The sequence below is a fragment of the Camellia sinensis genome, chromosome 4 (assembly GCF_055761805.1).
Source record: "Camellia sinensis isolate YWXY chromosome 4, ASM5576180v1, whole genome shotgun sequence".
In the NCBI taxonomy this organism is placed as follows: domain Eukaryota; kingdom Viridiplantae; phylum Streptophyta; class Magnoliopsida; order Ericales; family Theaceae; genus Camellia; species Camellia sinensis.
Window position 1 is genome coordinate 77,281,868 of NC_138964.1, and position 144,179 is coordinate 77,426,046.

Genomic DNA, 144,179 nt, shown 5'->3' on the forward strand with positions numbered 1-144,179 from the left:
TTCAAATTGGAATTGAAATACAATGCAGTTAGTATGATGCGCCGAGCCCAGTGCATGCAAGACATATGAATGAATACAAACATGCGAGCATAAGTATGCTAATTGAAACATGTCCTAAACTAACCATCAAAGCAGGTAAGTAAAAGGGAGAAAGACGTGGGGTTGGAAGACATGCATCACACACACGCACACTTATTACAACATTGCCCTCTCTCGGAGGGTCCGAAAGAATAATACAAATTAACTAACTAACAAGCTAATTAATTATTACACAACACTTAACTAATTAAATAAATTAATTAAGCTAAGAAAGCAATAAAGAGGCCTCGGGAAGAGGGATGAATGCATGCATGTTCAGTTTCGCTCGGAAATCCATCGCCATACTCATGCTGCCTCTGTTTACACTGCTGTGCACTTCTGAAAACTGCACAAGTCTCCAGGATGTTTCTGAACCACCTTCTGAGCACTGTGGAAGGTCACCGGCCAAAAGGCAAGGCCACCACCCATGGGAAACTGGTCATCGACCATGTGTGAGGCTCTCGGCCAACAATGCATAGCAAGCCGGCACTGAAGATGGCCGACCGGCCATCTCTTTCTGCAGAATCCTATTTTGCTACAGCAGAGGACAAACAGAGCATGTCAATGCATTTTCAAAGAAATGTTTGTACAACCACCCTCCTTATCATGTTTAAGACTCAAAGGAGTATGGTTTTCGACCCTCGGACTATCAATCACGCATTTCAATGCGTGGTTGATAAAGAAGCCAAGTGTGCAACTCAATATGGAATGAAATGCACAAAACACACAAAGGTCCCCAACCTTTATCATGATTAATCAAGAGGCAAGAGATGCACACACAATGCAATGCAACCTAGGCAAGCAAGCAAGCATGCAAATAACTCCAGTGTGTAACAAATCTAATGCAACATGGGCATGTTAACATGCAATATGCAATAGGCATACAACCTAAACATGTGGACATGTATAGCATGCAACAACATGCAAAATGAAACAAGCATGCAACAACATTGTGAGATGGACTTACACTAACATGGGTAGCTCTCAAGCATGCCAAAATCAGTGGCCAAATGAGATGAGAACAAGGCCGAGATTCATGCAAACATGCACAATGCAAGGGCTCCAAGCCTAAGGAACAAAATGCAACTCTCCAAGAGCAATGAAAGGATGAAACATGGCATACAATGGCATACATTCCAGCTCTGAAATGGCATACTAAATGGCCCCAAAATGACTCTGAAGCATGCAAACACTCATGTAATGCATTGTTAAAGACTCAAACACCGAAGCTAGTGAAATGCAATACACTATAGACATGCAAAGCGATGCTCAAATGACGAAACCAACCCCAAACAGACCTGATGCAGGCCAAAATCAGTGGCAAAATGTGTTGGGATGGTGGCTCGGAATGCACAAAGATGAAGCTCATGTAATGGTCCATAAATAAGGCATACAAGCACAACTCTCAAACGCATTTAAAGAGTGATAATGCATGTGCATGACCATGAAACATGGACTGAAATTACACTACAAATGATGCCAAATCATTGAAATAGGCCAAGTAATGCATACTAAATGACTAAATACACGAAGCTTACAAGCATGATTGAACCAAAGCTATGCAAAACAAGTCATGGGTGACCAAGACAACCAAAATCAGACATCAAGCATACCAAAACATGGATAAAATCTTCTTAAAGTCAAGCCAAAAGCATGCTAAAAAGACATGTCACAACATGACGCATGTTAGGCTATTTCATGGGATTGCATGGCAAGTGTATGGAGCATGCAAGGGCTAACCAAACCAAACCTAAACAAAGGTACGACACGATAAAATAAGCCCAAGAACATGCTGAAATGGACACAACTTAGGCTAAAATGAGATGTTACTTCAAGGAGCATACAAAGCTAGTGTGTGTGATTTACACTACAAGTGTATGAGGCATGCAAGGGCCAACCAAACCAAGCAAAAACAGATCTAAGGCATGTTAAAACTACACCAAAAATCAACTGAGATGGCCCAAAAACAAGCTAGAAACACATGCTCAAACATGAGGCATACAAGACTAGTTTGCAAAATTTACACTACAAGTGTATAAACCATGCATGGAATGACCAAGATAGGCAAAAACAGTGGCATATGACAGAAAAATAACCACAAATACCAGCTAAGACATGGCCAACATGAACTTAACAAAGGGGCCCACATATGAGGCAAATATGACAAGTATTGAAGACAACAAGGAGAGGGGATGGCCCTCTCCTTCTTAGGACCTCAAAACACCAGAAGACCAATACAAGGTGGTCCCGAAGCTCACAAAAAAGGCACAAAAATGAGGCCAAACAAGGCCTAAGAGGGGGCAAACAACCCCAAACACAAAAGTGATCTTAAACAAACTTCAAAAGCATGCAAAAATAGAACTTTTATCAGTCATACACTAAGCTCAAAATAGCATGCAAGATAGGCTAAAAGCTTGTGAAAAAATGGGGAATAAAGAGGGAAAAGAGATTACCCTTGAAGCTCAACAAGACCAGCAGCTTCTTGGACCAAAAACCAGCTCTTTTAGACCTCTCAAGACCCTCCAAGAACCTTAGGTCAATGGTGGAGGTGTATGGCTATGAGGTGTGGTGCTAAAGGCCAAGAACAAACACCTTCTAAGCCTAAATTATAGAGACAAAGAGAGATATATGCTTCTTGTCTTAAACAAATTTTTGGAACCTCTCTAAAGGAGAGGGAGGCCCTCTCTTATAAAGAAACAAGAGGGTTCAAGATTCTTGGAGAAGCTAAAGAGGTTCAAGCTTCTTGGAGGAGCTAAAAAGGTTCAAACAGTTCAAGCTTCCTCAAGAAACTAAAACAAAGGTTCAAAAGGTTCAAGCTTTCTCAACAAGCTTAAAACAAGGGTTTAAAAAGTTCAAGCTTCCTCAAGAAGCTAAAACAAAGGGTGCAAATCCTCCATACACGTGTATGGAGCGCAGGTTCTGTGCCACCTGGCACTAAATATCTACATAAAGCAGATGAACAGGGTTCGGCCAGCAGAAAAGGCCGATCGACCAACACAAAGGGCCGGCCGACTAAATACATTGCCGACCGGCCATCACTTTTGGCTGGTAGCAAGAAAACAGGGCCGATGGCCTCAAGCCATGGCCGGTGAGGTGTGGGGATGGCCAACAAGCCATTCCCTGCCCTTAGAAGCAAAAATACAAGGGTTTGGTCCATGACCAAACACAAAACAGATAAGTTGAGAGATCTTGAGGCAAGTCGCGTAGCCGAGACCTCCGAGAACTCAAAACGAACACGAGCATGGATGATCATCGAGTATTCAAATGATGACGTCCAAGTCTTGAGGACGGTCAAAAATGGGGTGTCTACAGTTGCCCCCCTTTAACAGAACTCGAAAGTCATAACAATGACAGGAGTGAGTGTCAAAGCCCAGAGATGACCCATTTTTGACAAGGCCGAAAACTTAGACAAAGCATACAAGCTACAGATAAAGATATGCGCCCGAAGGCAAGGGCAAGATGCAAGACAATGCATGTGAAAACCCATCTTCTAATTATTCTTTAAAGAAAATAAATAAATTAATTAATTAATTAATTTTGTCTACAATCTATCTGAATTGTATATTAGTGTAAAAGTTAGTTTTAAATTGACTCAATTCAATCACTAACAATACATTATTAAGAATAATAATTTTGTGGGTGTTCAATAATTGTTGTTTATAAATTATTTTAATTAGGATTCAATAAAATAATTATTCTTACTAAATACCTTAGTTAAAAATCTTAGTGTGTCAATTTTCAGAAACCCACACACAAAAAAAAAAAAAAAAACAAAAAAAAGAGGGAATCAAACATTTGCAGAATTTTGGTGGAGGCTTTCCACATGTTGATTTGCATGCTTGTTTAGGGAAGAAGAGCTAATGATGCTCTTGGAATTGAGAGAAAGAAAACTTAGAATGAAGAGAAAGAGAGAGAGAGAATGAGAGGGAGAGAGAGATGTCTTCAACTAGCATTTTATATATATATATGCATGCAAGCCTTCTTTGTGCATTCAAGCATTCGGTAGAAAAAAAAAAAAAAAAAAAAAAAAGAGAGAAATCTCTTAAGCAACCAAGCTTAGTGATAGGAGAGGAAGAAGAGTAGGAGATTAAGGAAGCCAAAATTCTCAACCATTTTGTCACCCTATTACTAAGTAAGAAAACCTTCTCAATCCTCTCATTTCTTTTTATTAGTGAAATTTTCAGATTACTTCCTTGTGATTAAAATGACTACTCATAAATAGAAATTTTATATATATGTGTAGGAATTTTGTGATCAAAATAGTCTGTTTTGAATATTCTAGCATGTTGCCTGAATTTTTAGACAATTTTATACTCAGAATTTCGAGATGATTTCTTCTACAAAGTTGTTGATAATGATGTCTAGTTTATCCAGAAATTTTTGGAAACGATTTTCGAGCTTTCTACGAATTTATACGAATTTTTAACTAAATTTGAAACTGTGTTGAGAATAATCTGTCTTGAATTTGCCAGCGTGTTACCCGAATTTTTATATAATTTTATACTCAAAATTTCGAGATAATTTCTTCTAAAAAGTTGTTGATAATGATGTCTAGTTTATCCAGAAATTTTTGGAAATAATTTTCGAGCTTTCTACGAATTTATACAAATTTTTAACTAAATCTGAAACTGTGTTGAGAATAATTTGTCTTGAATCTGCCAGCATGTTACCCAAATTTTTAGACAATTTTATACTCAGAATTTCGAGATGATTTCTTCTACAAAGTTGTTGATAATAATGTCTAGTTTATCCAGAAATTTTTGGAAACAATTTTTGAGCTTTCTACGAATTTATACAAATTTCTAACTAAATCTGAAACTGTGAGACAGATTTTACCATGTATTTGAAAATTTATTTAAAATTCTATACTAAGTCAAATCTGGTAATTTCTAACTAAAAGATGAAATTTGAGAAGTCTAGTTTCATGATAAATTTTTAGATTATGGGTTTGATCTATAAATTTAAGCATGGAATTAATGTAAGGAAATGTGACAAATCTGTGTCATAAACACCCTTGGAATTTGTTTAGAATTATTTATAAGTTATGTTTGGAAAATGTTTTCTGAAAAATAACCATAACATGTTTATTGAGTATCCTGTAGATTGATATGAATTTTAGGATTGTATAAGTAATGTATTTATAATTTTATTTGCAAGATATATACTCTGAAAATTTTTCTGGACAAAATAAAATCACCACTTTAATATTATGCTAGTCTAATTTTGTAAATCAAAAATTTGTGCATGTGTGTATTTATGATTTAATTCTTGTATCTAAGTCATTATTTCATACCATGGTTTAAATAAATTGTTTACTTAAATTCTGTACTTTTATTTAGTATTGTGTGACACATGCAATATTTTATGATTGGGAATTTTAATGAGTTGGTATAACATTACTTGTGATTAAAAATTTGGAATTATTTGTGATTAATATCAAAATTAACTGAAATGATTAACGGCATATACAAAGTTAACAATTGACGGTTAATACCAGTTGTTCGGGGTGAGTCTTGGTTTAAAGACTGTACGGAATTAAGGGTTGACGGTTAACACCGGTTGTTCAGGGTGAGCCCTGGTTTTGAGAATTCCCACGTAAATTGTGTTGCGAAACTCTAAGATGGCACGGGACTTATTTGACCCCTTTTCGGTATTCGGTTTTGGAATAAGGGTGGATGTGCAGGTGGCACACAGGGAGGTTACTTACCCTTGGCAGACCGTTTCCTTGGGGCAGACCACGGATGCCACTACTTGGGTATATAACTCCGGATGTGGGCATCCCTGGTAGTTACAGTTGGTAACACTTAAATATTTGACCAATGGAGGGTTTCAAATTAACCGTTGCCATGCTTAGTGGTTGGTAAGTTAAATCTCTTTGGTGAGATTCGAGTGTCATCTAATTTATTAAAATTACTGAAATTATTCTAATGGTTGTAATTTCTGTGTATAATTATATTGTTATCTCATGTTTAGAATATTATTATTTTTCTCTTAAAAAGAATGATAGGTTGGTTACGTTTTCTTACTGTGTTGCAAAACTCATGGCATATATTTTGTTGCCCTGGCGTTTCATGCCAGATTTTGTCGAAGAAGGGACTGGGGCTGAAATTGGAGCTGCTGCCAATATCGAACCTTGGCTGACTTAGAGTCAAGATTTTATCAGAATAAAATCCTGTTATCCCTTGTATTAGGATTAAACTATGTTGTGACGTTGTGTGTGAACTTGTAGTTTTATTTTGTTGTTGGACTTTGGCTTTGTAAGAACTTAAAAGTTCCTAATTAGTAGTTAAAACTTTATCTAGCAAGTTATTGTTATTTAAATCTTATGACGTTTCAAAAAAAAAATTTGGGGCGTCACAATGCACAAAGCCGAGCATAACTTATGATCATGCAAAGAAAGCTGTAATGAAGCATAACATGCAACAGTTTTAAGCAAGCATACACAAATCTAACTACATTACATGCAGAAACGGTCTAAGAGAATTACTGCAATTCTCACTGCGAATACAGTGTGCTTGTGTGATGGATACACAAAGCGAATGTGTGATAGATACACAAAGTGAGTAAGCTCGTGTGATAGATATACAAAGGGTGAACACAAGGTGTGATAGATGCACTAAGTGAACGAGTGTGATGGATACACTAAAGGTGAACACGAAGTGTGATAGATGCACTATGTGAACAAGTGTGATGAATACACAAAAGGTGAACATGAAGTGTGATAGATGCACTTAGTGAACAAGTATGATAGATACACTAAAGGTGAACACGAAGTGTGATAGATGCACTAAGTGAACAAGTGTGATGGATACACAAAAGGTAAACACGAAGTGTGATAGATGCACTTAGTGAACAAGTATGATAGATACACTAAAGGTGAACACAAAGTGTGATAGATGCACTATGTGAACAGAGTGTGATAGATACACTAAAACTGAACACAAAGTGTGATAGATGCACTATGTGAACAGGGTATGATAGATACACTAAAGGTGAACACAAAGTGTGATAGATGCACTATGCGAACAGGGTATAATAGATACACTAAAGGTGAATACAAAGTGTGATAGATGCACTATGTGAACAAAGTATGATAGATACACTAAAAATGAACACAAAGTGTGATAGATGTACTATGTGAACAGGGTATGATAGATACACTAAAGGTGAACACAAAGTGTGATAGATGCACTATGTGAACAAAGTATGATAGATACACTAAAAATGAACACAAAGTGTGATAGATGAACTATGTGAACAGGGTATGATAGATACACTAAAGGTGAACACAAAGTGTGATAGATGCACTATGTGAACAGAGTATGGTAGATACACTAAAAATGAACACAAAGTGTGATAGATGCACTATGTGAACAGGGTATGATAAATACACTAAAAATTAACACAAAGTGTGATAGATGCACTATGTGAACAGGTGTGATGGGTACACTAAAGGTGAACACAAAGTGTGATAAATGCACTATGTGAACAGGTGTGATGGATACACAAAAGTAAATGAAGTGTGATGGATACACTAGAGGTGAACACAAAGTATGATAAATGCACTAAGTGAACAGGTGTGATGGATACACAAAAGGTGAACACAAAGTGTGATAGATGCACTAAATGAACAGGTGTGATGGATACACAAAAGATAATGAAGTGTGATGGATACACTAAAGTAAATGAAGTGAATATGTGCATGATAGATACACAAAATGAGGATGTGTGTGATAGATATAGAAAATGAGAATATGTGTAATAGGTACAGAAAATGAGAATGCATGTGATAGATACAGAAAATGAAAGAAGTGTGATTGATACACTAAGTGAAGAGAGTGTGATTGATACACTAAATAAATGAAGTGTGATTGATACACTAAGCGAATGAAGAAAGTGTGATAGATACACTAAGGGTGAATGAGGTGTGATTGATACACTAAATAAATGAAGTGTGATTGATACACTAACTGAATGAAGTGTGATTGATACACTAAATAAATTATCTCAAACGGAACTTCTTTGAATGAACCGTACATACAATATCGTGCATGAATGAGAAAGAAACTTGACAGGTATAATGCAATACAATGCATGATGTTTAAGGAACGCAATAAACAAGCGTAGCGGCGCTGTAGAAAGCAACTCATGGGGTGAGTGGTGATGAACCGCTCTACTCTGACGGCGATCTCCCTTCGTGCTCTTCGAACACTTACCTTCAACTCACAGTACAAAGGCTCTGAAATACTGACAAGGGTTCTTCACGTAAAACACTTTGGATGTTGCCTTTCTTCCTGATCATATTCACAACTTTCCCTATTCTCCAACGGGGTGACAGACTAGGTTGGTTCAGTATCCAGAATTGAGGTGCATACACGCTATCTCAACCTATGGGGCTTCCATACAGACTTCAAGCCGAGGACACGCCTCTGGGTATTTAAACCAAACTTTAGTCTCGGAAATCCCGAACCTTTGCATTCTAGGCAACAGCCATTCGAACTCTAGTTTCTACCGTCGCAGTTGGTCTCCTAGGAACTCATTGCGAACACAACCAAGATTCCTTTGGCAGGGAATGGTACTCAGGGAGAGCACTTCTGATTGCCATTCTGGCTTGAAGCAGGCTTGATCTTGAGCTTGAGGTAGAGGCACACTCATGCTTCGGAGCATTGGCAAGACCTGAAGAGGTACACACGGAATGTAATCTCAGAACTTACTGAAGTTAAAACAAACTCAGATGCTCGACATTTCCTCTTTTCTCTTGCTTTGCAGTCTGGAACCCATAAAGCTTCAGATAGGTCCTGGCTTTACTGTTCTGACATGACCTAGGTTGAACCCTGCGGTTTTATGAAAGAACGAATCCTGTTTTGCACAAATGTAGAGAATGGCACAACACTCTGAGCACAAAACAAATCATTTTGAAATTGAGAAATGAGTTCTCAACCGGGTATTGAGCCTACGACTGAACACAGTGCACCACGACTCAACAAAGGAAAACAAAGGCAAAACAACCTGAACACAAACACAGACACTAAAAAACGACTCAAGACAAGAATCGAGATAAAACAAAAAAACACAACACTCAGACGTGCACAGGGAGCCTGTTTCTCTGGGTATTGTTTCCCACCCTCTCTCATTTGTGATTCTCACATCACTCGGCCCTCAGGCTCTCTTTTTTTTTCTGAAAAAGCCCTTTTTCTCACTTTTTCTCTCAGCGCACATCTCTCTATTCTTCAATCTCTCATTTTTTATCCCTCCCCTTGGTGGTTGATGGATAAACAAGAAGTTGTGGGCTTTTGCCCCTAGCATTCTGCTAGATTCTCTTTCTTGTTCACAACAGTGAGTTTCTCCCACAGAGGGGTTGCAATGCGACCAGACGCGCAGCAAATCTACAATTGACATCGGTTGACGATGCTCCACTAGGGAGTTTGGATGTGATCAGATCTGTCCGGATGAGAGAGTGGAATACCTTGCTCCATTCCAGTTCGTGCTTCGCACTTGGCTTGATACCTTGCTGCTCGAAGGATATGAGAGCTTTCAGCCCTTTTCTGTTAGCTTCCGTTGTGCCCTTCTTGGCAAATAGGGTGCCTTTTCCAGCGAATATGGTGCCCTTTTCTGGTAAGTATGTTGACAACGGGGAAAAGACAGAACACCTGACTTAACTTTGCCCTTAGTTCATTATTTTGACTATTTTTTGTTTTTGACGTTCTGCTAAAACAATTTTGACCAACATGAGAGTTAGATTAACATGCTTGTTCGATTTTCTGATTTAAAATCATGCAAGTTAGGTTATGAGCACTGAAAATTTTCCTTTTTGGGTTGCAGAAATAGTCTAGTTTTGGAAAAGTGGAATAATTTTCGAGAGAATTAGTCAACCTTAATAAAAATTCTCAAATCTGTTTTTGCAAACGGCCACTACTCAACGAGCACGGAACCTACTCTCGAGATGCACAACCTCAGATCCGAAGGAGAATTGCCCCTTGTCTGAACGGCACTGCATGGCAACGGAAAGTTGCCCCTTGTTTGAATGGCATCCCAGCACACTGTATGGCAACGGAAAGTTGCCCCTTGTTTGAATGGCACCACAGCGTTCTGTATGGCAACGGAAAGTTGCCCCTTGTTTGAATAGCACCGCAGCACACTGTAACCAGTTTTCAAAGTGACGATCATAACCGAACTCTCGGATATAGAGAAGACAACGATGATCAGAACCATCACATGGACACAGTTGAATTTGAAGTGTTTTACGGCTAGACTTAGGAATGAAGTTGCCTACGTATCCCAAAGATGGGAATCAAGCCTTACGTAGTTCAGGGGGTTAAGGTACACTCGGGTATTAACCTCTCCTTTTGCGCTCTAACTTTTGCCAAGGCTTCCCTTCCGGGTTTTCAACCTTGCGAGCTATGTTCTTCTTTTCTTTTCAATTCTTTGCATTTCTTTTCTTTTTCATCTTTTCTTTTCATTTTCTTCATTTTTCTTTTTTTTCATTTTTTGCATTTTTTTTTTGTTCTTTTTGTTCTTTTTTTTGCTCTAACTTTTGCCTGGGTCGCCCTTCCAGGTTTTCGGCCCAAGGAGCCTTTCAAGGGTAAAAGTGTAGCTTTGTCCATGTCAAATGGTTTTGAGATCCTGAAGTCATCTGAATCCAGGCGAATGGTTACTGTTTGCTAACGACGTAGAAGTCCATCCAAGGGGGCTGAATTGCCCCTAGTGTTGTGGCTAGGAACTCAGTTGTTCTTCAGCAATACTTTCTTCTTTCTTCCCTTCTGAGATTTGGCATTCTTGCTAGTCTTCATTGCTTTGCAGAATGATTCATCTTCGGCCCTTCGAGCACATTTGACATTTTTTTGCCCCTAGTTCCAAGGGTGCTTCTGATTTAGCTTTGCAACCTTCTTTCGACGATGGCTGGCTTTCTCGACCTGACTTTATTGCCGTTAACGCATAGGCTGCTTTGAATCTAGCCACACAGGCCTCACATTGCGATTAACCGTTGAACACTTTGAATTAAGGTCCAAGGTTTGAAACCAAGGGGTCGAGTCTCGAGGCTGAGAGCGATCCTAGGTTGCACAATCTCAAGAGCGATTCCACACAAGTCTTCGCAGGACCGCGCAAAACATTTTTTTTGAAATCTTTTAAGAAAACGACTAGTCGCTCGCGCTGAAGACAGTGTAGAACCAATCTGGATCAAGCCAGGGTCCTTCTCGGTCCTCACATTAACAAACATGGTTTCATTCATTAAGGGCTTAGCATGCCTCTCTTTCTCTCAATTGATCAAATTTTTTACAAATCCCGAGGAATTCCTTCCTCTTTGTTTTCATCACAATGTTCAAAAAGTTTTGAAAAACTTGGGTCGATGTAATGACTTAAAGGCACAGAAAAGCAGGTGAAAAGCACTGTCGTTTCATTCAAGTTTGGTGGCACAATAGGCTCAAAGCAGAAACAAGCACAAAAGCATGAAAACCACAGCTGTCTCAATTAGATCTTCTGGTTTAACTGGCTCCCCGGTAGAAACAGACTCAAAAGAAAGCGAAAAGACAAACACAAAACAAAATAGTGATATCCAAGGTAACGCCCCTAGGATCACTCGACTCTAACAAAACAGGACTAACTCAATACAACAAGACAGACCCAACTGACTCAGTACAAAAGGACTGACTCAATACAAAAAGATTGACTCAATACAACACAACAAGACTGACTCAATACCCAAGTCAGAAAGTACAAAAACCAGCATTCGCAAATGCTCAAAACAGTGCGTGCCATACGTCACATCTGGAGTAAATCGAGCGCCATCCGCAGGTGGTTCATTCCCCGATCACATAGTCACATTATCCCCCGCAAGTTCACTGATCAAGTGCCCATAGACTTTGCAAGACTGGTGCGGCGATGACCCTGTTGTCAAACAGATCCTGTACATCATGGCGAAAACGAAAGCAACTGAGTTTCTGACCTGACAAAGTCTATCAACACAAGTCTAATGAACCCGGGGGATGTTGGAGCCTTCTGAAGCTATGGTTCCGAGACTACCTTGCAAAAGAAGAAAACATGCAGCATCTCAACCTGATTTCACCAAAACAGATATAAGCAGCCAAATAACTGTGCTCTCTACTGAATTCTGTCCAAGATACTGCTTGTAAACTGATACCCTCAGGTCAAACTGATTCCCCACATACTGATGCCCTCAGGCCTGATATCCAGACTTGCAAACTGATATACACAGCCCTGCAGAGACAGACTCTGACAGTACATAGCAGGCAAATGAGAGCCAAAACACCCCTATGTTGGGGTAGGGTTTCCCTGTCCTATTTTGACAGGAGCTAGGGTTTCACTACGCACGTAGCGGTTTCAAACAACCTATAATCGGGTAAGCAACCTGTCCTAGTTTGGAATGGTCACTATGGATTCCGAATATGCATTGGGTTGAATGGTCAAAAAGGGTGCCCCGGTAACAACCAGGGTTTGTGTTCCCATCGTGGCAGAGCCCGTAACCGATTAGTCTTATGGCACGCTTCTCAAAGCGAGCCTCCGGCAAACCGTTCAGGAATAGCAGATGGCAAAAACGGTGTCCTAGGCGCACCAATGCAAATGCAATACAAAGAAACACATAAGTATAATCAAAACCAGATATCATGAGTTCGAGTCAAGTTCTCTAACTCCCCAGCAGAGTCGCCAGAAACTGTAGACGCCCCCGAACGTCCCGGGAGGGAATCCCATTCTGTTCATTTGGGCTCACTACAGTTCGGACTCAATGTGTTAAAGTATATGAACACATGACTACCTCCTCCCGAGCAAGTATACATATGTAATATATCTCAACACTTCATCACATACGATGTTCAATCAACAATGGTATGATGCATACATGACAATTCAACACAACCGTGTCATCCTCCACCGATGACCAAGGACACAACCTCTAGATGCAAATATTTAGTACATCTATTAAAGACTCAATTACTATGAGACCACAAACCCAACAACAACATTATCATGGTAGTTAAAGATACAATCCCACACATGTGTGTGTTCAACACTCAAGAAACAACAATCCAATTTTCATACGTATTTCAAAAATATTTTTCCCATTTCACATAACAAGTTCCACTTCCCTTTTTTTTTCACAAAACCAACTCCGTCCCTTTTGTTGACTCAAAACCAAATCCATCCCTTTTGTTTTACAAAACCAATTCTATTGATAATAAAGCCATAACTCACATTAGTTCACTACATTCATTTCAAACCACTCCAAAGCCAAAGTTAACCCCTTAGGCATTAACACCTTCACCCAACCCACATCATCGATAGAGATTTACAAAAAAAAGGGTTCACTATCCTCCATTTTAATTTATCAATCAAAATATGATTTAGGGCTTTTTCTTCTATCAACTACAACATGCTAATTTACACTCCAATTAGCCCAAAACAACCATCAATGATAACATAACCATTTTCCAACACCCAACCCTAGGTTCCTTCTCATGATTTCAAACAAATCCAACATGGATATGATTTTCATGCAATACAAAATTACCACATGTCTATCTATAGACGAAGTATTGAAAAAGAATAAGGAAATCCCTACCTCAAATGCAGAACCCAAGGAGAAGAAGAGCTAAACTCGGAAGTGCTCCAAACACCAAATTTCTCGGATCAAAATGTAGCCCTCAATGATCAACACACTTCTTACAAAGGCTCAAGGTGAGGAAAACACTCCTACTAGATCAAACCCTAGAGAGAAGTTAGGTTTTAGAGTGAGGAGCTCTTAAAAATCGATTTTGGGAAAGTAAGAGAGAGAAAGGAAATGTAAAAAGTGATTTAAAATAGCCTAGCTGTCAAATGATATACGACTCTCCCGCTCGAGCGGAGAACACAACGCTTGAGCGTCAAGAACAAAAATCTAGATACGCTCGAGCGCAAGAAGGCCCGCTCGAGCTCCAAGACACAAGAATAAAGTACTTCCGCTCGAGCGCCAAAGTACCCGCTCGAGCGCTACCGCTCGAGCATAAAGAAATCCGCTCGAGCGTAGAAAACACATCTGCAGAAGTTTTGCAGAGGCACGAAATACTGGAAGTGTGTAAACCCCGCTCGAGCGCAAGAAGACTCGCTCGAGCGGACCGTTCAAAAACTGGGCAACAACAATGGGAGCTAAAGCTCTACCAACCTGTAACAACCAAGCCCAACACATTCTAGAACTCAAACAAAAGAGTTTAAAGGTTGACAACACGCTAGGTACAACTACCAACTTCACGGAACCGCGTCCGGAAAACAACAGAGCAGTAAAGGGATAACCGGGATCGCTATATAATGCAACTAGCTAATCATTATGTAATACACTAAGTATATAAACATGATGGAATGCGAACATGCAAGTAATGTAATAAGATGCAACATGCCAAATATGCGACTATATGCAAAGGTGGGTTTAAACCGAAATAGGAAACCTCAGCCATACCCAAAAACAGTGGCCAAAAGTGATGGATGAAGGCACCAAAATGCAAAGCAAATATGCATGCTAACTAGCCTATCACTCAAGCATGGAAAGGGGAACTTTTAAACACATTTAAAAAGAGACTAATGTAGACAAATGACATGCATGCTAAACTCTGAAAATGTGTAAAGGATGATGCCAAATCAACCAAGCCATGTCAGTAAGGCATGCAATGAAGGTCGAAACTTGAGGCTAACAAAAGGGGGTCAAGCTATGGTCATGCCAACCATGCCTCAAAGAACCAAAATGACTTAAATCAGTCCTAGGGAGACCAAAATAAGGCTAGGACATGCATGGAACATGACCAAAACATGCTAAGAAATAGGCACCAAAACAAGGGCATTCAAGACTACAAAGAGAGTATTCCACTACAACCACCTCAACCAAACATGGCATGGGTTAGGCAATGAAAAACAGAGCTATAATATGCCAAAATGAGTCCCAAAACCCACTATATGGCAGCCCAAAGACTTAAACAAAGAGGCATGCACAATGACCCCTTTTCAAAGCATAAAACAATAACTCTTCAAAATATTGAAAGGATGGTAAATGCAAGCATACAAGCATGGAACATGGACTGAAATAGCATGATAAGTGATTCCAAATCACTGAAATAGCCCAAATAAAGCATGCTCATGGCTCACACACCTAAAGCTAACAAGCTAAAATGCATGGTGGCTATACAAAGCATGGCAAGCATGACCAAATTAACAACAAATAGAGCTTAAACATGTCACAACATGGCTAAAAGCTTCATGAAATCAAGCTAAAACATGCAAGCATGATGGTCTAAATGCATGCTACATGTTATGACAATAGAAGGGATTACAAACCAAGTGCATGATGCATGCAATAGGCTATCAATCTGACCAAAAAAAGAGGTATAATATGATAAACTAACACGAAATACCCACTGAAATGAAGCCAAATAAAGCTAAGCAAACATGCTACCTTTATGAGCCCTAAATGCAAGTAAATGAGGCACAAAAGGAGAGGGGTGTCCCTCCCCTATACATGACTTCAAAACCACTTCTCCACCACTGAAAATCCTTTAGATTTCAGTGGTGAGAAGGTTGAAATAAAGGGGTTCCAAAGCCCTAAGAGAAAGGCACAAAAGGAGGCCAAACAAGGCCTAAGAGGGTGTAAACAACCCCCAACCCAAAAACAACCTTAAACAAACATCTTAAGCATGAAAATATAGAACTTTTATTAGTTATACACTAAGCTCAAAACAGCATGCAAGATAGGTTAAAAGCTTAAGGAAAAATGGGAAATAAAAGAGGTAGTTCTCACCCTTGAAGAACGCTTCAAGAACACCAATCTCAGCACTTCCTTTTGATCAAAACTAACTCAAAAACTCTGAAATCAACCCCTTAAGACCTCAGTAACCGAAGTATGGTGTAACACTAGGTGTCTTAGTGCAAAACTAACAACAAAAACCCCTATGGAACACTTTTACACACACAAATCAAGAGAGAGAGGGAGATATATAGAGAGAGAGTGATATATATCATATATATCAGAGTTCTTCAACCTCTAGAAAGGGAGGAGAGGGCCTCCTCTTATAGGAATCCAATTCCTAAGCTTCTTGGGGAAGCTAACATGAGGGAGCAAATCCCTCCATACACGTGTATGGAGGGGGTGTATTATGGATACCAGCTGTGACAGCTGGCATAAAATATCTGCCAAAAGCAGATGGAAAGGGGTCAGCTGGAAAATATGGCCGATTGACCAACAAAAATGGCTAGCCGACCAAAAACATTGCCGACCGACCAAAATATTTGGCCGGTAGCAATAAAACAGGACTGGTGGCCTCAAGCCAAGGCCGGTGAGGTGTGGGGGTGGCCAACAAGCCATTCTCTACCCTCAGAAGCAAAAACACAAGTGTTTGGTACACAACTAAGCATAAAACAAACAAGTCGAGAGGTCTTGAGGCAAGTCGCGCGACCGAAGCCTCCAAGAATTCAAGACGAACACGAACATGGATGATCATCGAGTGTTCAAACGATGACGTCCAAGTCTTGAGGACGGTCAAAAATGGGGTGTCTACACATTCGTAGTCAAAACATATATACAACTCAGATACACAAAACATTCAGGTTAGGGACCAAATCCCTACATCGTGGCTATACAGTCAAGTTTTACACAAAACAAAGAGAAAAAGGGTGGAACTGAGACACCCCAAAGTACCCATAGCTTGAACAGACTTGGAACCTCGAAATAAGGCACAATGGTTGGCTTTGACAAAACAAGAGCTAATTCGATGCTCCTAGCTCCGGTCTGGTGCCTGGACACCTATATATATATGTAAACAGTGAGCTAAAGCCTAGTGAATAACAACAGTGTAAAGAGATTAAGAATGAATGTCCTTTCAGTAGTTAAACAGTCATGTCAGTCATTTAGAAACCATAACAGTCATATGTGGTACATCCAATAGCAAAACAGTACAGTAGGTCTTAACAGACCGAACAATCAGTTGATGGCCATCATAACAGTAAACAGTAGTGATTCCAAACATGGGAACCGACAGAGATCTCTGTGACAGTAGCAGTAACAGTACAGTAACAGTAAATTGCTATGGATGCCACGAATACAGATTACAAATTGGACAACATTCATTCATTAAACAATAACGTTTCAGTAAGCGGAACAGTTGATCATACAGAAGATAATCATAATTGAACATATCTTTACAACATTGTTACTCACAGAGCACTGGGCTACAGATAGGTTAACGAGTGTCCCCGGATGCCAACCTTACACAGTTACAGAATGAACACACACTAAGTTACACACTAGGAAATCAATAACTTAGCCCCTTAACTTGACTTGGTGTGGTTCTGTATCATTATCCTCATTAAGATGCCTTAAACTTGGCCTAGGAATGCCTAAGATGGAATGGGGATGCAAAAATGCACTTTAAAACACTTTTCAAATTTTGCTAAAACAGGGGTCCACGCTCGAGTGTGGCTTTCTACGCTCGAGCGGACATGCAGACAAAGGAGCTCTGCTCGAGCGTGACTTCTCTGGCTCGAGCGGACTGTAAATTGAAGAAAAGTACTGGATGCATGCAATTTATGCTCGACGGACGCTCGACCCTCGCTCGAGCATAAGACTCAGGTCCTCGCTCGAGCGTGAAGTCCTTCGCTCGAGCGGACTGCAAAACATAAGAACTTCTGGGCATATGCATTTCACGCTCGAGCGTGACTTTCCACGCTCGAGCGGAGATGCACGACTTAGAGTGTACGCTCGAGCGTGGGTCCAAAATCTGGAATTTCCAGATTGAACCTCAAGCATGAAATTCAACTTTTAAAGCTTCAAATTCAATCCCCTTGGGCTAATTTTCTGGAAAACTCTTGGAAATTCATATTATAACATGTTTTGAAGATCAATTTGAAAAATCAAAGCCCAAAGGTAAGTCAATTAAACACAAATTTCAAATAAACTTCAAGAACAAGATGTACATTTAACATGCATGTATTCAAAAGAGTTCAAAGCATCTAACACATGATCAAAAGAGTCAATCCCTCCAAAAACATGATGAATTCATGAACTACAACTAGAAAATGAACATGCATATGGGGCTTTTTATGAAAACAACCTCAAATCCCAAGAACATGTATATGCATGCATGAATTAGCTACTCAAATCAACTCTTTAAACCAATTCTTGACTTAGATCACTGATGACTCATGAACCATGCAAGAAATAACTTGAATTCACAATTAAGGAGATGATTTTCCTACCTTAGGCCTTGTATTTCAAATGTGGAAGTCTAATTTTGCAACCTTCTCTTCAATCCTTCTAAATCTCCTAGCAACTCTCAAATGAAATCAAGTTTCGCCTATCTCCCTCTCTCATACGGTTTGGTCTCCAAATGGAAAAGATGATATGAAGAATAGCGGTGTGTCAACAAGTGTAATGTGTGAGAAGGAATGAGCCTTGAATAAATCCACTAAGTGGCAATTATGTAAAAAACACAACTAATGTAATTTAACATTATTTAATCTAATTTAATCATTCCGATTCAAATTTTAATTAAACCTACTATAAAATCACATAAATTCTAACTAGCATAAAATACCAAGATAAGGTCTTCAATTTACAGTTCGAAACTTAAAACATGAACAGATCGATCAAATGACAAATAGATAGAAATGCACGTAAAGCAATATACTCTTGCAATCAACTCAGAATTTCAGTCAAATCAGTTACTTATCATTCTCAGTTACAGTTTAGCATTAATCAGAGGTGAGGGTTGTCACAGTTTTCTTCCCAACTTCAGAAGTAATTTAATTAATACTTGACGAATACTAAAACTATAAAGATAATAAACACATTTATATGTCAAATTATTAATAAAACTCAATACAAATTAAAAATAAGAAAAAATTGTATTTATAAAAAAAAACATAACAGATCTCGTCTGTAATGAATTCATAACTGGAGTCCACTAATAATAAAGTACTTGCATTGTTACAATGAGTAGAACCATAATTCTTCCAAGCAAAAATATATATAAAAAAAAAAATGAAACTTGAAATACACGGTAATGAGTAGCCGAACAAATTAAAAAAATTCAATCTTGGGTTATCGGAAATGTATCTTCTATTCGGTAGTTAGTTACCAGACATATATTTTTGTTTGACAATGTGATGTTGGACTATTTTATTTTGTTCGATTTTGAAACACCGAACAAAAGTTGAAGAATAGTTTAGAAAAATAAAACAAAAGCCAACCAAACAAATAAAAAAATCACAACACTATTGCTTTATTCACCACATTTTCTTCATTTATTGCTTTATTCTATGATCAAAACACTATCATTCTCACTTTTTGAAAAGAGATATGTAAGAGAGAAAAAAAATTGAGAAATGAAGAAGATGAGTAGGGATTGAAGACTAAGGGGGTAATGAGATAATAAATATATTTAATTTTAGTGTTTTGTCCTTAAAGGTAATTTCACATATGAATTGAAAAGACAGAAGGGTGATTCTACTTACACCACTACTTTACCTCTTTACATCCTCATATGAGTTTCCCCCCAATTTTATCCATGTGTGAAATTACCTTTAAGGATAAAACACTAAAATTAAATATATTTTATCGTCTCCTTACACCCCTTGATCTTCAATCCCACTCCTCTTTTTCCTTTCTTAATTTTTCTTTTCTCTTACACATCTCTTTTCAAAAAGTGAGAATCATAGTATTTTGATCATTAAAGAAAGTAATGAATGAAGAAAACCATAAAACAAGTGAAATTGTGAGTTTTTTTTATTCATTTAGTAGGTTTTTGTTTCATTTTTTCTGAACTGGTGTTCGACTTTCGTTCGATAGTTTGAAATCGAACAAAATAAAATAATTCAGCATCACATTGCTGAACAAAAAATTTAAGGCTGGTAACCAACTACCGAATAAAATATACATTTCTGGTAACCCCAAACCGAATTTTTTTAATTTGTTTGGCTTCTCATTATCATATATTTTTAGTTTCATTTATATATATATATATATATATATTTTATTGTTTTGTCTGGAAGGATTATACTTATACTCATTGCAACAACACAAGTATTGCAATATTAGTAGACTCTAGTCATGAATTCATTACAGATGAGATTTGTTAAATTTTTTTATTCTTTTATGAATACAATTTTTTCTTATTTTTAATTTGTATTAAGTTTTATTAATAATACGTATAAATATATTTATTATCTTTAGATTTTTAGTAGTTGTGAAGCATTAATTAAATGGGCTTCTGACGTTGGGAAAAAGACTAAATTTGTCATTGTTATAAAGACATCAGGTGCGGGAGGCAATGACAGAAAACCAAGACTTGCACTTGCTTGCAAAAGAAGTGGTTACTATAGAGACATCATGAAGATCAGGGGGAACGATTGAGGTTGACAGGTTATAAAAAGTATGAATATCTATTTCTATTAAGGGAGTAAAATTACCTACAAATTATCAAGACAAATTGTGCTAACATGTTTAATTGATGAATGCAAACAATGACAGATTTTATGAATACTTTATGGATATTTGTACTTTTGATATTTTTATGAATACCTTTTATGTATGATTTTATGGATGCGTGTTTGATTTATGAAATTTTTTTATGAATGCTTCAAGGAAAAAGTAAAATTTTCAATGTACAGTGACCGGGGCCTAGATAGCTCTATTGTAGTTTGGTAAAATGATACTAGAGTAATCCCTTTTGTATAATAATATATCACTGAACATGCACTTTACAAGTGACCCAAATTAATTTTTTGTTATTATCTAATTGGAAAGCAAGATAATGCTGGAAAAAAAATATTGTCTAGTAACATGACACTAGAGTAATTCAAATTAATTAGCGTTATATTACCGAACAAGCCCACTACAAATTAAAAAATCATTGTTTGGAAGAAAGTGTATCTGCAAATGTATATCAACAAAATGCTAGAGGGATCTATTTTTTCCAACAGCATAACACCGGAATAATGTAAATTGTTTAGCACCGTGTTGCCCAAATTATTGGTGTAAAGAGATGAAATAGTTAATTTAAGGTTAATTTTGATAATATATTAGGAGTGTAATGGGAATTATATATTTTTTAGTAGTGTAATGAGATAGAGGATGCAAAGAGATTAAATAGAGAAAATTGTAATTCCATTTGGTGTATTTAACAGAAATGGACGATGGATTGAGATTGAAATCAATTTGAAATCTAAGTGTTTAAATTGATAAAAATAAATTCATAGGGTTTCATTTGTATTTATTTATTTATTTTCATAGGATTTGTTTATTTATTTATTTTCATAGGGTTTCATTTATTTTCATAAGGTTTCATAAGGTTTCATTTGTTTATTTTCATAGGGTTTCATTTGTAATCTTGTTTATTTATTATTATTATTATTATTATTTATTTTTTAAATTTGCCCAAATAATTAAATAACAAAACAGTGCACAAAGACCTCCCCCAATCTGCGAATCCACCAGCACCAGCACCAGCACCAGCACCAGCACCGCTACACCGACCTCCCCAGGCCCCCTCCTCGCGAAACGATCAACTTGAAAAAGAGGTATATACTGATTGAAATTAGATTACAGTGAAATTTGTAGAAAGCGAGAGAAAGAGAAAGAGAAAGAGTACAGAGTTCCTCCCCCAATCTCTGAATCCGCTACCACCCCCGATCCGGCGACCTCTCCATCCACCTCCACCTCCACCTCCGGCGACCTCCCCACCTGGATTCGCAGATCGGGAGGTGAAGGTTCTGTGCTCTGCTGTTGTTTTTCTTTTTCTTTTGGTTTTTGTTTGGTGACAAATTGCACTACAGGGGATCTCAACTCAATTGAGAACTTCAAGTATGCTGTGGGTTAGATTTTGATTTCTCACCTACCTTTCAATATACGGAGGGAATTTGATATCTCAGCAAACCTATCTATGGCGGTAATTCTTTATTGCGATCACAGATCTCCTTTTTCTTTTCTTTTTTAAACCAATTTTCCTGGAAATATTTGAAGTCCAACATTATCAATGAAGAAATGAGATTGAAAAAGAGTTTTTTTTTTCTTTGAATTGCCTTTGTGTAGGACTCTTCTGGGACGACGCTGATGGATCTGATAACTTCAGACCCCTCGTCGATGACGGCGCCTCCTCCTCCTCCACCGTCTTCGTCTTCCGTCACAATGCCGCCGTCCTCTGGTATGGGGAAACCGGCGGCACAGACCGAACGGAAGTCGAAGAGAGGGACCCTAATGCAGATCCAGAGCGATACCATTTCTGCTGCCAAAGCTGCGTTGAATCCCGTCCGAACTAACATCATGCCCCAGAAACAAAAGAAAAAGGTACTAACATCAATCTCTCTCTTTTTCGCTCTATCTAATTTCTTTATCTATGTAACTAATATGTATCTGATTTTCTCAACTCCACAACTTGTTTTGAGCTTTTATTAGTCACCTCAGTAGTCAAAAGGGTCTTAACTAGGCAACAAAAATTAAAAATAAATTGAAAATTTTCAAGGTAAGGGAAAAGGTACAACTCCATGCCTTAACATGTATTGAGGTCACCATATGGATGCCAAAGATTATGCTTGCTTAAAATATGAATTTTCTCTTCTAATCAACCAAATAGAGCATTTGGCTTTCTTGAAGAATGGCCATTGGCCACTCAAGTTCCATGATATTTTGTATTATGCTGTTACATAAGTTTTTGCTCTAAATATTTATGATTTCTGTTACAACATGATTTGGTGTTGGGTTGAAATTTTGCAGCCGGTTTCTTATGCACAACTTGCAAGGAGTATTCACGAACTAGCTGCTACATCCGATCAAGTATGCATTATTGTGCCTTTGGTTTTTATTTACCTTCTTTTCCCCTGTTTTCATTTGAAAAAGTATAATGTTTTTTTTTTTTTTTTCCCCTTCTGTGTATTCATGTGTAGAAAAGTTCCCAGAAGCAGTTAGTGCATCATGTGTTTCCCAAACTTGCTGTGTACAATTCAGTTGACCCTTCATTAGCACCTTCTCTTCTCATGGTATGAATTATTTATTGTTTATTTTCTTCTTTCTATGCCTTGTACAATTGGAACCCTTTGTTTTAATCTTCTCTTGAATTAGATTGACCTCAGCTTCCACTTGTAAGATGCCTCAATAAAATATTCTATAACACTTAATGTATGTGTATGAGATTGAATGTACATGGCTGTTCCAATGCATTCATATGTATATTTTAATCATATTTAAAAAAATAATAATTTTCCTGGAAAGAGCATATTTGTATGGTTGTCGAAAATTCTTCAAGTGTTGTATATCTGCTGTCTTTGTATTTTAGCTGTTGTGTTCACATTGGATTAAAAGAGGTACCAATGGGGTGTAACCCATATACAAGAGAACCCCTATTTTAAACTATACATCAAAATTATATACAAAATCCGAAAATTGATTCAAGAAAGTGCTTACCGCTCCCTAAAAATCTAATATACAAAAAGATAATAATCTACTCTTAATCTTTAACATAGGCTCTTTTTTTCCATTTAAAGGTTCTTCTATTCCTTTTCCCCACTCTATCCATCCGCCACAATGCCATGGGGACCAAACACCATGCTTTCCTCCTCCTCTTCCCACACGGGCAGCACTCTAAGAGTAAAGAAGATCCCCTACACTCCAAGGAAAACCCATTCTCATACAAAAGGTGGAGCAAAGCCTAAAGCTCCCAAGCTACATGATAGTGGATAAGAAGATGATCCACATGTTCTCCATCAACAACACCAATTAATGTACATTTACTTAGGAAGGATCTTTCCATGTGCCACACACCACACAAAAAAACTTATCATGGTAAGACAAAAAAACATATCTTAATGATTTATTTGTCATGACCCTATCCTGTCCCAAATAGGATAGTATGGTAACGGACCAGTAGTCTTTGACCACATAGGCCTAACTAGAAAAAACAAATAATAGACTTATGATATATTGGGGTTCATTAAGCAGAAGCTTTTCATTTTTTTATTAATTAAGCCCATTCAGAGCAGTGCATAAGTATGGATGAAATGAAACATGCAAAAATTTCATTATTTCTTGAAATTTTACGTCGTGTACATAAGTTACAAAATGGAAAGTGCAGTCATTACAAGCTAATATTTACAAAAAAAAGTCTATCTGCTACAACCCAACTAGGTGAATTTACAAGAGTACAAAAACTACACAAGACTCTTCATTAACTATTACTCGATACAAAAACTTCTTGAAATAAGCTCTCTCTTATACTTGCTGTTCCAGTTCTTCACCTACATACATATAGGGGAGAGGGGTTAGCCATAGCCCACTGAATAATATTACAGTAAAGTAGTTATGAATGAATATTGATGAGTGTACAAAGCGTAGATCAATAAATCAAATTAAGTAGATTCCAAGTCATTCCATTTCAAAGCATAGCATTTCCATACATATAGCAATATATATCCAACAAAATAGAACTTATGACGCATAGACACCTCTCTAAAGGGAGCATATGAGTGTTAGACACGTGTCAGACATGGACACGTGTCGGATATGCGGTAGACACGTGTCAAACACTCTATGGAAGGTCTCCCCCATTTTTATTTTTTATTTTTTTTTGCAGTTGGACATGTTTGGGACACGCAGGGACACATTTTGGACACTTACAGGGTACAAAATGTAATTTCAAAACTTGTAAATGGGGTAAAATGTGTAAAAATACAAAATTTTGCTTTCCTAAACTAAACCTTAACGTTGACAAAGAGAAAGAGAAAGAGAAGAGAGAGAAGAGAACATAGGGTGAAGAAAAACTTGAACCTCAAGAGGGTGGAGAACCAGTCGATCGATCTTGGGTTTCGACGTATGTCCTTTGTTCTCCTTCTTTTCTTCTTCTTTACTTCTTTTTTCTTCAATTCGATGGCCTTCAAAGGTCATCTCTCTCTCTCTCTCTCTCTCTCTCTCTCTCTCTCTCGCAGTTCGTCACTCTCTCCCTATGTTTCGCAGTTCGTCTCTCTCTCTTTGCATCGTCTCTGTGTGTTTTGCTTTCTTCTTTTTCTTTTTCTTTTTATAGTCTCTAATTAAAGATATTTTTGTATTAAAGTACCTTTTTTTTAATAACAAAAACCGTACTTTTTTTTAATTCGTACCTCATACTCTCTTTTTTCCCCTCTTTCTATTTTTTCTATTTTTTTTTTTGGGTATTCTTATTTGCTTAACTTGGACATACATAGCACTAATTATTTTTATTTGTTGGAAAAAATTAATTTGTTGTATGTTTTTATTAATTTTTAGTGTTATTTTGCATGTTTAATTATCTTCCAATGATTTTTTTTTTTCAATTTTAGACATATAATATAATAAATAAATAAAATTATATATATTGAACGTGTTCCCGGTGTGTTGTGTCCTCCGTTTTTTGAAAATTTGCGTGTCCGTGCTACATAGAATAGAACAAAAGAAAATCAGCCTGGATACCGATTAGACAAACCCACTCGCACATGGCAAAGGAGATCTCAAATGACGGTCATTGGCATGCTTGGGGTCCCCTAATGACTAGGACTAGTCTGTGGATGCCATTTACATGCATCGATACAAAGAATATAGGATATTTATTCATTTTGGGAACAAAGCTATTCAAAGTATGATACATTTTTAATTTCAAAGTAAACTTTTAAACATAACTTTGCAGTTAGAGTATTCACAATGGCTTTTGTAAAGAGCGGATACTTCGAGAAATTCTGACGTAGACAAATGCAAATGCAAGTACAAATGAAATACGATGTAAAGTGATACAATGCCATTCTGTTTGAGTTCAATTTAAATTAGTTGGCCCAAGTTAAACCCTTCTTCTTTAACTACACACTTTTAGGTCAACATATAGATGTAATTTAGGTTTATTTCAAGTTTCAATCATGCGAATGAGGCTTGGTAAGTCAAAAATATGAAAAGAGGCAAAATCAGGCAATTGTCATATGGGCCGCACGTGCAGGAAGGTGGGCCACATGTGCGGAGAGTCCTGCCCCAGGCAGTTTTGCCTTGGCTGGTTTGAATCCTAAACTTGGTTTTCAACTGTTTCCTAAACATGAAATTTTGCTGTACTAATTGCATAAAAATAATATGAAATACATGATACAAGTCTTTCTTCAATTCCAGGCTTCAAAACATGAAATTTTGCTCTACTAATTGCATAAAAGTAATATGAAATACATGATACAAGTCTTGTGCACAAAAGTTTTGGATTCAATCATTCAAAAAGTTAATTCCAATGAATTCATCTCTACCCGATCTCCTATTCAATTTCCTTTCTATTTTTTCCATCTAATCTTTCTAGAAACTTGACTTACATCATTTTCTTGTTGGTTGATATAATCATCATGTGAAAAAGGGTGAAATTTCTTACCTCTTGATGATTTTTGCTTGACTTTTGGCTAGGGATTGAAGCTCATCCTATGGCTTCTTCTTCTTCTTCTTCTTCTCATTCTTCTTCCTTTTTTATTTATTTATTTTTAGAACAACAACAAAACAGTATTATTGAAATAACTCCTGCTTCTTTCTCCTCTACTTCTTCTCCTCCTCTTCTCTTCTATCTCATCTCTCTTCTTACAAATTTTCAGAGTTTCTTATCTCTATCGCTATTCTATTTCTCTTCTATCTCATCTCTCATGTTACAAATTTTCAGAGTTTGTTATCTCTATCTCTATTCTATTTCTCTTCTATCTCATCTCTCATCTTACAAATTTTCAGAGTTTCTTATCTCTATCTTTATTCTATTTCATTTTTTTTTTTTAGAGAAGAGACACTTGTTTGGGGTAGATTGAAGCAGATGTGGTCTATAGAATTAAGAAAGGGTGACTTAAGTGGAGGAGTGCGTTTGGATATTATGCGATAAACGAGTACCCACTAGATTAAAATGTAAGTTTTATAGAACGACTATTACACTAGCGATGTTATATGGGACGAAATGTTGGGTAACTAAGAAACAACATGCAGATAAGATGAGTGTTGCTGAGATGAGGATGTGAAGGTGAATGTGTGACAAGACTAGAAAAGAAAAAGTTAGGAATGAGTATATTCGTGAATGGGTAGGAGTAGCACCGATAGAAGATAAATTGAGAGAATAGATTGAGATAGTTTGGTCATATACAACGGAGGCCAACAAAGATAGTAGTGAAGAGATACGATACAGTTATGGTAGAGGGAAGTGTTAGGGGAAGGGGTAGACTTAGATTGACATGGGCTAGTGTAGTAAATAGAGATATGAATTTTTTTATTTTGACTAACCAAATGGCCTTTGATAGAGTCGAGTGGAGAATAAGAATTCATCTTGCCAACCCCATTTGATGGGACTTAAGGCTTGTTTGGTTAGAAGAGACACTTGTCTCTCAAGGAATTGTGTTTATCATTGAGAGGTGTTTGGTTGAGCTATATGTGTACTTCACCTATGTGCTTGCTTGTCCCACCTTTTTCCTAATTTCCTTTATTAGCTTAATTAATCAAAGTTAATCTCTAATCATCATTAGTTTAATTATCTCGTTTGCTAATCTCGCTTAAATTTAGACCTTGATTATTAAGCTCCTCAACTAAGATTTTAGACATCCAGGCATTCTGAATTTTGAGTTCAAAGTCATCCCCTAACTCTCTAGTATTTGCCAAAGTCTCTGCACTTAAGTTTCTCTTCAAAGTTTACTCTAGTTTCTAAGTTCTCTTTTCTAATTCATAAACTCTGTAAGTCTTCTATCTATTGTATATACCCACTAAGTTCCTTACTAAAAAATAAATATCACAAATATTAATGCAATGCGAAACAAAGAAATCAAAGATGATTGAATGCATAAGTACTAATGTCAAGCAATGAATGTCTTGGGTGTTACTGTAATGGAGAGACTGAGGTGTCTAATCTTACAATATAGTATTCTGCGGTAATATAAAGTCATGTGAGTTTGATTATTCTCTTTACTCTGCAGCTTGGACAGCAGTGTGAGGATAGAACCGTCCTACGGTATGTCTACTATTACTTGGCCAGAATTTTATCAGATTCTGGTTCGCAAGGTTTAAGTTCTGGCGGTGGGATTCCTACGCCAAACTGGGATGCTTTAGCTGACATTGATGCTGTTGGAGGGGTGACTCGTGCAGATGTTGTACCTCGAATAGTAGATCGGCTTAGTTCAGAGGCCTCCAATGATGATGTTGAATGTAAAGTGATTTCCTATGTTCTTTGTGATTTAAATCTTATTCTCAGCTGCTTTACTATTGTTTTCTATATTTTCTTATTTTCTAACTGCTTTTCTTCTTGTTTACATACTCGGTGGAATGTTCTCTATGGAAGTAGGAATCACTGAATGCAATTTAAGACAAATACTTTTAAAAATTACACATAAGACTCTTGAGATTCTGAGAATGTGCTTTAATATATGCTATCTAATGTCAAATGACCCTTCTAAAATGTTCTTAGCACTAAACTTGTTAAAAATTATGAATTTTAATGACAGACACTGGGCTGGGGTCCAGGATTTATTATTCTGTTGGCTGTCTAAATTCAATTTGTTTTGTTCGTATTGTAATGTGTGCTTCATGGATGGATACGTGCTTCCTGTATTTTTGATTTTTATAAATTGGTGATTTATCAAATAATATCCTATATTGTCACCTTTACTTTGAGAATGTATTTCACTCAAATTCTTTTACTCAACATTTTGAAATTATAAGTAAATGTGTACTTTTTTTTGACACGGATTTCATACAATTTTTACATCATTTCTATTTATTGTGTATTTTCTAAGCATAGTCAATAATGCTGGAAATTTCCTGTTACAGTAAGCGACCTGGTTAATGAGAAAAAAAATTTAAAACCTTGTCAAAAAAGTGTGAAACTTGGTGAAGAAGGTGGTTTCTATCTGGTTCAACTATGAGGAATTTGAGGACCAAATTTCTTATGACCTGTTTCCAATAATTCTCACTTATGGCAAAGGTTAGAATTGTCATGTTCTGTACTATTGTGAAGCAAAAGTCTGAAGATCCTTTCTATCCTTGCTTAAAATGTTTGCAGCTCAAATACATTTTTTTATCAGCCTGGCCGTACAAAGTTTTGATGTTGTTAGTGTTTTAATATTGATTTTCCTTTGAACATATACTTGTGAACATGCTACTACTTGTAAAGTGATTCAACAAGCCTAACATTGATGTAATGTATAACCTAGAGTTTTGAAGACAAATGTGAAGACTTAGTGATGGTGCAACCCATAATTGGTTGGAGGCCCGTTATCTTCTTTGGAAGCCCAGGTGAAGCCTGTTGGTCCATTGCGTAGACAAATGGCTTTTGATCCAATAAATGTAATTGGTTGGTTATTATTATTAGTTTTAAAATATTTTATAGACCTAGAGATTTTGAAGATAAATGTGAAGACTTAGTGATGGCACAACCCTTAATTGGCTGGAGGCCATATTATCCTCTTTAGAAACCCACGATGAAGCCTGTGGTGGATTGAAGGCTTTTGGTCTAATAAATGTAATTGGTAGGTTATTATTAGGCCTCGTTTGGGAACATGCCTTTTTGAGTAACTTTTTGACTTTTTGGCTAAAATATGATGTAAAAAAAACTAGCATGTTTGGGATGAATTTTTGGCTTTTTACAAAAAAATGTGCAAAAAGTAGAGAGAAAAGGGAATCTTTGACTTTTTAGTATAGGTTGTTGGCTTTTTGACTTTTTTAGTAACTTTTTGACTTTTTGGCTAAAAAAGGCACTTGCCAAACGAGGCCTTATTATTATTTAGCTAGGATTTAAATAAAAGAAAATGCTATAGTCTTGAAAAAATGTGTAAAAATTGTATTGAAATGTGTGCAAGTGTTTTGGGATTTGTGAAAAGTGTATTGGGATTATAAATAATTTGGCATAAACAAGCCACTTAAATAAATACCAATCTTAAGGTTGACAAATAGTGCCTTGTGACATTCAACAATGGCAAGTTTGAAGAGATGATAATGTGTGACATTCTGCCTTTTAAGCTCTGCCATATTCTTGTAGGCCTTACATGGATTTGCTATCGTGACGACGTACACGTTGGATGTGCTAACACTTAATTCTTTTATTGACAGCTCAATGAAATGCACTCTTATTTATGCCGCCGATTCAAGGGCCATTCAATTGAAGAAAACTTCCTTGTTGATTCGACTTGTTTTTTCTTTAGATGGGATTTTTTGATGTGTTCCTCAATCTCTGGAGTCTAGTTATTTTTAGCGAAGGAGAATTGATGGCGCAACCTTTAGTTGGTTAAATACCCCCACTATTAGCTTTGGAAGCCTAGGGTGAAGGCCGTGGGCCCATTGTGTGGACCAAAGGCTTTTTGGTCCAATAAATGTAAATGGTAGATTATTATTATTATTATTATTATTATTATTATTATTATTTAGCTAGGATTTAAATAAATATTTTAAACATGTTTGACTATGTTCTCAAATAATGTTAGGTTCTAGTTTTCTAATTAATTAGGATTTAGTGCCCATAAATATTAGGCTTTACTTTGTATTATTCAGTTTTTGGTGATAATAATATTGAGAGATTTAGGTTGTGGCCAATTTTGTGTTCTTCTGTCTTTTCCGACATTGTTCTACATTAATTTGGGGGTATTTGAGATATAATTTGTTATTTGGTTGACTCCAAGGGGTTAGCTTGGTGGTAAGGCCTTGGGTCTTAGGGATGTGTTCCCTTCAAAGTTTAGATATTGAAAGCTCTTACGTGCTAACGATTCCTTGGGGCCATTGGACTAAAGGAAAAACTCTTGAATTAACCATGATATATTTGCGGGAAACTTCTCGTCGAGGGCTTGTGCATCCTTGGGGATTAGTTGGACTTCGATCCAAACACCTCAATTCCAGTCAAAAAAGGAAAAAAAGAAAAAAGAAAATTGTTATTTGGTTTCTTTTTGGCATCAATATCTCATTCTTTTAAAGGGGATTCCTTTATTTTTTATTTCTAGGGATTGGAGAGCTGTTTGTTGTTGTTTGTGTTTTCTGTAATTTCTTTTATTTTTGTTTGGCGGACTTCTTTTCCCCTTTGATTCTACATGGGTTTACTTTTGTTAATATATTTATTTTTTGCTAATTAAAAAAATAAAATAAAATCCGATATAAACGTGTAAAATTGTGCGAAAATAAGGAGCACAAACACTTTTAAGAAGGTGTGTCTGTGTTCGAGACCGACACTCATCGGGCACTTCTCGACTTGTGTTGGATGCACATCCAATTGTGTCATATTAAACTATTTTTTTTAATAGTTTTAGACCTAGACACAATTTGGATACTTGAGAGACGTACATGTCTATTGCTTGGACACACTTGAAATACGTTGTACGTTTGAACAATCCAATGATAAAAGTAAAACCATATAGATTTATATGAATCCCTCATCTTTTAAACTTTATTAAGTAGTGTTATATTGTATTTTTTTATTATATCTCACTAAAATATTCATATATATGACATAACAAATATATATTTTGTGCGTGTCTTAGATTTTTTTTTATTTTTTGTTTTGAAAATGGACATGTCAGTGTGTCTGTGTTTGTGTTGCTTGTCCGCATTGGTGCTTATTAGCTATGGAGGTTCCTAGGTTTGCTCAATCAAGTTCCACTCATGCAGGCCATCTTATTTCCCACCTGATTCCATTGCTGTCTTTTGTTGAAAGACGTTTTGGTCTTTCCTTATATCTTTCACTTCTTACTGTCAAGGTTTTCTCCGAATGGAAAAGGAATTGGCATTGACATCTATTACTTTTTTCAAGAATCGTTGTGTGTTGAATTTACATGGGGATGATGAGACTCTTAGTTGCAAAGTTGGAGTGTGTGCACCTTGATACAAATCATATTTGCTAAAGAAATTGAATGCAGAGAGACGCCTTGACTTTCCTCTGTTGGATTTTGGTCCTATAAGTGACCCTAGATATGAACTTATGATCTTACATGAAAAAGGAAAGCTGATTCAAGAACTTGGAATCCGCTTCAACATGATAAAACCATTTGTCTAACCAGCTATGTTTTCCTTATTTCTGAACAACTGGATGTTGGAACTCTGAATCCCTTGATGCAAAGGACAGTTAGGATGATTGATATTTTCTTTGAAATTGTGTTTTCAGGCATTTTTTGCACTTGCACTAGTGATTCATATCTTTAAAAAATGCATTTCTACGGCATGATGGAAACACAATCTTTAAAAAGAAATGTGGATATGTTTTTGCATACTTGCATGATGAGAATTAGTTAAAAAGGGGAGAAAAATCTAGTTTTCCGCCTTGCATTATATTTTCATTGCTACATTGACATTTCATGTTGGTCTGCAGTGTATGGTGTCTTATTAAAGCTGTTGAGTATGATGTTCACTTATCTTTGTTTTTGTTTTGAAGTCCATGCACGAAGGCTACAAGCACTGAAAGCTCTTACATATGCTCCTTCAAGCAACTCTGAAATCTTTTCCAGATTGTACGAAATTGTGTTTGGCATTCTTGAGAAGGTTTGTCTTGCACCAAATTTTGTAATTTCATTAGCAGTAACCAGTCGTGTACTTTGAGACTTATGCGAGTCCAAGCCATTTGATGAATATAATGTGACCAATTGGCCTCGTTTGGGGAGTACCTATTTAAGCCAAAAAGCCAAAAGTTATTATAAGCTGTTACATTATTACTCTCTTTACTTTTCTGCACATCTTTTTGTAAAAAGCCAAAAAGTTACTAAAATATCCTGTTCCCGAATGAGGCCTTTTGACTTGTTATGCATCAGTTTTTGAACTCTTCATTCTTTGATTGTGTATTTGGAGAAAATAGTTAAAGGTGGAGGGTTCTGTGGGGATAATCTTAGTTTAGGCCATTATTTAAGGAGTCTGATGGATGGCTAATTTGTAGTATACATTCGCTAAATTTTTGTAATATTAATTATTTGTCACAATACCTATACATTTGCTAAATTTTTGTAATATTAATTATTTGTCACAATACCTTTCTCAACGGTATATGGTTTTAGAGTGAGTGGACAAATATCTGTTTTATTAGATTAATATGATAGGAAAATACTAATGACCACTCAGTGGATGGTCATTGATGTCAATCTACATTTAAAATGTTTATAAAATTGTGTGAAAAGTATATAGAAATATTAAAATTGTTTGAGAATATGTGGAATTCCCTTGGGATTCTAACTATTTTGGCATTATCTTCATCTTAATCACATCCCATATGACTGTCCTTAGCATGGCCCATTAGTTGGTTGAAAAGCTTTCTCATTAGGGTGATATAACTGGAAGTTATACTCGGAAATTGCTTTTATGTGGTACCCAAGTATAAATTCTTTTATGTGGCTTCTACTTCAACTCATTTATTACTATAGAACAGCTAAGCTTGACCAAGAAACTGGAATCTATTAGATTCTAGTTGGACAGCAGCTGGTTCAGCAAGACTTTCGAAACGTAGAACAAGGACTGAATTGTAATTGTGGTAATTGTCATATGATGTGGTCATGGTCTGCAGTTATGTTTGGTACAAAAAGGATGATTGTTTGTGGTTGGGGAAAAATGAAGACTTCGATTTGCTTTAAGTCATCTTATTATGTTTTAGGAGTCATAGTTTCTTCTTTTAATTTTGTTTTGGTCTTTGTTTGCTTATCAAAAGGTTAGCCATGAAATAGTATTCCATAATTTTATTTGAGTCTAGAATAAGGTTGATTTTTGTTTAATTGTTTTACATTTTTTATCTCCTTTGGGCATGGGTTTAGATGAAGTTTCAAATTTTATTTCTCTTTGTAGGGCTTGTCTTTGTGCCCTCATAGCTTGTTGATTGGGCTATATTGGTGGAAATTACAGATCCCTAAACAACTAGCTTTTTGCAAGTTTTCAGCCTTTATTTGAATGGTCATTGATTCCACCTTTGGTCATAGTTCTTGGATTCTTGATTGTGCTAAATTGAGTTGTCATCAAGGAAAACTTTTTCCATTTTTTAGCACCAAATCCTTGTCTCCACATGAGGACCAATGTGATGCAGGCCATAAGAGCAAGAAAGAAGTGAATTTAAAGAAGTGGCAAAATTGGAAATTGCTCAAGTCAAGGCAGGGAGTCACTTGAAACATTGTGTCAGTTCGAATGGAAAAATGAAGGAATTTAAGGTTAGGGTTAGGGTTAGGGTTAGAGAGGAAGATATTGGGACTAAATGGTTTTGAGTTCTTAATGTACTCTACACCAGCAAATATATTTATGTAAAACCTAACATTACAATCTGACCATAGAATCCTCAACTTACCCAAATAATAACATAAGAACCTAAAACTATTATAACATTTCCCCTCAAGCTGGAGCATAGAGATCAAACATGCCCATCTTGAAAGATAAGTGGTGAAAGGTAGACCTAGCCAAAGGTTTGGTGAGAATATCACTCAATTGATCTTCAGAACGAACGTAAGGAGTCACAAGTAAGAGATCTCAAATAAAATGACAATTAACCTCGATATGTTTGCTCATGAAACACGGGATTATTGGCAATGAAGATGGCAACTTGATTATCACAATACATACTTATAGGAGTGGGAACATAAATACCAAAATCTTGTAGAAGAGAGTGAAGCCATAACATCTCAAAGGCGGTATGAGCCATGGTATGGTACTCGGCCTTGGCACTAAAACGAGCAACAATGGTCTGTTTCTTGTTACGCCAAGTAGCAAGATTACCACCAATGAAGGTACAATAGCCCGAGGTAGAATGTCGATTAGTCTTACTGCCAGCCTAATCAACATCATTGAAGCTAGTGACAGATAACAAGGAAGACGGATGATAGAGCAAATCCTGACCCAAGGCACTTTTCTAGTATTGCAAGATATGACACACAACATCGAAATGAGGTTGGCGAGGAGCATGCACAAATTGACTGACCACACCCACGACATAGGTAATATCCGGACGAGTGATATTGAGATATATTAACTTCCCAACTAACCGACAATACCGACCAATATTAGAAAACAAGTCTCCAATTTCACCATCAAGTTTATCACATAGGTCTATGGGAGTATCACTAGGGTGAGTGCCTAAGAGGCTAGTCTTAATGAGAAGATCAAGAACATACTTCCGTTGCGAGAGAAACAAGCCCCAAGATGATCGAGCAACCTCAATCCCAAAAAAATACGGAAGATGACTCAAGTCCTTGGTGTGAAATTGCTGACCTAAATACCGTTTTAAATCAACAATACCAGTAGAGTCACTGCTAGAAATGATAATGCCATCTACATAGACAGTAAGGATAATTCCAATAGATGAGTGGCGAACAAAGACAAAGTGATCAGAAGTAGAACGATGAAACCCATATGCAAGCACAACAACATTGAAGTGATCAAACCATGCACAAGAGGACTGCTTAAGACCATATAAGGCCTTCCGCAAGCGACAAACTAGATTCTCATGACTGGGAACAACATAGCCAGGGGGCTGATCCATGTAGACCTCTTCTTGGAGATTGCCATAAAGGAAGGCATTCTTAATATCAAGTTGATATAATCAAGTTGATATAAAGGCCAAGATTGACTGACGGCAATCGAGATGAGGATCTGAACAGAGTTAAGACGAGTCATAGGGGAGAAGGTCTCCAGGCAATTAACACCATAGGTTTGGGTGTAGCCTTTGGCCACCAGGCGAGCCTTAAGGCGCTCAACAGTAGGTACTTGATAGTATAAATCCAACGTCAACTAACAATAGGTTTTCCGGAAGGCTAAGCGGTAAGTTCCCAAGTTTGATTCTGATGAAGAGCACTAATTTCCTCATCCATAGCATGCTTCTAACCAGAGATAGACAAAGTTTATTGGTAAGAACAGGGAATGGAAAATACCAGACAAGCTACAAGCAAAGGAGTGAAATCTAGGAGAAAGACAATCATAAGAAACAAAATGGGCAATAGGATGTTAGGTGTAAGTACGTTTACCTTTGCGGACAGCAATAGGAAGATCAGCAGAGGCCACATCAGTAGAAGGAACAGGAGATGCAGGAGCCTCCTACAAAGTAGATGAATTGGCCGGGCCATAAGAAACAATGCGACGAGTTTGGGACCGCTGATAAACCTGCAGAGGAGACGGAGGTAACAAAACAGGATCTAAATTGGGGTTAGGGTCTATACTAGTGGGAGTTGAGATAGAGGAGAGGACACAAAGCACCAAAAGAGTAGGTGTGGAAGAGGATGGCTCCTCCTCACGACAAGATAGAAGATCAACGGACAACTGTTGCCCAAACAAAGAAAAAAATTGAGTGGATTCAAAAAAGGTGACATCAACACTGACAAAGTACCTACGAGACTAAGGGTGATAACATTGGTATCCTTTATGAGAGTAGGGAGACTGGTTTTGTAACATGACGGCGGGCATGCGGTTAATAAGAGAGCAAGCGGTAAGCACAACACTACCCTAAAACTAATTAGGAATGTCCATGTTAATCAACAATGTGCGAGCAACGTTTAACAAATGGCGGTGTTTCCGCTCAACAACACCATTTTAGGGGACTTATGAGCACAACTAGTCTGATGAATAATACCATGAGTATCAAAAAAGTATTCACAACAAATTGCACATATTCTAAGGCATTATCAGACTGAAATATCTTATTACGTTTTCCAAATTGAGTAATGATTTCATTATAAAATTTAGAAATGATTGAAAACAAATTAGACATGAAGTGGGAGAAAAGGTTATAGAACAGTAGAGAGCTTTAGTCAATTGACTAACAGAAGGCAAATTAAATGAAAAATTAGGAACATAGAGACCAGAAGGTAAGAAGAGAGATGGAGTGAGGTGAAGAGGACCTTAACCACTGACAGGTCGAGAAGACCTATCAACGAGTATAATACTATGGGTAACAGGCCTAAGAGTATCAAAAAGAGAGGAATTACTAGAGATGTGGGAATTGGCACCAGAGTATATGAGCCAAGGTTGGGTGGACTTAGCTACACATGCAATGTTAAAGTAGCCGTAGTAGCTGTAGAGGATGCATTTATACTAGGCCGGGGAGAATGGACTAGGGCTGTAAGCTCACTAACCTGAGTAGTGAGTGCCTCGTGATAAAACAAGGTCGATTGAGAGGATGGAACATCCATAACCTGATGTACATGATCAAGTTTGCCATACTTCTTCCAACACCAAGGTTCAATATAGCTGAAGGAACCACAATGAGTACACTCCCAATCACCACGAGACATAGAACCAAGTCCATGACCACCATGAGAACCACCACCATGAGAACTACCTCCATGAGAACCCCGGGAGCCAGAGAATAAGCCCATGAAAACTCCCTCGACTAGGCCCACGGTCACTACTGCAAGAGATTAATGCAGAAGAGAATAAGGAAAAGGAACCGGAGGTGGGTTGGACCTATCCCAATGAAGAATGCAATAGTCGAGAATAGGCATTAGCACTAGAAGGTAAAGCCTCACTAGCGAGAATTTGATCCTTGAACCCTTGTAAATCAAAATCTAAGCTCGAGAGTAAAGAGGCCAGCATAAACTATTCCCAATGTTGCTTCTGTTTGGCCAAATCAATAGTGAAGGGTCTATGCTGCGATAACTGATCCCATAAGTTCTTAAGACCACTATAATAATCGGGAAGGGACTAGCTAGACCGGCGATTAGCAAAAATCTACTCATATAACTCATAGACTCGAGAGACATTACTCTGATTCGATAATAACTTAGCAAGAGAGTCCCAAATTTGCTTAGCGGTGTCACCTAAAATTCCACAGTAGTAGTCACATGAGAGTGTAAGCTATGCCATATCCACCCCATAACACACATATCCTCACTACACCAATCATTATAAGTTGGATTATCAGTAGTAGGAGGTAGCTCAGTAAGAAAACGTAACTTCTTGTCACATAAAAAAATTTGAACTGCGTGAGCCCAAGCCATATAGTTCAAACCATTCAATTTCTTGGTAGTAATAGATTTAGGCATCTCATCATCCTTAATCACAGCCACAGGTGGTTTTGCCTCAGCCTCAGGCTCAGCCATGACACTTATGCAAGTCACACAACAAAGGAACATTGAACCAACAAACTACCAGCAAACACAACAACCAACACCCATAGCAATCAAGAAAGGCAAGAAAACAACTAAAAAATAAGAGCCCAGGACTGCCGAACAAAATTGAGGCATGAATTAGACCAAAAAATCTCAATACCAACAAAAGATCAAAGACCCCTTGCTAGGGTATTTTCAACTCCTATAGGTTGGATTCCAACAAGGAGAAACAACAAAAGACAAGCCCAATCATAGATTCTAAGATTTAGAGCAAGAAATTCGAAAAACATTCAAAATAGAAAACTCTCATCAGGGGTGATCCAAAAATTCCACAAAAATATCATCACACTCAGGAGAGAATTTCGAGCTTGTGGTGAGATTCCCGTCCGTACAGCGCTGATGCAACGCTAACATCATTGTACGGATGATGACGTCAACACGTCTCTGTCACCTCGAGTCAATCTCCAGAATCTGTAGAAAACTTGCTAGTGTAGAATGGGTTGCTTTGATACCAAGTTAGAATGGAAAAATGGAGGAATTTAGGGTTAGGGTTAGGGTTAGAGAGGAAGAAAGAGAGAAAGAGGCCAGAAGAGAAAAAGATACTGTGCCTAAATGGTTTTGAGTTCGTAACGTACTTTACACCAACAAATATATTTATATAAAATCTAACATTACAATCTGATCGTAGTACCCTCAACTTAAGAAAATAATAACACAGGAACGTAAAACTATTCTAGTGTCATTGACTTTATTCTAACTATTCCGTGTTAGCTTAGCTGTTGTAAAGTTGTATATGCTCTTTTTCTTTTTAGGACGGGATCAAGGGTAATTCGTAAAACTATTCTAACAGTGTCATTGACTTTATACTAACTATTTTGTGTTAGCTTAGCTGTTGTAAAGTTGTATATGCTCTTTTTCTTTTTAGGTTGGGATCAAGGGTAATTTTCGCAAGTTCTAACTTTCTTGGGCTGCAGGGGTCCCTCACACATTGATTGTAGCATGGGACAATCAGGTTTTGGGGTCCTCCAGTATGGGTTTTTGGGAGGTTTAAATGGGTTTTATTAGTAGAAGCTTCTTGGCTTCCAAATAGTTGGTTCAAGTTCTAATTGGGTAGAATTGGTTACAGTCTATATATCCGCCGTGTAGGCGTGTGCAATTTTTCAATTCAATGGAGACTATGTTTTAGAAGTTTTTTTGAACTTTTTTTTTTTTTTTTCGAGATTGTATGATGAGTTTAGGCATGATACTTGGATTTTTCTTCTTCTTTTCTATCCTCTACACCTTTGAAGCCTTCAGTCCATAACCATTTCTAAACAACCTTTGTTTTAGGTCTAATGAACCCCATTGAAAAGTGTAGTTCATTCCATCTTTTTCCTGAGAAGCCCAATATCTGTAAAAAGTTACAGAACTCATAACAGTCACCAAGTCAACTGATGTTCTCCTTGTTTAGTTAAGACCTCGTAACCTTGTCATTTTAATGTGCTCGTGGAAGATCCTTAAAACCCCATATACCAACCACCAGGTACATAAATTTGTTCAAATCAGGCCACAAAAGCCATTGCAGATCACTTTTCCATATCAAAGGTTGTAGGAGAGTGAAAATCTAAGTTTTATATCATAATGCCAACAGTAGTGTGAAAATCTAAGATCATGATGCAAAGATCAAGCATCTCAAACATGCAGTTCAGTGTATGTGGATTATGTGCAAACTGCAAAGGTTTGAAGAAATCATAAATAAATTTGATGGTAGATTTTTCTAAAGCTTAGGTCATCTTAACTGTATTGTATCACTAAACTGTATTGTAAACTCAATTTGTTTTTATACAAATTTTTATTGACTTTTTTTGTCACATATTTAGTTTTCTAGACCACACAGTTATACAAGTATATTAGAGATTATTTTTAGAAAAAACAAAGAACAATTGTGTAAAACGCAAACATTGTATTTGGCTGTCCTCTATTAAGGAAATCAATTCATAGCTTTATTTTTATTTTTTGATGAGTATAAGATATATTAACAGGACTTCCCTGTACAAAAACCAAAAAGGCCAAGAGCACAAGGGTCACACAACTAAAGGCATTCCCTGAAATGCAACTCTTATATAAAATCTAATAACAAGAACGAAGACTCACAAAACTCTTCCTTTAACCATAAATGGAAAGGAATGTATAAAATTTAGCTTAATTTTATGTATAGGCATGTCTAAATCCTACCCTCCCCCTCGAGGGTTTCCTCTCTTCTCTGCTCACCTGGCCTTTCCGCTTCCTCTATAGAAGGAGGAGCCATAAGCATAGAGTAGTCTTCCTGTGTAACCAAAGGCCCCTCATTCAAAATGTCAAGGCGGTGGGACTATTCCTTCTGCGCCCAGGCCCAGTACTTCAATAAATCCCAAAAGCCCCTAATTCAAAATATAGTGTGAGGGAAGATCTAGGATAGGCGGCCAACCTCTTGGAGAGAGTGATGTGCATGGACCAGGTGAGTAGGGATACAGGTCCGTGTACTGCTCACCATCGGGCAAGTGCTTGGTGACATCCGGTTTCATTCTGTCCAAAGACACCACATGATGCACAAAGGCGTCAAAGCTCCACTCCTTTGTTGCTCTTGACTCGAATTGCATGGTTCATTCCTGTAGAGACATGAGGCTCTACATGAATAGAGATCGAGACAGCAAAATTGAACCAAAGCTCTTCATCTTATAGATCGATGAAGAGTCGAGAGGAGGGATGATTAGATATTACTGAGAGAAATAGAGGGAGTAGTGGACCATGGGAAGATTGAACAGAAGCTCTTCATCTTATGAAGTGTCAAGAGGAGGGATAGTTAGATATTATTGAGAGAAATAGAGCCAGGAGTGGATCATCTTTCATCTTAGTCGTTGAAAGAAGCTTGGCTTTGGTGGAGGAGGGTTTTGATTGAATCTTGGTGGGTTTTGAAAGCCTTGGTTTGTTACAGTTTTAGTGAGGAACCTTCTTCATATTTTGATGTGGTGGTTGATGTTGAGAATGAGCAGGAAGATTTTGGTGATCAAGATTTCAACTTGAAGTCTTTGTTTGAATATGAAACAAAGGAATCAATGACTCTCTTCCAAACCTTTCTGCTATGAAGATGGGGATTGTGAAAGGATTTCTAATCCTGAACAATGTTATAAGGTATGTGATTCTATTTAGCCTAGTGCTACAAATTCCTCTTCGTTTCCGAGGTATGTATCATGTTTATTGGATCATCTTAATAGGGGTTATGGCTGTGCTCAGGTTTTGCCTTATTTTTCTTCTGATATTTTTCTTCCTGTCCCTTGTCATCCTTGAAGATTTGGTTCCAATGAGAAAGGGTCATTACCTTGTTTGCCTTTAGAGAATCTCACAGGGAATCACATCCTCTTATCAAAATAAATACAGATTTACATGAGATTTAAACTACAAAGGGGGAGTCCAATGGTCACAAAACGATGTGGGTTATGTATGAGTACAAGTGCTTGTGAGTGGGATTCTTGACGAAACTAATAAATGGTTGAGGGAAATGAGTCAATTCATCTCTTTTCCCCTTGGTGAGAAAGGAATGTTTCTATTTGACAAATTTACAGTAGAAATAAGGAAGAGAGAAGAATAAGCATTCTACAGCTAATGTGAGAAACCCTTATGAAAATTAGGGTTATGCTCTTTAGCTCTTTTATTTATATTAGTAAGATTCAGATTACATAATTACCCCTTGAACTTTAATAAACCATAACACACAGCACACCCCTTCACGTTGGTGCAAAGATGTCTTTTATGCCTAACTTGCAACAAATGGGGTGAAAAACCATACTTCTAAGACCTTTCATGAACACATTGGCCAACTGATCTTCTGACCTCATGAACGGCATACAAATCAAGCCCTTATTTAGCTTCTCCTTGATGAAGTATCTGTTAGTTTCAATATGTTTGGTTCTATCATGTTGAATTGGATTGTGAGTAATACTAATGGTAGCCTTATTGTCACAATATAATGTTATGGGTTTACCACAACATATTCCGATATCCCCTCGTAAGGATTGGAGCCACAAGAGTTCACATATACCTTGGGCCATAGTCGTGTACTCCGCCTCTGCACTAGATCTAGCTAGCATTTCAGAAGGAAATCACACTTCTGAGAATCTGTTTAAGTCTTCGCAAATCAGAAGGAGATTGCACTTTTGAGAATATGGTTTGCGTAGAGGATTTGAACCCAGAGTTACGAAGAAATCAACAAGTTGGGAGCCTGAGTTTCGCCTTGACTAAGTCGCGATGGTCGAACAAGCCACGAATTGGAATCGCAAGTCCCACCCAGGTCTAATTTTGATTCACAAGATCAAACCTAGGTCTGATTTTGATTTGCGAAATCAAATTGCAAGGCCAAATTGAGGTTGAGATTTGATCTACGAAGTCAATCTACGAACACAAGAGCAGTGAGCAAGTCGCAGGTTAACGTTCAGACGGAAGCTTGATTTGCGACTTCGACCAATAACAGGACAACTACGCGAAGGCTTTAATCAGTTCATGAAAGAGAAACACTTCAGTTGAAGGTACCAAATGATCCTCCAATTGTTGTAACTCAACTGTAATCTCCAAATTTCATTAGGGGATTGAAAGGAATTCTGGGTTTAATAACCAGAATTAGGGCTCAACCAAAGCTCTAATACCAAGATGATGGAACCAATTCAAGAAAGAGATTTCATTAGAGTGAAAATCCCAAAATGGGTACAAGAGCTCTCAAGTTTTGAAGTATTAAATATCAAAATATCATAAATTGAATATTAGAGGGGCCTAACCACCTATTTATAGGATGAAGATCCAACCAACTCTAACTCTCTCTTATGGTGCTAAACATAACGACCATACTAGTTCTAGTAACGCCAATTAGAAAGGCTGTATGTGACTGTGAGAGGGATAAAATCACTAGGTCTTGATGGATACACTATGGGTGTTTTCAAGATTGTCGGAATGTTTCTAAAGCTTATTTAGTTTGAGTTTTTATGGAGTTATTTGAGAATGCTTGTACCAGCGTGTCTTTCATTTGTTTGATACCTAAAAATGGAATTCTATCAAGGTTAGCCACTTTAGGTCAATTAGTCCAGATTCATCATTGTATAAAATTTTGGGAAATTTTTGTCGAAAAGGCTGGGCAATTCAGGATGATACTATCTCTTTAGCACATGAAACGTTTGGGGAAGGTTGTCAGATTTTAGATGTTTATTCTAGTTGTAAATGAGGCAGTTGAAGAATATAGAGGGTCAAATGAGGAGAGCATGGAATGTTTGGGGAAGGTCATTAGATTTTGGACGCTTGTTCTAGTTGCAAATGAGGCAATTGAAGAATACAGTGAGTGTAAGAAGTAGAGTTCAATTTTTAAAGTGGATTTTGAGAAACCTTGTGATCATGTGGATTGGAGTTTCTTGAATTTTGCGATGCAAAGAAGGGGATTTGGCAATTGATGAAGATGATGGATTGAAGGGTTTTATTTATTTATTTATTTATTTTCTTACTATTGTTAATGGTAAGGCTGGAAAAATCTATAAGGGCTCCAGGGGTCCTAGGCAAGGTGACTTGTTCTTTTTTCTCTTTATCTTGGTCGTCTATGTTTTGGGCAGGGTGGTCAATAGAGCTAAGTAGGTTAGTCTTGTTGATGACATGTAATAGGGAGGTCTTGCGTCTCGCTGTCTCATTTATAGTTTGCTGATGATACCATCTTCTTTTCTTTTGGGGAGGAATAGAAGGTAGTTAATTTTGCTTAGTGGTTTTGAGAATTTTTGAGATGGTTTTAGGTCTTAAGGTCAAAATGATATTAATTTTAGGCCAGGTTAATTACAATGATTGGTGGGAATTTTAGGGTGTTCATTGTGCATTTTTCTTTCAATTACTCGGGGCTACCTTTAGGGAATAATATTAGGGCGGAGTCTTTTTGGGCTCTAATATTGGAAAAGATTGCTTAATGGTTGTTGGAGGGGGGGTATATTTTAGTGCAGTCAGTTTTGTGTAATATTTATTATCCTTTTTTTTAAAGGTTCCAATTGGGGTAGCAATTAAAATTGAGAAAATGATGAGGTATTTCTTGTGGGACGACATGGATGAAGGGAGAAAGGACTCATTTGGTGAATTGGGAGTGGTTTTTCTACCTAAAGATAAAGGGGGTCTTGCCATGGAAAACATTGTGATAAGGAACATTGCTCTTCTCTGAAAGTGGTTATGGATATTTCATTGAGTGTGATTCCCTATGGCATTTTGTCATTAAGAGTAAATTACGGAGTTCAAGTTAACAACATGGCTTCTCTTGTGGTTATTTGGGGTAACTATCAAACTCCATGGAAATATGTTTCTCAAATCCTCTCTCTTTTTGGTTATCGGTTTTCGGTTTTCTTTTTTTTTAAAATTTTTTTTTTTTCCCTTTTTTTTTTATCCCTTAAGGCGGGTCATGGGGATGGTATTTGGTGATAATTTTGTTTCATGTATTCCAGACTGCAGCAAAGAGTAAAATGATCATCACATTTTCTTATTCTTTTCTTTTTTTGTTTAGTGTTAGTGTAGCTATGTCATTTTAGTCTTTAATCTTATATTATAAATACATGTGTAAGAGGGGAGAACCCTAATTGATTCTATTGTTAATATAACATCAGCCGTTCTCTCGTTTTTTCTTTTCTCTCTCATACTTCTTCTTCTTTCATATGTAAATCTAACATTTTTATTTCTGAAGAAAGAAACTGTTTTGTTTTCAATAAAGAACCATAGTAGTTGAGCTACCACAAAAATGCTTTGATGCCTTGTGTTTACAACTTGTGTATTTTGTTTTGCAGGTCGCTGATGCTCCTCAGAAACGGAAGAAAGGCATGTTTGGGGCCAAAGGTGGTGATAAGGAGGTAATATTATTGCATTACAATTGTCCACTGTTGTGTTTTGACACTATTCTCTTAAATACCAAATATATTCATGTGAATTGTCACAGTTTTATCATTGAAGATTCCCCCTATCTGTTGATTTTACATCTTCATAGAAATTTGAGATAGCTTAAAATCCAACTCATCCATTTGATGAGATGTGTGAGTGTCACCTACTAGGCTGACTTTTTATGATGATGGAAATATGAACTTTTTTGGATATTGTTGAGCCTACACAAAAGGTATGGGCCTCTGTCACGTCAGAGCTGCTCATTGTAGATATGTTCCTCAAATTTGGATGATGTGCCTCTGATGTTCTTTATTAGTAATGAACCTAAGGAATAGAAACCTAGTGATGGCAGGCATAGATAGGAGATACCATATGCCTACTAGTCAATATGATAAACCAAACAGTTAGGAATCTTAGAAAGAGATGTAGAGCAAAGGTTATGTTAGCATATTTTTTTGTTTTACTCATTTCCTACTAATGTTGTCACGACCCTAGTGATGACCGGCCAATAGTCCTTGACTACCAAAGGCCTAACTTCTAACCTATAAATAAGCTTGAATAATAATTGGGCCAAAATTAGCAGTAGCATTTCTATGGACCATTGCAATCCCATTCAGAGCAAGTGCATAAGAACATGAAATGAAATATTCAACCTCATTCATTTAATTCTTCAGAACATCACAAAGTTACGTATCTACGAAACTTTTGATACTTTACAAATGGTAACTCTTTATAGCATTACAAAATGCACATTACCCTATGAAGGCCACAAAATATTACAAAAGTACCTATTCTCTTTTCAAAAGCTAAGTATCTGTAAAACTTCTATAATTTCAAAACATAACTTGACTACTGTATTACTTGTGTGTGAAGCTTAAGCAAAACAAAGATCTCCATCAAACTTGTTTTTCTTCACCTACATACGTATAAGGGAGGGGGGGTGTCCTAGCCCAATGAATAGTATTATAACAAAGTGATAAAATGAATGGATACCAACGATTTCTTCAATTCAAAAGCACATCTAAACAAAGTTTTAACCAATTCAAAACATATCTTATCGAAAGAAAAATCTTTTCCAATAACATGATGATGTACATCCACAAGAACAAAACCAAGGAATAACTGACCCGGGTATCGATTAAACAAACTCACCCGTAGATGGCAAAAGAGATCTCAATCTATCGCAACAACCCCCCCCCCCCCCCCCCCCCCCAAAAAAATAGGTAGGACTAATCCGGGGATGCCATCTTTATATATTTCATACATGAATATAGGATATCCATTCATAACGAAGCATTTCAATCTATTTGAAAATATGATTTGATTACCAAAATAGAATTTGAACTTACCTTTGAGATAATACTACTCATCAATTGCTCTTGCAATTGAGGATGATCCACAGGATTATGAACCTACACAAGTATAAGAAGTAATGTCAATTTTGCGCTCCCAAGTAAGAAACTAGCTCCCAACTGAGATAGAACTTCTCAAATATACAAAATCTCAAATAAACAAAAGAAAAACAACTCAAAACTTATTCTAGTACTTTCTATTTACGTAATATTTAATTATACTTAACAAAGACAATTTGTAGTTGACATCAATATCTAATATTTATTCACATTTTAACACATACCATACCATACCAAGCCTTAAGTCCTATCAAATGGGGTCGGCTACATGAATCCTTCTTCTCCACGCGGCCCTATCAAAGGCCATTTCATTAGTCAAATTAAATAGATTCATATCTCTATTTATAACACTAGTCAACGTTAATCTAGGCCTACCCCGTCCCCTAACACTTCCATCTACCGTTACAGCATCACATCTTTTCACTACTGCCTCTGTTGGTCTCCGTTGAATATGACCAAACCATCTCAAACGATTCTCTCTCAACTTATCTTCTATCGGTGTTACTCCTACCCATTCCCGAATACACTCATTCCTAATCCTGTCCTGTCTAGTCTTACCAGCCACACTCATCTTATCTACATGTTGTTTCTTGGTTGCCCAACACTCCGTCCCATACAATATAGCTGGTCTAATAGCCGTTCTATAAAACTTACCTTTTAGTCTAGTGGGTATTCGTTTATCGCACAATACCCCAGACGCACTTCTCCACTTACACCATCCCGCCTTAATCCTATGGGCCACATCTGCATCAATCTCTCCCGCTGTTGTGATAATCGACCCTAAATAACGAAAATGTTCACTCTTAGGCAGTTCTTGGTTCTCAATCTTCACTTCTCCTCTGCTTTCATTGTTACTATTACTAAATTTACACTCCATGTACTCTGTCTTAGTTCTGCTTATCCGAAATCCTTTAGATTCAAGAGCTTTTCTCCAAATCTCCAACTTTGTGTTAACTCCTTCTCTAGTCTCATCCACTAACACAATATCGTCTGCAAAAAGCATACACCATGGCACGTCATCCTGAATATTTATCGTCAACTCGTCCATAACTAAAGCAAAAAGATAAGGATTTAAGGTAGATCCTTGGTGTAACCCTACAGTGATAGGAAATTCATTTGTTTCTCCAGCTGGCGATCTAATAGTGGTCACCACCCCTTCATACATGTCCCTAATCACGTCAATGTAGCCTTTTGTCACCCCTTTCTTCTCTAACGCCCACCATATTATATCTCGGGCACTCTGTCATATGCTTTCTCAAGGTCGATAAACACCATATGAATGTCTCTTTTCTTTTCTTTATACTTTTCTATTACTCTCCTCAAAAGATAGATCGCTTCCATTGTTGACCTACCAGGCATAAATCCAAATTGATTCTCTGACACCTCTGTTATGTCTCGCAATCGGTGTTCCATCACCCTCTCCCACACTTTCATTATATGACACATTAGCTTAATTCCTCTATAATTATTACAGTTCTGGACATCGCCTTTATTCTTATTGATTGGCACTAAAATACTCTTCCTCCACTCATCTGGCATGTTCCTAGTCAACAAAATTTTGCTAAACAACCTAGTCAACCAAGCAACTCCTTTTTTACCCAAACACTTCCAAGCTTCAATAGGGATATCATCAGGTCCTAAAGCCTTATTTGATTTCATCTTCTTAAGTGCAATCTCCACTTCAAAGTTCCTAATCCGGCGATAGAACCTATAGTCTTGGTTTATCGTATTACTGATTATTTCTTCCCCTATTGTCGTACTACCATGTTCCTCATTTAACAGTTTCTCAAAATAATTCTTCCATCTTTCCTTAATCTCATCATCCTTCACCAACACCTTAGAATCCTCACTCTTGATGCACTTTACTTGATTAAAATCTCTTGTTTTCCTCTCCCGTATCTTAGCAAGTTTGTATACCCTCTTCTCTCCCTCCTTACTATCTAGTCTAGTGTATAGGTCATCATAAACTTTCAATTTAGTCTCTCTCACTACTTTCTTGACCTCCTTATTAGCCAATCTATAGCTCTTAAGGTTTTCCTCAGTTCTATCCTTCTGCCACTTTTTAAAGCACTCTTTTTTTGCCTTAACTACCGCTTGGACCTCTTCCCTCCACCACCAAGTTTCCCTAGAGCTGGGTCCCGTTCCTTTCGACTCTCCAAACACTTCCCTTGAGATTCTCCTCATATAATTGGTCATCGAATTCCACATAGTGTTAGCATCACCTTCTAAGTCCCAAGTACCTTCCTTATCCATTCGATTCTTAAATATTTCTAGTTTATCCCCTTTTAAGTCCCACCATCTCGTCCTACGACGCCCACCATCCTTCCTAGCTTGGTATTGCTCTCTAAAACATAAATCTAGTACCAAAATCCTATGTTGAGAGACCAGACTCTCTCCAGGAATCACCTTACAATCATTGCATTTTAGGCAGTCCACTTTTCTCACTAAGAAATAATCTATTTGGCTCTTAACTAATCCACTCTTAAAGGTTATCAAATGCTCCTCCCTCTTCTTATGCATAGTATTGGCCACCACCAGGTCAGAAGCCAACGCAAAATCTAAGATTCTCTCTCCAGCCTCATTTCTGTCACCAAAACCGTATCCACCATGCACCCTTTCATAACCTACTTTATCTATGCCCACATGGCCATTAAAATCTCCATCTATAACCAGGTTCTCTCCTACGGGTATCTCCTGTAAGATCTCATCCATTTGCTCCCAAAAATCCCTCTTAGTCTGATCATCTAACCCTACTTGAGGGGCGTAAGCGCTAATAATGTTCACTATATTCCCTCCAATAACTAGTTTAACTAACATAATCCTATCTCCTTTCCTAGTGACCGCCATCACACTTTCCACAAGACCCTTGGCAATTATGATTCCTACCCCATTCCTGCGTCTATCCTTACCACTATAATAAAGTTTAAAACCAGTATCCTCAATTTCCCTAGCTTTCTCTCCCATCCACTTAGTTTCTTGTATGCAAGCTATACTAACTCTCCTCCTAATCATAACATCTACCAATTCCATCGTCCTACCAGTTAAGGTTCCTATGTTCCAAGTGGCTATCCTAAACCTATAGTCTTGGACTAGCTTCTTTACCCGCGCTCGTCCAGAAAAACGCGGAAACCTTTGCCCATTTTTCACAGCACCCAGGCGTCGATGCGGCGCCCCTTGCTCACTTTTCGAAACACCCGGAGGCAGGCACAACGCGTCACTTAAGGGGAACGACCTAGCATTTAAACGATTCAAAGTAGGATTCATTTTCATAAGGGATCCGAGCGGCTTTTTTACGTGTTGGCTGTCGGCTATCTAACACACAACCCTCCTCCTTAAACGATTCAAATTTTGAGAAGTTATCAAAATTTGAAATTCAAAATTGAAATTTGAGGTAGTTGTGCAGGGGTAATTTGTAAATAAAAAAAATAAGTGACTATTCACACCAACAGAGATGTGTGCTTTATATAATAATATAGATAGTATAGGTACTTAATATATAAAATATATGCATGCTCCTATAGACGCTCCCAGCTTTAGTTTCATCATCATACTCATGACAGTTATGCAGTCTAAATCGATTAACTCTCTCTCTCTCTCTCTCTTTCTGGTGCAATTGTTCAATTATCAGTTCATCATCCAGAGTAATTTGCAATATGCTGCTCTAAGTGCTTTGAGAAGACTTCCTCTGGATCCAGGAAATCCAGCATTTCTCCATCGTGCTGTACAGGGGTTAGTTTTCTACCTTTCAGTTTTCATTGTTTTCAAAGTATAAGAGTTGTGTCACTAAAACATGATTTTCAACCAGTCATATGGTAAGTTATTGTATATAGCTCCTGGTGATACTTTCTTCAATGGTTTTCTTTACATAAATTTGTTGACTTTTTGAGGAAGATGTACATCTGTGAAGATTTGCAGGACTAGTACTTTGTTTTTGTATGCATCATGCATACAGGGTTTTGTGTGCGTTTGTTGGCTTGGCTCTTTTCTAATGAAATTTTACAAGGTGGTTCTCTTTCAATTTTTAAATTGTTATGAAAAGCTACTTTGCTACTTATAATGTGTTTACACTCGTGAATAAATCTCTCTTTCTCTCTCCCTTTCTTTCGTTGTTGACATCTTGACTAAATGTGCTGCTAAATAATTGAAACTAGACCGACACTGACTAGATTGTTAGTCTACTCATTTTAACTTGTTCTTGATAAGTGACTGAAACTTTGCCTCAGTGTACTAAAAGATCTCCTCTAAAGTAAGGATGAAAAAGTCAAGGAGACTTGGAGAGATGCCGTGGTATTTCCATTTTAATATTCTATTGTAGAAGCTCTCATTTAATCTTAAAATTCACTTTCAAAGTAAGGCTTGACTATCGCATGGGGGTAGACACCCCTTGGTTAAGACTGTTTTGAGTGGTATTCCCATTTATTTCTTGTCTTTGTTCAAGATTCCAGTGAAGGTGGCAATGTCATCAGAAAAGTTGATGAGGGATTTATTTTGGGAAGGCAAGGACGTAGGAAAGAAGGATCACTTGGTGAATTGAGATTTAGTTTCGTTGCCTAAGGAGAAGGGGGGTTTTGCTATTGGTAACATTGTGGCTAGGAACATGGCTCTTCTTAGCAGATGGTTATGGAGATTTCCAATTGAGAGTGATTCACTATGGCATTCGGTCATTCGGTTATTAGAAGCAAGTATGGGGCTGAAGAAAATGGTAGGGATTCATAGGTGGTTCTAAGGGATAACTGTGGGGCTCCTTGGAAATCAGTTTCTCAAATTTACACATTTTGGTCTCGTTATCTTTCCGTAAGGGTGGGCAATGGGGAACTCATTCAATTTTGGGAGGATGTTTGGATGGGTCAATCTTCTTTTCCTTCGGATTTTTCACATCTTTATTGAGTGGCTTGGTCTCATAATTCTTCTATTGCTTCCATGGCTTGCTCATTTTTAGCTCTAATTTCATGGAATTTTGATTTTTTTAGGAATCTTAATGATAGGGAGGCTACACAGCTGACTACTTCGTCGTCTATAATTGATCATTTCTCTTTAGCTCCTTTTTTAGAGAATAAGAGGGTTTGGGCTCTTTATTCATCCGGTATATTTTCTTGTAAGTTTTTTTTTGATAAAATCATCGATAATCTTCATGTTCCTCAATTTCCTTTTTGCAAAAGAATTTGGAAGGCTTTTGTTCCTTTACCCTGTGTTTGGTTGGGGGATTTAGAAAGGAATTTGAAAAGAAAACAGGAAAAGTTAGGTGAAATGTGAATAAAATAAACCCATATTTTGCCTTTGCCTTTGCCTTTGCCTTTGGCTTTTCCTTTTCTCTTTCCAAATCTCTTCCCAAATCTCCTAACCAAATATAGCACTGAAGGTGAAGGTGTTCATGTAGGCCTTGCTGCATAAAGGCATCTTGACAAATGACACATTGTAGAAATGGAGACTTTATCATTTTTTAAATTCTCAGTGGTGCATTCTGTGTTGTAAGAATGGGGAATCCTTGGATCATTTATTTTTTCACAACTGTTTTGAATTTATGGCACATATTGTTTCTTTTGAGGAAAGTAATGTGGGTGGCACCAAAAGGTAGTGTGCATATGCTTCTAGTTGTTTTTGGCGCTTTCGGAGGATCGAAGAGAGCCAAAGTGCTATGGTCTTGTGCCATCTTTGTAACTTTTTGGATTCTATTGTTAGAAAGAAATGCCTGGTTGTTTGAAGAAAAATTTTGGGAAGTGGATTGTTTGTGGGATAAAGTTTGTCACTTAACTTCCTTTTGGGCTTCGGGGAATTCTCTCTTTAAGGGGTTTCACTTTTTTTGTTATTGATTGTCGGTGTGTGATATGTAGGCTTTTGCTTGAGATAATCTTGTAAGGGTTATGTTCTTTGTATTTCATTTTCCTTTTGTAGGAGGATATTTTATCCTTGCTCCCTTTTTTGATTTATCAATGAAATCTTTTGTTGTTGATCCCCAAAAAAAAAAAAAATGATAGCCTTACTGTTATGTTGTTCACTGTCTCTTTAAGCAATTACGAGTAACTCCTTGGGCTGAGATGGTGGTTGCTTGGTTGGACTGTGCGTTGAAGAACTGCTTTCTAGGAACAAAAGACTTAGCCGTCCGTTCTTGGCCTTTTGGTGCAGTCCACAATATGAGCAAGGAAAACCAAAATTAAGGAAGCATTAATGTGTGGAAATGCTTGGTTTGGGGCTGAACTAAGCCTATCTATAATTATGTTTCTAGTTGTAGAAGATGCTTATTTATGTTTATTTTAGGTTAATAAAGCTACTGGTCAATTTTAAGGTTAGAGGTATTTTGGTAATTTACAGAATTTTTGGATATGGGTTTTGTGAGTAATTCTATTTACACACCACAAAAAATCTCAGTATACACTATTTATGTCGTTCGGATATGAATTTCTGAACAAAAGTCAAATGTTTAGATATAAACTTATGAACAAAAAGCAATTGTTTGGATATAAATAGTTGAACGGAATATATTTGAACAATTTATTTTTGTTCATTAGTTTATGTCTGAACATTTGTTTTTTGTTCAAAAGTTTATATCTGAACAGAACAGATGGTGTGTATTGAGATTTCATGTGGTGTGCAAATATAATTTCCCGGGTTGTGTGGGTCACCCATGAGTTGTCTTGTCAGTCAAGTTATTAAATTAGTTTTTATTTATGGTTTTATTTAGTCTTAGATAAGCTTTGGAAGTTTTCTATTTTGATGTCCCAATTGGTTGAGGAAGTCTTTAAAGTTTATATAAAGTCATGTAATGCTTCTAATTCTATGGAGTTGATATTTTATAGAATTTTTAAAGTTTTGAAGCTTTCTTATTCTATGGAGTTGATATGATTTGTGTGATGCAATCAAATCATAGATGTGATGCCTAGGCCTCTAAGAGTGATTTCTAGAAACTACCTTCTCCTTCTCCTTTCTCTTGTAAGTTTTATAATGTTTTTGTATGTTCAACTTGTGTCGATGTACAAAGAGTTCATCAGTTTATATAGCCTTAAATCTATAACTGAAAAAGGAAATGCTAACCAATTCCTATTTGCACAATCATGCCATATATACACAACATGCCATATATACAATATATTCTCACACCCTCGCTCAAACTCAAGGTGTTTTAGTAGAAAACACTGAGAGTTTGCTAAGAAAAAATTGAAACCGAGCGGTAGTATGAGTCTTGGTGAAGAAGTTCGTAAGTTGCAAAGTCGAGGAGACAAAAGGAAGCAAGATAGAGCTAGACTGCAGATGCTGTCGGACAAAATGACAATCAATCTCAATGTGTTTAGGCCGTTCATGGAAGACAGTATTGTGGGCAATTTGAATAGCACTGCAGTGATCACAAGAGAGAGAGGTCGGAGAAGACTGAGGTACATCCAACTTAGTCAAGAGACAACGAAGCCAAACAATCTCAGTAGTGGCATGAGCCATAGCATGGTACTCAGCCTCCGCAGTGGAATGCGCAATAACAGTCTGTTTCTTTGCCTTCCAAGAGATCAAGGAATCACCAAGAAACATGCAAAAGCCAAAAGTGTACTTGCGATCAGTGACATCACCAGCCTAATCAGAATCAGCATAAGCGACCAAGTCCAAAGAGGAAGTTGAAGACAATAGTAAACCTTGAAATATAGTGTTCCGGAGATATCGAAGAATCCGAACTCAGGTAGCCCAATGGGTAGAGCGAGGAGCAGAGACAAACTGGCTAACCATATGAACAACATAGGCAAGATCAGGACGAGTAATTGTCAGATAGACTAAGCAACCCACGAACTTTCGATATAATGTGGGATCATCTAGAGAGACACCATCAGTAGAGTTGAGCTTCATATTAACAGCCTAATCACTATTCGTGGGTAATGTTCACAGCCCCCTAAAACAGTGACAAAATCTAAACTTTTAAAACTTAACCTCTTCCGCCTTTATTACTCTAAACAAACCCTCAAAACCCCTATACTCTTATTGCAATTTCAGCCATAAAAAGCAATTAAAATAGAGGTCCCTATTCGTCCTACCTCACCTTTCTCACTCTATACTTGAAGGGAGCTCAACTGGGTATGACATCTAGTGAGACTTGTAAAATAAATAAAAAAATAAAAGCCCTTTATGATTTCCACAATCAACATTGATCATAAATAGAGGTCGTGGTCATGGTGTAACTAAGTTTTGGTCTTTTGTTGCACGTGGAGGACAGGGAAACCAATAAAAATGCAATAACAACATCAAAATGTGCAATTCTAAGACTGCATTGTCTTTTTGGCATCCATCTTTGCAATGAACTTTTCGTATAGCAATATGTAATTTATGTTATTTATCTGTTTTGCAAGTTATTCATTTCTTCTCAAAAGCTAAGAAAGATCAGTCTTTCATAGACTTTGTTTGGCTAAAATTATGATCCTTCAAAGACTTTGATTGCTAAAAGTCTTAACTTTACAAATTTGTAATTTTCTTTTGTCCTTCATGTTGGAATAACTTCTATTTTCTATATGGAGGGCATTGTAGCATGATCTTTTAGGTCTATATTTCCACAGGCATTTTTGTTTATAAAACTGGTTTAAATTAATTATGAACTCTGCTGTTATATTTCATGATCTTGTGGCTATCAGATGCCTGTATGAAATAGTTGTCATTTTCTCCCAATCCCTCTGTTATAGTTGTCACGTGTAATCTCATTTCATGAGTTTTGATTTAATTTATGCTATTGTAACTTACTAAACGTGCGCAACAAGGGCACTTTGTATTGGGTTTCTTGCTCTATATATTGTTAACTAAGTGGAGCTCATAGCAAGAACCATGAGGATGTGTTCATGGTACACTAAGCACGCTTTAGGTTTTAGTTATTTTTTGATTTTTAATCCTTTTATTTTCCTTTATGCCTTCAATTTGTTCTGTTTGGAAAGAGGGGGGTGATGCGGTTATGTGTTCATCTCAATCAGAACTTGTACTTGCTTTTCTGCAAATGTTATTTTGGCAGCCATAATTGGGTTGTTTGGGATGTTCTAAATAAGTGCACTTTTTGACTTTTTATGAAATATGGGTTGGGTATGAGTTGGGTTTGTAGTGATGTGGTAGAGAGGGGATGTGACTTAAATAAGATGATGTGACTTAAATAGAATAGTGACTTTTTGACTTTTTAGCTTTTTTGGGTTATGACAAAGAAGGCCTTAGTCTTTGGCTTCATTATTCCTGACCTTTTTTGCTAAGATTAACATATACTTCTACTCCTTAAAGTCAAGTTTCAACTTGTACCAGTGTTAAAATAATTCTTGAAATTATGTAATTGTTTTTTGATATTTTAAGGGCATGACACTAACATAGAGGTATCTTGAGATCCAAAGTCAGCACACTAACGTTAATAGCTGCTATGGTTGCCTTGATCCTCTAACCCCTGCTTTGGAATCTGCACGCTGTTCGTTGCAACAGCATCTCAGCCCTCGTAACAGTTGAACATTTGAAACTCAATATTGTTTCCTGTTGAAAAATCAATGTATAAAGAGAATTGTATTATTGATTGATATATTGTTACAAGATTGATGAATTACAATTCCTATACAATCTATATATAGAAGAAAATGTGGTAGTAGGTGTAGTGGAGGTGATAGTGGGTTAGGTGAAGTGGAGTGTGTGGTGAAGTGGAGGTAGGTGAAGTGGAGTGTGTAGTGGAGTAGGTGAAGGTAAAGATGGGAAATTCTAACAGCCCCCCGCAAACTCAAGGAGGAGAGAAACTAACCAACTTGAGTTTGGAGAGAGTAACAAAACAAGAAAATACATAAAAATAAAAAAGGATAGGAGACACTGTATGGTCGTGTCAGACCGTTGGTGAAGACACTATATGGGGTGTCATAACGTTGTAGAGGACACTGTATGGTGGTGTCAGACCGATGTAGAAGACAGTTTATGGGGTCATGTCGGACCGTTGTAGAAGACAGTTTATGGGGTCATGTCGGACCGTTGTAGAAGACAGTTTATGGGGTCATGTCGGACCGTTTGTAGAAGACAGTTTATGGGGTCATGTCGGACCGTTGTAGAAGACAGTTTATGGGGTCATGTCGGACCGTTGTAGAAGACAATGTTGTGACAGTTTACGGAGTCTTGCTGGACCCTTGTAGAAACTAACCGGAATCAATGTCGGGACAGTTTACAGAGTCTTGTCGGACCCTTGTAGAAACTAACCGGAATCTATGTCGGGACAGTTTACAGAGTCTTGTCGGACCCTTGTAGAAACTAACCGGAATCTATGTCGGGACAGTTTACAGAGTCTTGTCGGACCCATAAAGGAGCTAACCGGAATCAATGTCGGGACAGTTTACAGAGTCTTGTCGGACCCTTGTAGAAACTAACCGGAATCTATGTCGGGACAGTTTACAGAGTCTTGTCGGACCCATAAAGGAGCTAACCGGAATCAATGTCGGGACAGTTTACAGAGTCTTGTCGGACCCTTAAAAAGTCGCACCCTCAAAAGGTGTGCCCAATCTATCAAAAGGCGTGCCATCAAAAGGCGTGCCCACTTTATCAAACGGTGTGCCGGACATGATGGCGAGGCACGTGGGCGCCTTGGTTTGCGTGCCCGGTTGTCGGCTGGTGGCAAGAGGCGCGCGATGCGCGTGGCTGCCTTGGCTATATAACCAAGACGAAGGCAGAGGCTGAGGCAGAGAAAAAACTGAGAGAAACCTCTGAAAAATCCTTCGTGTGGTTGAGAAAGAGAGTTCTGAGAGAAAAACTCTGTAATATTCTGTAACACACTGTTGCCCAGAAAATGGCCTCGTCCTCGTCTTCCCGTGGACTGCTCACCCTCTTTCCCGACCTCAACGAGTCAACAAGAGAGAGAACTGGTGCGGTGGCACTGGAACCTCAACCAAGCGCCCCGGAGTTTGCCCCGTTGAACTTTCCGATGCGGTCTGTGGAGCAAAGAATGGCAGTGCAGTCGGATGTGGAGGCCAATCAGTATACTTTGAAGGCATGTGTGGAAAGCATGACGGCGGTCACAAATTTGTCGAACCGGCTGCAGAGTAGGACAAATGAGGTGCAGCATTTAAACTCCCAGCTGGCTTTGCTCCAACGCATGTATAAGGATGCGCGAGCAGAGATAAGTGTGCTGAAAGCAGAAAATAAAGAGCTGAAGCGGAAGGCCACCGTGATGTTCCGATTTGGAGGGCCGCCATATGCTGCAGTGGAGGAGTATGGGGGAGTGAACGTGCTCGGCGGACAAGGAAACACGGAGGCAACACCGTCAAGGACTGCCCAGGACGGAGGCAAAAAGAAGAGACCGGCGGCAGAGTAGGTCGGTGGGTGGCCGTCTGCAGAAAAAGAAAACAAATCTGTTGTTTGTGGGTGTTGGAGTTTTTTTTTTTTTTTTTTTTTTTTTTTTTTTTTTTTTTTGTAAAATATGGATCGGGGTTGATCCCGATATGAATAAAATGAGTGTATTGTGAAAAGCCGAATGGCGTGAATGGACAAGACGGAGTAGAAAAAGTAAACTGGAATGATTTTTTTTTTTTTTTTTTTTTTTTTTTTTAATAAAATAATAATAATAATAATAATAATAATAATAAATAAAATGAAGTGGAGGCATGGTCTGAATGATGTCTTTGTGAAGTTGGGGGCATGGTCTGACAACGAGTGGGGTGGCATGTAAAGAAAAAAAATAAAAAAAAAATAAAAGAAGAAAAGTAAAATAAAATAATAATAATAATAATAATAATAAATAAAAGGAAGTGGAGGCATGTGGTGATAATAAAATAAAGGAGTGGGGTGAGAGAATATAGGATAATAATAAAAAAGAAATATAAACAAAGAAAAGCTGGGTGTGTTGTGTTGTTCGGTGTGCGTGTGTGCAGGGCGGAGCATGTGCTGTGTGTGGTGGGTATATCAGTCAACAACATGATCAACACCCATTATGCTCTATCCCTCAGCAGCTCAAAACCTGAGAGAGAGAAAGAGAGAGCTGTGAGAGATGGTGGTGTATCTCAGTGGAGAAGACTTGGATGCTGTGGTTGCGGAGATTCGGGCCTCGATTGTGAATGAGGTGAACCAATTGGGGGAGACGGCGCTGTTTACGGCAGCTGATCGAGGTCATCTTGATGTTGTGAAGGAGTTGTTGAAGTATGCGAGAAAGGATAGTATTTCTAAGAAGAATCAATCTCAGTATGATCCTTTGCATATCTCTGCGAGTCAAGGACACCATGGAATTGTCCAGGTGCTACTTGACCATGACCTAGAGCTAAGTAAAACGATTGGCCCATCAAATGCAACCCCTCTGATATCTGCAGCTACAAGAGGGCATACAGCTGTAGTTAATGAAATTTTTTTTTTTTTTTTTTTTTTTTCAGCTCAGATGCTCTGTGTCTTCAAGGTGAAGTTCTGCCATGGAATTTGTTAGTAGCAGAGTGAATGTATGTGTAGAGGTCCGGCGGGCGGCCAAGGCGAGGCTGCCGCCCGCCGGTGAAGCGGAATTACTAGGTTGTCAACCTTGCTCTGATACCATGTTGAAAAATCAATGTATAAAGAGAATTGTATTATTGATTGATATATTGTTACAAGATTGATGAATTACAATTCCTATACAATCTATATATAGAAGAAAATGTGGTAGTAGGTGTAGTGGAGGTGATAGTGGGTTAGGTGAAGTGGAGTGTGTGGTGAAGTGGAGGTAGGTGAAGTGGAGTGTGTAGTGGAGTAGGTGAAGGTAAAGATGGGAAATTCTAACATTTCCAATGCTTGTACTTCTGGTAGCAAATTGGCAAATGGAAAATAATGCATGATCCTAGGGTTGACTAAACTGCCATTAGCTAGACCTTAATCACCACATAGTATCGTACCTAAGCCCGAAACCAAGAGTCGTATCTGTCACTTAACCATCACTTATTGCAACTTCATCTTGCCATATGATACGGTGGAAATCAACTTTTCTACATACGGCAGTCAATACTATCATTTGTTTTTTTTATCAGAATAATAGCGCATTCCACAGCTACTGGCATCATCTCTCATGCACAATTCCACTTGACATCTGTTCCTGTATCAACTGCAGTAGGGCCATCCTCAGATCGGTTGTCAATAGATAACCTTCACTGAACCAGAAGATGGCACCCACTGATAGAAATTTTATTAATTGACGACTCTGGATATAGGCATTGATATATATCACCACACTGGCCAGAAGGACATATATACACTCTGAGAAGCTTTTTTGGTTTCTCATTGATGGATGAAACGGAATGACAGGATAGAATGTAAGTTAGCCAAACCAAACCAAAGCAAACTAGGTCTTGCATCACATTCAAGTGGGGACAGAAGTTAGCTGTGCATTAATAATTAATGATGGCGAGAGAAAGGGGTGAAGAAGAAAGAGAAGATGAAAGAAAGGGAATGGAAGGGAAACCAGTCAGCCTAAAAGATTAAACTATTATTCTGCGTTGCATATGTAGTTCTTGTTACTTAAATGAATGACATTGGGTCATTTGTGCAACGTGCAAGGGGTGGGACATGTGGGGTGATTTGAGTATTAACTTGCTCTTATTATGATTGGTGTTTTGTTATAAATCCGTTTTGCATTGTTCTAGTACTTTTAGTTCATTTTACTAATATCCCTAGATGTTGCATTTGTATCTTTATTCAGTAACTTCCTAAACTTGTTTTACCGGTGATTGCAGAGTTTCGTTTGCTGATCCAGTTGCTGTGAGGCATGCTTTGGAAATTCTGTCTGAGTTAGCCACGAAAGATCCTTATGCGGTTGCAATGGCCTTAGGTAACTTGATTAACTTGATGTGTTGGACACTTTCTTATTCTGGCGGTGTCTGCTTTGATGAACATGACTTGATTAATGTGAAGTTTTATGCTGTTTCTCATTAAAAAGGTCTTTGTTTTCTTGAATACGGTAGGCATACACCTGATCTGCTTACATATGTTCTGGGTATATGCTTAAAGTTGTGCGTAATGTTTCATGTGATATATGATACCAACCATCTAAGCATGAGGTTGGTTTCATACTATAGCCCGTGCTGTACATTTTTGTATACACTAGAAACATGGAAAGCTTTCGAGAAAAAGTTAAAGAGTACTACAAACTATGTCTTTCAGGATTTGGTCCCAAGTGGGTCCAAATGTCATTAGTTTGTATCAGTGACTACTGCACAACATTGTGTCGTTTACATGCTACTTAGGTTTAAAGGATTATGAATTTGGGTGTCAGATTTTACAATATCTTGAATTAGTAGTTATTGGAGTATAACCAGCTTGTGGGTGAAGCTTGGGTAACCAGCTTAGGGTATGATAGAAGATCACCCCTTATTTATAAATGAAGATTAGGGTTTACAAAGAAAACAATTACAAGATGATCCCCTGAGGGTATAAAATGATTACAGACCCTACTCACTTTCGGCTAATATAATATGCCAAACACTTTCGGCTAATATAATATGCTAACACTCCCCCTCAAGTTGGTGCGAAGATATCTCTCATGCCCAGCTTGCCTAATATGTCATGAAATGGTTTATTCCCAATTCCCTTGGTGAGAATGTCAGCAAGTTGTTCACCAGACTGGACAAAAGGAGTACAAATGGTACCACTAGTGAGTTTCTCCTTAATGAAGTGGCGATCAATCTCAACATGTTTTGTCCTGTCATGTTGAACGGGATTGTGAGCGATGTTGATGGCGGCTTTATTATCACAGTATAACCGCATGGAGTCCGTCTGATCAATACCTAGATCACTTAACAATAATTTGATCCATAAAAGTTCACACACACCTTGTGCCATAGCTCTAAACTCAGCTTCTGCACTTGACCTGGCAACCACATTCTGTTTCTTACTCCTCCAAGTAACTAGGTTACCGCCAACAAATGTGCAATACCCTGAAGTTGATCTCCTATCAGTTACTGACCCAGCCCAGTCAGCATCTGTATAGGCCTCTACACGAAGATGATCATACTTTGAAAAATACAGACCCTTACCAGGAGCAGACTTCAAATACCTCAAGATTCTCATGACAGCCTCATAGTGAATCTGATGAGGAGCATGCATAAACTGACTAACTATACTGACAGCAACAGCAATATCAGGACGAGAGTGAGATAGGTAGATGAGCTTACCCACTAATCGTTGATAGCTCCCCCTATCCACAACTTCTCCTCCTTCATCATCCCCCAATTTCTGATTTGGTTCTAGTGGAGTGGCACATGCCTTGCAGCCAAGCATCCCAGTTTCCTTCAACAGGTCAAGCACATATTTTCTCTGTGAGATAAATATCCCATCTTTAGAGCGAGCAACTTCAATTCCCAGAAAATACTTCAAGCTTCCCAAGTCTTTGATTTCAAACTCGTTGGCTAAATATTTCTTCAACAGAGGTATTTCCCCACTATCATTGCCTGTAAGAACTATGTCATCTACATAAACAATAAGTGCTGTAGTCTTACCACGTGAGGAATGTTTCACAAACAATGTGTGATCTGCCTGACTTTGTTTGAAGCCAAATTTCAACATAGCCTGAGTGAATCTCTCAAACCAAGCCCTTGGAGACTGTTTGAGACCATATAATGACTTCCGAAGTTTGCATACTTTGCCTTCTGTTTGATGATCCTCAAAACCCGGAGGAATGTCCATATATACTTCTTCTTCGAGGTCACCATGGAGAAAAGCATTCTTGACATCAAACTGATAAAGCGGCCAATCTAGATTAGCTGCTAGAGAGAGAAGTACTCTGACTGAATTCATTTTAGCCACGGGTGCGAAGGTCTCCTGATAATCAATGCCATATGTCTGAGTAAACCCTTTTGCCACAAGTCTTGCCTTGTAACGCTCAATAGACCCATCTGCTTTGTGTTTCACAGTATATACCCATTTACATCCCACAGGTCGTTTGCCCGTAGGTAACTCAGTCAATTCCCAAGTGCCATTCTTCCTAAGTGCTTTCATTTCCTCAATCATAGCTAGTTTCCACTCAGAGGTAGCAAGAGCATCCTGAAAATGGTTAGGAATGCTAACAGAGGAAATATTGGACACAAACGCTCTATATGAGGATGACAAATGAGAGTATGATACAAATTGTGAGATAGGATGTTGAGTACAAGATCTCACACCCTTCCTCTTGGCAATAGGAACATCAAGATCAATGGTCTCACGAGATTCAAAGTTACCTAGACTCTCATCAGAAGCAGGAGATGGCAGTGGAGTAGCAGAAACGGTCCCGTGTATCCAGTTAACTTGTTTTCTGTCTATGTCCCGGACATAAACATTCTCGTCCTTATTCTTGGTGACAGTGGGTTCTATAGTTTCAGTAGAGGGAGGTGCAAGAACAACTGGTTCCACCATAGGAAGCACAGTAGTAGAGGGTGGTGCAAGAGCAACTGGTTCTTCCATAGGAGGCACAGGGCTCACTTCACACCAAGGCTCCCCCGGAAATGAGGACGGTGACACCGGAGAGGACAAGAAATAGGACTGAGATTCAAAGAAAGTGACATCCATGGACACAAACCACTTACGAGAAGAAGGGTGGTAACATTTATACCCCTTTTGAGTAGGAGAGTAACCAAGGAAAACACACTTGAGGGAGCGAGGGTCCAACTTACCACGAGAGGGAGAGTGATTATGGACAAAACAGACACAACCAAATATTTTGGGAGGAATAGAAAACAAGGACTGAGAACCGAGGAGGACGTGAAGCGGAGCCTGTTTGTCCAAGACCTGGGTAGGGAGACGATTAATAAGATGGGCAGCGGTGAGAACAGCGTCGCCCCAATAGAGTCGAGGCACATTCATAAAAAAACACATGCACCGAGCCATGTCAAGAAGATGCCGATTCTTGCGTTCGGCTACCCCATTTTGTTGGGGGGTATTGGTGCAAGAGGTCTGATGGATAATGCCATGAGTAGAGAAATATTGTCCTAACCCAGAAGCTATGTATTCCCCGCCATTATCAGAACGAAATAGTTTGATAGTGGCCCCAAACTGAGTACAAATCATCTTATGAAAAGTGCGAAACACAGAGAAAACCTCACTCTTATCTTTCATGAGATACACCCAAGTAGCACGAGAAAAATCATCAATAAATGTAACAAACCAGCGATGACCGTTTACAGACAGAACACGAGAGGGACCCTAAACATCAGAATGTATTAATGAAAAAGGAACTAAGCTTTTATTCAAACTGGGAGCAAAAGAAGCTCTATGTTGTTTTCCAAGTTGACAAGACTCACAAAGAAAGTCAGACACATGATGATTTGCGAAACTAGAAGGAAATAAATGCTTAAGTAAATGAAATGAGGGATGCCCAAGACGCCGATGCCATAGCCATACATCAGCGGAGGTAGTAGAAGACGTAGTGGTAGAATAAGCAAGTTTGTCCGGTTGATCTAGGAAGTAGAGACCATTTTCTGCACTACCACTGCCAATTGTCCTCCCCGTGACAAGGTCCTGAAAAAGACAATGATCAGGAAAAAACGTCACACGACAATTCAAATCCTGGGTAAGACGACTTAAGGATAACAGATTGACAGAAAACTTGGGAACATGGAGAACAGAAGATAGATGTATGGTAGGAGTGACTTGGACTAAACCTTTTCCAGAAATGGAAGAAACAGTTCCATCGGCAATCCTAACTTTGTCCTGACCTGAAGAGGGCTTATAGACAGAGAAAAGATCAGAGGAGCCAGACATATGATCTGAGGCACCAGAATCAATAATCCACGGCAAAGATGGATGACACAGGAAAGCACAAGGAGAAGATGCTAAGTTACCTGAGCGGGCAAAGGACGAGGAAGCGGTACTGAGAGCAGTAGAAGATCGGCGGTCCAACAATTGGCGCAAAGCATCCTCCAGCTCAGTATCAGAAGCTTGGGTAACAGAAGTAGAATTAGAATCAAGGGTATCAACGGCACTAGACTGATGAGCCCGGGAATAGGAACTACGGCCCCTAGATTGACCTGACCGACCTCCTCGAGAACCAGACCGATCACCGCGACCCCCAGATGGAGTCCCATGAAGCTTCCAACACGTCTCACGAGTATGCCGCGGCTTCTTGCAATAATCACAGAATACAGACTCCTTAGCAGCAGACGGATGAGGCAGGCTGAGGCCATCTCGAGGAGTAGACAGTAATGCGGAACGGTCAGTAGAGACAGGGGACATCATAGCAGACCGGCGACTCTCCTCATTTTGTACATAAGAAAATGCCTCCTGAAGTGAAGGAAGAGTATCCATACTCAGAACTCGACCCCTAACTGGATCATACTCTACATTTAGGCCGGCCAAAAATTTAAAGACCCGTTCCCGTGAGATGAATTTCTTGTACCCGACAGAATCAGTAAGGCAAACGGGCTTATAGTCTTCCAGGTGATCAAGGCGTTTCCAGCCGTTGGTGAGGAAAGTGAAGTACTGAAGAACAGTCTGCTCCCCCTGAAGTGAGCTCTCAATAGAGCGGCGCAACTCAAATGCCTGTGAAAAATTCCCTTTGCGGGAATAGGTAGCAGCCACAGCCTCCCAAACGTCCTGGGCAGTCTCCATAGATAAGTAGCCCTCACCAAGTTCTGGAACCATCGAATGGATAAGCCAACTCATAATTAAAGAGTTGGTAATCTCCCATTGGTCATAACCTGAGTCAGTGGTACTAGGTGCCTGTATCCTGCCATCAACATATCCCATCTTCCCTCTGCTCTTCAAAAACATAGTCAAGCTTTGAGACCATGCTAGGTAGTTTTGACCATTAAATAGAGAGGTGGTGATTTTCAGGCTAGGGTTGGGGTTCTCAGTCATGGTAGTAGGTAGAATGGGACTTTCACTCTTTGGTGTTTGAGAAGAAGGGGACGCACTGGTGGAATCTGTCATGGATACAATACTACCGAACCCGCAACAAAACTAGTAGCAATCACAAACCTGGAAGGTGGTAATGATATAACAGGCACAATGACCACTATAAAGATATAACAAAATTTAAGAAACCATTTTTTTTTTTTTTTGTTTTTTTTGTTTTTGTTTTTTTTTTTTGTTTTTTTTTGTTTTTTTTTTTTTCGGTTTTTTTGTTTTTTTTTTTCGGTTTTTTTTTTTTTTTTTTTTTTGTTTTTATATATAAATTGATATCAGGATATATACATGGATTTATATATAAATATAAATATATATATATATATATATCAGGCTAGTTTTATATATATAGATTAATATATATATCTATTTATATATACACTAGGTCTGAGATCATACCACAGTGAGGATGAGTGACGACGACGATGAGGGGTGAGGAAGACGAGTGACGAACGTCTGGAGGAGCTGGACGAGTGACGAGCAGAGGGGCTGAGGAAGACGACGACGAGGAGCAGAGGAGCTGAGGAAGACGACGAGCTGGACGAGTGACGAGCAGAGGAGCTGAGGAAGACGACGACGAGCTGAGGAGCTGAGGAGATCGACGAGCAGAGGAGAAGAACGAAGACGAAGAACGAAGACGAAGCAGATGGTCCAACCGGTTGATGAAGACGAAGCAGCGTGACAACAGTGACTGAAGATCGACCCAGTAGATGATCCAACTAGGTACGTTTTTGAACCCTAACCCTAGAGGTGAAGCTCTGATACCATGAAGCTTGGGTAACCAGCTTAGGGTATGATAGAAGATCACCCCTTATTTATAAATGAAGATTAGGGTTTACAAAGAAAACAATTACAAGATGATCCCCTGAGGGTATAAAATGATTACAGACCCTACTCACTTTCGGCTAATATAATATGCCAAACACTTTCGGCTAATATAATATGCTAACAGTGGGTTGCCCATAAGAAGCTTGGTGACTTTAAAACACATTTGTGCATTTATGCTTCTATGCTTGGATTTTCATAATTCTTGCCATGATGTGAGTTCAGTTTGGACTTTTCCTCGTGTATCTGACTAACCTTTTTTCTCCCTTTTGCTTTTCTTGTAGGAAAGCATGCACAACCTGGAGGTATCCTTGATATTTTTTTCTTCTATTGATCATTATCATCATCAGTTTTCGGCATTTGTTAATACATCATGTTGCAGTAGCTGTGTCATTAATATAGACGTCCCTGTTTCTGTATTTATTATTTTATTTTTTAATATTATTAAACACATTTGCACTTTCCTGCCACTATAAGTTTTGCATTATGTTCTAGTTATGAACTTTTATGAGAGTACGTGCACTAAAGTGACATGAAGGTTTTTAAATTTATGCAATATAGTCCAAGGTTTTAATTCTCATAACTTTTGTCATGATGGAGAACGTGGGCTGTAATAGGCATTACAAAATGGGCAAACGCTAGAGTTGTTAATTATTTCTGGTTGTGTATCTCCTCTAAATACTAACAACACATTTCTTATAAATCTATTTTGAAAATAACTAGAGAAGAAAATAAACAAAAGTCAAAGTTGGTCTTAATGACTGATTTTATTAATTAATGTGTTGCACCGTGGATTATTAACTAGTTCTCAACAACTAGGTGGTGCATGTATGATAATGAACTGGTATGCAAATACGATACATTTTTTCAGATATATCTGCGACATTTCAACATAAGAGACCCATGAGTCCAGCCCTCTGCCAAACATGTCCAGTCTTAGAAAGACCAATAAAAAATTTGGCCGTGCCATGTGGCCTGTCCAACATGTATCTAGACATGTCCGAGGTGTGTGTATGTCCAATACATGTCAGACATAGCCACAATAGCTATTTTGGTATGTTGGTGTTTCATAGGTGATGGTGGTGGTGTGATGGTAGCAGTGGTAGGGTGGTGCTGGTAATTGCAATGGTGGTTGGGCTATCAAATATCGTTTTAATTTACCTACTATTAGATTTTATTTTATTTTTTGTCCTAGAAGGGTTTGTTGAGGAACATGTTTTGTCTTTGAAGTAACATGAGTAACCTCATAGAATATATTAATATTATTATTGGTAGAAGCATGTTGGGAGACAGGGAAAACTGGCCTGGTGGAAACAGGGACTGTATAAGTTGATAGTGGAAATTGTGAGGAAGAAAGACTACTTGTCCCATGGGGATGAGAATCATGAGATGAACTGCTATTATATAATTTTCATTAAATGTTCTTTTTATCCCTTTTTTCTCTTCAATGTACGGGTCAATTACTAAAGAAGTGATAAAAGATAAGCCATTTATGCTTGATGTAGAACTGAAAATCAAATACATATTGTCTGAAATTCTAGACATGACTCAAGGGATGGATAATTCCTTTTGGTGACTGTCTGCGTCTAAAAGAAAGTGCCTAAAAGCAGCCTCATCCCTTGTAATTTGGCTTGTTATGTGGTACAATTTTATTGGCTATTGTTTGAACTAGAGTTGAGAGGACATTGGAGTAGGGAGTATAGTAATCAATCGCCCAACCTAAAAGGGAGTAGGCTTGGGCTGGGCAGTCTGGTGGCATGGCTATGGTCAAACTCAAGATGATAACTAATGCAACACGGAAAACAAAATGAATGTATCTTTGATTGTGAGAGTTTAGAAGTGCACAGCCCAGACCCGACTTAATGATGGCTGTGCATGAGATCTTACGCAATCACTATTGAAGGTAAGATGAAGTATAGTTGTCTAATATTGTTTGGCATTCTTGTACTTAGAAAAACTAGTGCACTGTACAGAAATCGCTTATATTTGAGTCAAAAGTCTATTACGGTGAAGAGAAATATCCAAAAAGAACATGAGTTGAGGCTGTAAAAAGGGAGCATTGAGTGCTGCTGTTCTAACTGGTGAATGACTCTCCATTAAGCTGATTGGAGGAGGATGTGTAGTTGACACTAAGTAGTTGAATTAAGGCTTTTTTGAGTTGACCTTTCCAACTCTACCTTTAGTAAAAAACAACTTCCATTGGTCAGTTAGATATATGTGTTTTCATGTCATATAGTTTCATAAGTGAGTGTTTTCAATGTTATAATATCTTCTTAGAATGTGCAGAATGTGATAAACCTTGTACCCTACTTTGGTTATTTCTTCGTTATTGCTATTAATCTATCTTGTTTTCCATGTTTTTTAGGGGAAATTATGTGGTATCTGTTTGTAATTTCTTACTATACCACCTTGATTTTTAGTTGCCTAATTGTTGTGTGAAACAGGAGCTTTGCAGGATGTTCTCCATTTGCATGATGTTCTTGCTAGAGTTGCACTGGCCCGGTTGTGCCATGCAATAGCTAGAGCTCGATCACTAGATGGTAAGTGTGTTTGAATTCCAGTCAGCTAGTTTTGTTTGTCTTTGAATGAATGTATAATCAGTATAGTCTTACTTTGTGTCTACAGAAAGGCCTGACATTAAGTCTCAGTTTAATGGCATACTCTATCAACTTCTCCTGGATCCCAGTGAAAGAGTTTGTTTCGAAGCAATCCTTTGTGTGTTGGGAAAGTTTGATAATGCTGAGAGGTATGTTACATACTTCTAACCTAGTGTTTTTCTTATTTGTCCCTCATCTACAAAATCAGAGTTGCATGCCATGTAGAAATTGATGTTCTTTGTTCCTAGCCTTTTGTCTCCTTTATATGTAGATACACACATTCTGTTTAAAGCTTTTGTATTGGGCTAACTCTTAGTTCTCTTTAGGACTGAGGAACGAGCTATTGGGTGGTATCGGCTAACCAGAGAAATTCTTAAGCTTCCTGAAGCACCATCTGTATCTTCTAAGGGAGCTAATGATGACTCAAAAGATTCACTTCCACCGAAGGCTGCTAAAGAGAAATCCCAAAAGATGAGGCGTCCACAACCCCTTTTCAAACTTGTAATGAGAAGGTCTAAGTAGTTTTTAATTGAGCAACTCAATTTACCTATTTTTGGGATTTATTTATATATATTTCAATGGTGAGGCTTTTGAATATCATCTTCTAAGTTGGAAATGTGACTGTGTGGGTTTAACAGTCGTAGGTTTTTACTCGTGTGTTTTTGTATGATTTTATCTGGAACTTCATTTTTCAATTCTGATTTTGCTTCAGGTTGGAGGGTTCTTTCCGTAGTTACTCTAGGCCTGTGCTTCATGCAGCAGCTAGAGTTGTGCAGGAGATGGGTAAAAGTCGGGCTGCTGCTTTTGCTGTAGGCTTACAGGATATTGATGAAGGCGCTCATGTTAATGAATATAATGATTCACTTGATGAATATGAGAACCCACTTGCTGAAGGTAATCGGCTTTTCAAATTTCAGTGGTTCTGTTAGCATCATTCATTTAAGCTTGATCCTTACTTAGGCTTCTAGTCAATTCTCAATTTGTTTTCAGTTAACATGCTGCTACTGCTAGATTGTGTTATAGTGTTGGTGGTGACACTGTGAACTTCTTAAGGTTATTTTTACCCCAATATTTTTCTAGTATTAACATGATGTTTTCCTTGGTGTCAAACTCTGTTATCGGGTGTTTAGTAGTTGAATTTCTATTTGATTTGAGAATATATAAGAGGAGCAACATTTTTCCATATACTTTTATAAATTCTTTAGCCGTTCAAAACCTAATTGGGAATCTGGTAAATGATGTCTTGGGAAGGATTCTTGCATGAATTGTCTTTATTTGTAACAAATCAAATTCCAGTCTTAAAGCAAAGAGGATATATACTTTTGTGAAGCATAATTATATTACTTAGATTAACAGTCTAGTCAAGTCCTTCATGGGTGATTCTGCGCTGATGTGTTTGGATAACTAATGAGGGCTTTCACACTTGATGGCTGTTGGGTACTAACCCAAATGTTTAAATGTATATTAAGGTTGTGTGATATGGAATGTTCTTTGAATGCCTATTTCCTTCCTTTCTTTCTTTCTGTTGTTTCTTTGGTTCTTTATTGTTTTTATTATTGTTGTTATTATTTAGGTGTCCGAAAGGTTTCATCTATATCTAATGGAACTGGCAGCAAGGACACTATTGCAAGTTTATTAGCTTCATTAATGGAAGTGGTGCGAACAACTGTTGCATGTGAATGTGTTTATGTTCGGGCTATGGTAATTAAAGCATTGATCTGGATGCAAAGTCCACATGAATCCTTTGATGAACTAGAGTCCATTATTGCCTCAGAGCTCTCTGATCCAGCTTGGCCTGCAACACTATTAAATGATATTTTACTCACTTTGCATGCTCGTTTTAAGGTACCTATCAGGCATCAAAGAAAAATTCTCTGTTTTAAAGGTGTAAAAGATCTTTGTTTTGGAGCCTCACTTCATTTATATATTCTTCGTAGATGGTAGAAATTGCATTGCAGTTGGATAATTGGTGTTTTTTAAGTAATATTTGTCTGCCACTTGTTACGATAATTTGCACTATTCTCTCTTCTTTCAATTGTTTTATTCTTACATGTAGGTTACATGGACTCAAATGCAAGTATTCGGTGTGGGTGTGTGTCCAAGCATCTAACCTTCCTAAACTCTAGATATTAATATATTGGAATGTGTATAGAAAAGTTGGCTATGGATACATAGACATATCCTGAACATTTAAATATTATAGTGTATTGTATGATATTCTGACATAGGAACTAAATCATTAGGAATGTACTTGGAATTAAATGGGATTTTGGAGAAAAAGGGGATTTCAATCTCTTATTGATTTAGAAAGTTTTCTTTACTACTAACGTGGGCTTCTTTTTCAAACATTGTAAAAATAAAAGAGTTCAAATGTTTATTGGAGTGCCTGAGCTCCAATTGTTTCCTGCCCTTTTGGTTGATTTCAGTAGAACATTACATGTTTTGAAGGAAAAAGTAAGGTAAAAGATTCATTGTATAAGATACACATATTTGACAAATATATATTTCAGATAGTTTCCATACTGCCTCTCAACCAAAATGTAAAAGTGTTTAAATATGCTTTGCTGGCTAAATAATAGGTGCACTTGTACATTTATGGTCAATGGTGTACCTATCGTTGAATGCAGTGAAGATCTCAGCCCATGTTTATATGTTTGGACATTAGATAGAGAGGTTGTATGGTTCAAACATAATGAAGTATCTGCATTAGATACATCAAGCTTGAACTTTATGTAACGGCATGCATTTTAGTTGCATTGTCTAAGTATGATATTTTTCAGCATTGTTTATATTTTATCGTCGCTTCTAAGAATAATTTCTCTGGTTGCATCATTATTGACTTTTATGTTTTCTTAACCGAGGATGTAGTTTTATATGCACCTCATGAATATGGTTTGTTCTTCCTTCACACATTAATAGTGCCATTTCCTTGTATCATTTATTCTCCTTTTGTTGATGACTTATTAGGCTACTCCAGATCTGGCTGTTACTCTTCTTGAAATCGCAAGGGTGTTTGCTACTAAAGTTCCAGGGAAAATTGATGCTGATGTCCTTCAACTACTTTGGAAAGTAGGCTTACACTAAATCCTATTGAATGCTAAATTTTTCCATTTTTCTAATTTCAATTCTTTGTTACCCTCAATCCTATTGAAGGTATCTTTGCTTTTGTATAACAATGATGCTGCCATTTTTTTTCTTAGTTTATGTGATGTAGGACAGCTTGATGGATTTTTAAACAGATGCTATTTAAGGGCCCCAAACAGTGAGTAATTTAAGATTTTAATGGTTAAATGGAAGGCTAATAGGTAGGAAAAGGGATGAGGGAGTGATAGGATTGGGAAAAGTGTACTTTTAGAGGGAATAGTAACCCAAGAATAGTAGCTAGGGTATGTGCGCAAAGAAGAAGAAAGAGAAGAAGTAGAAGAAGAGAAAGAGGTGCTCCACCCTTGCCAGGGTTAGGCCAATCATACAGAGACAATCTCAAATTCTTATGACTTTATTTTTAAGATGTTCAGCTACAATTATTCCTACACTATTTTTATGTCTATTGTTTTCAATATAGTAAATTTTATACCCAATAATTTATATTTCCTTTGTGATGTGAAACATTCATGGAGGCTTTATTTACAGGTGTAATACTTTATTTATATTTATTTATAGGATCTTAATAATATTTGGTTTCTTATTTAGGGATTTAGTTCCAAATAATAATAGGATCTAGTTTTCTATTTTGAATTAGGGTTTCTAGTCTATAAGTAGTGAGTGTTTGCTTTGTAATAACTAGTTTTGAGAATAATAATATTAATACTCTGGCCACTTTTAAGATTAAGGTTTTGCCCATCATTCTTCTTCTTTCTCTATTCTTATTCTTCTTAATATTTTTGATCTTCTCTTTTGGATCAAATTCTCCATATATTGTTCTTTTGAGATCAATTGAATAGTTGAACGAATTTCTTTATAGCCAGTCAACATCAATTTGTATAAAAAATAGGTTCAATCCACCTTTTCTATTCAATCGGTGTGGTCATGTTTACCAACAAAGAGTTGTACTCAAAATTTGTTGCTTTGCATCAAAACCTACTAGGATAACTTGGCTTGGCACAAACACAATCAACTTTGGATAACTTGTTAGTCTATATTTTAGAACATAATTCAAAAATTTGTCAAAATACTTGTAGGAAGAAATTGTGGATTGAGTCATTCCAACGTCCAATGTAAGTGAACTTCTTTTGGTTTGGAAAAAAATCAAAAGTCCAAGAAGCCGCTCTCATGCAGACAATGATCCTACCAAAAGAACTTTTTGAACATGGACGCGTACTCCAGCTGTCAGATCCATTGGACGTGCCTCCAATTGATTATTTTATTAAGATAGACAAGATTGATTTTATTGGGGTTGAAGATTTTCTTTGCGTGTTCAACTCATATTGGTGGATATCGTCAACAACCTGATTGCAGGAATGAGTTGGAACAAGGATAAAATCAAACAATTGTTCTATTAAAAATATCGTATTTGTTGGCATGGTCAAGTTCAGTACTTAAACAGGAACTTGAGGTCGAGTTTTTGTTTTTTTTTTTTCCAGTTAGGGAGAATGGCATGAAACATTCATGGAAGCTCATGGAGACTTTATTTACAATTTTATAATTTTATTTAGGTGTTTAATACTTTATTTATTGTTCATTAGGATCTTAATAATATTTGGTTTCTTAGTTTAGGGATTTAGTTCCAAATAATAATATGATGTAGTTTCCTATTTTGAATTAGGGTTTCTAGTCCATAAATATTAAGTGTTTGCTTTGTGATGGTTAGCTTTGAGAATTAATATTGAGTTTAGTTTGTGGCTGTTTCAGAGATTAGGGTTTTGACCCTTGTTCTTCTCTATTCTCTATTCTTATTCTTCTTGATATTTTTTATCTTTTCTTTTGGATCAAATTCTCGATATATTCTAGTTTTGAGATCAATGGAATAGCTGAACGGATATTTATAGCCATTCTACATCACTTTTCTTTATCGTCTGCACACTCAGTGATGCAGAGTATAAAAAGAAGCTCAAGGAAAAGTAAATTCAAAAGGTGGTGATATTTGAAAATTTGCATAATTTCGAAGAAAAACTGATAGGAACCATTCGTAATCACGATTCTAGTATTATTAGAGTCTTTTTTTATGATTAGTTTATCTTTTCTAGGTTTATTAAGTTAGGGGTATTTTGATAATTTTATATTTGCTGACATGGGCTGTTGGGGTTGTCTATGGGTGGTCTTAGTTCCTTTTTTACACTTTCTTTCATTTCTTCATTTTCAATCCTTCAAAACAAGATTTTTGGAATTCAAAATATGAATAAATGATGTGAGTTTTGTAGAAAAACATTCATATGCAATGAATTCAAAGTTTGAACCAATTAAAACATGATTTTCTTGCAAATTCTTCAAACCCTTTTATTTTCCAAAACTTTCTCCAAGACTCGTAACTTAAATCCTTCAAAACTTATCCTAGATGATTTTCTAGCGAGCTTATAATAATAACAAAAGATGGAGGGTAGGATTTCTTATCTAGAAATAGTTTTTTTCTTGATTTTCCATTGTGGGTCACTTTATTTAATTGAGTTTTATTTATATTTCTTATTTCAGTCTTAAATTGGTTTTGAAAGTCAAAAATGTTTTTGTAGTTTCCTTTTTTTGGTTCTAATTGGTTTAAAAAGTCTCTTAATTCTATATAAAGCTATGTAATGCTTAAAATTTATTAGAGTTGATATTTCAGAGAATTTCAAGAGCTTTTGAAGCTTCTTTATGTATTGTATAATGTAATCAAACCGTATACCTACGGAATTCTGGTAGTGATTCCTAGACCTATCTTCTTTCTTTTTCTTTTCTGTTACAATTTACTATTTACTGGCTTATAAAAGTGCACTTTTAAACCTCAAAACTCCATGCAGTTACCCCCAAATTAACCTTAATCCCTTTCCTTACCTGTTATCCTTCAATTTAACCCATAAAACCCTAAATTACTCACTGTTTAGGCCGTCAAATAACCTCTGTTTTCAAAGTCCAGCACTGTCCTTCATCACTCAATTTCTTGTAAGCATACTATACTAACTTTTCTATTCATAGTATCTACTGATTGCATAGTTTTACTACTTAATATCTACTCCAAACTTACAATCCTAGGCTAACATTCCCGTGCTCATTCAGGAAAGGGTAGGGACCCTTGCCCATTTTTCAAAACACCCCAAGGCAGGCGCAATGTGCCACTTACAAGAAATGCCTGACCCCTAATTTGCATATTTATATTAGGATTTATGTTCATAACAGATCTTATGGGGTTTTTTTTTATGTGCTGAGGCTACCTAACACACAACCCTCCCTTTCTGGGTTGGAGATTGTGTAAATGATGAAGCATCTCTGTTACATGGACTGTCCAGTTTTGGCTGGAGTTCCTGTGTTGACATGACACGAGTACGGGTGTGGTACTTGAATCAGACACAGCACCTTTGAGATGGATGCTGCTGACCACAGATGATGACCAACAAAGAAGGCCCAATATATATTGCATTTAATAATATTACATTACTTCTTCTTAAGCCTTTCTTATATAAACTGTTTTTCTATTACTATTGCTAATAAAATCTAATGTGTAAATTACCTTTAAATTCATCATATATTTTTAAAAATATATATAAATAAAAGTATCCCCCTACCCGTATCCAACTTTTTATCCGTGTCCCCATGTCCTAGAATCAGAAAAAAATGGAGAATCCGACTCTTGGACACGTATCCTTGTCCGACACTTTTGTCAAGCCCATGTAACACTAAGCACAGCACAGGCAAAGTTTAGCAGTCTAACACACCTATGTAAAAAAGGCTGAGCTTCTTGACTGCAGATGAAGATTGATTGGTTCTTTGTCTTGCGTTGAATCTTTCTGGCTGGAATAACTGATGTTTAATTAACCATTCCCTGTCACTTCTTATTCACTGTAGTTCCTGCACATGCATCTGCGAGTTGCTTGCCCGTCTCAAACTTGGTGTTTGCAAATTGGCACGCATCTAAGGGCTGTTTTAGTGATATTTTGCATGTCTTTATCGTCTCTCTTTTTCCTTTTCGAATTAGTCTCTTTTCTGTCAGTTACTTTCTGGCACTGAATTAGGAAGTAGCCTATTTTAGATTTTTATGAACACGAACATATGTTTTTTCATTCGTATGATATGTTAATGTCAGACAACACATTTAATGGCTGTTACATTTTCAGACATGCCTAGTCGGAGCTGGCCCTGATGGAAAACATACAGCTCTGGAAGCAGTCACGATAGTTCTAGATTTACCACCTCCACAACCTGGGTCGATGTCGGGACTCACATCAATAGATAGGGTGTCTGCATCTGATCCAAAGTCAGCTTTGGCCTTACAGAGATTAGTCCAAGCAGCGGTAACCATGTTTTACTCTCAACAGGATCTTTGATGAGTGTGCTTAGTCACTAATTACCTGTGAAATCTTATGGATAGATTTATCTTATTTTATTGTTAATCTGTGTAATAATATGCTTGCAGGTTTGGTTCCTTGGAGAAAATGCAAATTATGCTGCCTCTGAATATGCTTGGGAATCTGCAACCCCTCCTGGTACTGCATTAATGATGTTAGATGCTGATAAAATGGTTGCTGCTGCCAGTTCTCGAAATCCTACTCTTGCTGGAGCATTGACTCGACTCCAAAGGTGTGCTTTCAGTGGCAGTTGGGAGGTATAAACTTTCACATTACCAGCCCCTGAGAGCTATGTTTCTGCCTTTGTTATTTGCATACATGTCAACTTAGTCTTTGAATATTTTTGTTCTTTTGATATGTTACATGTACTCAGTTACAAGTATCAAATACAGGTGCATATCCTAGCGTTCATACTTTCATAAACTCCAATCCTAGGATATTGGGATATGAATCCAAAAGAGGATGTGTGTGGGGACTCGTTATGGACACACATATATAGTACATATTATATCATCTTCTTAGATAAGATGTTGCAAACTATGTAGAAATGTACTTGAAAACGAATAAGATTTAGAAAAAATGTGGAATTTTTATCTCTCATTTATGTTAGAGGTTAAAATTGTGTCTTTTCTAGCAAATATGAGTTTATTATTCTCTAAACATTGTAAAAAGTTGGAGGATTTAAGTGTCTAAATTGGGTACAGGTGTCGGACACATATTCCACACCCTTATCCTCGTCATATATTTTGTGGACACTGGTACTTTGGTGGAAATTAATCTCTTTGGTGACTAGGTATTTTAAGAGTCAATTAGAATGGGAAGTAGGTAGGACTGGGGAGAGACAGATAAATGATGCTGTCTGTTGGTAGGTAGGGTCAAGTTGTTGAAGGGGAACCCAGCCTCTATAGTAAGTAAAGAACGCATAGAAAAAGTGTCTCCGAGTATTCCTTGATATTTTCCTCCAAGAGGAGGAGTTCCTCTAATTCTATGAATTTTTCTAGAATATTCTTTTCTTGAATATCATTCAAATAAGTTTTGGATTGCTTAGTATTCCACCAATTAATAACCCAAGATTCTATACTTTTATTAAATGAGAGAGAAATCCACCAGCGCAAAAATACTATAGATGCAACATAGAGAAGAGGAGTGAAATTTTTTTTTGCCATTTTTTATTTGTGAATTGTTAATGAACCCATCTCATTTGCCAAGTCTATGTGATTTAATATTTCTATCAAGCATAATATTTTTTATTATTATTATTTCTTCATTCAAATTCGAAGTGGATTTTTATTCTATTTCTATATTATTTCTAGATTCAAGTACTAACCACGGAATCACAAATAAAAAACAGTGAATAGATTTGATGCCTTGTAATAGAACTTTCTACGATAGTAAAAAATATGGATATGCTATTTAAGCAAAGAGAAATTATAGTTCCTGATGATAGGTCGACGTATGGTTGATGGTTGGTCTCCAATAATACTAATTCTTTCTGAAAAGAAGAAAAAAAAAAATCGTTTAGGGTGAATATTAAAATTTCTGAACAAATCTTATCAATTGAATTTATATAATTAAAAATAAATAAATAAATAACTCCAAAAGGTTAAGGTAGTGGGTGCAACTTGGGATTTGGAGAGGTGCTCCCTCCAAGTCTCAGATTTAACTCCTACTAAGATAAATTGCACATTTTATTGACAGACAGATAAATTGCTCATTTTTGGCAAATTTATCTCTATTATGACTGCATTTTGAACCATCAATTGGGATTAAGTAAGCAGGAGAGCCACAGACAAATAGCATCATTTAATTGATAGTGGCAAAAAATAAATAAATAAATAAATAGAGCACCAAAACATTATTTTATTTTATTTTTCTCTTCATCCCTTTTGTATGCATGCAGATTTTGATTTATTTTTTCATTTTTATTTTTTTGTAATGATATACCATGTTTATATACTTGAACTTTCATCTATACTAGTCCCCCCCCCCCCCCCCCCCCGATTTCCAGTTTCATGCAGGAAATATTAAATCAAAAAGGTTATGACTCTGCTATGTGCCGGGTGTGAATTTGAAGTTGTATGTTTGTCATTTTACTTTTATTGTGTTAAGTTTATTTTTCTGTCCATTTCTGGCTTATGTGATTTTCCCAGGTTCGCATTATTGCTGCTCAAGCCCTTACAACCATGGCAATTAGATCTGGTGAGCCTTATCGGCTACAGATCTATGAGTTTTTACATGCTTTAGCACAGGGGGGTGTACAGTCTCAATTTTCAGATATGCATATAAGTAACGGGGAAGATCAAGGGGCCAGTGGCACTGGACTTGGATCTCTCATAAGTCCAATGTTAAAGGTTCTTGATGAAATGTATAGTACCCAAGATGAACTGATCAAGTAAGAGCTTTTACTTTTATTTTCTGTCTCTGGAGGTGTAAATGTTTATTGATCCGCAGAGAGACAGTCCTTGACCCTGTTGACAAAAGTTCTACAATTTGATGTTCAGGGATATGCGCAACCATGATAACACTAAAAAGGAATGGACAGATGAAGAACTTAAGAAACTATATGAAACCCATGAGAGGCTGTTAGATCTTGTTTCGCTGTTTTGCTATGTTCCCAGAGCAAAATATCTGCCTCTTGGACCAACAAGGTACCTCATTTTTTTGGTTCTTTTGTGTGTCTGAAATGAAAATTAGCTGCTTTGCTAGCACCTGAAACACATGAATGTTGTTGTACAAGGAGGCATTTCTCAATTAGTAGTCTATAGACAACTTGTGGATTTATCCTTTGCCTCTTTTTGGTACCATTCTAAGCTGAATTTATAATAGTTTGACTATTCTCATGTGATTTGTTTTATGTTTCTCTCAGTTCTAATGCATTGTTGTTTTTTTGCTTGTGCCACCTTTTAGCCTTTGTTTGGATCTTGAATTTGCAGAATGAAAAGGAAAGGACTGGAAAAACATAGGGAAATGAAATGAATTAAATGAAGCATTTTTTTTCCTCTTACTTTGTTGGGTTGGGAAAATAAATAGATATTTGTCAAAATTATTATTATTATTTTTTTGGCTATTAATAAATGACTAATTTGTATGCAATTTTATTTACTTTCCGTTTCTTTTGCCCTTGACAAATCCAAAATCCGAACATACATCATTTATAGTATTGCAGTCAAATTGTTAGGGCTCTGTTTTAAGTTTTAACATTAGTTTGTGGTCTGTTGTCAACCTGAATCCTATCCATTTACAATAGAATGAAGTTGATTTGAGATCCATTCGTTGAATTGGAATGTGATCAAGATATTTTTTGATAACTCTGTTGAATTTAATCCATGAATATTTATATTTAGGTGGATAACTCTGTTAGTGTGTAATATTTAAATGATATAAGGTAATTAGAGCGTAATCTTTTATATGTAATGGGTTTCGGATTTGGATTGAATTTGGATATTTGAGTATATAATCAAAGTGAAATACTTACAAAAAAATAATCAAGTGAAACATGTTACCAGTATTCATAATTTGTTTGATTTTGGTAGGTGTTATAGTTTTTAGTGGTCTAAGGGAAATTATGTACTTTGGATTACTTCAATATAAATATATGTGCTTGTGAGAGTTTAACTCTAATTTTTGGGTCTCTCTCAAGAGCAGTATACAGTTTCTTTTGATTATCTCATTCTTCTGTCTTTTGTATCAATTCTAACTTGGTATCAGATCCTACTTGTATTGTAGCACAAAAACTTTTCCTTTGTTCCTTGGTTCTTGATTTTGCCCTTTTCTTTTTTTGTTTTTTGTTTTTTGTTTTTTGTTTTTTGTTTTTTGTTTTTTGTTTTTTTTGGGGATAGCAATTTTTTTTTAAATAATAATAAAAATAAAATAAAATTATAAGCTCTATGCATCCCACTATTAGTCGTACCTTCTTGTTAATGGATATTGTAAGATTTGGATAGCTGCAGCCTGCAGCACAAACATATTCTTAGAAAGGGAATGATGCATAAGGGTATGGATTGTGACAGAAAATTTGTGGGTTGGTTGGATCAGAAGGATTGGTCTCTTGTTGGGTACTATGGCGAGTTCATTAACTTGTGGCAAGAGCTAGATTACTATCAGAGTTTTTAGGTTTGTTCCACGGATTCCAAATTGTTCTAGCAAATGGTGGAGTGTATGATTTCCTCATTGGCCTTAATTTAGAGTATGATCATATTCGGGTTTAGGTATTAGGTCAAGATCCTTTTCCTACTCTACGAGAGGTTTATGGTATTGTTCAGCAGGAGGAGAGTCGGTGTAGTGCTATGGTGCATTCCACTAGTCAAGACTGCTCTGCCTTAGTTGTTCCTAGTCTGCAGGATGATAAACTAGGTCAGCCCAAGTCTGGGAGTAAGGGTAGCTCTATTGATCGTGACTTGCTAAAGTGTGATTATTGTGCGAAAGAATGACATAACCGAGAGCATTGTTGGAAGTTGAATGGTTGTCCTACTCAGGGGCAAGGTCGTGGTGCCTCCGTGCACTCCCAAGCATGTGTCCTTCTAGTGACATTAGTGCCCTTTCTCTGGATGAGGTGCTAACCCTCAGGCGTTTGGTTGCTTGGCTTGATACTTTGGTTCCCATAACCTCCTCTTTTTATAGGTATCCTTCCTGATGCAGTTACTGTCTCTTCGTCCTCATCTTTGATCTCCTTGATGAAACGGGTATGTTAGGTTGTAGGCTAGTAGATTCACCAATTGAGGCTAATTGTCATCTTAGCAGTGGGGTTGGTGATCCGGTAAACAAGGAGAAGTACCAAAGGCTTGTAGGGAAACTCATATATCTGTCTCATAGTCAACTGGACATTGCATATGCAGTGGGGGTTAGTCAGTTCATGCATGATCCTCGTTCAGTGCATCTAGATGCAGTATATTGTATTCTAAGGTATCTCAAGACAGCTCCTGGAAAGGGAATCTTGTTCTCCAGCCATGGTCACCCCAAAGTTATAGCACAGCTACTATCAATCCATTTACTAGATATAACATCATACACATCATACAAAATTCTGACTATAGGTATAGAGTAAGCAAAATTATCACAGCTGGGCTTGACAACATCAAAAACCTTATAGTTTAGGATGGATACGTAGCTGTTCTTCCTTCTTTTATTTTTTTAAACATATCTGTTAAATGTATAGATGAGAAGAAGAAGAAGAAGAAGAAGAAGAAGAAGGAGGAATAGAACAAGAGAAAGCTTCTGTAGATTATTGATTCAAAACTTAGGGTTTTCCCCTTACACACAACTACTTATACTAATAAGAATAATACATAAAGACCAAACTACCCCTAACACTTAACACTCCCCCTCAAGTTGGTGCAAAGATGTTTCTCATGCCCAACTTGCAACAAATAGAGTGAAAGACTTTACTACTAAGACCCTTAGTAAAAACATCCGCCAGTTGATCTTCAGACTTAACAAAAGGCATACATATCACACCCTTATTCAATTTCTCCTTAATGAAATGTCTGTCAATCTCAATATGCTTAGTCCGGTCATGTTGAACAGGATTGTGTGCAATACTAATAGCAGCCTTGTTGTCGCAATACAAAGTCATGGGACCACTCCAATCAAGCCCTATATCACTCAACAAAGATTGAAGCCACATTAGTTCACATGTTCCATGTGCCATAGCCCTGTATTCAGCTTCAGCACTAGATCTAGAAACGACCCCCTGCTTCTTACTACGCCATGTAACTAGATTTCCCCCTACAAAAGCACAATAACCAGATGTAGAGCGTCGGTCATCTATAGAGCCTGCCCAATCTGCATCTGTGAATGCTTCCAACCTCAAGTGACCATGATTAGAGAACAAAATTCCTTTTCCAGGGGCAGATTTAAGGTACCTCAAAATGCGATAGACTGCATCCAAATGAGGTACACGAGGATCATGCATAAACTGACTAACTATTCCAACTGCATAGGCAATATCTGGACGAGTATGAGAGAGATATATCAGTCTTCCCACAAGTCTTTGGTACCTTTCCTTCTCCACAAGCTCACCAATTCCACTACAAAGATGATGATTAGTCTCAATTGGTGAATCAGTTGGTCTGCAGCCCAACATGCCCGTTTCTTCAAGAAGATCTAGAATGTACTTCCTTTGAGAAATAAAGATGCCTTTGTCAGATCTAGCAACTTCAATCCCAAGGAAGTATCTTAATGGACCAAGTTCTTTTATCTCAAACTCCTTGGCTAACTGCATCTTGAGATGGGTCACCTCCTCCTCATCATTACCTGTTACAACTATGTCATCCACGTATACAATAAGCACTGTTACCTTATGTACATTGCGTTTGACAAACAAGGTGTGATCCGCATTGCTTTGCTGATATCCAAATCCCACCATTGCCTTGAGGAATCTACCAAACCAGGCTCTAGGAGATTGTTTCAAACTGTACAAAGCCTTCTTTAATCTACAAACCTTTCCAACTGTAGACTGAGATGAGAATCCTGGAGGTACATCCATATATACCTCCTCCTCCAAATCCCCATGAAGAAAAGCATTCTTCACATCTAGTTGTTGTAGAGACCATCCCAAATTAGCCGCACATGACAGAATAGTTCGAATGGAATTCATCTTTGCTACCGGGGCAAAAGTTTCTTGATAATCTATTCCATATGTTTGGGTAAATCCCTTGGCCACTAGTCTTGCTTTGTACCGTTCAATCGTCCCATCTGCATTGTGCTTAATGGTGAACACCCACTTACATCCGACTGGGTGTTTCCCATTTGGAAGAGACACCAACTCCCATGTGTTATTTTTACTCAAAGCTTGCATCTCTTCTACCATAGCTACCTTCCACTTAGGATCATTGATGGCTTCTTTCCAACCCTGCGGAATACACACAGAAGAAAGGGACGAAACAAAAGCACGATACGTAGAAGACAACGAATCATATGACACAAATTTAGAAATAGGGTGTTGAGTACAAGCTCTAACCCCCTTTCTGAGAGCAATAGGAAGACTCAAATCATCCGTAATAGGACCATCAACAACAGGTGAAGAAATGAGATGAGGATCATTACCTGAAGAGTTAGTGGAAACTGGGTGTGGAACTGGCATAGGAGATGATGATTGACTTGGTGGCACAAGAGAAGCCGGCTCTTTCTGACGCCGTGAATAAGTCTTAAGATCAGCTCTGTCCAAACGACCACTGATATCCGACTCCTCATCAACAGAACTCCTAGGCTCCCCCTCACCACAAATAACAGCCCGTTGAGGAGGAGGGAAAAAAGACAACTCATGCTGATATGATGCCGTCTCATCCGCAATCTCATCGATACCACGCTCCCCCTGAGGAGATGGCGGAGGACCAGGAAAAAAAGACTCAGATTCACGGAAGGTGACATCCATACTAACATACAACCTATGAGAGTGAGGGTCATAGCATTTGTAGCCTTTCTGAGTAGCAGAATAACCAAGAAAGACACACCGGACAGCCTTAGGATCAAGCTTCCCACGAGGCCGAGGGTGAAGATGAACAAAATAGACACTACCAAAAACCCGAGGCGGAAGAGAAGAAGTGGGATACGTCACAGGAAGAAGCTCAAGAGGAATTTGGAAGTGGAGGACACTAGAGGGCATACGGTTAATAAGATAAGCCGCGGTAAGAACCGCATCCCCCCAAAAGGACTTAGGAACGTTCATGGTAAACAAGAGAGAGCGAGCAACCTCAAGTAGATGGCCATTCTTACGTTCAGCAACTCCATTCTGTTCAGGAGTGCCAACACAACTAGTCTGATAAAGAATGCCATGGTCGTCGAGGTATGCCCGGAAAGCGCCATCAACATACTCAGTCCCATTGTCACTCCTAAGAATTTTGATAGTAGCATTGAAGAGATTGGATACCATTTTATGAAAACTTTTGAAGCATGAGAAAACTTCATTTTTTGTGCGAAGTAAATAAAGCCAAGTCACACGGGAATAACAATCAATGAATGTGACAAACCATCGATAACCAGAGGTAGAAACAACAGGGGAAGGACCCCACACATCGGTATGAATAAGCATAAAAGGAAAAGTACTTCTTTTATTAATTGAAGGATAACAAGTACGTTTATGCTTAGCAAGCTCACAAGCATCACAAACAAAGTTATTCCTAGGACAATCACGAACTAATAAAGGAAAAAGTTTCTCTAAAATGCTAAAGGAAGGATGCCCCAAACGGCGATGCCACTGATGAAGGAGACGAAGGGAGGAGCCAGAAGAGCATTGCAGAGCCTGAGAGGACAAAGGTGAGGCAGGCATGGCATCCAGAAAGTACAGACCACTTTGTGCTCTACCACTGCCAATCATTTTCCCCGTAGCCAGTTCCTGAAAGACACAATGAGTCGGAAAAAAGGTTACAGAGCAATTGAGAGCAGTAGTAAGGCTACTAACAGAAAGTAAGTTAGTTGAAAAATTAGGAACATGAAGAACAGATGAAAGCGAAAGTAAAGAGGTGCAACGAACAGAACCCTTGCCGGAGATAGAAGATAAAGTGCCATCAGCCACTCTAACCTTATCTCGCCCAGAACTAGGTGAATAAGAATGGAAAAAACTAGAAGTACCCGTCATGTGATCGGTAGCACCGGAATCAATGATCCAAGGAGACGACGAAGAAACACTGAGGGCACTAGCAGAAATACCTGTGTGAGCAAAGTTGGAAGAGGCAGAAGAGGAAGGAGCTAAGGCAGATGAAGAATCAAGTCGAGCCATCAAACGTCTGAGAGTGTGAAGCTCATCCGGGGAAAGAGAACTAGCATCATTCGAGGCACTAGCAGTAGTCTCAGAAACATGTGCTTGAGGACGAACACCACCACCATGACCACGGCCTCGAGTAGGGCGGCCATGCAACTTCCAACAGTGTTCTTTATCATGTCTATCTTTCCCACAATACTCACACTTCAACCGGTCCCGATCAACCAATGGACCCTTACCACCACCTGGAGGCAGAAAAGGTGGAGTATCACGTGACTTGGGGCCGACAACCATCGCTGACCGATCCAGAACAGGAGCATGCACCATAGCACTGCGACGACTCTCCTCCTGCTGAACCAGGGCATAAGCCTCACGCAATGTAGGAAACGGAGAGCGACCCAACACCTGAACCCGTATCTGATCATACTCCAAATTCAGACCAGCAAGAAAGTCATACACCCGCTCCTTCTCCACAGCCTGCTGAAACATAGTGGCATCCTTGGAGCAAACTGGCTGGAAACTCTGGTAGAAATCTAGCTCTTGCCACAAACCACTCAACTCAGCATAGTAGACTGCCAGAGAGCGATCCTTCTGATCCAAACCCCTAATCGTCTTACGCAATTCATAGGCCTGTGCATCATTCCCTTGTTGAGAATACATTTGAGAGGTAGCTATCCAGATCTTGTGAGCAGTATCCATCAAGAGAAAAGTCCGACTAATGGTAGGCTCCATAGAATTGATGAGCCAGGTCATAACTAAAGCATTCTCAGAAATCCATTGAGCAGATAAAGTACTATCCTCAGTAGGTGGCTGGGAACTACTACCAGTAATATAGCCAGTCAAACGCCGGGCGGCAATCGCAAGACTACAGGAGCGGGACCAAATCAAGTAATTAAGACCATTAAGTTTGACCGGACTAATCTGGAGAGAAGGACTATCACCAAGAGTCAGACCACGACTCAGTCCACTCTCCTCCTTGCCCTTAGAGTCCTGACCCAAGCTGTCAGCCATGAGATGAGAAAAGAGGGTGCAAAAAACACAAGCCGGATATCAAACAAGTTCACAAATCACCCAACCAGCACACCAAACACCTTTTAAGGCTAAAACAGTCCAAAAGAAGCCCAGAACAGAGCAACCAGATCAACTACAAGTCAGAAAACCGAAGCAGAGCATCTAAACAGCGATAAAAATCCAAGATAGGGCCAAAATACATCAAACCAGGGACAACAAACCCCCTTAGGGTTCCAGTCGGCTCCCAAGGATAGGAGAAGAAGGGACAAAACCAGAAAAAAGAGGGTCAAACAGTGATTTTCGAAAAATCACCCAATTTTGACGAAAAATCAAAAAAATTAGAAAATTCAATCAATAATGACCAAACAATCAAAATGAGATTATAGGGTGATTACCCATTAAATTTCGAGCATACTGTAAATTTTTTTTTTTTTTTTTTTTTTTTTTTTTTTTTTTTTTTTCTGGCTGTAACAGACGTACCGGGAACAATATGGGGCTCTAAGGAACAATCTTCAAGGAGGAAGATAGTGCTCTGATACCATGTTAAATGTATAGATGAGAAGAAGAAGAAGAAGAAGAAGAAGAAGAAGGAGGAATAGAACAAGAGAAAGCTTCTGTAGATTATTGATTCAAAACTTATGGTTTTCCCCTTACACACAACTACTTATACTAATAAGAATAATACATAAAGACCAAACTACCCCTAACACTTAACAATATCACATTGGTTCTTCTTCAGCTTTTTAATTGATATGGAAATATTGGATGGTCTTTTAATCAAAATATCAATAGTTCTCTCTCTCTCTCTCTCTCTCCAAATTCTTTACTTGTATTGTGATGTCGTCATCCTAGTTACTTTTTTATTAATGTGGTTTATCATTTCTTCTTCACACACAACTGTTCTCACTTTTCTTTTCCTTGCCATATTACAACAGTGCAAAGCTTATTGATATCTATCGCAGTCGGCATAATATTAGCGCATCGAGTGGCCTAAGTGATCCAGCTGTTGCCACAGGGATTTCTGATCTTATTTATGAAACTAAAGCAACTAAAGAAACACATACTGATCCTGATACACTTGATGATGATCTGGTCAATGCTTGGGCGGCAAACCTTGGAGATGATGGCTTGTGGGGAAAGAATGCACCTGCTGTGAACAGGGTAAGAATTCTGACTTGTTAGTTGTACATTTAAGATTTGTGTTTTGTTTGAATTTTAATTTGCAGAATGAAATATAATTTGGAGCAGAAATATCTTCCCACTGGTTAGCACTTCACAGAATATGAGCTTCAAAGAGTTCTTTTAGGGTCATTACAATCTCTACTTTTCTTGTGTTTTCTCTTCCAAATTCTAGTAATTTCAAGTTAGTGTTAGGAAATGTAAAGCTTGAGAGAGTAAAGGTGGAAAACTGCTCTAATTCGGTGAGTCATTGCAATAAATGGTTTAGTCTAGTCATCCAAGTTAACTGTGACATAATAATGGGTCGACCTAGGTTATGATCCTTGATTGATCATCTTAAACCAGGTTATTTGCCTTAGAAAATTATTGATAAATTTCTTGTGTACTTGGGATAATTTTCTTAACCTCGTACACCTGATGGAATCCAATCTAGAATTAAATGTATTAGGGAGAAAATCTGGGGAGCTAGAGCTCTGAAAATTACAATTCAAAATGATAAAAAAAACTGATTATTATGCAATCAATAGAGGTCAGCAACTAACTTCAATTGGGACACAACTGTCTTCTACCCTGGTTGATTCAATAATTGATTTCATCATTCTCAGCAAATTCAATAACTATTGTAAAAAAAATTGATGTACTTCTAGTCTCAGTAGGTTTGATGGAGAAGAAGGCAATATCATCTCCGAACTTGTCATTACAAGTTAAATGTTCAAATTCAAATATCATGGAGTCTCATACTTCAACACTTCAAAATTCTAGGTCAACTAAGGGAGATGATGCAGTCCACAGGAAAGAAAACTTGAAAAAATATATAAAGAATTGGCATGTTTTCAAGGACAGGCCTATAGGGATCAGGTGTAGTTATATTTTTAGCTTTGGTAGATTCTTTTCATCGGTACTGGGTCCGATATTAATCAGCTTTGTTTCCTTGACATTTTCCTAAGTTTTGGGGGATTAGGAGTATTTTAGTCAGTTGCAGAATTTCTGGAATGACGATGGGGAGTGAGAAGGCATTGGATTGAAGAATTGAATTGTAGATTTTGTATTTTATTTTAAATTTGTTGATTATGATTTAAATATTGTCATGATTTATTTTGTTAAAGTTTTCATTAGGGTTTAAGGTTTGCATATAAATAGGCCTTTATGTAATGGGTTTTGTGGGCTGAGTATTGAAGAATTGAAATATTGATTTTGTTCGTTTCCCCCGTTCTCTTCTTCTTTCTCTTATTATCTGTTTCTCCTTCTCTTTTTCCCTTTCTCCTCTAATTTCTCCTGTGCTCTGTTTCTTTCCATCTGCTCTTTTATTCCTTTGTTCTCACTGTGCTGTATAACATGGCATGACGTGGGATTTAGGGATTGCTGATGGGTTGTGACATGGGTCAAGTTTTTTTATTTTTATTCAGGACTCATATTTTGTTTTGAATAGGTTTTATAAGTCAAAAAACTTAATTTTCAAATAGGAACTCAAAATCTTATGAGGACAAGGACTTCTTTGAAGTCTGTAAAGCAAAGTACTTCTTCTAATTCAATGGAGAACACGTTATATAGAATTTGTTTTAGAGCTTTGAAGCTTATTATAGGATTATGTGATGCATTTTGAATATTAGATGCGATCCCTAGATTTTGGGTTAATTACATAGACCTTAACTAAGCTTTCTGAGAAATACACGGACCTTCCCTCTTAGTTTATGAAATTACACTGATCTCCTCCTTAGCTTTACTTGACAATATACATATTCCCTCCTCCCGTTTTCTGTACCTAAACTACGTTATGCTAAGAGTTATAATATTTTTTTTTCTTTTGATTGTTCACCCATTTTACTCATTTTTTAACAAAGGATGATTTTATCTCACCTTCATGTTAGGTTAATGAGTTCCTTGCTGGTGCTGGTACTGATGCTCCTGATGTTGAGGAGAACATTATTTCCAGATCTTCAGTCAGTTATGATGATATGTGGGCAAAGACACTGTTAGAGACTGCAGAAGTGGAGGTATGCATCTGAGCTCATAAATGTAGGCATAAATTCATCCCCAGCAAGGCCTGTGAGGAGAAAGCTTCTTGCTCAAGAATGTTTCGTTATTATTGTAGGAAGATGATGCGAGGTCGTCAGGTAGTTCTTCCCCAGGGTCAGCAGGATCAGTTGAGACATCCATATCATCCCATTTTGGTGGAATGAACTATCCATCTTTGTTCAGTTCAAAGCCATCCACCTATGGATCTTCCCAAGCCATGGTATATAATTACTTAAATTTATTTTAAGTTTGATGTCCAAGTAATTATAATTGTTGCATCTGCTGGCCAAACTCTTTAGCTGAAGCTGTTTGTTTAATTATTAGAATTTTGATGCAATTCAAAGCTGTTTTTTTTTTTTTTAAAAAAAAAAAAAAATCATTGAAGCCTGTAAATATCATGGATGGACGACTTAATTAGAATAGTTAAAGCATGCACCTGAATCTAAAATCAATATTTGGTTGGGCTATGGAACACCAGTAGTGGCCTTTTAGAAGACAGTAAAAGAAAAATGAACCTCCAAAACTCAATATGGAATATATTGTGGCTGCAGTGAATTTAATTGGGTGGCCATCAATTAAACAATATGTTAGTAATTTCTCTTTATTGGAACAATGCTTTGTGTATGTCGAACTTTGCAATCCTCTAACCAAACAAAGCACTTTTGATTCAAAGTTTTCTTCTTAACCTAATCAGCCATCGATCCACCCTTGGTTGTCTGCATCAAGCTTGTCTCAGTTGTTGCCGTAGGTTTTATGCAGAACATAATTTTTCACTTTTACTTTCTGCTTCTGAAGCGACTTGTTCTTCCAATGCTGCCTTTGGATAGAAAATAGCTGTCAAAGATTCAAGTTTTATATGCACTGTTAGGCCATTAGTTTATTTCCTAGTTAGTTGATTATATTGCACATAAAAACTGTGCTTATAATGCAAAATTTATTGTTCACAAGATATAATTGTGTACTTGTGAATTTTAGTTTTATTTCCTCTACATTTTCAATAGGCTGCTGGTATGCAGAAAGAAAAATATAATATAAAAAAAATTAACCAACACTATGTTTTACTTATTCAAAAGCAATCACCTTGGGGGAAACCAAAGGCTTCACTTTGCCAAGCTAGGGTTCTTCTTCCAGCATGAGTTCTAGATATAGTTGTGGGGAGTTACGCAAAGGTCTCATGCTTAATTTGGTGCTTGTTTTGGTCTAGATATCATTTGTGACCTGTTCTCAGTTGATTAAATTATACAAACTATTTTCTGGGATTTTTTTTGTCTTACTAATTGTTAGAATTTACCAATTTACTCCTCCACCTACCATCTCCACTAGCACCCACTTCACCTAACACCTCCACTACACTACACCTACTACCCAAACCCTCTCCTATATAATGCCACTCTGATTTGTAATATAAATCAATCAAGATAAATCAATCAATAATATACATCAGTTTATTTTACATGGTATCAGAGCAAAGTTAATAATTTAGTATTTTTCGCTTCACCGGCGGGCGGCAACCTCGCCTTGGCCGCCCGCCGGACCTCAACCTATTCCGCCGGACATCTACACATACCTTCACCTCGCCGCTCACGCCGGCGTTCGCTATGCCATGAAACAAACCCCTTCTCTCCTCTCTTCAGTCGCTGTCTCTCTCTCTTCCTTAACAGTGGCAATGGATGTTGCTGTTACCACTTCTTCGTCACTCTCACTTCCGTCTATCTCGCTCCTATTCTCGGTGCTTAGAGCTTTGCCAAGTTGTTGGCTTTTGAACCAATCTTGCCAAGATGCAGAATGAGGAGGGACAGAACATGGATCTTTACATCCCCAGGAAGTGTTCTGCCACGAACAGGCTGATCACTGCTAAGGATCATGCATCTGTCCAAATTAACGTTGGGCATTTGGATGAGGCTGGCTGTTATACTGGTCAATTCACCACTTTTGCGCTCTGTGGATTTGTTCGTGCCCAGGGAGATGCTGACAGTGCTGTTGATAGGCTCTGGCAGAAGAAGAAAGTTGAAGCCCGACCTCTTCAAGACCAACCCACCGGCCAATGAAAAATGCACCAACCCAACATGAATGATGTCCACATGGGTTATTATTCTGCAGCACTAAAATTCCACAACTGTTTTCCCAACACATGTGGCACCTCCTTCAACAAGAGCTGAAACCACAAAAGATGTTCGAGAAGCAGCTTCATGTGTCCGTACCCAGTCTAGGTTGCCAAACCCAGTTACAAATCCATCTATATCAAATACATCTGAGACGGCGAAAGTGAGGCCAGTCAAAGGGTGAGGAGCTTTGGGAGGAGCAGGCTGAGGCGTTGGAAGCAACTGAAACCTCTTCACAAATGCCACAAGTGCTGGATTGTTAAGCTTTCTGTTTTGTTTGAAGCTTTGGCACAGAGAGAGAGTGTGTGCGTGTTCACCCCAGACCCACTATCCCTCTCTCTCTCTCTCTGGTATATTCCCTCTCTCTCTCTTTTTGTCCCCCACCATCATTGTTTCCACCACCCACTTTAATTCTATCCATAACAGACCCACTATCCCCACTCTCTCTCCTCCCTTTGCATCCACCGCCCAAAATTCCCTTGTTCCCCACTTCCTTTCTTTTATATATATCTATATATATCTTTTTTTTTATTAAATAAAAAATAAAAAATAATAAAAAAAAAAAAATCTCTCCTCATCAACAGAGACCAAGTCCACACCAATCGCACGGGCTCTATCAGCTGGGGCATATGGATCATGCGAAATTACATGCATACCAAGGCCTTTTGCACACCAACCATATTTTATTCATAGCCGGGGATCAATCCCGATCAGAATTTTACAGCAGCAAAAAAAAAAAAAAAAAAAACAAAAAAAAAAAAAAAAAAAAAAAAATTCCAACACCCACAACAACGGCTTTGTTTTCTTTTCTGCAGACGGCCACCCACCGACCTCACTTCCGCTACTCTGCCGCCGGTCTCTTCTTTTTGCCTCCGTCCTGGGCAGTCCTTGACGGTGCTGCCTCCGTGTTTCTCACTCCACTGGGCACGCTCACTACTCCCCGCTCCTCCACTGCAGCATATGGAGGACCTCCAAATCGGAACATCACAGTGGCCTTCCGCTTCAGCTCCTTGTTTTCTGCCCTTAGCACGCTTATCTCTGCTCGCGCATCCTTATACATGCGTTGGAGCAGAGCCAGCTGGGAGTTTAAATGCTGCACCTCATTTGTCCTACTCTGCAGCCGGTTCGACAAGTTTGTGACCGCCGTCATGCTTTCCACACATGCCTTCAGAGTATACTGATTAGCCTCAATATCAGTTTGCATCGCCATTTTTTGCTCCACCGACCGCATCGGAAAGTTCAATGGAGCAAAACCAGAGGTGTTTGGTTGCGGTTCACTGGCCACCGCACCAGTTATTTCTCTTGTGGGCTCGTTCAGTTCTGGAAAGAGCGTGAGCAGGTTCTGGGTAACTGGACGGGAAGAAGAGGCCATGTTTTTGGGTTGCTAAGTGTTTCAGAGCAGGGTTTACAGAGTGTTTCAGACTGCCAAAATTCAGAGGTTTCCAACTGGTTTGCACAGCCTCTGCCTCAACCTTGGTTATATAGCCGAGGCAGCCACGCGCATCGCGCGCCTCTTGCCACCAGCCGACAAACGGGCCCGCAAGCCAAGGCGCCCACGTGCCTTGCCATCATGTCTGGCTCGTCTTTTGATGAATTGGGCACGCCTTTTGATGGCACGCCTTTTGAAAAATTGGGCACACCTTTTGAGGGTGCGACTTTTTAAAGGGTCCGACAAGACTCTGTAAACTGTCCCGACATTGATTCCGGTTAGCTCCTTTATGGGTCCGACAAGACTCTGTAAACTGTCCCGACATAGATTCCGGTTAGTTTCTACAAGGGTCCGACAAGACTCTGTAAACTGTCCCGACATTGATTCCGGTTAGTTTCTACAAGGGTCCAGCAAGACTCCGTAAACTGTCACAACATTGTCTTCTACAACGGTCCGACATGACCCCATAAACTGTCTTCTACAACGGTCCGACATGACCCCATAAATTGTCTTCTACATCGGTCTGACACCACCATACAGTGTCCTCTACAACGTTACGACACCCCATACAGTGTCTTCACCAACGGTCTGACACGACCATACAGTGTCTCCTATCCTTTTTTATTTTTATGTATTTTCTTGTTTTGTTACTCTCTCCAAACTCAAGTTGGTTAGTTTCTATCCTCCTTGAGTTTGCGGGGGGCTGTTAGAATTTACCAATTTACTCCTCCACCTACCATCTCCACTAGCACCCACTTCACCTACCACCTCCACTACACTACACCTACTACCCAAACCCTCTCCTATATAATGCCACTCTGATTTGTAATATAAATCAATCAAGATAAATCAATCAATAATATACATCAGTTTATTTTACACTAATGAATACAATTTCAGTTAGAGAAGCGTGTAAAAAGTAATGTGCGAGGTGAATAAAAAGAGTTGTAATATAGGGGGGAGCAAAAAAACAGTGTTGTGGTTTTCCTTTTTGTTAAATGGAAAAGAAGACAAACTCTGCATTTCAGTTCTATTTTCATTTTATATGTTTTCTTCAGGTGGAAACAGAAATCCAACGTGAGGGGAAGCACTTATATAATTGCAATTATTTGTTGTTTTGTTAGAATTTTGAAACTACTTAATTGATTTTAAGAGAGAAACAGAAGGTATTTTTTCATTCAAAAGCAGATTAACTACCTCCAAAATGCTGATCAAGTTATGCCTTGGGATTGTGTGTAACCTGTATGACGTTTACAAACTATTACAAACTGATCTTGTGGGTTGAATATGATGCAATGGGTTTTAAACTGATCTTGTAACGAGTTTTAACTGCCGTAACAGGAGAGGGCAGCTACAAGCAGATTTAGCAATCCTTCTATGGGAGGAGGTAGCTCAATGTACGAGGGTTCTCCGGTGAGGAATCTTTAGCCTGTCATCAAAATTTCACTTCTCTATGTTTATGGCATGATTCCAAGTTCTAATTAATTCTTCAAGAGCATTTCAGATTAGAGAAGAACCTCCACCATACACCTCACCTGTTCAGCAAAGATACGAGTCATTTGAGAACCCCCTGGCTGGGAATGGTTCAAACAGTTTTGGATCGGGGGATGAGGAACGAGTTTCTTCAGGGAATTCTCAGTTTGGAACAGCACTTTATGACTTCACTGCGGGTGGTGATGATGAGGTAAGTTGACTCTGATGCTAGTAAAGACAGCCAGCCAGCCAGCCAGCCTTGGAAAACATGCACTACTTTTGGTTTAATGATGAATAATAATATTGCCTTGTTTGGTTACATGCATTACTTTTGGGTCACTTTCTTTTCTAGTACTTTTGGGTCATATTCAGTGGACAGACCACAAGATGGCTGGGTTGGTCCTTCATACTAGTTACTAACCAGTAATGTCATGTACAGTTGGTTTTGCCATTTGATGTCTCATGAACTGAAGTGCCCTCCTATGATAGAAAGTGGTTCTTTTCTAATTGGTTCAGGTTTGGTTGACACGTGGTTTTGATTAATGATTTGTTATTGTTCTTACCTCAACTTGCAGCTGAATCTGACAGCAGGAGAAGATGTCGAAATTGAATATGAAGTGGATGGCTGGTTTTATGTAAGTTACTATTGCAAGTATTACAACAATTTTGGTTGGCTGATGCCATCATTCATCAAACACACTTCTTGTTGTTGCAGGTGAAGAAAAAGCGGCCTGGGAGGGATGGGAAAATGGCTGGGCTTGTACCTGTTCTCTATGTCAAACAATCGTGAAAATACCAAATATACATACATCATCGATACTACAGGGTCCAGTTACCCATTCATACTCAATCCGAGCATTATCAATCAATATCAATATCAATATCATATACGTGATGAATCCAGTGTTTCTTTTTGTAGTATGTATTATGATTTCGTCTATTGCTTTATGAGCTTTGTTTATCTGTCCATTTGTTTGGACTCCCCCTATCCATAGAGATCTCTAGACTTTTTTGCACCTTTAGCCATTTAAAACAGAGAGAGAGAGAGAGAGAGAGAGTTCTGTAGGAAAAGAAGAATAATTAGCCTAGTGTATTCATCGACCGTTATGTTTTTAATTATTATATTGTTTGTTTGTTTGTTTCTGTACCATTGTCCTCCATTTAATTTGTTTGGTTCAGACCTTTTGTCTTGTACATTTGACTGTTCTCATTTTACGTTTTTTAATTTTTTATTTTATTTATAAATAATTAAATTAATTAACAATATTCAATGATATCCGAAATTTATTTTAATTTTCAGTTAATTCTGTTAAATAAAAAATTATAACGAGAGGTATTTGTGATTTTTAAATCACATGGGGTCTATTTGTAATTTATCAATATTGTAAACTTTACCATTAATATGTAAATACTTCTTGAAATTTACAGTGAAATTAAATTTCCCCAATAGCAAATTAGTAGTATTTTTAAAAAATAATTACAGATTTATGGTAAATTTTATAAACTTTAATAATCAAAATCTTAAATTTTTTCCTGAACCTGTAATTATTTTGAAAAAGCACCACTAAGTTGTAATTTTTTCCATTTTTTTATTACTCATATAATATTATTTGATTTAATTTATGTGATATTTTTAATAGATGAGAAATTGTAACGCATTAATTTAGTCTTTTTTTTTTTTTTTAATTACCTAACAAAGTTGAATTAGGCAATTGGTAAAATTTTGAGTCCATTAAAAATCTTGATTTTTTTTAACTCATTTGGCCATTTAAAACATTTTTTTAAGTTACAATTTGAAACATTTTAGGCTTATTTAAAACCTAAAAATACAAAAGAGTCTCAGGTCATAATTATAACTTTTAAAGATTTTTAGAATAATTGCAGAACGAAAAATAGGTGACAACTTATTCAATAAAACATATACATTTTTTTCACAAATTACCAAAAGTTATACTAAATAGATTTAGAACGTATTTAATTTTTAAAGTTGATACTCAAAAAAGGTTATAATAAAAAAGAGTGATACCAACATATCATCAAAAAGTTACATTATTTTGATGTTAGAGTTCTAATATGTTAAATTATTATTTTTTGCTCTTCTTTTATTATGTTACAAATATATTTTAATAAAAAAATTCAAATAATTTTATTATTGTATAGGAGAATAGTAGAGAATAATATATATATATATATTTTTTGATAAATTCTGTTAAATAAAAAATTATGATAAGGAGGTATGTGTAATTTTTAAAATCACATGAGATAATTTGTATTTTTTACAAATTTGAGAGGGTATCTATAATTTATCCATTCTATTAATATCCAATAATTGTGCTACATGGGATTGTATTTTAGATGTGGAATGAATTAATAAATGTTGTATTGTTGAATTAATAGTTAGAGAAATGTTTCATTCCTCTATTTTTTTCCCTTACCCTCGACCAATGATATAACAAATAATACCAACTAATCAACTCTCTTTAAAAATTAGGGAGATATATCATAAGGTCACTAATCAAGCTAGTTGTGATGTCACTGATTAGTGAAAAAAATGCAAATAGAATCAAATAAACAAGCTAAGTAGACAATCTTATTCAAGATAGAAGAATGAAATAATGGATTCATTGTCTCTAAAAACAAATAAATAAAATAAAATAGAATAAAATTGTACAAACAAAATGTACACATTAACACAGGTTCCAACTCCCACCCTTAGATTAATCTATCAAACCACATATACATACACACACAATCAATTCTAAATTAAACCCTCACAACCCCAACATCTCATCGTCGTGGCTGGTATGAAATTTAATTAAATTTTTTTTAATAAAAAGATGTGAAAAAAAATTAAAGAGAATAATGTGATTACTTATAATAACTTTTTGATTAAAATTTTAAATCTCCAAACGAGATTGATAAAAAAACTTGTCTCCCCTCTTGCTCCTCCTCACCACGCTGACCGCTAAAACTAGCCTTGCCGGTTGCCGCCGCGTCTTCTCTTGCTTGCCGATTTGGTAAGTGATCCATTTCTCTTTGCTCTCTCTCTCTCTCTCTCTCTATTTGCTCTCTTTCTTCACTCTATCTGTGATGATTAATCTGTGAATCTGAGAAATAGATTTAATGGTGGTTTTGATATAGATTAACATTTATCTCCCAATTCCAATGACAAATATGAATTTTTTGTTGTTTTTTTTACAAATATGAGTTTTTCTTGTTTAAACTGGTAGCTATTGCTCAATAAGAAAAAAAAATGTCTTATCTGTTAGCTATTGTTTTGAGTATAAAAAAATGTTTGAGTAATCTTAACTTGTGTGGGTAAAAAATGTTTTGGCTAAAATATTCAGTATTTGAGATTTTTTATTTTTTATTTGTAATAGATTGCCAATCTACTTGAACCGCCAACTCGAAACTGATATTATCTGTCAATCGAACTGTTGGTTTTTAATAGAAAAATGATAATTTTGTCAGTCTGCCACCAGCCGTGCGTTTTCCATTTAACTCCTAAACCGCACCGATCTGCACCACGTATACCCCCAACTGCAGTCATGCTAACTTTACATTTATTTTGAGTAATGGGAGAATTATCTATATACTATTACAATTATAAAACATTATCATCTTATTAAGGTCAGAAGTTACAATTGGTGAGTAATGTTAGAGACCTACAGTTTAGATTCACAAATTCACTCATAATAATGTGGTAATCAAAAGTTGACGTGTAACCTATTACCTCAGTGCCAGTCAAATTGTGGGGGCTTTTTATGAGTCTCAAACATTTTTTTTTTTGTAAACACTATTATTATTATTATTGAAAAATTCTAACATACACACATTTGAAAGGGGTGCACCGTATGCACCTCTAGTTATATCATATTTTTCTTTAGTTACGAGCAATTTTCTTATTTAATTATGATACTATTTTAGTTATGACTCATAAATTTTTTAATTATATCTCATATTATGTTTGATTAGGCAAATAATTGTTACCTCAAAACAATTCACTTATTAAATAAATAATTTTAAAAATACATTAAAAAAAAAGGTAATATATTATTATGTAATTGGATAATAAACCCACTAAGATCACACCCCTCTGTGTGTCTGTCATTTACATGCACGGGCGCACACAAGGAATTGGGGTGCCAGCAGGCACAGTTGTGCGGCTCTATGAGTTTATTTCGGAGTTTGTTTTGATAATCTGAACCGTTCATATTTTGGAGTACATCGAGTAGAACAGACGTGTAAAACATGAAGTTAATTGGATATAATTAACCCTTTCATCCACTCACATTCGTATTCATTTTAATACTTTAAATCACAATGTCATTTATTTTTGAAGATACAAATGTAAGTGGATGAAAAAATTAATGATATCCAATTAACTTCATTTGTTATAGGCATGTTCTACTCGATATACTCTAATATATGTGAAAGATTGGTAGAGAAGGAGAGAAAAGAGAGAGACTGAAATGAAGGATTTGTATATTCAGTGTATGTTATTGTATATCTATATCTACAAGAGAATGAGCTCTCTCTCTTTATAGAGAGGAGAAGGAGACAATGGAGCACGACAGAATAAGACAATACATTACAATACTATCAAAGCTACTGCTAAAGCTAGCTAAAGCTGAAAGTGAAAGTGTGTGGTAGTGGGTGTTTGCCCTTTACAGCTACTAATGCACTGTGATGTATATTTACAGCTACAAAGGCACTGTGATGTATATTATATGTTAACAGCCCCCCGCAAACTCAAGGAGGCTAGGCATCGACCAAGTTGAGTTTGGAAACAAGATCACGGAAGCACCCAGGAGGATGAGCCTTGGTGAAAATATCAGCAGGTTGATTGGTAGAAGCAATAGGGAGAAGATGAACAGTACCACGTGTAACATGCTGTCGAATGAAATAACAATCAATCTCAATATGCTTGGTGCGATCATGAAAAATATCATTGTGAGCAATCTGAATGGCACTCTGATTGTCACAATAAAGAGAGGTAGCGCCAAAAGAGGAAACACCCATATCAGTGAGGAGGCAGCGAAGCCAGAGAAGTTCCTGAGTAGTATCAGCAAGAGCTCGGTATTCAGCTTCGGTGCTAGAACGGGCAGTGAGGGATTGTTTCTTGCTACGCCAAGCAAGAAGAGAATCCCCTAAGAAGAAGCAGAATCCCGTGGTGGAGCGTCGATCCGTAGGATCCCCAGCCCAATCAGCATCAGAAAAGGCATGCAGTTTAAGAGAGGAGGAAGCAGAGTAGTGAAGGCCATGGAACAGGGTGCCTTTGAGGTATCGAATGATGTGGAGTAGAGCAGTATAGTGGGGAGTGCGAGGAGCCGACATGTACTGACTAACAATGTGAATAGCATAGGCAATGTCAGGACGAGTCACTGTGAGATAGACAAGACTACCAACGAGCTGGCGATAAAGAGTGGCATCAGTGAGGAGAGCCCCATCGAGAGGAGTGAGACGAATCTGAGGATCAACTGGAGTAGAAGTAGTTTTGCAATCAGTAAGACCAGCACGAGCCAGAAGATCGGATGCATATTTGGCCTGAGATAAATAAGAGCCAGTAGAATCATGAGAGACCTCAAGGCCTAAAAAGTAGTTAAGAGTACCAAGGTCCTTCTTCTCAAACTAACGGTGGAGAAAACGTTTGAGGTGGAGAATACCAGCTGCATCATTACCAGTGATAATCATATCATCCACATACAAAAGGAGAAGAGTGGTACCATGAGGAGTAGTCCGTATAAAGAGAGCAGAGTCATAGGAGCTAGAGGTGAACCCGAAGTCATGAATGGTAGAACTGAACTTAGCAAACCAGGCGCGGGGTGCTTGCTTGAGGCCATAGAGGGCACGCTGTAGTTTGCAAACCTTATGAGGGGGAAAAGTAGACCCAGGTGGAGGTTGCATGTAGACCTCCTCAAGAAGGTTACCATTGAGGAAGGCATTTTTGACATCCATTTGAAAGAGCTTCCAGTGGCAAGCAGTAGCAACAGCCAGTAAACTGCGAACAGAGGTAAGCCGAGCAACAGGGGAGAAGGTTTCCTCATAATCAATCCCATATTCCTGGTTGAAACCCTTGGCAACAAGACGAGCTTTGTAGCGTTCAATAGAGCCATTAGAATGAGTCTTGATTTTGTAAACCCATTTGCAGCCAATCGCAGTTTTGCCAGGAGGAAGATCAACAAGATCCCAAGTATGAGTTTTGTCCAAAGCTTGAAGTTCATCAGTCATAGCTTGCTGCCAAAGAGGATTAGTACAAGCCTCACGATAGGAGGTAGGTTCATAAGTAGAAAAGGCAGCAGACCCAACAATATAATCACGAAGGTGGATAGGAGGTTAAGTTACCCGGTGTGGTCGACCCATAGGAGGATCGGTGGGAGGAAGAACCGGTGGAGAAGAAGGTGGTGCAGGGAGAGGTGGACCTTCAGGGAGAGCAGTCTGGTCGGGAGCAGGAGTGAGCAAGGGCGTCTCAATGAAGGAGGAACCTGTATCAAAATCATCAGAGAAGAGATCGATGGAAGGATTAGTAAACAGTACATTAGTGGAAAGTGCAGGTAAGTGAAAGGAGGATAGGGAGGAAAACATGCGGTGCTCCCAAAAAACGACATGGCGGGAGATATGAAGACGTTTAGAGAGAGGGTCCCAACAGCGAAAACCTTTATGTTCAATTCCATACCCAAGAAAGCAACAAAGACGAGAACGAGGTTCAAGCTTGGTGCGTTCATGAGATTAAAGGAGAACAAAGCAGGCAGAGCCAAAAACCCGAAGATTAGTATAGGGAGGGGGAGTGCCATGCAGACGTTCAAAGGGAGTTTGATGATGGATGACAGGGGAAGGAGCACAATTGATAATGTAGACAACAGTGAGGGCAACTTCCCCCCAAAAGCTTTCAGGGCAGGAAGAAGAGAGAAGGAGAGCGCGAGTAGTGTCAAGAATATGCCTATGTTTCCGTTCAGCACGACCATTTTGCTGGGACGTGCCAGCACAGGAACGATGAGGCAGTGTACCATGACTCTGAAGAAAAGAAAGGAAATCTGAATCCCGATATTCCATAGCATTGTCAGAGCGAAAAAGTTTGATGGTTTTGGAAAATTGGGTGTGGATCATTTGGGCAAATCGATAATAAAGGGTTTTGAGTTCAGACCGAGTTTTCATGAGAAAAATCCAAGTAAACCGTGAAAAATCATCAATAAAAACAACAAAATAACGAGATCCCCCCATAGTAGTAGTAAGGGAAGGGCCCCAAATATCCGAATGTATAAGATCAAAAGGTGCACAGGAAACGGAAATACTTTTATTGAATGATAAAGCAGGTTGTTTGACAAGTTGACAGGGTATACAATCGAAAGTATCTGGAATTACATGACCCAATTGTCCACTAGAAACCAAAGACTTTAAGCGATTAATAGAAATATTCCCTAAGCGACAATGCCAAAGATGAAAAGGAGATAATGAGGAAACAGACGCAGGAGCAGCAATCTAAGGAGAGTCAGGAACATGAAGGTGAATGAGCTCATAGAGACGTCCGTGCTTACGGCCGATCCCAATAGTCTGCCCCGTCTGAGGGTCCTGCACCAAACAATGAGTAGCAGAAAAGGTGACAGTTAGACCAAGTTCACATAATTGACCAATAGAGATAAGGTTTAAAGTGAGAGCAGGGATATGATAAACTTGAGGTAAAGTTAAAGAAGATGTGGAAACAGTACCAATATGACGTACAGTCATGAGAGAACCATCAGCAGTTTGAATTGAGGGAATATGAGGAGATGAAGAGATGGAAGAAAATATAGTTGAACTGGAGGTCATATGATTACAACAGGCAGAGTCAAAATACCAAGAAGAGTTACCTGGAATTACAGACAAAGCAGTATGAGGAGGTGTACCAGATGGGGGGAGAAGGTGTTTGAACATGGCCTCGACATCCGTTGGAGAAAAGAGAGGGGTAGACGGAGCAGGAGACTCAGAGAAACCCTCAGCGGCAGCAGCAGCAGTGTGATGAGACTGATTCCCAGAATGAGACTGATTCCGGGAATGATGAAAGCTCCCCCGAGGAGAACCACCGCGAGAAGAGTGGCTGTTGGAGGATGAGCGGGATGGATTGCGAAAACAATCCTGTTGCAGATGACCAGGACTAAGTTTGTTGTAGTATCGGCAGGTTCTGACGGGGCAATTGACCAGGAGATGTGTGGAAGGAAGGCCCCGATTCTGACAGTAGAGGCAGGCAGTGGTCCGCTGGGTGAATGATGGCCGGTACGGAGGAGTGGCAAGAACAGAGTCCACATGATGAGTTTGGAGAGTACCAAGACGAGTCTCCTCTGATAGCAACTCAGAAATAGCTTGTTCCAGAGTGGGCAAGGGATGACGATGAAGAAAAGAGGCACGTACGGGCTCAAAGGATGAAGTGAGAGCCATGAGAAAGTGCACCAACCTTTGCTGATTACGATAACCAGTAAATAAAACAGCATCTTCTCGGTGAGGCCAAGTCGGTTCGGAAAGAGCAAGTTGGTCCCAAACGGAGTACATTTGAGAAAGGAAGTCATTGATGGACTGACTAGATTCTTGGCGCATCCGATGAAGTTGGCTCTGAAGTTGATATTGATGAGCAAGACCAGTGGTCTGGTATCGTTCTTTCAAAAAATCCCAGATGTCTTTTGCAGGGGTAGTGACAGAGTCAAGCTGAAAGCGACTAAACTGAAGACTGATAGACGTAACAGAAGTATTTCGAAACCAGGTAATGATTTGGTAATTCTTACTGTCCCATTCCTCAAGACGATCTTCATATGTAGGAGTAGCAGGAGAAACAGTGGTTTCAGCAGTGTCTTTCATCGGTTGGGTCATGTCCCCGGTGATAATTCGCCAGAGCTTCTTTCCTTTGAGGAAGGAAGACATGGCTTGGGCCCATAGAACATAGTTGGAACCATTCAAAATAACGGAAATGGGATGGGAGGCATCATGACGATCCATAATAATGGTTGAGTGGGCCTAAATTGATAGGAATAGAACTGTAGGAGCAAAATTAGGTAAAACAGAGTGTACCAGTGAGTCCGGAAGGCCGAAATAGCTAGGAAAGGTGGGCTGTGTAGAGATGATGTCAGCAGGATGAAAAATGATGTCAGCGGCGCACGTTAGCAGAGAGGGCGTGCGGCGCACGGTAGCAGAATGGCGCACGCGGGTGCACAATAGCGGAACAGCGCACGCGGGTGCACAATAGCGGAACAGCGCACGCGGGTGCACAATAGCGGAATGGCGCACGCGGGTGCAAAATAGCGGAACGGCGCACGCGCGGCTCACGGTAGACGAATGGCACACGCGGGTGCAGGGTAGCAGGCGCGGCGCACGAAAGGGCAGAGTGGAAGGCGCGTGAAGGCGCGTGTGAGCATGGCAACGGAAGCAGAGACGCGCCGAGCAAAGAGGCGGCGCGTGAGAGCGCGTGACAGCGTTTCTGGTGACAGGCTTGGTGCCGTTGGAATCGTAAGGAGATTCCGAGCTGTTTGGTGTAGTTCCACTGTGTACGGGACTAAGCACCAAAATTGAAGAATGCTAGAATTGTATTTCTGGGCTCTGATACGATGAAAGATTGGTAGAGAATGAGAGAAAAGAGAGAGACTGAAATGAAGGATTTGTATATTCAGTGTATGTTATTGTATATCTGTATCTACAAGAGAATGGGCTCTCTCTCTTTATAGAGAGGAGAAGGAGACAATGGAGCACGACAGCATAAGACAATACATTACAATAATATCAAAGCTACTGCTAAAGCTAGCTAAAGCTGAAAGTGAAAGTGTGTGGTAGTGGGTGTTTGCCCTTTACAGCTACTAATGCACTGTGATGTATATTTACAGCTACAAAGGCACTGTGATGTATATTATATGTTAACAATATGAACGATTCAGATTATCAAAACGGACTCCGAAATAAGCCCATAGGGCCATACAAGTGCACAGCAGGCACGCCAAATCCGGCACACAAACGTAATGGATTAGATATTGGAGTAATAAAAATACATCACCCTAATTTACGCTCTGATACCCACGGCTAGAAATACTAGGCAGCAACAATTTCAGTTGTAGACATACAACATTGTGACAATTTGTAGGTTTCTTGCTTTTTATACTTGTACAAAATCTTGCATTTTTATGTATTAGTACTCAGTCATCGTTTTATTATTTAGTCCTTTTCTTCCTAAAGGATTATCCTCAACATTGGAAGGTTGTTTCTTGCTCTAAAAAAAGGAAGGCTGATTCTTTCCCTAAAAGATGGAAGGTTATTTCTTGCCCTAAAAAAATTCAAGGAAGATAGCTGCTTTACCATTTCTTCCCGAAGAGATCATATTCAATGTCCTTATCTTGCTTCCTGCAGATATTCTTTATACTGTGAATGTTTGCAGAGGGTGGTAATAATATCATCAAAAACCCTGATTTTATACAAGCAATACTTCTTCGGTAACTGTTGGCCTTTTCATCCAGAGTCGATCCCATCCAAATCCTGCAAATTTTGCAGAGTTAGTAGAATGTAATGTTCAGACAAGACCTGTAAGACTTGAGATTCCTATTAGAGTTGCCACCAGTTGTGATGGGTTAATCTTGTTCTAGTTACGGAGGAAAGTTTTCTGTATTGCAAATCCAGTTTTAAAGCAACAAGTTCCCCTTCCTCCGTTACCTGTAGTTCATAATGCATTTGGTTTGGTATATGTTCCTTCTTTGAGAAGATATAAAATGGCACATGCCTACTATGAGACTAGACATTTACATTTAGTCATATTAACAGTTGGTGTTGATAAGGTTTGGAGGCCACAAAATATTGAACATATTCCTTGTGACGTTTTCGTTAGACGTTTGTACTCCCCTGGACAGTTTGTTTATTGGGCTAGCCCTTTCAAACCTTATTTACTTGCTTTGGATATGGAATCAGAAATAATTTACCAATTGCCTGGTCGTGCAATTGGCAACGCTGGTTTTTTTTTTTTTTTTTTCAAGAAACTTAGAAAAGGAAACACAAGAAAACTAACGGCCAAACAGGCAGCTAATTCAGGGGGAGGTTTAGACACCCGGTCGACTTTTTTGAACTTGTATTTATTTTTTTTTGTAGAACTTACCTATGTCTAGGCTTATAGCTGTTGGTAGAAATGTGCAAAATTTTGAACGTATTAGTGTGCTAATTTTCTACAATGTAATAACATTAGTAGACTAGGATGACTTTATGGTTTTGTTTGTATATGTAAGATATATTCTATAAATTGACTTTCAAGCCAACATGATAAACAATGTAAATTCTCTCCATCTTCGTTGCCTAAACTTCTCTTTTTCTACTTCGTCTCTAACTCCATAACTTCATCATAAAATAATTGTAGAAAGCTCCTTATCCTTTTTGGTGGTGTTGTAGGGGAAAGGCATAGGTTTGGAACAATGGGGAGCAAACTGTGTTTGATGGCTATGGTTGCTCAACTTCAATGGCAGGTTTGGGTGTGTTGGATATGGAATTAAGGAGGGGGGAATGGTTAAAGCTATTTGACTTAGACTTGACAGTTGCATTGTCTAGCATGCTTGGGCAGCGAATGTCTCGTGATCTGGATTGTTATATTAACTCTTATTTGTGGCTGAGAAATGGCGAGGTTGTGGTCTTGGTTGTTCATTTCGCGCATTTGACATGGAAGACAAAAATCCTCTCAAGTGGTGTAGCAATTTGGCCTACCTTAAGCCCGCCAACAGCTCGCTCACTTTTTAAGTTTATTTTTTGTATTCCTGTTTTCCTTTGACTGTGTTTACCATGTTCAATTTGCCGTCTCTTCTTCCTTTGCCTATTTTACTTTTGGCAATCTCAATGCACAAGGCTATAATTAAAATAATATGGGCTTCGTTTTCATGGAAGTGTTTCGTGTGGCAAATATGTATGAGTGTGTAAACTTAAGTATGTTTGTGAAAATTTATGCGATTTTTTAAGGTAATTTATGTATATTTATGAGAATTTAAACAAGTACATATGGTATGCATTTGCACACTTAAAAATTATCCTTTTACGTTGCTTTTTTTTAAATAATTTTTTAAAAAATTATGTCAGTTCGCCTCAACCAGACAAATTTAAAAAGTAAAATTTTTTTAAAATTTCAAATAAAAAAGCCAAAAATAAGTAGGGGTGCAACTTAGGCGGAGTTGGTTGGATTGAGAGGTTGTCTAAGTCTAATCTGAGCCATGTTGAGATCTGCTCAAAACCGTCCATGTCTAATTCAGGTTGGGCTTGAATAGACAATCTCGAGTTTGAATTAAATCCGAAGTGCACACAAATTTCAATTAGTGTGTGTAGCTAAATTATTAATTTATTAAAATTAAACCTTATGTATATATATATTTTTAAATATTTATAATATCAAAACAAATAATTTATATAATGTAAGAAAGATAAAGTCACGGTAGTCTGTACAACTTATGAGTAAGAATAAAAAAAAGTTAAGATTTTCTATTGTATTACTTGTGTATATAATATATATTCAAAATGAATTAATAATCTAAATTAATTTAAATCATGTAACGGCTAATAATTTATATGTATATTTAATATTCTTATATGTATATATATATATATATAATTCAAGTTGCTCGAGTTGTTTGATATTTTTGTCCAACTTTATCCAAATTTAATTTAAATTTCTAAATTTTTATCCAAACTCATGCCGAATTCAAAATATATTAAGTCTGAAAAAAATTTGAGTTAGACTCGAATTGCTCGGTTGAGCCAAGTTGCACTCCTAAAACTAAGTCAAGCGGGCGAGCTTTCTTTTTTCGGCCCATGTAGACCTTTTTTCTAAGTTTATAATTTATTTATTATTTTTTTTTTGAATTTTTCAATCTGTTTAATTCAACAAAACCTAAAAATTTACTAAAAACAAAAATAAATAAATAAAGTATCGCAAATAAGCCAGTCCCAAACACACATAAGATAGAGTTATGCAGGTAACATAATAAAACGTTAAGACTCAACTGTTGTTTGACACTTTCTCTCTTTTATTTTAAGTAACAATAATATTAATTCAGACTTAATTAATTTTAGAACTATAATGGTTTATATTTATTTGAGTTTGACTTCTTCTCAAATTGTATCAATTTGAGAAAGCCTTCGGACTTAGTAGATCTATTTTAGAATTAATTTCAGTAATTTTAATCGTTCACTTTTAGGACTTATTGAGTAAAATATTTATGCAAAAAATCAAGATGATTAGATATCGGTTGTTATATGTTTGAATCATATTTATTTTAAAAAAATGAACAGCAAATATAATTTCAACATAACCATTTATTTTTTGTAATACAAATTTGATTCAAACTTATAGCTATCGATATTTGATCATATTAATTTTTTATGAATATTCTTTTCAATGAATCCTCAAAAAAAAGTAAACGGTTCAGATTATCAAAATCAAATCCAAAATAGATTTACCAAACCCAAACTGTCTCTCAAGCTGAGATGATGAACACAAGAGAAGTCCAACCCTATTCTATATATGAATCCCATATTACACAAATTTAATTTCCACTACACAACCTGTGACGCCCTGAAAATCAAAAATATTAAGGAATATATTAACAAATAAATACATGGTTTATCTAAAGTTACAAATCTAGGAAACGTCACTAATGAGTCATTTGGCTAGTAATCACGTAAGATTTCAAAAAGGTCGGAGGAGTCAATAAAGCCTCCCTTCAAAATCCAATCACCTTAGATATCAAAGCTATCTTTTTGACAAATCTTAACAAGTTATTAACACAAGGTCCACATAAGTTGACGAGAAAACAAGGGATAGGTAATACAAAAGATATATATAAATATATAATAATTACAAAACCATATATTAAATACAATAGGAGATTTATCACTTATAATTTCAAAACACATACAAAACTAGCTTCTAATTCTCCTAGGATAGCCATATATCCTCAAATGTTTCAGCTTCGTCTTCGATCGGTTAATAGCCTTCAACACCTAGCATGAAACGCCATGAGTTTTGAATGCCTAGTAAACGAGCACATACACTCCGTCCCTTTTTCCCAATCTAAAACACAATAACGGCATGATCATAGTATATAGCGGAAGTAATAATCAAGCAAAATTTATAATAAATTTATGTTCTCAAGAATAACGGTCAATCAAGTTAGTTCTAGGCAACTCTCGGCGGAATGCCATTCCTATTTAACCACTAACACTAGCCACAGGCAATTCTACCAATGCATCGCTTACTGCATAACTACCAATGCAGTGCTTACTGCACAATTACCAATGATGCTCACGCACCTAGGTTACATACCCAAGTGGTGATATGATGGTCTGCCCCAAAAGAATGAGCTTCTAGGGATACTCTCCTTGTGTGAGTCCCTCACTGCCATCCTTACACCTCCCAATTCCGTTAAGTAGCCAAAATACCTCATGTGCCACGTTAGGGTTCGAAAACACACTTGCGCAAATACTTAACCCCCGAATAGGAACACATCTCACCAATCAATACTTGAAATCAACATGTCATTATCTCATAAATTTAGCTTAGTGATCAAAAACCCGATACCACTCTTATTAAGTTTCCCGTTAAATTAGGTGCATTATAAGTTAAAGTTTAGAACAACAGTCGAAATAATATTTACTACACAAGCATAGGCATTTTAGGACAAAAATATACAGAGATACAACCAAAACATACATGGATGTCATAGAAAACTTGAACAAACAATAAGAGTTACATCCAAACAAATAAGAATATGAAACTTCTAAAATTTACAATTTCTAGATCTGATTTACTTTAAAGATGACTATCAAAATAGCATTTTAAGATTTTTCCTGAACTCAGCCTCTTTAAGATTTGTAGAGAATTTTATCTAATTTCAAAGTCAATTTACGGAAGTGGGATAGCTTTTCTATATTTTCAGTTATTAATTAAATACTTCAACTCTATCTAGATTTGTCAACCGTTACGAAAAAAGGATTTTCTCTTAAACCACTCACTCTTCTTCAATAAGACCATTTTTACTTGAAAGGTAACACCTTAAGGGAAGTTTTTATATAAAAATGAGATCAAGAATATTTTTCTATATTTTTATATAATTTTTTAAAGTACGCTGAAATACTGGTCTTTCTTGCACAAAACATAAAATAAGAGGAGTAATAGAAAAGAAGGGCAACCATGAGTAATTTTCCAATTTTCTTATGATGAAAACATGATAAATAATACACAAATAACTCAGATTTTTTGATTCAAGGTATGCCTTTGAAAATAATGTGAGTAATTGATAAAAAAAGATAGTCTTGTTTTATTTTAAGGAAGAACTCATGCAAGGTGACAACTAAGGCTCAACTCTTCTTATTTAAACTCATGAACACCATCTACAAAAATCTGAAATTAATACTTTAAGCCTCTAATATCATGTATTTGAATGAGAAAATAGAAGAGAGGGTTGTGTTGTGGCTTACTTGAAACTTTGTGAAGAGTTGCACAATTTTTTTTTCTTTTTCCTTCTCCACCACGAAGGTTCACTCTCTTCCTCTCCTCCCTCCCTTTCTGTTGAATGTGTAGGTGTGTGTGTAAGAGATGTGTAAAATGTAGAGGGTGGTGGTGTATTTGTAGAGAATTTGCTGTGAAAAGTCCAAAATGACCTTGGTTCCAATTCAATTGAATATTTTTGGATTTAGTTAGGATGAAATAGAATAGTGGATGATTAGGCACCTTAATTATGTACTTAAACATGATCTAGTTTTGATTAAGTAGATGTAAGGTACAAAATCTTTCCATATTTTTTAATATCTTTTCATATGTTTCAAAATCTTTCCATATCTTAGATTTGATCACAAAAGTACACCTATATATCTAAAGAAGAGGTGGCTAGCCATAGTATTTGGATTTGGGGGAATTTTTCTTTGATTTTCATGTACAAATTGTATCTAATTAGAAGATATTTGTGTACAAAATAAATCTAAAGGTACAAATGTTTTTATATATATATATATATATATATAATGGTACTAATTGAGGTCAAAACATAATTTAATTATAACATGAGGGCTAGGGCTTTAATTTATGATTTGAAAAATCTATTTAAGTGTAGAATTTAATTGGATTAGGGTTTGGAAGTTTAATTCTATTTGAGTTTCTTCATTTCGAATTAAATGGCGATTAATCGAACGATCTGTAACGCCCTAAAAATTGGGCAGGGTATATCTATTTATGTAACAAAACCCATATAATAAACAAACATATATATATATATATATATATAGCTAACTATTCCACACATCTATTTCCATTAAATCCCAAATGCCAAATACATGTTGTTCACATCTCAATGCCCCAGTTCCAATCCCAAACATGCATTTTACAACAAGTATGAAATGGAAGCCAAATAGATAATAAGTACCCTACAGGCTTACAAATTTATCCAAGAACATTTTTGGTTACACAAAATGGAGTTTCAACTCAACGCAAATACAGCCTTGAGCTTACATTCAACAAATAACAATAAAACAAAAATGGAGCCTCAGCTCTGAGTCCTCCAAAGTCAGTGCCTTGGAGGAGACATATCACTTGTACTTGAAATGGTTTACCTTATAGGGTGAGCCACGGCCCAGTAGAGATATACTACACAACATATGGACCATGGCAAGACTAAAGAGGAGTATGCTCATGATAAAACGGTTTATCTCTCTTTTTATAAAGCATGCAATGTTGAGATGTAACAACAGATATAAAACCACTTCCATTTTAAACCATATCTGTTACATGAATACAAGCTTTGTGAATCTTTAGGTGAGTGTATGCAAGTAGGCCCTAATGCACTACCACTGTCATTTTTACCAGTAAACTGGAAGGCTCGACACCTAACCGCGCGGTTCCACACCCCCTACCTAGATTTACCAAGTATTCATCTTTTCGCAAATAGATACATTTCCAAACATTTCTCAAAAATAGATACATTTCCAATGAAATGAATGTAATGCAATGTCCAATGCAACAAATGAGGAATGTGATTCAATTTACCTAAGCCTCATGCATTTCTACAACAATCATGGCTATCATCCACCGATAGCCCAAAATAGATATTTCTAAACAGATATTTAAACAATTAAATTCTAAAAAATTTGACACATGTAATCTATTCCGCATCTCATCAAATATGAACAACTATACTAGTTTTCATATCACAATCACGTCTGGTAACCTCTAAAGGTCCATTTCTAACCGTGTCGGTTTTATTCCAATAGATACATTAAGCAAAATAATACCGTTAATGCCCAAGAAAACATCATTTTCTTTCCAAACTCATTCTCCAACCATTATTCAACTATGACATCCTATTTTGACCAAAAGCCCCAAAAGTTAAACGCAATTCCTTTATTTTCTTTAAAAATGCTCTTTTGGTCGCAAAATGGTAAAAATTTCAAAACCGATCGAATCGAAGTCCGTTTTTATTCAAATTTAAAACATAGCTCTTTCATAACCTTACAACATATTCCAAGTTTACACTTTCGCAATTTAGGCATCAACACTTTATTTTTCTCAAAATTTCCCTTTTAAGCAAATAAATCACAAATTTTTCAAAAATTCTAATTAAATTATATACAACTCTAAGCTCCATATAATCAACTAAAAGTACATAAAGAAGAGTAGGAAAAATCTCTACCTCGATCCAAGAGCTTCCAAGAAAATAAAAATTTTCAGCGACGAAATTTTGATTCGTTCAGATTAAATCGGAGCCCTCGGAACCCTCTACAATTTGATCTATGGAACTAGGGTCTAAAACTTAATAGGTTTTGATGAATCAAGGATTTGATATAATAAAAAAAATAACCAAAGAAAAGAATTTCAGAGAGAGAGAGATAACTGAGAGAGAGAGGTGTTTGACAGAAACAAACAAAAGCAATCAAAAGTCTCCTTATTTCTCTGCCTTATGCTGGCAGAGAAATTGATTAAAAAATTATATATAAACAAAAGCTAAGCAAGTGACAAACCAATCATCCAAACAAGGCATGGCTAGCAGACCCCACGTAGTTCTGTCCTCAAAATTGATATAAATATCTACAATTAAAATTATGATTTAGCAAAATTATAAAATTTTGTAACATAAAATTATAAAATTTTGTAACATAAAATTATAAAATGGTATAATTTTTGTTATCACAAAATATAACTCTCATTTAATGGTATACATCATAAATATTCACAACTCTTTTATGGTAATCAAATAATAATAATAAAATCACAACAATATTTCATGATTAGTAACGGGTCACGATTCAATCAATTGGGTTCAAAATAAATGGAGTTTAATAATTTAAAATAAACCCCCAACTGAGATTAAAGTATAAATTCAATTTGATTCAACTCGTTACAACCTTCCTCCCTTAAGGAATTTCGTCCCCGAAATTTAAACTAGATAACCTCGTTGAATCAAAATCAATTACAACCATAGAAACGTAATCATGGCATGATAACACAACCTCCCACTTAAACATAAGGAATTCATCATATTCCATAACATATACAATGTACATCCTAATATTACAACTCTCAAACATCGATAAAAAGGTCCGAATACTTCTCATGGACTTCAGCCTCACGTTCCCAAGTCGCCTCCTCAACCCCGTGGTGTCTCCACAACATTTTCACCAAGGGACAAATATGAACAAAAGATACACAGACACATACGGACAAATACATAGAAAATACATAGATAAGTACATATACACAGACGCATTTGGGAAATATGCCGTTACTGACAAGGAATATTATGTCTATGGACGTCAGTGAGCATATGCCGTTACTACGACGGAATATTCCGTTAGCTGACGTCATCACAGGTAAGCAAAACACACAAAAAGGAAAGAAAACACGTATGCAGGGATACAGGGTTTCAAACCCTCGATCTCAAGCTTAGGCCCTAGTCTTCAACCACTGAGCTAAGCTACTCTTGTGACAAAAATAGTCGAATAAATGTATATAATATATAAATATACAATATATATATACATATATGTATACAACTTTCTCGCTTCTCTCTCTTCCTTCGAAGACTGCATCTGACACGCGAACTTGCTTTTGCGTCAGCTGGCCGACAAAAGCAAACCTCATCGATTCTCTTCCATCTCATTTTTCTGCCTTTTTTTTTTGCCTCGACTCTCTCTCCCTCTTTGTCTTCTTCTCTTCCGTCTTCTTGTTCTTCATCACTCTCTTTCATCTACTTAATCACTCTCTTCTCTTTCTTCTTCCTCATTCCCCTTAATCACTCTCTTCTCTCTGCTATTTCTCTGACTCTCCTTTTTTTCTTTCTATACCTCTTACCACACATGGCCTCATCTCGTCCCCTCACTCTCTTTCCGGACCTCAATGATCCAAGCTCTCCTGGACTGAGTGCCCCTGCTCTTACTCTTCCTAACCTTCCTGGACATAGTGCCCCTGCTCCTACTCTTCTTAATCTTCCTGAACAGAGTGCCTCTATTCCTACTGTTCTTAACTTTCCCATGATGTCAGTTGAGCAAATCATGGCCGCTCAATCTGATATTGAAGCCAACCACTTCACACTGAGATCCTGCATGAAGACAGTGACTGCGGTTACCAAATTGTCTCACCGGCTGCAGAATAGGACCAGTGAGGTACACCAATTGAATGCTCAACTCTCTTTGCTCCAGCACATGTACAAGGAAGCACGAGCAGAGATTTGCATACTGAAGGCGGAGAATAAAGAGCTAAAACGGAATACCACCGTCATGGCCCGATTTGGAACACCTTCGTACTTCGCCTTTGACAGCCAACAGGGAGTCAACTCTCTTGGCAGTCCTGTACGCACTGAGGCAAGGCCTTCAAGGGTCTCCCAAGATGACAAAAAGAGAAAGAGCTCGGCAAGAGGGTCAAGTAAGTGAAGCCGACATGTGGCCGTCATAAAAAAAAAAGAAAAAGATCCCTCTCTCTTTTTTTTTTTTTTTTTTTTGTCTCTGCAATCGAAGATGTCATCCCCTAACTTCAATAAAATCAGTTTCATTTTTTTTTTTTTTGCACATCAATGGCGTAACTGGCATAACACTTTGAGCTTGAAAACAATTTTGTTCGACTAAATTTGAGAATGATTGAATTTTGAACTCTGAACTAGACATTGATTCCATACTGACATGAATCAAAATCATGGCTTAACGAAAGAAAAACAAATCCAAACACACTTATATACACTGACTGGTATTAACGAAAGAAAAACCATGTCAATCAATACATTGGTAATAGACTTTACAGAATAAGAAGGTACCTCTCACAACCGAAGGTGCTGGCACTAACTCTGGCGTGGTAACAGCATACACACGCCCAGTAGGTCTCTAATCCAGCTGCTTCCCTCTTGGAGCATAAGCCGGATGTACAGACTGAGCCAAAGAGGCTCTTGGAGTGGTCCTCGAGGACTGTGCCGACTGTGCTGACTGGTGACTCTAAGTCTGCCTCGATCCAAATACACCAGGTGTGCCACCCAATTGTAGACAGTATCTCTTCATGTGTCCGGCCTATCCACACTGAAAGTAAGTCAAAGACTGCCCCCTCCCCTGACTCTGGCTCGGTGGGCGGATTGAAAACGGAGCAGACCGCTGTCCTCCCCCCTTCTGTGGGCAAGAAAAGGACTTGTGACCCAACTAGCCACACTTGAAATAAGAAAATCCTCCCTGGCCACCTCTCTCTGCCCCTGAACTTGACACTAGAAAAGTGGACCTAGACTGTGCCTCATGAGACTGTTGTGGTGTAAAACCCCTCTGCCTCTTGCTGTCTTGGGTCTCACCCTTCATCTCCTGGCCTCTCTACCTGAAACCCCTCACATTCCTCTCACCAGCTCCTAATCGGGTTTCCATATGTGCCGCTACCTCGACAAGACGACTGTACTCCCTCATCATAGACCTGCCCATACAGTAGGCAAGCTCATCTCTCAATCAAGTCTTAGACTTGATACAACGGCGCTCTTCTGTCTCCACAAGCTCAGGAGCAAATCTGGACAAACTAGCAAAAGTGGCCTCGAACTCTGCCACCGGTGTGCCAAGCTACTGTTTGAGGTTCTTGAACAGTTCCCTCAACCTCTCTCTGATAGTAGTAGGCAGATACTTCTCCTGAAAGGCGTTGATGAAGGCCTCCCAGGTCACCCCATTACGTCCTCGCGCGTATTTCCACCACTGACCCGCTTCTCCTTTCAACTGAAAGGATGCCAAGTCACTCTTAGAACGTCGTCCTCAATGTCTAGCACCTCGAACGTCTTAACCATCTACTCTAGCCACTCATCAGCCTTCAGCGGCTCCTTAAGATCTCCCACAAAAACATCCGGATTGGTCCGGAAGAACTCCCTTTTTAGTAAAAGTGGTCCTGTCTCTGTAACTAGGGCAGTTGGGGCCTGTGCTAGGTTCTTAGCCCTCAGTATGTTCAGTGCCCTTGCTATCTCTCGTGCCAAAGCACCCATGGCCTGTTGCCCAGCTGGCTCAGCCACATTTGCCTGCCCTATCATCTTCTCCTGCGCTGGAATCTCATTCGGTATTGGCATCTCGTGCCTCCTGAGCCTACCATGCCTACCACTGCCCCTTCCACGTCTTGACATCCTAATAAAGGTAACACTCGAGATTGGCACAGTCACAATTGTGACGAAGCTAACTCACTCACGTCCTAAGGCAATGGACAACAGTTAATTCATTCCACATAAGCACATAGTCACATAAGCACATACAGATTTTCTTTCTAGATAATGATTGTCCCATGACGTTGCTAGAGTTCCAATCAGAAATAGCAGTGATCAAGTGCTCTTATGACTAGACTTCCAGGAACTCACTAACCCAATCAACATCTCAGAAATCAAACCCTATACCCATATAATCACATGAGCATGTTATCACATAACACCTCATCATACAAATATCTCTATCAAGTGAGATAAACCCACTGTGGTACTAACTGCTCCTCACGTACCCAAAGTATTCGAACCCAATATGCTCTAATACCAAGTTGTCACTAATCAAGGGTACACCATGTCACCCAATAACTGGACCTATCAGACCAGCCAGCCACCAACGCCAACGGTACACCGTCACCCCATGGGCGGAGAGTCTTGCTTTGGTGACACAGTCACAAACGAGATTTCCCATGTGTGATACACCTGCACTCATGTGACAGGTCAACTAGCTTTGATACTATGTTGTAATGCCCCAAAAATTTGGGCAGGGTATATCTATTTATGCAACAAAACCCACTTGATAGACAAACATATATATAGCTAACTATTTCATACATCCATTTGCATTAAATCAAAAATGCCAAATACATGTTGTTCACATCTCAATGCCCCAATTCCAATCCCAAACATGCATTTTACAACAAGTATGAAATGGAAGCCAAACAGATAATAAGTGCCCTACAGGCTTACAAATTTATCCAAGAACATTCTTGGTTGCACAAAATGGAGTTTTAACTCAACGCAAATACAGCCATAGGCTTACATTCAACAAATAATAATAAAACAAAAATAGAGCCTCAGCTCTGAGTCCTCCCAAGTTAGTGTCTTGGCGGAGGCATATCACCTGTACCTGAAATGATTTCCCTTATAGGGTAAGCCACAGCCCAGTAGAGATATACTACACAACATATGGACCATGATAAGACTAAAGAGGAGTATGCTCATGCCATGCTCATGATAAAACAGTTTATCTCTCTTTTCATAAAATATGCAATGCTGAGATGCAACAACATATATAAAACCACTTTTATTTTAAACCATATCTGTTACATGAATACAGGCTTTGTGAATCTTTAGGTGAGTGTTTGCAAGTAGTCCCTAATGCACTACCACTGTCATTTTTACCAGTAAACTGGAAGGCTTGACACCTAACCGCGCGGTTCCACACCCCCTACCCAAATTCACCAAGTATTCATCTTTTCGCAAATAGATACATTTCTAAACATTTCTCAAAAACAGATACATTTCCAATGAAATGTCCAATGCAACAAATAAGAAATGTGGTTCAATTTACCTAAGTCTCATGCATTTCTACAACAATCATGGCTATCCTCCACTGATAACCCAAAATAGATATTTTGTGACGCCCTCAAAATAATAACATTAAACCCATCAATTAAGAGATTCATTAACATATAAAATAACCACATTCTTCTATTCATCAGAGTTTTATTACATAAGTATTACATGTTAACAACAAAAGCAAAATGCCCTACGGCTTACAGCTTTCCAAGTTAACACTTGGTTACAACAAAAGGAGTACTAACTCATTTACACATTAAGCCCTTGGCTTGAATTTACATGTAATACATCAAAAATAAAACGACAAAAGTATGTCCGCCTCTAGCCTCCCAAGCTATGTCCTTGGAGGTGGCATGCTACCTGTACCTGAAAATGATATTCCCATATAGGGTGAGCCACAGCCCAGTAGAAATACATTAAACCAACCATGAACAATGACTAAAAGATTAGCAATTGATAGATGGCCAACACTGATACATCCACATAAATCACATATTTATGTCATACGACTTATAAGTCCAAGTTACTTTTCATTTTCCCTTTTTCAACTGATAAGCATGTTAGCTCTATCATCATCTCAACAGATATGTATAAAAAAACTATATCCCACATTCACAGATAAGCATATAAGCTATATCCACATTCTCAACAGATATGTATAACAACAATATCCCACATTCACAGATAAGCATATAAGCTATATCCACATTTCACAAAGATAAGCATATGAGCTCTATCTTCACTTCTCTAGACAAGCATATGAGCTGTATCTACGGAGTTCATCCCCTATCTTCTCCCAACACTATCCGGTTTAGAGGTACATCCCCTATCTTCCCTTAAACCGGGGAGTACATCCCCCATCTCCTCCTCTACACATAACGTATACAAACACATTGGTTCTATATACAATCACTCAATACATACAATTAATGTATTCTATCAACCGTCAAATTCCATGACACATTCCATTGATTAGTTTTCGTTTGCCTAATCATCATGCATTGTCTACAACAATCACGACTATCCTCCACCGATAGCTCAAAGCAGTTATCTCTAAACAGAAAATAAATGCACAATGGATATTCAATCAACATTTCATTTCCTCATTTCTCACAATTAATTATCCCAATTAATCAAACAATGTAATTAGGTCATTATCCATAATTGACATTTCAACCCTTAGGTCCCATTTTCACCAATGATTCAACATTTATTCCATTTCTCTATGCCAAACATGCATCTAGGTTTATTATGAATAAAACCCCAACTTTTGTAAAATAACACAAAAGCCCCAAACTTTTACCAAATTACCAAACCAACCCCAACATCTCAAAATACTAAAATTTAAAGACAAAATCCATAGAGAGGAGTAGGATATTCCTACCTCGAATTCGGAGCCCCAAAGGAGAAGATGACAAAACCCAACGTGCTCCAAATCCCGAAATTTTCAGATTAAAAAGTAGCCCCCGACGATCAACAACTCTTTTGTAAAGGCCAAAGACAAGGAACTCACCCTAGCTAGATCAAAATCTAGAGAGAAGGTAAGATTTTAGAGAGAGAGGCTCTCAAAATGGTGTTTAGAAAAAGTAGGAGAGAGAAAGAAAAGTAAAAAGTGATTTAAAATCACCCAGCGGATAACTCATATACGTATGACCCGCTCGAGCGGAGAACACGACGGTCGAGCGCTAAGAACAAAAATCTGGACACGCTCGAGCGCAATAAGGCCCGCTCGAGTGCCAAGACACAAGAATAAAGCACTTCCGCTCGAGCACGAAAATCAGTCCGCTCGAGCGTGGATTTCCCCCTCCTAGAACTTATACTCTGGAAGTACTACCCGCTCGAGCGCCCACAGACCTGCTCGAGCGCCACCACTCGAGCGTAAACAAACCCGCTCGAGCGCAAAAATCACATCTGCAGAAGTTTTGCAGAGACACGAAATACTGGAAGTGTGTAATCCCCGCTCGAGCGCAAGAAGACCCGCTCGAGCGGACAGGCCAAAATCTGGGCAACTAGTTTTGGTTTCTAAACTCAACCAACCCATAACAAACCTGCCCAACACATCCTATAACTCAAATACGAAGTAAAAAGGATGTAAACAAGATAATAATCAACCACCACCATCCACGGACACATGTCCGGATCACTGTTCAACAAGGGTAAACCCGAGATCGCTATAACCTCCCCCCTTTAAAGAATTTCGTCCCCGAAATTAAGCACAAGTTTTTCTCCATTTTAAACAATGTTACATTTTAACATTCAACAATTCGACCCATTACCGGTCACCCCATCCCTTTAACAAGAGGCATTTCACAATATGTAAACAACATATGTACTTTCAACATGCATCAACATTACGCATTATCTTTCCAATTTCAACAATATATTCAACATATATAGTGTTACATTCAACTTCCATATGAGGCAAGTTCCAAAACATACTTCCAATAAACCAAAACATTTTCAATGTTTCACAACTTAAGACATATATAAAAGCTCTTAAGTTCAACAATAGTTCAAAATTTAAATACAAGATTACATATCAACAAACAAGTCCGGATATTTCTCACGGACTTCCAACTCACGTTCCCAAGTGGCTTCCTCCACTCCGTGATGTTTCCACAAGACTTTCACCAAAGGAATGGTCTTGCCACGCAGGACCTGATCCCGCCTATCCAAGACCCGAACCGGTCTCTCCTCATACGAGGCATCCTCACCTACCTCTAAATCGGTCCAATCCAACACATGTGATGGATCTGGCTCATACTTCCGAAGCATACTCACATGAAACACGTCATGCACTCCGGACAACTGCGGCGGTAAGGCTAACCGATAAGCAACCTCGCCAATCCTCTCAAGGATCTCAAAAGGACCAATAAACCGAGGGGATAACTTCTCACTCTTCCCAAATCTCATCAAACCTCGTCTAGGTGATATCTTCAGAAAGACATGATCACCTACCTCAAACGCCAAAGGCCTCCTCCTACGGTCAGCATAAGATTTCTGACGACTCTGGGCTGTAACAAGCCTCCTACGGATAAGCTCAACTTTCTCCGTCGTCTCCCGAACCAACTCCGGACCCAACAAAGGTGCATCACCCACCTCGGCCCAACACACTGGAGACCTACACGGTCGGCCATACAAGGCCTCAAACGGTGTCATACCGATACTAGACTGAAAACTGTTGTTATAGGCAAACTCTACCAATGGCAAGTGCCTCTCCCACGTCCCGCTAAAGTCAAGGACACAACCCCGAAGCATATCCTCAAGGATCTGAATAGTACGCTCGGACTGCCTATCAGTCTGAGGATGATAAGCCGTATTAAAGGTCAACTTAGTGCCCAAGGCACTCTGCAAACTCTGCCACAACCTAGAAGTAAAACGAGGATCTCTATCTGAGACGATCGTCACTGGGACCCCGTGCAATCTCACTATGTCCCGAATATACAAGTCGGCTAGATAATCTACTGAATCTCTCACGCGCATAGGAATAAAGTGCGCCGACTTAGTCAACCGGTCTACAACCACCCAAATAGCATCACTACCCCGCTGAGTCCTCGGAAGACCTACAACGAAGTCCATAGTGACATGCTCCCACTTCCACTCGGCAATAGGCAAGGGTTGCAGCAAACCCGCTGGCCTCTGATGCTCGGCCTTCACTTGCTGGCAAGTAAGGCACTTCGATACGAAAACAGCCACATCTCTCTTCATACCCCGCCACCAAAACTGGCGACCCAAATCCTGATACATCTTAGTACCTCCCGGATGCACCGCAAGGCGCGAATGATGAAACTCTCGGAGTACTTCCTCTCGGCAAGACTCCGGTACAAACAAACGGTCTCGGTATCTCACACTCAGGTCGGGATACACCGTCAAACCCTTCTCAACTTTCCCACTGGAGATCTTCTCTCGGAGGGATTCTACCTCAAGGTCACCTCTCTGTGCCTCTAACACTCTAGTCACAAGTGTAGGCTGCGCAACAACAGAAAACAAGGCCGCAGCCTCAGCGGATTCACTCAGAAGTAAATCAAACTCCCCAAGTGCTCCCAACATCTCCCATTCTCGGATGGCTATACTAGCTACATCACTAATGGATTTCCTACTAAGGGCATCGGCCACAACATTGGCCTTTCCCGGGTGATAGTACAACTCAAAATCATAATCCTCGATGAACTCCATCCATCTCCTCTGCCTCAGATTCAAGTCTCTCTGTGTAAACAGATACTTCAAACTCTTGTGATCCGAGAATACCTCGAACCTCTCACCATAAAGGTAGTGCCTCCAAATTTTCAAGGCAAAGATCACAACCGCTAACTCTAGGTCATGTGTAGGGTAATTCTTCTCGTGTATTTTCAACTGACGTGAGCCATAAGCTACCACGCTCCCCTCTTGCATCAACACACAACCCAAACCCTCTCGTGAGGCATCACAATAAACCGCATAACCCAACCCTCTCTCCGGAAGAATCAACACCGGAGTGGTGGTCAATCTAACTTTCAGCTCTTGGAACGACTTTTCACAAGTCTCACTCCACACAAACTTGACTCCCTTCCGAGTCAGTCTAGTCAACGGTGACGCTAACCTGGAGAAATCTTTCACAAACTGACGATAATATCCAGCTAATCCCAGAAAACTGCGGATCTCAAACACACTCTTAGGCTGTGCCCAATCTTGCACTGCCTCAACTTTGGATGTATCAACAAACACCCCTTTCCCGGATACCACGTGGCCTAAGAATTTGACTTCCCTCAGCCAGAACTCACACTTCCCAAACTTGGCATACAGCCTATGGGCTCTAAGTAATTCAAGCACCACTCTCAAGTGTGCCTCGTGCTCCTCCTCAGAAGGCGAATAGATAAGAATGTCGTCCACGAAAACGACTACAAATCGATCCAAGAATTCCCGGAAGATCCGGTTCATCAAGTCCATAAAGATTGCCAGTGCATTGGTAAGCCCGAATGGCATCACCAGAAACTCGTAATGGCCATACCGCGTACGGAATGCCGTCTTAGGAACATCCTCCTCCCTGACCCTCAACTGGTGGTAACCCGATCTCAAGTCTATCTTAGAGAAACAACAGGAACCCTTCAACTGGTCAAACAAATCATCTATACGGGGCATAGGATACTTATTCTTAACCGTAGCCCGATTCAACTTCCGGTAGTCTATACACAATCTCAAGGCACCATCTTTCTTTTTAACAAAGAGGGCCGGTGCTCCCCACGGCGAAACACTAGGGCGAACAAAGCCCTTATCTAGCAATTCCTGGAGCTGAACTTTCAACTCAACCAACTCTGCTGGAGCAAAACGATAAGGTGCCATAGAAATCGGCGCCGTGCCGGGCACTAAATCAATAGAGAACTCTATCTCTCGGTGAGGTGGCAAACTAACAAGATCTTCGGGAAAGACATCCGAATACTCACAAACCACCCTCGGCAATACAATCTGGGTCTCACCACTCTCACCACTCTCAAAGCTGGCAAGTAGACTACTAAGCTCACTTTGCCCTCGCGAATCATACCCCGGTGGCAATACACAACCAACCCGGTCTCCCAAGAAATGGAACCACTCCCCGCTCAAGGTACATAATGTGACCCTTTGGCGGTAGCAATCGATAACAGCCCGGTATGACGATAGCCAGTCCATACCCAAAATAACATCAAAACCCTTCATGGGCATGACAACAAACGAAAAAGGAAGCCTATAGTCGGCGACCTCTATATCACAACCTCTAACACCCTGTTTCAGGATCAACTCACCACCCAAAGGCGATACCACACAAACAGGAGATGCTAACTGTGCTAACTCCAATTCCAAAACAGATGCAAATGCAGCAGATACAAAAGAATGAGATGCACCCGTGTCTATCAACACATTAGCAACCGAGTTGCAAAACAGAAAAGTACCTCTCACTACCGATGGAGCCGGTACTAAATCCTGCGTGGTAACAGCATACACGCGCCCCGTAGGCCCCTGGTCTACCTGCTCACCCCTCGGAGCAAAAGACTGCTGCACAGACTGGGATGACGAAGCTCCCGGATTGGCCCTCGAGGCCTGCACAGACTGAGCTGGCTGAAATCCCTGCGTCTGCCTAGAACCAGACGCTCCCGAAGTGGCACTCAACTGCGGGCAAAACCTCTTCAGGTGCCCAGGCTGTCCACACTGATAACAAGACAAGGGCTGCCCCCTGCCCAAACTCTGACTCTGCGGTCTAGCTGAAGAAGAAGCAGCTCTCTGACCCCCACCCTTCTGCGGGCAAACTGAAACCTTGTGACCCAGCTGGCCACACTTGTAACAAGCAAACTCCCCCTGATTGCCTCTCCCCGAGCCTGCACTCGGCACTAGAAAGGTCGATCTAGAAACTGCTCCCTGAGACTGCTGAGGGTTATAACCCCTCTGTCTCCTGCCATCACCCTGACCATCCTGGCTCCTCTTGGAGCCCCTCTGTTCTTCCTCCTCTTCCTGCATCATAATTTCCATATGAGCAGCAGCATCTACCAGGTGTCTATACTCTCGGATATAAGACCCACCAACTCTCAACTTGAGGCCCCGTCTCAACTTCCGCTCAAACTCATAGCAACGGCGTTCCTCGGACGCCACCAGTTCAGGTGCAAACCTGGACAGACTGGTAAAAGTAGCCTCGAACTCGGCCACTGACAAGCCCTACTGTTTAAGCCGGCTAAACTGGCCCCTTAGCTTCTCCCTAGCTGCTGCAGACAAAAACCTCTCCTGAAAAGCATTCACAAACGCCTCCCAAGTACCACCAACACGAGCCTTCTCGTACTTCCACCATTGACCCGCATCTCCCTTCAGTTGGAAGGATGCCAAGGTCACTTTCAGTGCTCCGTCCTCGATGCCAAGCATCTCAAACGTCTTACTCATTTGCTCTAGCCACTCATCAGCCTTCAGTGGCTCCTTCGGATCCCCGATAAACTCATCCGGATTAGACCGGAAAAACTCCCTCTTCAAGAACGAAGGCCCTACCTCAGCTGCTTGATTCCCAGCCCTAAGAATACCCAAAGCTCCTGCTATCTCTCTGGCCAAGGCACCCATGGCCTGCTGACCTGCTGGCTCGGCCACATTGGCCTGACCAACTCCCTCCTGCACTGCCAGAATCTCACCCAGTAACGGTACTTCCTGCCTCGCAGGTCTACCACGCCTAGCACCTCTTCTTCGTCCTGACATCCTAATAAAGGTAACACAGAACATTAGCACATTCACAAATGTGCCGAAACTAAACACCCCCGTCCTAATGCATGGACAACTGTAATTCACTCCACGTAAGCACATAAACACATAAGCACTTACGAATTTCATTTCCGGATAATGATAGTCCCGAGGCGTTACTAGAGTTCCGGTTAGAAATAGCATTGATCAAGTGCTTTTCCAACAAGAATCCCAGAAACCCAAGGATCCAATCAACATCCTAGAAACTAAATCCCATACCCACATAGTCACATAAGCATGTTATCAATTAAGCACATAGCATATGATACTACATCTAAGTCTCTATCAAGCGAGACAAACCCATTGTGATCCTAATCACTTCCCACGTATCCAAAATATTCGAACCCGGTACGCTCTGATACCAAGTTGTGACGCCCTCAAAATAATAACATTAAACCCATCAATTAAGAGATTCATTAACGTATAAAATAACCACATTCTTCTATTCATCAGAGTTTCATTACATAAGTATTACATGTTAACAACAAAAGCAAAATGCCCTACGGGCTTACAACTTTCCAAGTTAACACTTGGTTACAACAAAAAGAGTACTAACTCATTTATACATTAAGCCCTTGGCTTGAATTTACATGTAATACATCAAAAATAAAACAACAAAAGTATGTCCGCCTCTAGCCTCCCAAGCTATGTCCTTGGAGGTGGCATGCTACCTGTACCTGAAAATGATATTCCCATATAGGGTGAGCCACAGCCCAGTAGAAATACATTAAACCAACCATGAACAATGACTAAAAGATTAGCAATTGATAGATGGCCAACACTGATACATCCACATAAATCACATATTTATGTCATACGACTTATAAGTCCAAGTTACTTTTCATTTTCCCTTTTTCAACTGATAAGCATGTTAGCTCTATCATCATCTCAACAGATATGTATAAAAAAACTATATCCCACATTCACAGATAAGCATATAAGCTATATCCACATTCTCAACAGATATGTATAACAACAATATCCCACATTCACAGATAAGCATATAAGCTATATCCACATTTCACAAAGATAAGCATATGAGCTCTATCTTCACTTCTCTAGACAAGCATATGAACTGTATCTACGGAGTTCATCCCCTATCTTCTCCCAACACTATCCGGTTTAGAGGTACATCCCCTATCTTCCCTTAAACCGGGGAGTACATCCTCCATCTCCTCCTCTACACATAACGTATACAAACACATTGGTTCTATATACAATCACTCAATACATACAATTAATGTATTTTATCAACCGTCAAATTCCATGACACATTCCATTGATTAGTTTTCGTTTGCCTAATCATCATGCATTGTCTACAACAATCACGACTATCCTCCACCGATAGCCCAAAGCAGTTATCTCTAAACAGAAAATAAATGCACAATGGATATTCAATCAACATTTCATTTCCTCATTTCTCACAATTAATTATCCCAATTAATCAAATAATGTAATTAGGTCATTATCCATAATTGACATTTCAACCCTTAGGTCCCATTTTCACCAATGATTCAACATTTATTCCATTTCTCTATGCCAAACATGCATCTAGGTTTACTATGAATAAAACCCCAACTTTTGTAAAATAACACAAAAGCCCCAAACTTTTACCAAATTACCAAACCAACCCCAACATCTCAAAATACTAAAATTTAAAGACAAAATCCATAGAGAGGAGTAGGATATTCCTACCTCGAATTCAGAGCCCCAAAGGAGAAGATGACAAAACCCAACGTGCTCCAAATCCTGAAATTTTCATATTAAAAAGTAGCCCCCTACAACTCTTTTGTAAAGGCCAAAGACAAGGAACTCACCCTAGCTAGATCAAAATCTAGAGAGAAGGTAAGATTTTAGAGAGAGAGGCTCTCAAAATGGTGTTTAGAAAAAGTAGGAGAGAGAAAGAAAAGTAAAAAGTGATTTAAAATCACCCAGCGGATAACTCATATACGTATGACCCGCTCGAGCGGAGAACACGACGCTCGAGCGCCAAGAACAAAAATCTGGACACGCTCGAGCGCAATAAGGCCCGCTCGAGCGCCAAGACACAAGAATAAAGCACTTCCGCTCGAGCGCGAAAACCAGTCCGCTCGAGCGTGGATTTCCCCCTCCCAGAACTTATACTCTGGAAGTACTACCCGCTCGAGCGCCCACAGACCTGCTCGAGCGCCACCGCTCGAGCGTAAACAAACCCGCTCGAGCGCAAAAATCACATCTGTAGAAGTTTTGTAGAGACACGAAATATTGGAAGTGTGTAATCCCCGCTCGAGCGCAAGAAGACCCGCTCGAACGGACAGGCCAAAATCTAGGCAACTAGTTTTGGTTTCTAAACTCAACCAACCCATAACAAACCTGCCCAACACATCCTATAACTCAAATACGAAGTAAAAAGGATGTAAACAAGATAATAATCAACCACCAACATCCACGGACACATGTCCGGATCATTGTTCAACAAGGGTAAACCCGGGATCGCTATATATTTCTAAACAGATATTTAAACAATTAAATTCCAAAATTTTTGATACATGCAATCTATTCCACATCTCATCAAATATGAACAATTACACTAGTTTTCATATCACAATCACGTCCAGTAACCTCTAAAGGTCCATTTCTAATCGTGTCGGTTTTTTTCCAACAGATACGTTAAGCAAAATAATACCGTTAATGCCCAAGAAAATATCATTTTCTTTCCAAACTCATTCTCCAAGCATTATTCAACTATGACATCCTATTTTTATCAAAAGCCCCAAAAGTTAAACCTAATTCCTTTGTTTTCTTTAAAAATGCTCTTTTGGTCGCAAAACGGTAAAAATTTCAAAACCGATCGAATCGAAGTCTGTTTTTGTTCAAATTTAAAAAATGGCTATTTTATAACCTTACAACATATTCCAAGTTTACACTTTCGCAATTTGGGTATCAACTCTTTATTTTTCTCAAAATTTCCCTTTAAGCAAATAAATCACAAATTTTTCAAAAATTCTAATTAAATTATATACAACTCTAAGCTCCATATGATCAACTAAAAGTACATGAAGAAGTGTAGGAAAAATCCCTACCTCGATCCAAGAGCTTCCGAGAAAATAAAAATTTTCGGCGACAAAATTTCGATTCGTTCAGATTAAATCAGAGCCCTCAGAACCCTCTATAATTTGATCTATGGAACTAGGGTCTAAAACCTAACAGGTTTTGATGAATCACGAATTTTATATAATAAAAAAAATAACCAAAGAAAAGAATTTCAGAGAGAGAGAGATAACCGAGAGAGAGAGGCGTTTGACGGAAACAAACAAAAGCAATCAAAAGTCTTCTTATTTCTCTGCCTTGTGCTGGCAGAGAAATTGATTAAAAAAGTATATATAAACAAAAGCTAAGCAAGTGGCAAACCAGTCACCCAAACAAGGCATGGCTAGCAGACTCCACGTGGTTCTGTTCTCAAAATTGATATAAATATCTACAATTAAAATTATGATTTAGCAAAATTATAAAATTTTGTAACATAAAATTATAAATTGGTATAATTTTTGTTATAACAAAATATAACTCTCATTTAATGGTATACATCATAAATATTCACAACTCTTTTATGGTAATCAAATAATAATAATAAAACCACAATAATATCTCATGGTTACTAACGGGTCACAATTCAATCAATTGGGTTCAAAATGAATGGCGTTTAATAATTTAAAATAAATCCCCAACTGAGATTAAAGTATCAATTCAATTTGATTCAACTCGTTACACGATCGTAGTAAGAATTGGAAATCTAGGGCTTTGGGTAATCAATCCTTAATTAGGGACTTAATTTATTATTATTAGGTTATTAAAATTGATTCCTGAGTTAACGGGACGCATTCTTAATTCTAGCGTTAAAATTGCAAGAAAACAAGGAATCGAGGGTTCTAATTGAAATTGTCCAAAGGTAAGGGCCTTAAATGGAAATATAGAAGTCAGGGGTCTCACAACCTATCCCCCTTAAGGAAATTTCATCATCAAAATTTCAGCATATCTCGAAATGTTGGGGGAATTTGTTTGCATTGCATCCTTGCACTTCCATATAAGCCCTACCAACATACATTAATCATTTAAACCATTTTCTTCTCTTAAGTTCTTTTCCTTTCTGTCCAGAGCACCACTTGCCTTGTTCTGATAGTAGCGTTTTTAATCAAATTTATTTCTAATTAATGATGTAAAGGTGCATCAATCTTTTGTTGTTTCCAAAAATTCTGAACAGCTCGTTGTTTGATGTTGCTACTAATGTTGCCAATCTTCTGATGTGATAGTCCATATACTAGTAAAGGATTAATCTCACTGACCCTTCGGTAGGTTGTTGATGTCATTGTGTTTGTCAATTTGTTGAATCATGGAAACTAGTCTATCCCCTTAAACAATGAAATCCATTAGATGGGTAATTTATCTCCTTCTTCTGGTAGTCGCCGATCACAGCTTGATGTTCTAATAATGAATCTATTTCTAAGGTGAGGTCAGAGTCGGGTATCTTTATGTCTCAGGAATCAAAAATTAAACGTGCAAACATTTCTTAAGGGTTCACATACAAGTTCTAATGACCTAACATACTACATATACGAATGTATGCGATAAATGAAACACTTACTCAGGTTTTAAGATACCGTGATAAAAGAGAATTTACACCATCCATACTTGGATTACAAAAGGCTATTCCAAAAGGGTTTTTTAACTGCTATCCTAGTTACATTTTCCCTAGGTTAGTCATTAATCATATTCCTCCATTCTTGTCTATGTCTTTGTTGTCGCTGTGTTCCTTTCACATAAGGTGCTAACTTGGCTTGGTTTCTATTGTTCTTCAGTCCTTCTCCCCTTAAATACTCATCCCTGACTTTTTTTTCGTATCATTCCTTTCCCTTTCCACAATCAAGGTCCTGGAGTATGGTGTTGTATTCCTTCGGTTGGTCTTTTCTAGTCCCTTATGAAGTTGGCTCCCTTTCCTTAAGTTCAAAATCTTCTTGGATTCTACCTTCTCTCATTCTGAAAGGTAGGAAGTCTTAATGGAAAAACTCTTCCTCTAATTGTAGTAAGGTCTAAACTCCACTCAACTCTTGTGCCTTTTTTTCGTCATCTGCCACATACTAGGTTGCATACCGGGCCAACTCTTTGAACTTCGCCATGTATTGGGTTACCGTCATCGTACCTGGATTTTTCTTCTGAAATTGTCAGATCCTTTTCTATCTGACTATGTTCGAGAAACACTTCCTTGAAAATAGATTTATAAATTGTGCTCACATCATCATCGTGATGTCCCTAGATTTCCCTGTTTAGAGTCCACCAATGATCTGCTTCCCCTTCCACTTGGTAAACTGCCAAAGCAATCATATCAGTGTGCTTGGCTATTCCCATCGTATCAAGTATCCTTTCAATCTACCGGATCCAATTCTATGCCACCTTCAAGTTCGATACTCTTATAAATTTTGAAGGTTTCTACTTCCTAAACTTTGAGAAGAGACGAGTTCTATTGTTTTTCCTGTTTCCTCGTATTTGTCCTAATTCTTCCAGAATCTGATTACTAATATGATTTGGAATCCCTTATTCTGCTCGTATGGGTTCATTATTGGGGTATTGATTTCTTGGTGTTGCATTCCCAGAGCATGCTCGAGTATTGTTACTTGTTCATGTACCTAGGGCTGTGCATAATACCGCTAAAATTGCCAAAACCGTTCTGAATCACACCAAACCGTTCTGAACCACGCATTTTTTTTGCTCCTGGAGGGCGAGTCGGCATGGGTGGCAGTTTTTAATAGCCAACCCACCATATCTTCGACCCGAACAACGAGCAATTTTGTTTTCCCTTTGGATTAGATCTATCAAAGTAATTATACACACACTCACATACACACAATCAATTCCTAATTGAACCTAATTCATATCCTAAATACATCTCATTTCATTCACAGATTGCTTCGTCTCCCTTGTATCTTACTTTTTCGATTAGCGCCATCGCACACTAGCCTTACTGTGTCACTGCCGTTATCCTTTTTGTCGCTGCTCTTCGCTCGTCGCCACTGCTCTTTGTTGGTACGTAGCTCATTCTTTATCCCACAATGCCTTTATTCTTCTTTTGATTCCATGGAAATTATTTGTACCCATAACCTTTCTCAAATCCTGTTTATATATATATTGGCATCAATTTGAATCTCTTTTCATGGCTTCAAAGAGGAATCAAGATATTCTACGATAGTGATAGAGTTAAATGGATTATTAAAAAGTGAAACCAAGAAACCCCACAAAAGTTATTCAATTCATAAAGTGAAAGAATTAATAATGTTATGGTCTCTATGTGTGTGGATATATAGTTTTTTTTTTTTGTTATTTATTTATGTTTTCTTTGCTTATGTCCATATATTAATGAAGTTTTGGAGTTTGGTTGAAGCAATTGTGAAGGATTGAAGTTATTGTGGAGTTTGATGATTAGATTAACTTTTAAACTTTTGGATTTGTTTGTGGACTTTGATGACTAGGTTAACTTTTAAGAACTTTTTTTAGAACTATATTGGATGGTCTTATTTTTTAGTATTTATTGCCTTGTTAAATCGTTATTATATAATTTGTTTGGATTGTTGGATTTTTAATTTACTAGTTTGTCAATGTTTAATGTTAGATTAGATGAATGAACATCTATTTTAATTTTGATTATTTTAGTTAATTTATAAATTAGATCTTTTTACTTTTTCATTCAAGTTTTGTAATTTGAATTTTATATATATATATATATATTTATAAATCGCCAATCTGCCCGAACCACTAAGTCGAAATCGCCATTATTGGCCAACCAAACCACCGGCTTTTAATAAGAAAAATGGAAATTTCTAATGATACTTTTATCAATCTACCATCCACCATATGGTTTCCACTTTTCTCCTAAACTGCGCTGACCCGCACCATGCACACCCCTACGTGTATCCACCATCTTATTCATAGTTTGGTGACGCATAAGTTGTGTTCTAATTATGGAGGTGAATCCTTAAGAGTAATTTAGCTAATCTTAAAGTTAAAGTTTAATCATCCTAGGTTGTTTGAAGCAATAAGATCAAGTAGTAATCAACAAACAACACAACTTCATATACATAAATATATATATAGGTAAATTAATAACTACAAGAATTTTAAACCGAATCAATGGAAGGAATACGAAATGGAGATGGAGAATACAAAGTCAATTAACACAAGCAATAACCGAAATATGGGCGAACGATGACATTACGATTTCAGACTTTAGGGTGGTCAAGGTTATGGAAGTAGTGACTAAAATAGATATCTAACCTAAAACTACGTTGGCCATACGTGTTTCAAACTGAATATCCAAGATTCGTCACTGAATAGAGAAAATGTAATTGTTTACAAGAAACCTTGTACTAGATAGAATAATCAAGGCTCAAGGATTGTTAATTTTACAAATGATAGTATATAAAATAGGACTAGATGGTTATGACTTAATCTTGAAAAAGAATGATATCGAATAAAGGTTACGAATATGAGATAAGGGTATGACAATCGATAGAAGACTCGTAGAAATAATCGTACCTCTACTTCTATATTATATCTAATGCGCAATATGATGCCTTGTTCAAAGTTAAAAACACGTCCCTACATAGGTGATCGTCAAATTGTAACGTAACACTTCTGAATCTGAAATATGTCCTCATGAGTCGATGTTACTATGCCCAGAATTCGAAGAAATGTCCTAAGATAGGTCAACAAAATTTTCATTTTGATGTCTTTTTTAGTTGATAGAATAGATAGTGTTATAATAATATAACATAGTCAGAGTAAGGTTGTCTCTAACCTTAGGCTAAAACGCGTGGGTAAAGGTTGAATTTAGGTTCTGATACCAAGTTGTGACGCCCCAAAAATCAGGAACATTAACAAACAAATACATGGTTTATCTAAGATTACAAATCCAGGAAACATCACTAATGAGTCCTTTGGCTAATAACCACTTATGATTCCACGAAGGTCGGAGGAATCAATATAGTCTCCCTTCAAAATCCAACCACCTTAGATAGCAAAGCTACATTTTTTTTATTTTTTATTTATTTATTTATTTATTTATTAAGATCTTAACAAGGTATTAACATAATGTTCACATAAGTCGATGAGAAAATAAGAGATAGGTAATACAAAATATATGTGTAGATATATAATAATTACAAAATCATGTCTTAAAAACAATAGAAGATTTATCACTTACAATCTCAAAACACGTTACTAAACTAGTTTCTAATTCTCCTAGGGTAGCCATACGTCCTCAAATGCTTCAGCTTCGCCTTCGCCTTCGCCTTCGACCGGCTAATAGCCTTCAATATCTAACATGAAACACGATAAGCATTGAATGTCCAGTAAACGCACACACACCCTGTCCCTTTTTTCCAATTTAATACATAATAATGGTATAATCATAATATATAGTAGAAGTAATAATCAAGTAGGGCTTATAATAAATTTTAGTTATCAAGAATAACAGTCAATCAAGTTAGTTCTAGACAACTCCCTGCGGAATGACATTCATACCTAACTACTAACACTAGCCACAGGCGATTCTGACTCCCCATTAGTTAAACAAATACCAATGCATCGCCTACAACATAACTACCAGTGCATTGCTTACTACACAATTACCAATGATGCCCACGCACCTAGGTTACATACCTGAGTCGTGACGCCACGGTCTACCCTAGGGAATGGACTTCCAGGGATACTCTCATTGTGTGAGACCCTCACTGCCGCCCTTATACCTGCTAATTCAGTTAAGCAGCAAGAATACCTCATGTACCACGTTAGGGTTCAAAAATACACTTGCGCAATACTTAACCCTCTAATAGCAAACACATACCACCATTCAATACTTGAAATCAACATGTCATTATCTCATAAAATTTACCTTAGTGATCAAAAACCCAATACCACCCTTATTAAGTTTCCCATTTAGGTGTATTATGTTAAGGATAGAACAATCACGAAATAACATTTACTACACTAGTATAGGCATTTTAGGACAAAAATATACAGAGATTCAACCAAAACATACATAGATGTCATACAAAAGTTTGAACAAACAATAAGAGGCACATCCAAACAAATAAGAGTATAAAACTACTAAAATTTACAATTTTCAGATTTGATTTACTTTAAAGATAACTATCAAAATGGCATTTTCAGATTTTTTCTACACTCGGCCTCTTTAGGGTTTTTAGAGAATTTTGTCTCGTTTCAAATTCAATTTACGTAAGTGCGATAACTTTTCTATATTTTCAGTTATTAATGAAATACTCCAGCTCTGTCCAGATTTGTCGATTGTTACGAAAATTGGATTTTCTCTTAAACCACTCTCTCTTCTTCAATAAAACCATTTTTACATGAAACACCTTAAGGGAAGTTTTGATATAAAAATTAGATCAATAGTATTGTTCTACAAATTTTGAAAGTAGACCGAAAATGCCGATCTTTCGTGCACAAAACTTTAATTAAGAGGAATAACAGAAAAAGAGGGCAACCATGAGTAATTTTGCATTTCTCTTTTGATCAAAACATTCTAAATAATATAAAAATAACTCATGTTTTTAGATTTAAGGTATGCCTTTGAAAATAATATAAGAAATTGATAGAAAAAGATAACATTGTTTCATTTAGAGGAAGAACTCATGCAAGGCTACAACTAAGGCTCGACTCTTCTTATTTAAACTCATGAACACCATATATAAAAATATAAAATTAATAATTTAAGCCTCTAATATCATATATTTGAATGAGAAAATAAAAGAGATTGAAACTTCATGAAGAGTTGCACAAATTTCTCTCTTTTTCCTTCTCCACCATCAAGGTTATAATGGTTTCAATTTAGACCCGACCCATTTCTTCCTTTTGAATTTGGGAATCCATGTCCTTAGTCGTTGTTCATGTCATTTTTATCTTGTTGCTAGTTGAGTTTGGTTGTTTGGGAGTTGTTGTCGTGTTTGGAACAAGTTGGGGGTTAATTTTTCAAAAGAGTTATTGTTCATTTTTTTTCTTGTTCGCTCGAGCGGTGTTTTAGTCGCTTGAGTTGTCTTTGAGATCTCCAAGTATTTTGCAGGTCTGTAAAACTTTTGGGAGTGGGGTGATCTTCGCTTGAGCGATCTTTCTTGCACTCGAGTGGTCTTCTACAATCTGCAAAACTTCTAGAAGCAAGGAATCTTTGCTACAGTGGTGTTTCTTTACAGGTCTAAACTTCTGGGAGGGGGTCCTTGTGCGCTTGAGCTGTGTTTTGGTCGCTCGAGCAGTGTCACTTATTGTGTCTTATGCTCGAGCGATGTTTTGGTCGTTCGAGCGGTCTATACGTCTATTAGATCGGGAAAAAAGAAATTTCATCACTTTTTCACTCCCTCTCTCTCTAAAACATTCCAAACCCTAAGTTCTTCACTCTCTCTCTACTTCTTGCTTAAAACCTCACATACACGCTCGCCCATTGATTTCTCCACCATAGCCCTTTGGAAAAAAAGGTAGAGCTCGTCTAAAGCTTTGTTTTAATCGGAGAAGATATCATTTTTGGCTATGTCAAAGTTTTACTGTTGCTCTTTTCCTCTTCTAATCTTGAGGTAGGGATTTCTTTAACATTTGGTATGATTTTTACTCTAGTTATTTGTTCATTGAAAGGATTTAGTGATTTGGAGATTTTGGGTTAAACCTAGGGTTTGATTTTAAAATGTAAAAGAGGGGTTTTCAAATGGACTCTTGAGAAAGGTTGTGGGGATGTGTTTATGGTTGAGAAATGTTAAAATGTGGGATTTCTTTTCTTAAATGTGATTTTGAAAGTAAAGGAGGTTTTATTCTAAAATCATTGATATTTGGTTTTATGAAAGAAAAGGGGAAAAGATGTTGGGTTTTGAAAGAATGAAATGAATGTATATGTTGATGATTAGGGTGGAGTTGGATATGTAATATCACTCTCATTTTGAAAATGATGATTTTATCTTTTGTTGGAAATTATTTGTTGAATAGAAATATCTGTAGTGGAGTGGCGGTGGAGGATAACTTTGATTGTTGTAGAAATTATATGAGGATTAGATGAATTGAAACTAATTATTCATACATCTTACATTGAGCATTGTTTCATACTTAAACATTGAAAATATATTATTTTGAGAAAAATGAGTGAATACCTTGGTGAATCTGGTTAAGAGGTGTGGTTGTGGTTATTATGTTGGCCTGTGTGTCCTCGGTGAAAGTTCAGAAACCCACACAGTTTGGTGCAGATATTTCCGGTTAGTACTAGTAAAATGGCTTTGGTAATGCTTGTATAGCCTACTGGCAGACACGTACCTAGGGATTCCCAGTGTTTTGTATCCATTGCCCTATTTTCTAATATAAAAGGGTATTTTTCATGAATTGATATATAATCTAGCATTGCATTATTTTGAGATGGAAATGTGAAACATTTGTCAAATGGCATGCATGTGCATTCAACTCATGACTTCGTTAAGATTAATATATTGTGTTAAAGTATCTCTACTGGGTTTTAGCTCACCTTATGTGAAAAACAACTTTTAGGTGCTGATGATATGCTTCCACCAATGACATAGCTTGGGAGGACTTGGAGCCAAGAACTTTTTTTTGTTTCTTGATGTAATTATTTTTGTGCATGCCTTGGGCTTTAACTGCATCGAGCTAAATTCATTTTGTTGTACCCTAGCATTGACTTGGAAAGATGTTGCCATTTGGGAATAAAATTACTTGATTCTCGTTTTATTTCAATTCATGTACACATGTCATATGCTATAGATTCAAGATTCAAGATATAGGATTTATGAATGCATACACGCATATGTCATCTTTTTTATAAACAAGGAGTATAAAGGGAAATATTAAATATGATGTTATTGATCAATTCTACAAATATTATGATGTGGGTTATTGTTATTATTTCTAGGTGTTACAACTTGATATCAGAGCTACCGGGTTTGAATACTTTGGGATCGTGGAATGTGGTTTTTACCACAATGGATTATCTCACTAGATGATATTAGAAGTAGAGCTGATATGCTATGTGATAACATGTTTATGTGACTAGATGAGTATGAGATTTAATTTCTAAGATATTGATTCGGTCTACTAGTTTCTAGAATTCTTGTTAGAAGAGCACTTGATCACTGATATTTCTAACTGGAACTCTGGCAATGTCGTCGGACAATCATTATCTAGAAAGGAAATTCGTTTGTGCTTATGTGATTAGGTGCTTATGTGGAGTGAATTAGCTTCGACACATTTGTAAATGTGCTAATATATTGTGTTACTTTTATTAGGATGTCAGGACATGGACGTAGTGGTGGTAGGCATGGCAGGCCTAGGCGGCAGGAGGTGCTGTTACCTGTTGATATCTAGGCGCATGAGGAAGGAGTTGGTTAGACCAACGTGGTCGAGCTAGCAGGTCAGCAAACGATGGGTGCTTTGGCCCGCGAAATGGCTGGAGCTTTGTGAGAATCCATAGACATTCTCCGGCTTAGAGTCAAGTCCAGGCCCATTTTGTTGAGACAAGGCCGTCTTTTCTAAAGCGGAAGTTTTTCCAGTTGAATCCGGATGACTTTTTAGGGGATCCGAAAGAGCCATTAAGGCCCCATTTGATGGTCTGGATTGGATATAAGGGTTTGAGGAGGATATGTAATACCTAAGGATAAAGATGAGGTATAATTTGTCGTAGGATATGAGATGGATTATATATACTGTGGGGTCACTTATATTATGTTTGGTTAAGATAGGATATAGGGTGGGATAAGAGGAGAGTAATTATTTTTAACTTTTGGATGAAAGATTTTCTATATCTGACGATGGGGGATATACAATACCATAGGGGAGTTGGTATTGCATATCTCCCCATTTTGCATCGTATACTATCCGGAGCAACCAAACACAGGATATAGGGAGACAAAAAAACATGTGGGACCTAGTCATATTATATCCTGTCCCACCCTCATATCCGTCCCTTATATACGATAAACAAACAAGGCCTAAAGGTAAATGAGTGGCTTGAACATATGATGTAGACGTTCGAGATGCTTGGCATCAAGAGCAACAGATTGAGGGTGACCTTGGCATCTTTCCAGCTGAAGGGAGATGCGGGTCAATGGTGGAAGTATGCGCGATGGCGCATTGGGGTGACTTAGGAGGCCTTTGTTAACGCCTTCCAAGACAATTTTTTGCCTCCCACTGTTAGGGAAAAGTTGAGAGATCAGTTTCTAAAGCTCAAGCAGCTAAACACACATGTAGCTAAGTTTGAGGTTACTTTTACTAGCCTCTCTAGATTTGCACTGGAGCTTATGGTGACAAAGGAACGACGTTGCGTTGAGTTCGAGAAGAGGTTGAGAACCAGGCTCCTTTCAAGGTGGCTAGGTCTATGATTAGAGATTACGATTGCCTTATGAAGGTGGAAGCTCACTTAGAGACTATGATCCAAGCTGAGGAGGAGTGGATGAGGGGCTCCAGGCAGAGGATCAAGAGGTTTGAGAAGATGTTAGAGACAAAAAAAGGCAGAGGGGTTCTACCCTACAGTAGTCCCAGGTAGCACAGTTTAGATCCATATTTCTTGTACCGAGTTCTGGTTCAGGAAGAGGTAGTGAGGGTGGGATCACTTGTTTCAAGTGTGGTCAGTTGGGCCACAAGTCTTTAGTTTGCCTGTAGAGAGAAAGACAACAATCTGCAACCATCTTCGGCTTGTCCTCAGAGCTAGAGTTAAAAAAGAGGGCAACTGCCTACTTGTTATCAGTGTGGGCAGTCAGGGCACTTGAGGAAGTTTTGCCCTCAAGCAGGTGGCACATCTGGCACATCTGGTCAAGACAGACACAGAACCATCCACTTACCCATTTAACATAGGCCTCGAGGGCCAATCAAGGAGAGCCTCTTCAGCTCAATCCATGTATTAAACCTATGCTCTGAGGGGTGAGCAGGTAGAGCAGAGACCCATAGGGCGTGTATGCCGTTACCGCACCGGATTAGTTGCTAGCACCTTTTGTAGTGAGAGGTAACTGCTTGTTGTTAAACTCTATTGCTAATGTGTTGATTGATACTAGTGCATCTCCTTCCTTCATTTCATTTACATTCACATTAGCTTTGGGGTTAGAAGTGGCTTGGTTAGCGTCTTCCCTCAGAGTAGAGTCACTAGATATGGGTAAGGTTGTCTTGGATCGGGGATGTCGTGGTTGTGAGATAGAGGTTTCCAGTCACTGACTTCCTTTTAATTTTGTATTGTTAGACATGTCGAGTTTCAATGTCATCTTGGGCATGGATTGGTTGTTTTTATACCATGCCATTATAGATTGTTACCGTAGGAAAGTTACGGTGTGCACCCCGAGTGGTGACTGTTTTTATTTTTGGAGAACCAAGCTGACAGAGTTTTGTCGCGAGTGTATGACTCACGTAGTTGGGGTGAGCTTAATTTCCTCCTTGCAACCTTCTTGGGTAATGAGAATGATGTAGTCCAAGTTGATTTTCCAGGGGTAGTTTGTGAATACCCAAACGTCTTTCTCGAAGATCTTACTAGTTTGCCAACCCACAGAGAGATTGAGCTCTCCATTGACCTAGTGCCTGGCATGACACCGATTTCTATGGCACCGTATAGATTTGCACTCGCCAAGTTGCACAAGTTAAAGATTCAATTCCAAGAACTGTTAGATAAGGACTTCATTCACCTTAGTACCTCGTGTTAGGGAGCATTGACTTTCTTTGCTAAGAAGAAGGATGGCACGTTGCCGCTGTGCATCGATTACCGAAAGTTGAACCGGGTAATTGTTAAGAACAAGTACCCATTACCACGTATAGATGATCTGTTTGACCAGTTGAAGGGGTCTCGTTGTTTTTCTAAGATTGACTTGAGACCGGGTTATCACTAGTTAAGGGTGAAGGAGGAAGATATTCGAAAAACGGAACTCCCTACACGGTATGGCCACTATGAGTTCTTAGTGATGTCGTTTGGGCTAACCAATGCATCGGTTTCGTTTATGGATTTAATGAATTAAATCTTCCATAAGTTCTTAGACCGTTTTGTGGTTGTCTTTGTCGGTAACAACGTAGTCTACTCACCATCCGACGAGGAACACAGGGAACACTTACGGGTTATACTTGAGTTGCTTGGAGCACATCATTTATATGCTAAGTTCAGGAAGTGTGAGTTCTAGCTAAAGGAAGTGAAGTTCTTAGACCACATGGTATCAGGGGAAGGGGTGACTGTAGACTCTTCTAAAATAGAAGCAGTGCAAGATTGGGAATAACCTAAGAATGCCTTTGAGATCTAGAGTTTCTTGGGCTTATTTAGGTGTTACCGACGTTTTGTGAAAGATTTCTCTAGATTGGCTTCATCATTGACTAGATTGACAAGGAAGGGAATTAAATTTTTGTGGAGTGAGACTTGTGAAAAGTTATTTCAAGTTAGACTTACCACTGCTCCAGTATTGATTATTTCGGAGAGGGGTTTGGGTTTTTCGATTTATTGTGATGCATCTCAAGAAGGTTTGGGTTGTGTATTGATGCAAGAAGGGAAAGTGGTGGAGTATGGCTCACAACAGTTGAAAACAAAAGAGAGAAATTATCCTACTCACTACCTTGCATTAGCGACAGTGATTTTTGCCTTAAAAATCGGGAGGCATTACTTATATGGGGAGAGATTTGAAGTGTTTTCCGATCATAAGAGTTTGAAATATCTATTTTCACAGAAAGATTTGAATTTGAGATAGATGAGGTGGATGAAGTTCATGGAGCATTATGATTTCGAGTTACACTATCATCCGAGGAAGGCCAATACAGTGGCCGACGCTTTGGGTAGGAAATCCATAAGTAGTGTAGCTAGTATTGCAATCTAAGAATGGGAAATGTGGGCACTATTGACAAGTTTGACTTGCATCTTAGCGAGTCTGTTGAGTCGGCCATTTTGTTCACTTTAGTTGCACAACCTACACTAAAGCCGAGTTATATAGAAGCACAGTGGGTCGATCACGAAGTAGAGGCTATCCGAGAGAAAATATCTAGCGGAAAGGTAGAAAAGGGCTTCAATGTGTATTCTGACTCGAGTGTGAGGTATATGGACCATTTTTTTATGTCAAAATTGTGTAGGGAGGAGGTACTCTGAGAGTTCTACTATTCACGCCTTGCGGTACCCAGGAGGCACAAAGATGTACCATGACATTAGTCACTAGTTTTGGGTGGAGAAGGATGAAGAGAGACGTAGACTTGTTTGTTTCAAGGTGCCTGACTTGCAACAAGTGAAAACCAAGCATCAACGACTAGTGGGTTTGTTGCAATACTTACCTATAGCTGAGTGAAAGTGGAAGCATATCATAATCAATTTTGTTGTGGGTCTTTTGAGGATTCAACGGGGTAATGATGCCATATAAGTGGTGATAGTCGACCGGTTAACTAAATCAGCACACTTTATACCTATGCTATGAGTGACTCGGTAGATTATCTTGTTGACCTTTATGTTTGGGACATAATTCGACTTCATGGAGTCCTTATAACCATTGTTTCGAATAAAGATCCATGTTTCCTGGCTCGGTTGTGGTAGAGCCTACAGAATGCCTTGGGCACTAGATTGACATTTAACATTGCGTATCGCCCTAAAATTGACGGACAATCTGAGCGAACCATTCAGATCTTAAATGACATGCTTCAGGATTGTGTTCTCGATTTCAAGGGATCATGGGAAAGGCATTTACCTTTAGTGGAGTTTGCCTATAATAACAGCTTTTAGGTGAGTATTGGTATGACATCGTTTAATGCCTTATATGGCTAATTGTGTAGATCTCCAATGTGTTGAGCCGAGGTGGGTGACGCACCTATGTTAGGTCTTGAACTAGTCCAAGAAACGACGGAGAAGGTCGCGCTTATTCGTAAGAGGTTGGTTTTGACTCAGAGTCACCAGAAGAGCTATGTCAACTGTAGGAGGAGGCCTTTATCTTTTGAGGTAGGAGATCATGTATTCCTAAAAATATCACTGAGGCGAGGTTTGTTAAGATTCAGAAAGAGCAGGAAGTTGTCTCCTAAATTTTTTAGGCCTTTTGAGATTTTAGAGCGGATTAGGGATATTTGTATACTTCAAAAGTATGAACCTGATTCGTCACATGTGCTAGATTGGACGGAGTTAGAGGTAGATGAGGATACCTCGTACGAAAAGAGACTAGTTCGGGTGTTAGATACTCAGGATCAAGTCTTGAGAGGCCAGACTATTCCATTGGTTAAGGTGTTGTGGTGACACCATGGGGTTGATGAGGCGACTTGGGAATGTGAGACGAAAGTCCGTGAGAAGTATCCAAACCTATTTGTTAATGTTTGAGACTTGTATTGAAAATCTTATTCATGTTGTGAAATTTAAACATTGTCATGTTTTGCAAGGTTGAATTGTAATATTTTGTGTTGAAAGACTCTGTTTATCATTATTACAAGTGTGGATGACCAATGGTTGGATTTAAATCTGGTAATTTTTGGTTTGAGTTAAATTTCGGGGATGAAATTCCTTAAGGGAGAGATTATAACGGTTCTGGTTCAGAACCGATCCATTTCTTGCTTTTGAATATGAGACTCCATGTCCTTAATCGTTGTTCATGTCATTTTCATCTTGTTGCTAGTTGAGTTTGGTTGTTTGGAAGTTATTGGTGTGTTTGGAGCAGGTTAGCGTTAATTTTTCAAAAGAGTTGTTGTTCAGTTTTCTTCTTATTCGCTCGAGCGGTGTTTTGGTCGCTCGAGCAATCTTTAAGATCTCCCAGTATTTTGCAGGTTTGTGAAACTTCTGGGAGTGATGTGATCTTCACTCGAGCAGTCTTTCTTGCACTCGAGCCATTTTCTGCAGTCTACAAAACTTCTAGAAGTAAGGTATCTTTGTTCAAGTGGTGTTTCTTGCGCTCAAGTAGTCTTTTATAGATCTGAACTTCTATGAGGGGGTCAATGTGCGCTTGAGCCGTGTTTTGATTGCTCGAACGGTATCACTTATTGTGTCTAATGCTCGAGCAATGTTTTGGTTGCTCAGGCAGTCTGTACGTATATTAGATCAGGAAAAGGGAAATTTCATCACTTTTTCACTCAATCTCTCTCTTTAAACATTCCAAACCCTAATTTCTTCACTCTCTTTCTCTAGTTCTTACTTAAAACCTCACATACACCCTTACCCATTGATTTCTCCATCATAGCACTTTAGAGAATAAGGTAAAGCTCATCTAAAGCTTTGTTTTAATTGGAGACGATATCATTTTCAACTCTGTCAAAGTTTTAGGACACATAAAACAATCCACTATTTTCCCTACATCTAACATAATAGCCCTATGTGGCAAAGCACTTCCCACGAGCTTCAGGTATTCGACCCGGTTCGCTCTGATACCAATTTGTGATGCCTTAAAAGACTCATTTCATACAATTGCACTTCTAAGTATTATCAACAGACAAGATCCAGGAAAAATAAAACAATAAAACCATTTACTCATACATTTCTTTCCTTTTGAACTATTCCCAAACGAAATTTTACATAATTGTTCCATTACATTCCTCAAAACATTAAAAACAATTCAAAGAAAAGAGGTAGGGAGTTAACACTAGTAATCCAAAGGGCACCTTTCTTATCACAATGCTCTACCCAAAGTGAAGAATGTATTCACTATACAAGTATAGTTGTGTACAAAGCTTTACAAGGCTCTCACCCTCACAAGTGCTTCACTCTTAGAGCTCTCTTGGATCTCCTCTCTTGGATCCCCTACAAATGAGACTCCTCCCCTTATATAACCATCCACCTCCTCAATGGATGGCTAGGATCATTTTGATCCAAGGGCTACAAGCTCTCCTCTAGAACCCTCCATAGAAATATCTAGGATAACTACCCTTCTACTACCTTCTAGAATCCTCTATACTAGTGCAGTACATGGTAGGCTTCTCCATGATATTCTAGGATGTTCCAGACCCATCCAGACTCTTCTAGACCCTCCAAGGTTCTTCCACCATATTCTGGAATCTTTCAAGCCACTCCGGACCCTTCCACTAGGTTCTAGAGCCTTCTAGCATACTCTAGCTCATTCTCACACCTTTCGGAACCTTCCAGTGCCTTCGGCACATCTCAAACGCTGCTCTTTGTGTCACAGAAATTCTCGGGGCGTGACACTCTCCCCTACCCGATCTCGTGATGCCCTCGTCACGCAGAAGCATATCGAGTCACCACATCTCGATACGATCTTTGTCCGTTGTTGCCGCTGGTGCTTGCTGCTTCGTCTTTGCCCTTGTCACGCTGCTTAATCTGTTGCATTGCCGCAAGTGTCTTCTCCTTGTCTTTGAGTAGCTGACTCTTAGCCACCAACGGGACCTCACATAGTCGATCACCTACAAACAACAACATGGTTGTAGCGTGCGGGACTGGCATCACATTGTTCTTCCTCATGAAATCCATCTCTAGGATTATGGAGTGGTCATCCATGTCAATGACCGAGAACTCCACCTGTCCAGTCCAACTCCCAATGGTCATGTCAGCACTCCTTACTACACCTTGGATTGGCTTGGCCTTTGCGTTTATTGGCTTGGACCAACCCTTGTCCTCTTTCATTTTCAAGCCCAACCTCTTAGCCTCTTCGGTGCTCACAAAGTTATAAGTGGCACCTGTATCTACCAACGCATGTGAAGTTATCCCATTAACCTTTACCTTCGCATAAAGTACATCCTTCTTCTGGATGCTCCTCGGCTCTTGCATCTTCTCATTTTTCTTGGATATTGACCCAAGAAGTTGGATGCTCCCTAGTTGTGCTTCCTTCTCTGAAGGGCTTTCACTATCGGAGCCTTTCATCTCTTTCTTCTTTATGGCACTAAGCGCCTTATTCTTTGGGCAGTTCCTCACCATGTGCGGTCCGTTGCACAGGAAACACTCAAGCCGCCCTTTACCTTTATGCTTCTTCTTTGGAGATCCGGTGCGTTGCCCATTCTTTCGTCGTTCCCGTCTCTTTTGG

At 38.2% G+C, this 144,179-nt stretch overlaps 1 protein-coding gene across 2 annotated transcripts; it reads left to right on the plus strand.

The window, feature by feature from the left end:
- The first annotated feature begins 21,498 nt into the window (after positions 1–21,498).
- On the plus strand, positions 21,499–95,112 carry LOC114269618 (SH3 domain-containing protein). Of its 2 annotated transcripts, none has more exons than XM_028210978.2 (28): positions 21,499–21,810; positions 21,883–21,995; positions 22,139–22,393; positions 22,820–22,879; positions 22,990–23,082; positions 28,012–28,240; positions 32,442–32,548; positions 44,877–44,939; positions 50,008–50,108; positions 60,026–60,120; positions 66,278–66,298; positions 68,438–68,533; positions 68,619–68,739; positions 68,917–69,102; positions 69,303–69,484; positions 70,164–70,435; positions 71,558–71,659; positions 75,832–76,008; positions 76,131–76,319; positions 78,213–78,454; positions 78,564–78,710; positions 86,707–86,932; positions 88,819–88,944; positions 89,043–89,186; positions 93,839–93,910; positions 94,002–94,181; positions 94,546–94,605; positions 94,686–95,112. In XM_028210978.2, exons 2-28 carry the CDS (start codon positions 21,990–21,992, stop codon positions 94,758–94,760), a joined length of 3,627 nt encoding a protein of 1,208 aa, XP_028066779.2. In that variant the 5' UTR covers positions 21,499–21,810; positions 21,883–21,989; the 3' UTR covers positions 94,761–95,112. The 2 variants fall into 2 exon arrangements, with proteins under 2 accessions (XP_028066779.2, XP_028066780.2); XM_028210979.2 differs by having other exon boundaries at positions 21,507–21,627.
- Positions 95,113–144,179: the final 49,067 nt, after the last annotated feature.

What these genes read in the sequence shown, in the direction of transcription:
- LOC114269618 (XM_028210978.2), top strand. An exon ending in CCAAAGGTGGTGATAAGGAG is followed by an intron (nt 44,940 to 50,007) that starts GTAATATTATTG and finishes TTCAATTATCAG; the next exon opens with TTCATCATCCAGAGTAATTT. An exon ending in AGAGATTAGTCCAAGCAGCG is followed by an intron (nt 76,009 to 76,130) that starts GTAACCATGTTT and finishes ATATGCTTGCAG; the next exon opens with GTTTGGTTCCTTGGAGAAAA.